Source organism: Lithobates pipiens, unplaced genomic scaffold (genome assembly GCF_037356315.1).
Source record: "Lithobates pipiens isolate NorthernLeopardFrog02 unplaced genomic scaffold, aLitPip1_a1.2 Scaffold_126, whole genome shotgun sequence".
Taxonomy (NCBI): domain Eukaryota; kingdom Metazoa; phylum Chordata; class Amphibia; order Anura; family Ranidae; genus Lithobates; species Lithobates pipiens.
This window is the reverse complement of record NW_027507714.1, coordinates 373455-517633: the sequence shown is the minus strand read 5'-3', so window position 1 is coordinate 517633 and position 144179 is coordinate 373455. Positions and strand designations below refer to the sequence as shown.

Sequence of the window (144179 nt, the reverse complement as noted above, 5' to 3'; positions counted from 1 at the left end):
TCCTCTACTTACCTAATCCCCCTCTTCCTCTGTTTACCTAATCCCCCCTCTTCCTATTCTTACCTAATCCCCCCTCTTACTCTGTTTACCTAATCCCCCCTCTTCCTCTACTTACCTAATCCCCCCTCTTCCTCTGCTTACCTAATCCCGCATCTTCCTCTGTTTACCTTTTCCCCCCACATCCTCTGCTTACCTAATCCCCCCTCTTCCTCTATTTACCTAATCCCCCCTCTTCCTCTACTTACCTAATCCCCCCTCATCCTCTGCTTACCTAACTCCCCCTCTTCCTCTGCTTACCTAGTCCCCTTCGTCCTCTACTTACCTAATCTCCCCCCTCTTCCTCTACTTACCTAATCCCCCTCGTCCTCTGCTTACCTAATCCCCCTCGTCCTCTGCTTACCTAATCCCCCTCGTCCTCTGCTTACCTAATCCCCCTCGTCCTCTGCTTACCTAATCCCCCCTCTTCCTCTGCTTACCTAATCCCCCTCGTCCTCTGCTTACCTAATCCCCCTCGTCCTCTGCTTACCTAATCCCCCTCGTCCTCTGCTTACCTAATCCCCCTCGTCCTCTGCTTACCTAATCCCCCTCGTCCTCTGCTTACCTAATCCCCCTCTTCCTCTACTTACCTAATCCCCCTCTTCCTCTACTTACCTAATCCCCCCTCTTCCTCTACTTACCTAATCCCACTCTTCCTCTGCTTACCTAATCCCCCCCTCGTCCTCTGCTTACCTAATCCCCCCTCGTCCTCTGCTTACCTAATCCCCCCTCTTCCTCTATTTACCTAATCCCCCCTCTTCCTCTACTTACCTAATCCCCCTCTTCCTCTACTTACCTAATCCCCCCTCTTCCTCTACTTACCTAATCCCACTCGTCCTCTGCTTACCTAATCCCCCCCTCGTCCTCTGCTTACCTAATCCCCCCCTCTTCCTCTGCTTACCTAATCCCCCCTCTTCCTCTACTTACCTAATCCCCCTCTTCCTCTGCTTACCTAATCCCCCCTCTTCCTTTACTTACCTAATCCCCCCTCTTCTTCTGCTTACCTAATCCCCCCTCTTCCTCTACTTACCTAATCCCCCCTCTTCCCCTGCTTACCTAATCCGGCCCTCTTCCTCTGTTTACCTAATCCCCCTGTTCCTCTACTTACCTAATCCCCCTCTCTTCCTCTGTTTACCTAATTCCCCCCCTCTCTTCCTCTGTTTACCTAATCCCCCCTCTTCCTCTGCTTACCTAATCCGGCCCTCTTCCTCTGTTTACCTAATTCCCCCTCTTCCTCTGCTTACCTAATCCGGCCCTCTTCCTCTGTTTACCTAATCCCCCCCTCTTCCTCTATTTACCTAATCCCCCCTCTTCCTCTACTTACCTAATCCCCCTCTTCCTCTACGTACCTAATCCCCCCTCTTCCTCTACTTACCTAATCCCACTCGTCCTCTGCTTACCTAATCCCCCCCTCGTCCTCTACTTACCTAATCCCCCCCTCGTCCTCTGCTTACCTAATCCCCCCCTCTTCCTCTGCTTACCTAATCCCCCCTCTTCCTCTGCTTACCTAATCCCCCCTCTTCCTCTACTTACCTAATCCCCCCCTCGTCCTCTGCTTACCTAATCCCCCCCTCTTCCTCTGCTTACCTAATCCCCCCTCTTCCTCTACTTACCTAATCCCCCTCTTCCTCTGCTTACCTAATCCCCCCTCTTCCTTTACTTACCTAATCCCCCCTCTTCCTCTGCTTACCTAATCCCCCCTCTTCCCCTGCTTACCTAATCCGGCCCTCTTCCTCTGTTTACCTAATCCCCCTGTTCCTCTACTTACCTAATCCCTCTCTCTTCCTCTGTTTACCTAATTCCCCCCCTCTCTTCCTCTGTTTACCTAATCCCCCCTCTTCCTCTGCTTACCTAATCCGGCCCTCTTCCTCTGTTTACCTAATTCCCCCTCTTCCTCTGCTTACCTAATCCGGCCCTCTTCCTCTGTTTACCTAATCCCCCCTCTTCCTCTATTTACCTAATCCCCCCTCTTCCTCTACTTACCTAATCCCCCTCTTCCTCTACGTACCTAATCCCCCCTCTTCCTCTACTTACCTAATCCCACTCGTCCTCTGCTTACCTAATCCCCCCCTCGTCCTCTACTTACCTAATCCCCCCCTCGTCCTCTGCTTACCTAATCCCCCCCTCTTCCTCTGCTTACCTAATCCCCCCTCTTCCTCTACTTACCTAATCCCCCTCTTCCTCTGCTTACCTAATCCCCCCTCTTCCTTTACTTACCTAATCCCCCCTCTTCCTCTGCTTACCTAATCCCCCCTCTTCCTCTACTTACCTAATCCCCCCTCTTCCCCTGCTTACCTAATCCGGCCCTCTTCCTCTGTTTACCTAATCCCCCTGTTCCTCTACTTACCTAATCCCTCTCTCTTCCTCTGTTTACCTAATTCCCCCCCTCTCTTCCTCTGTTTACCTAATCCCCCCTCTTCCTCTGCTTACCTAATCCGGCCCTCTTCCTCTGTTTACCTAATTCCCCCCTCTTCCTCTGCTTACCTAATCCGGCCCTCTTCCTCTGTTTACCTAATCCCCCCTCTTCCTTTACTTACCTAATCCCCCCTCTTCCTCTGTTTACCTAACCCCCCTCTTCCTCTGCTTACCTACCCCCCCCCCCCTCGTCCTCTGCTTACCTAATCCGGCCCTCTTCCTCTGTTTACCTAATTCCCCTTCTTCCTCTGTTTACCTAATCCCCCCCTCTTCCTCTACTTACCTAATCCCCCCTCTTCCTCTACTTACCTAATCCCCCTCTTCCTCTACTTACCTAATCCCCCCTCTTCCTCTACTTACCTAATCCCCCTCTTCCTCTACTTACCTAATCCCCCCTCTTCCTCTACTTACCTAATCCCCCCTCTTCCTCTACTTACCTAATCCCCCCTCGTCCTCTACTTACCTAATCCCCCCTCGTCCTCTACTTACCTAATCCCCCCTCGTCCTCTACTTACCTAATCCCCCCTCGTCCTCTACTTACCTAATCCCCCCTCGTCCTCTGCTTACCTAATCCCCCCCTCTTCCTCTGTTTACCTAATTCCCTCCCCCCCTCTCTTCCTCTGTTTACCAAATCCCCTCTCTTCCTCTGCTTACCTAATCCCGCTGACCTAGGTAGTCCCTATTACTTACCAACCTGGTGAATCCCCCTACCATATGACTGCTATAGCTTGTTTCAATCATTTGATCACCAGGACATGTAGTATCCACAATTGGTAGTCAAAAGCTATAAAGGATTTCATTTTTGACCTCCTGTTGAAAATAGAATACTCGTGTAGGGAACTGATGCCCTCTACTATTAGCTTTGACTATCCTGGTGTTATTTAGATACTAAGAGCAAAGTAGGTACTGACTCTGAGTTTCATTGGCACACCACAGTCTTTGCATTTGAGAAGCTGCATTCCAAGCTGGTTGGACAACAGTTGGAAGATCTCCCCATCATTGCAGATCTTGTCTTCAGGTATCCAACACAAAGACAAATGCGACATTGTCCCCGGGGACCCTGAAACTGGACTTCACTGCAACATGCACCTGGAGAGATCTCCAATTATAACTATATATACCCAGGTATATATACACACAATTCCCCCAGGACTCCTATTGGGCCCTTTGCTGATAATCCCGGTTTGTACATTGAATGTATGGACGGTTATTATTCTGTTCTTATAAAAAGATGGTATTATTTCTATACTGGTATACATCTATATACTTATGGTTAATATTATATGCTGGGTGCAGTAGTTCTGTTCCCATTGAATTTAATTAGAATACTAGTAAATTTCCCAGGGAAGGGAATCCCCTTTGTATTTAGTCAGGGCTCTGTCCAGGATGGAGGCCCTGTCCCTGTTGGGGGACCTGTCTTGGGTGGGCAGCTCTGTCCTGGGTGGAGGCCCTGTCCTGTCCTGGGTGGGTGCTCTGTCCCATTCTGAGTAGGTGTTCTGTCCTGGGTGGGGGTCCTGTCCTGGGTGGGGGACCTGTCCTGGGTGGGCAGCTCTGTGCTGGGTGGAGGCACTGTCCCTGTTGAGGGACCTGTCCTGGGTGGTTGCTCTGTCCTGGGTGGGGGTCCTGTCCTGTCCTGGGTGGGAGCCCTGTTCCGAATGGAGGCCCTCTCCCTGTTGGAGGACCTGCGCTGGGTGGGAAGCTCTGCCTTGGGTAAAGGTCCTGTCCCTGCTGGGGGACCTGTCCTGGGTGGGCAGCTCTGTCCTGAGTGGAGGCACTGTCCCTGTTGGGGGACCTGTCCTGGGTGGAGGTCCTGTCCCTGTTGGGGGACCTGTCCTGGGTGGGCAGCTCTGTCCTGGGTGGGTGCTCTGTCTTGTTCTGGGTGGGTGCTCTGTCCTGGGAGGGGGCCGACCCTATGCTGAGTTAGGGCCCTGTTCTGGATGCTCCTGTCCAGGGTGGGGGCCCTGTCTTGGGTGGAGGCACTGTCCCTGTTGGGGGACATGTCCTGGGTGGGCAGCTCTGTCCTGGGTGGAGGTCCTGTCCCTGTTTGTGGGACTTTTCCTGGGTGGGCAGCTCTGTCCTGGGTGGGTGCTCTGTCCCGTTCTGGGTGGGTGCTCTGTCCCGGGAGGGGGCCCGGCCCTGTGCTGAGTTAGGGCCCTGTTCTGGATGCTCCTGTCCAGGGTGGGGGCCTGTCCTGGGTGGAGGCACTGTCCCTGTTGGGGGACCTGGCCTGGGTGGGCAGCTCTGTCCTGGGTGGAGGCACTGTCCCTGTTGGGGGGCCTGTCCTGAGTGGAGGTCTTGTCCCTGTTGGGGGGGGACCTGTTCTGGGTGGGTTCTCTGTCCCGTTCTGGGTGGGTGCTCTGCCCTGGGAGGGGGCCCAGCCCTGTGCTGAGTGAGGGCCCTGTTCTGGGTGCTCCTGTACTGGGTGGACGTCCTGTCCTGGATGCTCTGTCCAGGGTGGAGGCCCTGTCCTGAGTGAAAGCCCTGTACTGTCCTGGGTGGAGGTCTTTCCCTGTTGGGGGACTTGTCCTGGGTGGACAGCTCTGTCCTGGGTGGGTGCTCTGTCCCGTTCTGGGTGGGTGCTCTGCCCTGGGAGGGGACCCGGCCCTGTGCTGAGTGGGGGCCCTGTCCTGGATGCTCTGTCCTGAGTGAAAGCCCTGTACTGTCCCGGGTGAAGGCTCTGCCAGCTTTATTATAAATCCCACACTTTCACTTAGGTAAATAAATATGAGAACAAGAATCTTCACTGTGGGTTTAGAGCAATCTCCTGTTTGGAAAGGCCATACCTCATAACGCCCCACCCCCCGTTCTGAAAAAAAGGGCTACACATTAAACGTTAAAGAGGACCCCCTGGCATGCCACATTTAGCATGTCATTTTTTTTTTGGGGGGGGAGCAGATACCCTGTTTTTAGAGGCACCCAGATCCCACTTCCTCCCTGGCACCATGGCACTGGAAGGAAGATCACCTCTCCCCCCCCCCCCACCCCCTCCTTGCAATCTTCTGGGACACGTCACAGGTCCCAGAAGATTGCCCAGGCCAGTCACAGCACGGCTCACACATGCGCAGTGCGCCCCCAGCTGTGCAGCCACAGCCGGGTGCCCACAGTTAGAATGCCGGCACTGCAGAGAGGAGGGGAGAGAAGTGCGGGGTGCTTTGTGCGCCCGCCTCGCTGGACCGCGGGACAGGTGAGTGTCTGATTATTAAATTTTATCAGATCCACTTTTTGTAGCTTCTGACTTTTAAATGGGCAGAACTCCGCTTCTTATAAACTATAAACTGAAGTGCAGAAATTTTTTAGCATCTCCTATGGGCTCTCTGGGAGTCTGGGGGTCCCAGGTAGCCCACCCACTTTTGTCCTGAAAAATCCACCACTCCAATCATCACTTTGTGTTTTGAAGGCTTCACCTGAACTGCCTTGAAGGTGAAGCAGCAGGTAGGTGCACACGGGATATTTTCTCAGCGTTCTGTAAGTCACTTGTGCTGCCAATGTGGCCTATTCATTGTCTTTCCACCTCCAAGAAGAAAAGAAGGTCCGGTGTGAGCAACCATTCATGGGGGTAACATGGAAGATATTACCTCCTACCCCAATCCATCTACATAGACCTTGGATATATTCTAGGCTTGTGCAATTCGTTTCGTAACGAATCGAAATTCGGCCGAATTTTGCATCTTTCGGACATTCGGATGCATCCGAATATCCGAATAAAAAAATAACAAATTACAACGAATACGAAAGAAATATAACGAATGAATTCGAATGAATTCGTCATGATTCGAAATTATTTCAACCGCATTCGAAATTATTTCAACCGCATTCGAAATTATTTCAACTGCATTCGAAATTATTTCAACATGATTCACATTATTTCAACCACATTCGAACATATTTTGTGACCCGACTTTAGGGCCATGTATCTCGGGGTCACTTGGTGCTAGACACTTCAAATTTGGATATGTTGTAGTGCTAGTATTATTGTGTTTGCATACCAAATTTGGAGTTTCTAGCTATAAGTGACCCCGAGATATGTGGCCCCAAAATCGGGTCGCAAAATGTTATTAGTTATTAGAGCAGAGAATAACATTTTGCGACCCGATTTTGGGGCCACATATCTCGGGGCCACTTATAGCTAGAAACCCCAAATTTGGTATGCAAACACAATAATACTAGCACTACAACATATCCAAATTTGAAGTGTCTAGCGCCAAGTGACCCCGAGATACATGGCCCTAAAGTCGGGTCACAAAATATTTTCGAATGTGGTTGAAATAATGTCGAATCGTGTTGAAATCATTTCGAATTCGGTAGAAATATTTTCGAATGTGGCCGATTTTTCGAATTCGGTAGAAAACTAAACGAAATCCGAAAACGAATTTAAGGAAGTTAACGAATATAACTAAACAAAATTAATGAATTAACGAATTAAAACGAAACTAAACAAATTTTTTCCTTTTGCACATGTCTATTCATACACATTAATTCGATATGAGTTTTGATTTCATCCCATTAAATGGATTCAGTCAGTTGCCCAATTTGACACCATCTGCAGATTGTAGCACTCACCTGTACACAGGACACCAGCGTGCTCCCTCTCGGTGCAGTCATGTCTCCTTTCTGATGGGCATTCCCATAGAAAACGTTCGGAACCCAAACATTTCACGTCATCCAAATGGATCTGTGGTGGTCCAACTCCAAAATGAGACGCTCCATAGGCCGCCAGTGCCGAACCGCAACCCAACTGCCGGCACGCGACTGCAGCGTCGAGGGCGTCCCAATGATCGTCACATACAGCTCCCCAAACATCATCCTTAAGAACCTCCACCCGACCGGCACAGGAACTGCCCCCTCCAGAGAGCCGCAGTTGGCGTTCCTCTGAGGAAAAGAGACAAAATACCGCTTTAAATGCATCAAATAGACGGCTGGTAGGAAGTCACATTCAGCGTGTTTCTAGGGCTGCATTCCCACCTGAGCAGAGAGATTTTCAGACTTGTAAGTGAATGAGGCCTAATAGCTACATCATGACCTGGATCAATGATGACCGTCACCGTGATCTCGTATATGGCTCTCTGGGGGGATCACACCTTCATTTTATATAGTCAATCCCTGGAATACGGCTCAGAGAGTGATAAACTCCTTTATATAATCCAGTAACAAGAGAAATTCTACTTCTTCCCATATTATTTCTATCAACCTCAATTTCTCTAATGTTCCAGGCCTGAAGAATGTTCTGCCCTTCATGGAAGAGTGACAAGAAGAAAGACATTGGAGAAAGAAAGTCATAAGAAGTCCTGTTTGTAGTTTGTGAGAAGCCATGTGGGGGAGGGGGCAGAAAACATGTGGAAGAAGGTGATCTGGTCAGAGGAGACCAAAATTCTACTTTATGGCCTAAAAAGCAAAACGCTATGTGTGGGGGAAACTAACACTGCCCATCCCCCTGAACACACCATCCCCACCGTGAGACATGGTGGTGGCAGCATCATGTGGTGGGGATGGTTTTCTTCAGCAGGGACAGGGAACGCTGGTCAGAGTTGATGGGAAGATGAATGGAGACAAACACAGGACAATCTTAGAAGAAAACCTGTAAAGCCGCGTACACACGCTCAAACTTTCCATCTTAAAAGGTCTGACAGAATCATTTAACCGGTTCCCGACCGGCGCACGCCGATGTACGTCGGCAGAATGGCACGGGCAGGCATATTGGCGTACAGGTACGTAGATCTTTAATGCCGCCCTGCGATCGCGAGCTGGTCGGGACCCCCCGTGAATCCGGTCACGGGTCCCGCGGACTCGATCGCCGCAGGCATACCCGCGATCGTCTCACGGGGGCGGCTGAACAAGGAAATGCCGTTGTAAACAGCATTTCCCTATTCTGCCTAGCAACTAGTGATGCTGATCTCTGCTCCATGTGATTGGAGCAGAGATCAGTGTTCACTAAATGAAAGCCCAGCCCCCAACAGTTAGTAACAGGCCCCTAGAAACACTTAACCCCTACACTGCCACCCACTGGTTAACCCCTTCACTGCCAGTGTCATTTACACAGGAATCACTGCATTTATATAGCACTGATTGCTGTATAAATGACAATGGTCCCAAAAATGTGTCAAAAATGTCCGATGGGTCCCCCACAATGTCGCAGTCACAATAAAAATCGCTGATCGCCGCCATTACTAGTAAAAAATTATTATTAATAAAAATGCCATAAAACTATCCCCTATTTTGTAAACGCCATAACTTTTGCGCAAACCAATCAATAATCGCTTATTGCGTTTTTTTTAACCAAAAATATGTAGAAGAATACGTATCGGCCTAAACTGAGGGAAAATTATTTTTTTTATATATTTTTGGGGGATATTTATTATAACAAAAAGTGAAAAATAATGCGTTTTTTTTTTTCGAAATTGACGCTCTATTTTTGTTTATAGCGCAAAAAATAAAAACCGCAGAGGTGATCAAATACCACCAAAAGAAAGCTCTATTTGTGGGGAAAAAAAGCACATCAATTTTGTTTGGGAGCCACGTCGCATGACCGCGCAATTGTCAGTTAAAGCGGCGATGCGCCAAATCGCAAAAAGTGGTCTGGTCTTTGACCAGCAAAATGGTCCGGGGCTGAAAGTGGTTAATCGGATATTCCGATCGTGTGTGTGGGCTTCATCTGACTTTTTTTTTTTTTTTCAAAAATTCTGACAGACCTAGAAATAGAACATGTTTTAAATCTTTCCAACGGAATCAATTCCTATCGGGAAAAAACGTTCGTCTGCATGCTATTCCGACGGACCAAATACGACGCAGGGGCAGCTTTTGGCTACTGGCTATTGAGCTTCCTTTTCTAGTCCCGACGCACGTCATCGCGTTCTAAACGAACGGACTTTGGTGTGATCGTGTGTAGGCAAGTCCGTTTCAGCGGAACTCAGTCGAAAAGACGTTTATTCTGACGGAAAGTCCGGTCGTGTGTACGCGGCATTAGAGTCCGCAAAAGACTTGAGACCGGGGCAGAGGACAACAGCAGGACAACGACCCGAAACATCCAGCCAGAGCTACAATGGAATGGTTTACATCAAAGCATATTCATGTGTTAGAATGGCCCAGTCACAGTCCAGACCTAAATCCCATTGAGAATCTGTGGCCAGACTTGAAAATTGCTGATCACAGACGCTCTCCATCCAATCTGACAGAGCTTGAGATATTCTACAAAGAAGAAGAATGGGCAGAAATGTCCTCTCTAGATGGGCAAAGCTGGTAGAGACCCCCCAAAAAGACTTGTAGAGAAAGGGGGTTCTACAAAGTATTGACTCCGGGGGGCGCCATACAAATGCCCCTCCCCCCACACTTTTCACATATTTATTTGTATCATTTATAATTTTCCTTCCACTTCACAATTATGTGACACTTTGTGTTGGTCCATCACATAAAATCCCAATAAAATACATTTGTGTTTTTGGTTGTAACAAAATGTAGGGAGTTTCACGGGGTATGAATACTTTTTCCAGGCACTGTATTCTCCATCTTCTACACTACTGAAGATCTGAAATATTCTGCATGTGATGTATATGTAGCTATATATATATAGGGTCACTGTTACGATCCCTAGTGTCACTTACCTGCGCAGCATATGTCGGAGGGTTACTGTTAGGGTCTCCAGTGTCACTTACCTGTATAGTATTTAGAGGGTCAGGGTTAGAGCCCCTCAGGCATGTAGGTCCTGAGTGGGGGCCCTGTCCTGGATGTTATGTCCAGGGTGGGGGCCCTGTCTTGGATTTAGAGGGTCAGGGTTAGAGTCCCTCAGGTATGTAGGTCCTGAGTGGGGGCCCTGTCCTGGATGTTCTGTCCAGGGTGGGGGCCCTGTCCTGGATTTAGAGGGTCAGGGTTAGAGCCCCTCAGGTATGTAGGTCCTGAGTGGGGGCCCTGTCCTGGATGTTCTGTCCAGGGTGGGGGCCCTGTCCTTGATTTAGAGGCTCAGGGTTAGAGTCCCTCAGGTATGTAGGTCCTGAGTGGGGGCCCTGTCCCGGATGTTCGGTCCAGGGTGGGGGCCCTGTCCTGGATTTAGAGGGTCAGGGTTAGAGCCACTCAGGCATGTAGGTCCTGAGTGGGGGCCCTGTCCTGGATGTTCTGTCCAGGTTGGGGGCCCTTTCCTGGATTTAGAGGGTCAGGGTTAGAGCCACTCAGGCATGTAGGTCCTGAGTGTGGGCCCTGTCCTGGATGTTCTGTCCACGGTGGGGGCCCTGTCCCGGATTTAGAGGGTCAGGGTTATAGTCCCTCAGGTATGTAGGTCCTGAGTGGGGGCCCTGTCCTGGATGTTCTGTCCAGGGTGGGGGCCCTGTTCTGGATTTAGAGGGTCAGGGTTAGAGTCCCTCAGGCATGTAGGTCCTGAGTGGGGGCCCTGCCCCGGATGTTCTGTCCAGGGTGGGGTCCCTGTCCTGCATTTAGAGGGTCAGGGTTAGAGTCCCTCAGGCATGTAGGTCCTGAGTGGGGGCCCTGTCCTGGATGTTCTGTCCAGGGTGGGGGCCCTGTCCTGGATTTAGAGGGTCAGGGTTAGAGCCCCTCAGGCATGTAGGTCCTGAGTGGGGGCCCTGTCCTGGATGTTCTGTTCAGGGTGGGGGCCCTGTTCTGGATTTAGAGGGTCAGGGTTAGAGCCCCTCGGGTATGTAGGTCCTGAGTGGGGGCTCTGTCCTGGATGTTCTGTTCAGGGTGGGGGCCCTGTTCTGGATTTAGAGGGTCAGGGTTAGAGCCCCTCGGGTATGTAGGTCCTGAGTGGGGGCCCTGTCCTGGATGTTCTGTCCAGGGTGGGGGCCCTGTTCTGGATTTAGAGGGTCAGGGTTAGAGTCCCTCAGGCATGTAGGTCCTGAGTGGGGGCCCTGTCCTGGATGTTCTGTCCAGGGTGGGGGCCCTGTTCTGGATTTAGAGGGTCAGGGTTAGAGTCCCTCAGGCATGTAGGTCCTGAGTGGGGACCCTGTCCTGGATGTTCTGTCCAGGGTGGGGGCCCTGTCCTGGATTTAGAGGGTCAGGGTTAGAGTCCCTCAGGCATGTAGGTCCTGAGTGGGGGCCCTGTCCCAGATGTTCTGTCCAGGGTGGGGGGCCCTGTCCTGGATTTAGAGGGTCAGGGTTAGAGCCCCTCAGGTATGTAGGTCCTGAGTGGGGGCCCTGTCCTGGATATTCTGTCCAGGGTGGGGGCCCTGTCCTGGACTTAGAGGGTCAGGGTTAGAGCCCCTCAGGTATGACTTACCTGCACAGTATAAGAAAGCAGCTCCATCACACTTAGCAGCTGGAATAGGTGAGACACTGCAGTTCCTCCAATCCTCCAGTATGGGGCAGGAAACATTCAGTGCAGTGGAGGAGTTGTAGAGCGGGCGAAGCTCTATAGGATGATCTGATATTGGAGGTCCACACTTCATCTCTCTACAGATCAGAGACACTAAGTCCTGAGTGAAATATGTTATACACAATGGCAGCCAACTGTTCCCATGTCCGTGCTGAATGACCCCTTCACACCGCTTGTCACCGCCATCAAATCGAAGAAACGGGAAATCTGAGAATGAAAAGGAAAATTATATAAGACATAAAAATCCAACAAAAACCACAGAAAAAAATAAAGACCTCAACATACAAAAGAAAATTCCACACAAGAGAAGGAAAAATTCACAATAAGAGAATGGAAATCATTGCCAGTCCATTGTCCACCCCAAGACCCGCCAGTCCATAATCCCGGCACAGCCTACAGAGATGACTGGTGACCCCTCTCCAGCGGTTGTGGACAGTTCTCCAGCGGTTGTGGACAGTTCTCCAGCGGTTGTGGACAGTTCACCAGCCGTTGTGGACCGTTCTCCAGCGGTTGTGGACAGTTCTCCAGCCGTTGTGGACCGTTCTCCAGCCGTTGTGGACAGTTCTCCAGCCGTTGTGGACAGTTCTCCAGCCGTTGTGGACTGTTCTCCAGCCGTTGTGGACAGTTCTCCAGCCGTTGTGGACAGTTCTCCAGCCGTTGTGGACAGTTATCCAGCCGTTGTGGACAGTTCTCCAGCCGTTGTGGACTGTTCTCCAGCCGTTGTGGACAGTTCTCCAGCCGTTGTGGACCGTTCTCCAGCCGTTGTGGACAGTTCTCCAGCCGTTGTGGACAGTTCTCCAGCCGTTGTGGACAGTTCTCCAGCAGTTCTGGACAGTTCTCCAGCCGTTGTGGACAGTTCTCCAGTGGTTGTGAACAGTTCTCCAGCGGTTGTGGACAGTTCTCCAGCAGTTGTGGACAGTTCTCCAGCAGTTGTGGACAGTTCTCCAGCCGTTGTGGACAGTTCTCCAGCCGTTGTGGACAGTTCTCCAGCCGTTGTGGACAGTTCTCCAGCGGTTGTGGACAGTTCTCCAGCGGTTGTGGACCGTTCTCCAGCGGTTGTGGACAGTTCTCCAGCCGTTGTGGACAGTTCTCCAGCCGTTGTGGACAGTTCTGCAGCGGCTGTGGACAGTTCTCCAGCCGTTGTGGACAGTTCTCCAGCCGTTGTGGACAGTTCTCCAGCCGTTGTGGACAGTTCTCCAGCGGTTCTGGACAGTTCTCCAGCGGTTGTGGACAGTTCTCCAGCCGTTGTGGACAGTTCTCCAGCGGTTGTGGACAGTTCTCCAGCGGTTGTGGACAGTTCTCCAGCCGTTGTGGACAGTTCTCCAGCCGTTGTGGACAGTTCTCCAGCCGTTGTGGACAGTTCTCCAGTGGTTGTGGACAGTTCTCCAGTGGTTCTGGACAGTTCTCCAGCCGTTGTGGACAGTTCTCCAGCGGTTGTGAACAGTTCTCCAGTGGTTCTGGACAGTTCTCCAGCAGTTGTGGACAGTTCTCCAGCAGTTGTGGACAGTTCTCCAGCCGTTGTGGACAGTTCTCCAGCTGTTGTGGACAGTTCTCCAGCGGTTGTGGACAGTTCTCCAGCGGTTGTGGACAGTTCTCCAGTGGTTGTGGACAGTTCTCCAGCCGTTGTGGACAGTTCTCCAGCCGTTGTGGACAGTTCTCCAGCGGTTGTGGACAGTTTTCCAGTGGTTGTGGACAGTTCTCCAGCAGTTGTGGACAGTTCTCCAGCCGTTGTGGACAGTTCTCCAGCGGTTGTGGACAGTTTTTCAGTGGTTGTGGACAGTTCTCCAGCAGTTGTGGACAGTTCTCCAGCCGTTGTGGACAGTTCTCCAGCCGTTGTGGACAGTTCTCCAGCCGTTGTGGACAGTTCTCCAGCCGTTGTGGACAGTTCTCCAGCCGTTGTGGACAGTTCTCCAGCCGTTGTGGACAGTTCTCCAGCCGTTGTGGACAGTTCTCCAGCCGTTGTGGACAGTTCTCCAGCGGTTGTGGACAGTTCTCTAGCGGTTGTGGACAGTTCTCCAGCCGTTGTGGACAGTTCTCCAGCCGTTGTGGACAGTTCTCCAGCCGTTGTGGACAGTTGGGTTAATAATAATAATAATAGAGGAGAATCTCTGTGTACAAATTGTGTGAATATTCAGGTATCAGCGAATTCCCATTGATGTATTCCACCCGCAGATGATTGAAAATGGAAAGTGAAGAGGAATGAAGTTTTCGGGTGATTTGAATGTTCATAAAATTTATTGAGTAAAGACTTGGGGCTCCCTCCATACTCTCCTATGTTCTGGTGTTATTGAGTAGGGACTCTCAGGACCTTTAGTTAATTAGTCGGTGTTGATTACTGTACCTACGTCTTGGGGCTCCCTCTTTGATCACCCATGTTTTGCCCTAATTGAACAGAATGACCATAGGAGGGTTAGGCTCAGATCCATACTAAGCCATTCCAGAGGCCTCCTTTCTAGTGGGGTTAGGTTGGAAGGCTATGATTTGGTTCTGGTTAAGATACGGAATGCCACCACGCCTCTCTCTGCCAATCCCTCCACTGGTCTGCATTCAGTGTCCTCCACCCCTCTCTACCAATCCCTCCACTGGTCTCCATTCAGTGTCCTCCACCCCTCTCTACCAATCCCTCCACTGACCTCCATTCAGTGTCCTCCATCCCTCTCTACCAATCCCTCCACTGACCTCAATTTAGTGTCCTCCACCCCTCTCTACCAATCCCTCCACTGGCTTCCATTCAGTGTCCTCCACCCCTCTCTGCCAATCCCTCCACTGGCCTCCATTCAGTATCCTCCACCCCTCTCTACCAATCCCTCCACTGGCCTCCATTCAGTGTCCTCCACCCCTCTCTACCAATCCCTCCACTGGTCTCCATTCAGTGTCCTCCACCCCTCTCTACCAATCCCTCCACTGACCTCCATTCAGTGTCCTCCACCCCTCTCTGCTAAGCCCTCCACTGACCTCCATTCAGTGTCCTCCACCCCTCTCTGCCAATCCCTCCACTGGCTGCCATTCAGTGTCCTCCACCCCTCTCTACCAATCCCTCCACTGGTCTCCATTCAGTGTCCTCCACCCCTCTCTACCAATCCCTCCACTGGCTTCCATTCAGTGTCCTCCACCCCTCTCTACCAATCCCTCCACTGACCTCCATTCAGTGTCCTCCACCCCTCTCGGCCAATCCTTCCACTGGCTTCCATTCTGTGTCCTCCACCCCTCTCTGCCAATCCCTCCACTGGCCTCCATTCAGTGTCCTCCACCCCTCTCTACCAATCCCTCCACTGATCTCCATTCAGTGTCCTCCACCCCTCTCTACCAATCCCTCCACTGGTCTCCATTCAGTGTCCTCCACCCCTCTCTACCAATCCCTCCACTGGCCTCCATTCAGTGTCCTCCACCCCTCTCTACCAATCCCTACACTGGCCTCCATTCAGTGTCCTCCATCCCTCTCTACCAATCCCTCCACTGGCCTCCATTCAGTATACCATGTCCGCTGCCACCCCTCTGTCCAAGTTTACCACATCCACAGCCACCCCTCTGTCCAAGTATACCACATCCACAGCCACCTCTCTGTCCAAGTATATCATCTCCACAGCCACCCCTCTGTCCAAGTATACCACATCCACAGCCACCCCTCTGTCCAAGTATACCACGTCCACCGCCACCCCTCTGTCCAAGTATACCACGTCCACCGCCACCCCTCTGTCCAAGTATACCACATCCACAGCCACCCCTCTGTCCAAGTATACCACGTCCACCGCCACCCCTCTGTCCAAGTATACCACGTCCACCGCCACCCCTCTGTCCAAGTATACCACATCCACAGCCACCCCTCTGTCCAAGTATACCACGTCCACAGCCACCCCTCTGTCCAAGTATACCACATCCACAGCCACCCCTCTGTCCAAGTATACCACATCCACAGCCACCCCTCTGTCCAAGTATATCACATCCACAGCCACCCCTCTGTCCAAGTATACCACATCCACAGCCACCCCTCTGTCCAAGTATACCACGTCCACCACCACCCCTCTGTCCAAGTATACCACATCCACAGCCACCCCTCTGTCCAAGTATACCACATCCACAGCCACCCCTCTGTCCAAGTATACCACATCCACAGCCACCTCTCTGTCCAAGTATACCACATCCACAGCCACCTCTCTGTCCAAGTATATCATCTCCACAGCCACCCCTCTGTCCAAGTATACCACATCCACCCCTCTGTCCAAGTATATCACATCCACAGCCAACCCTCTGTCCAAGTATACCACATCCACAGCCACCCCTCTGTCCAAGTATACCACATCCACAGCCACCTCTCTGTCCAAGTATATCATCTCCACATCCACCCCTCTGTCCAAGTATATCACATCCACAGCCAACCTTCTGTCCAAGTATACCACGTCCACCGCCACCCCTCTGTCCAAGTATACCACGTCCACCGCCACCCCTCTGTCCAAGTATACCATGTCCACAGCCACCCCTTTAAATTCTATACTTATACCATGCAACCCCCCTTGGGCCTACAAGCCTTAGACTGGTCTGGAGTCTAGGGTGACTTTACATCAAACAACAAAATTGAGACACCATTGCTAGAAGGCAAAGAACATTTTTCTGTGGTATTGTATCAGAGCACCCAAAACCCATTATGGCCAAATCAGCACCTCAATAGGCATGGCCTCGTACACAAATATATAGAATATGGTGGCCTATTAAACCCCCAAGAAATTCCCGCCATTGAAGTGCTGATTTGTCGATAACGGGTGATTGGTGCTTTGATATATTACGAGAGATGCGCTTTCATTTCCGTCTAGCAATGGCGACTCGATTGAAATTCTCTGAAGTTTTATACTTCCTCATAAAAAAGACAACGAGGTTACTTTGTGAATGGATGTGGCTACCACCTATATCACCGTTCTCTGGCAGTCACTGTGGTCTCTTATAAAACCCTCGAACATCCTTCCTACTATCAGACTAACATATCTGTAATTACGGCGTCGACATTGGCAGAACATTGGCTTTGGTGCCATGACAGCCATTAACTAACAATGGAAACCAAAGGCTTAGACATGTGGTTCTTCTCTTCGCTCACAGCTATAAATCGCCTTTCTTTTATTATTAGTTGCTCCAATGACAAAAGGAACAGATAAAAATAAGAAGTAAAATTCATCTTCAATAACCAATTGTACCGCATCTATGTCTGGATTGTGCCTCTCACTACAACAAGGAATGTCTGAAATCATTCAGTAAAGCAGTTCATGTCAGTTTGTTTTAGAACGACCCAATGCGGTCAGCCTTCTACTCACCCGTCAGTCCAGCACCAGCCGCCGCGCACATCCAAAGTAGATGAAAGTAAAATGTGTCCAGTGGTTTGGTGGCCATAACCTCCAGCAAGCCTCAGTCTCTTCTCCGCCTACACCCCCGTACTACCTTGTCTTTCAGTTTTTGTGGCTGGTGTTTTGCAGGAAGTAGATGAAAAGGCATGTAGGTCGGGTGAATTACAGGAGGTGGTGAGCTCTTGTGGTTTTCTGCATTTGCAGCTACTAGTTGTGCAGCTGTGCTTTCCTGAATTTGTAAAATTCATTGTACCTGGGCCCCATGTCTAAACAAATACAGAGGTAAAATCAGGGAAGTACACTGCTCTCACCCCTTTTAGTGTGTGTCACAGGTAAGTGCCCCCGGCAAGAGGTATGGACTGTAAAGTCTAAGGAGCATCAAACCCACCGTGTGGCACGGGTTTCTATGAGGGACACTCCTGAATCTGAGCTCCAGTTCAGTGTGCAGATTGAGCTGTAACATTGGCATTCTAGTATACTCTATAAGGTCTCATTGCCACAATACATACATTACAACCATAAACTGGCATATGGAAGAACTACCGAGAACCAAACCAGCTATTTCTGTTCAGGTGTTATCCTGAGGCTCTAAGTAAAATGTTTAGTGTTGTGATGTAATAAACATGTTCAAAGAGCCCATGAATTCCAGCAGACAACACAAAAAAAAAATCCAAGAACAGCATGCATATAGTGAGACACTAGGAGTACTGGGGAACCAAAAGAAGGGGGTGAATGGCAGCACTGAGACATTGGGAACACTGGGGAACCCAAGGAAAGAGGTGAATGGCAGCACTGAGATACTGGGAGCACTGGGGAACCAAAGGAAGGGGGTGAATGGCAGCACTGAGACATTGGGAACACTGGGGAACCCAAGGAAAGAGGTGAATGGCAGCACTGAGATACTGGGAGGACTGGAGAACCCAAGGAAGGAGGTGAATGGCAGCACTGAGACATGGGGAACACTGGGGAACCCAAGGAAAGAGGTGAATGGCAGCACTGAGATACTGGGAGCACTAGGGAACCCAAGGAAGGAGGTGGATGGCAGCACTGAGACATTGGGAGCACTAGGGAACCCAAGGAAGGAGGTGAATGGCAGCACTGAGACATCGGGAGCACTAAGTAACCCAAGGAAGGAGGTGAATGGCAGCACTGAGACATGGGAGCACTAGGGAACCCAAGGAAGGAGGCGGATGGCAGCACTGAGACATTGGGAGCACTAAGTAACCCAAGGAAGGAGGTGAATGGCAGCACTGAGACATGGGAGCACTAGGGAACCCAAGGAAGGAGGTGGATGGCAGCACTGAGACATTGGGAGCACTAGGGAACCCAAGGAAGGAGGTTAATGGCAGCACTGAGACACTGGGAACACTGGGGTACCCAAGGAAGGAGGTGAATGGCAGCACTGAGACATTGGGAACACTGGGGAACCCAAGGAAGGAGGTGGATGGCAGCACTGAGACATTGGGAGCACTAGGGAACCCAAGGAAGAAGGTGAATGGCAGCACTGAGATACTGGGAGCACTAGGGAACCCAAGGAAGGAGGTGGATGGCAGCACTGAGACATTGGGAGCACTAGGGAACCCAAGGAAGGAGGTGAATGGCAGCACTGAGACATCGGGAGCACTAAGTAACCCAAGGAAGGAGGTGAATGGCAGCACTGAGACATGGGAGCACTAGGGAACCCAAGGAAGGAGGTGGATGGCAGCACTGAGACATTGGGAGCACTAAGTAACCCAAGGAAGGAGGTGAATGGCAGCACTGAGACATGGGAGCACTAGGGAACCCAAGGAAGGAGGTGGATGGCAGCACTGAGACATTGGGAGCACTAGGGAACCCAAGGAAGGAGGTTAATGGCAGCACTGAGACATGGGAGCACTAGGGAACCCAAGGAAGGAGGTGGATGGCAGCACTGAGACATGGGAGCACTAGGGAACCCAAGGAAGGAGGTGGATGGCAGCACTGAGACATTGGGAGCACTAGGGAACCCAAGGAAGGAGGTGAATGGCAGCACTGAGACATCGGGAGCACTAAGTAACCCAAGGAAGGAGGTGAATGGCAGCACTGAGACATTGGGAGCACTAGGGAACCCAAGGAAGGAGGTGGATGGCAGCACTGAGACATTGGGAGCACTAAGTAACCCAAGGAAGGAGGTGAATGGCAGCACTGAGACATGGGAGCACTAGGGAACCCAAGGAAGGAGGTGGATGGCAGCACTGAGACATTGGGAGCACTAGGGAACCCAAGGAAGGAGGTTAATGGCAGCACTGAGACACTGGGAACACTGGGGTACCCAAGGAAGGAGGTGAATGGCAGCACTGAGACATTGGGAACACTGGGGAACCCAAGGAAGGAGGTGAATGGCAGCACTGAGACATGGGAGCACTAGGGAACCCAAGGAAGGAGGTGGATGGCAGCACTGAGACATTGGGAGCACTAGGGAACCCAAGGAAGGAGGTGAATGGCAGCACTGAGACATCGGGAGCACTAAGTAACCCAAGGAAGGAGGTGAATGGCAGCACTGAGACATGGGAGCACTAGGGAACCCAAGGAAGGAGGTGGATGGCAGCACTGAGACATTGGGAGCACTAAGTAACCCAAGGAAGGAGGTGAATGGCAGCACTGAGACATGGGAGCACTAGGGAACCCAAGGAAGGAGGTGGATGGCAGCACTGAGACATTGGGAGAACTAGGGAACCCAAGGAAGGAGGTTAATGGCAGCACTGAGACACTGGGAACACTGGGGTACCCAAGGAAGGAGGTGAATGGCAGCACTGAGACATTGGGAACACTGGGGAACCCAAGGAAGGAGGTGAATGGCAGCACTGAGACATGGGAGCACTAGGGAACCCAAGGAAGGAGGTGGATGGCAGCACTGAGACATTGGGAGCACTAGGGAACCCAAGGAAGAAGGTGAATGGCAGCACTGAGATACTGGGAGCACTAGGGAACCCAAGGAAGGAGGTGGATGGCAGCACTGAGACATTGGGAGCACTAGGGAACCCAAGGAAGGAGGTGAATGGCAGCACTGAGACATCGGGAGCACTAAGTAACCCAAGGAAGGAGGTGAATGGCAGCACTGAGACATGGGAGCACTAGGGAACCCAAGGAAGGAGGCGGATGGCAGCACTGAGACATTGGGAGCACTAAGTAACCCAAGGAAGGAGGTGAATGGCAGCACTGAGACATGGGAGCACTAGGGAACCCAAGGAAGGAGGTGGATGGCAGCACTGAGACATTGGGAGCACTAGGGAACCCAAGGAAGGAGGTTAATGGCAGCACTGAGACACTGGGAACACTGGGGTACCCAAGGAAGGAGGTGAATGGCAGCACTGAGACATTGGGAACACTGGGGAACCCAAGGAAGGAGGTGAATGGCAGCACTGAGACATGGGAGCACTAGGGAACCCAAGGAAGGAGGTGGATGGCAGCACTGAGACATTGGGAGCACTAGGGAACCCAAGGAAGAAGGTGAATGGCAGCACTGAGATACTGGGAGCACTAGGGAACCCAAGGAAGGAGGTGGATGGCAGCACTGAGACATTGGGAGCACTAGGGAACCCAAGGAAGGAGGTGAATGGCAGCACTGAGACATCGGGAGCACTAAGTAACCCAAGGAAGGAGGTGAATGGCAGCACTGAGACATGGGAGCACTAGGGAACCCAAGGAAGGAGGTGGATGGCAGCACTGAGACATTGGGAGCACTAAGTAACCCAAGGAAGGAGGTGAATGGCAGCACTGAGACATGGGAGCACTAGGGAACCCAAGGAAGGAGGTGGATGGCAGCACTGAGACATTGGGAGCACTAGGGAACCCAAGGAAGGAGGTTAATGGCAGCACTGAGACACTGGGAACACTGGGGTACCCAAGGAAGGAGGTGAATGGCAGCACTGAGACATTGGGAACACTGGGGAACCCAAGGAAGGAGGTGAATGGCAGCACTGAGACATGGGAGCACTAGGGAACCCAAGGAAGGAGGTGGATGGCAGCACTGAGACATTGGGAGCACTAGGGAACCCAAGGAAGGAGGTGAATGGCAGCACTGAGACATTGGGAACACTGGGGAACCCAAGGAAAGAGGTGAATGGCAGCACTGAGATACTGGGAGCACTGGAGAACCCAAGGAAGGAGGTGAATGGCAGCACTGAGACATGGGGAACACTGGGGAACCCAAGGAAAGAGGTGAATGGCAGCACTGAGATACTGGGAGCACTAGGGAACCCAAGGAAGGAGGTGGATGGCAGCACTGAGACATTGGGAGCACTAGGGAACCCAAGGAAGGAGGTGAATGGCAGCACTGAGACATCGGGAGCACTAAGTAACCCAAGGAAGGAGGTGAATGGCAGCACTGAGACATGGGAGCACTAGGGAACCCAAGGAAGGAGGCGGATGGCAGCACTGAGACATTGGGAGCACTAAGTAACCCAAGGAAGGAGGTGAATGGCAGCACTGAGACATGGGAGCACTAGGGAACCCAAGGAAGGAGGTGGATGGCAGCACTGAGACATTGGGAGCACTAGGGAACCCAAGGAAGGAGGTTAATGGCAGCACTGAGACACTGGGAACACTGGGGTACCCAAGGAAGGAGGTGAATGGCAGCACTGAGACATTGGGAACACTGGGGAACCCAAGGAAGGAGGTGGATGGCAGCACTGAGACATTGGGAGCACTAGGGAACCCAAGGAAGAAGGTGAATGGCAGCACTGAGATACTGGGAGCACTAGGGAACCCAAGGAAGGAGGTGGATGGCAGCACTGAGACATTGGGAGCACTAGGGAACCCAAGGAAGGAGGTGAATGGCAGCACTGAGACATCGGGAGCACTAAGTAACCCAAGGAAGGAGGTGAATGGCAGCACTGAGACATGGGAGCACTAGGGAACCCAAGGAAGGAGGTGGATGGCAGCACTGAGACATTGGGAGCACTAAGTAACCCAAGGAAGGAGGTGAATGGCAGCACTGAGACATGGGAGCACTAGGGAACCCAAGGAAGGAGGTGGATGGCAGCACTGAGACATTGGGAGCACTAGGGAACCCAAGGAAGGAGGTTAATGGCAGCACTGAGACACTGGGAACACTGGGGTACCCAAGGAAGGAGGTGAATGGCAGCACTGAGACATTGGGAACACTGGGGAACCCAAGGAAGGAGGTGAATGGCAGCACTGAGACATGGGAGCACTAGGGAACCCAAGGAAGGAGGTGGATGGCAGCACTGAGACATTGGGAGCACTAGGGAACCCAAGGAAGGAGGTGAATGGCAGCACTGAGACATCGGGAGCACTAAGTAACCCAAGGAAGGAGGTGAATGGCAGCACTGAGACATGGGAGCACTAGGGAACCCAAGGAAGGAGGTGGATGGCAGCACTGAGACATTGGGAGCACTAAGTAACCCAAGGAAGGAGGTGAATGGCAGCACTGAGACATGGGAGCACTAGGGAACCCAAGGAAGGAGGTTAATGGCAGCACTGAGACACTGGGAACACTGGGGTACCCAAGGAAGGAGGTGAATGGCAGCACTGAGACATTGGGAACACTGGGGAACCCAAGGAAGGAGGTGGATGGCAGCACTGAGACATTGGGAGCACTAGGGAACCCAAGGAAGAAGGTGAATGGCAGCACTGAGATACTGGGAGCACTAGGGAACCCAAGGAAGGAGGTGGATGGCAGCACTGAGACATTGGGAGCACTAGGGAACCCAAGGAAGGAGGTGAATGGCAGCACTGAGACATCGGGAGCACTAAGTAACCCAAGGAAGGAGGTGAATGGCAGCACTGAGACATGGGAGCACTAGGGAACCCAAGGAAGGAGGCGGATGGCAGCACTGAGACATTGGGAGCACTAAGTAACCCAAGGAAGGAGGTGAATGGCAGCACTGAGACATGGGAGCACTAGGGAACCCAAGGAAGGAGGTGGATGGCAGCACTGAGACATTGGGAGCACTAGGGAACCCAAGGAAGGAGGTTAATGGCAGCACTGAGACACTGGGAACACTGGGGTACCCAAGGAAGGAGGTGAATGGCAGCACTGAGACATTGGGAACACTGGGGAACCCAAGGAAGGAGGTGAATGGCAGCACTGAGACATGGGAGCACTAGGGAACCCAAGGAAGGAGGTGGATGGCAGCACTGAGACATTGGGAGCACTAGGGAACCCAAGGAAGAAGGTGAATGGCAGCACTGAGATACTGGGAGCACTAGGGAACCCAAGGAAGGAGGTGGATGGCAGCACTGAGACATTGGGAGCACTAGGGAACCCAAGGAAGGAGGTGAATGGCAGCACTGAGACATCGGGAGCACTAAGTAACCCAAGGAAGGAGGTGAATGGCAGCACTGAGACATGGGAGCACTAGGGAACCCAAGGAAGGAGGTGGATGGCAGCACTGAGACATTGGGAGCACTAAGTAACCCAAGGAAGGAGGTGAATGGCAGCACTGAGACATGGGAGCACTAGGGAACCCAAGGAAGGAGGTGGATGGCAGCACTGAGACATTGGGAGCACTAGGGAACCCAAGGAAGGAGGTTAATGGCAGCACTGAGACACTGGGAACACTGGGGTACCCAAGGAAGGAGGTGAATGGCAGCACTGAGACATTGGGAACACTGGGGAACCCAAGGAAGGAGGTGAATGGCAGCACTGAGACATGGGAGCACTAGGGAACCCAAGGAAGGAGGTGGATGGCAGCACTGAGACATTGGGAGCACTAGGGAACCCAAGGAAGGAGGTGAATGGCAGCACTGAGACATTGGGAACACTGGGGAACCCAAGGAAAGAGGTGAATGGCAGCACTGAGATACTGGGAGCACTGGAGAACCCAAGGAAGGAGGTGAATGGCAGCACTGAGACATGGGGAACACTGGGGAACCCAAGGAAAGAGGTGAATGGCAGCACTGAGATACTGGGAGCACTAGGGAACCCAAGGAAGGAGGTGGATGGCAGCACTGAGACATTGGGAGCACTAGGGAACCCAAGGAAGGAGGTGAATGGCAGCACTGAGACATCGGGAGCACTAAGTAACCCAAGGAAGGAGGTGAATGGCAGCACTGAGACATGGGAGCACTAGGGAACCCAAGGAAGGAGGCGGATGGCAGCACTGAGACATTGGGAGCACTAAGTAACCCAAGGAAGGAGGTGAATGGCAGCACTGAGACATGGGAGCACTAGGGAACCCAAGGAAGGAGGTGGATGGCAGCACTGAGACATTGGGAGCACTAGGGAACCCAAGGAAGGAGGTTAATGGCAGCACTGAGACACTGGGAACACTGGGGTACCCAAGGAAGGAGGTGAATGGCAGCACTGAGACATTGGGAACACTGGGGAACCCAAGGAAGGAGGTGGATGGCAGCACTGAGACATTGGGAACACTGGGGAACCCAAGGAAGGAGGTGGATGGCAGCACTGAGACATTGGGAGCACTAGGGAACCCAAGGAAGAAGGTGAATGGCAGCACTGAGATACTGGGAGCACTAGGGAACCCAAGGAAGGAGGTGGATGGCAGCACTGAGACATTGGGAGCACTAGGGAACCCAAGGAAGGAGGTGAATGGCAGCACTGAGACATTGGGAGCACTAAGTAACCCAAGGAAGGAGGTGAATGGCAGCACTGAGACATGGGAGCACTAGGGAACCCAAGGAAGGAGGTGGATGGCAGCACTGAGACATTGGGAGCACTAGGGAACCCAAGGAAGGAGGTGAATGGCAGCACTGAGACATCGGGAGCACTAAGTAACCCAAGGAAGGAGGTGAATGGCAGCACTGAGACATGGGAGCACTAGGGAACCCAAGGAAGGAGGTGGATGGCAGCACTGAGACATTGGGAGCACTAAGTAACCCAAGGAAGGAGGTGAATGGCAGCACTGAGACATGGGAGCACTAGGGAACCCAAGGAAGGAGGTGGATGGCAGCACTGAGACATTGGGAGCACTAGGGAACCCAAGGAAGGAGGTTAATGGCAGCACTGAGACACTGGGAACACTGGGGTACCCAAGGAAGGAGGTGAATGGCAGCACTGAGACATTGGGAACACTGGGGAACCCAAGGAAGGAGGTGAATGGCAGCACTGAGACATGGGAGCACTAGGGAACCCAAGGAAGGAGGTGGATGGCAGCACCGAGACATTGGGAGCACTAGGGAACCCAAGGAAGAAGGTGAATGGCAGCACTGAGATACTGGGAGCACTAGGGAACCCAAGGAAGGAGGTGGATGGCAGCACTGAGACATTGGGAGCACTAGGGAACCCAAGGAAGGAGGTGAATGGCAGCACTGAGACATCGGGAGCACTAAGTAACCCAAGGAAGGAGGTGAATGGCAGCACTGAGACATGGGAGCACTAGGGAACCCAAGGAAGGAGGTGGATGGCAGCACTGAGACATTGGGAGCACTAAGTAACCCAAGGAAGGAGGTGAATGGCAGCACTGAGACATGGGAGCACTAGGGAACCCAAGGAAGGAGGTGGATGGCAGCACTGAGACATTGGGAGCACTAGGGAACCCAAGGAAGGAGGTTAATGGCACCACTGAGACACTGGGAACACTGGGGTACCCAAGGAAGGAGGTGAATGGCAGCACTGAGACATTGGGAACACTGGGGAACCCAAGGAAGGAGGTGAATGGCAGCACTGAGACATGGGAGCACTAGGGAACCCAAGGAAGGAGGTGGATGGCAGCACTGAGACATTGGGAGCACTAGGGAACCCAAGGAAGGAGGTGAATGGCAGCACTGAGATACTGGGAGCACTAGGGAACCCAAGGAAGGAGGTGGATGGCAGCACTGAGACATTGGGAGCACTAGGGAACCCAAGGAAGGAGGTGAATGGCAGCACTGAGACATCGGGAGCACTAAGTAACCCAAGGAAGGAGGTGAATGGCAGCACTGAGACATGGGAGCACTAGGGAACCCAAGGAAGGAGGTGGATGGCAGCACTGAGACATTGGGAGCACTAAGTAACCCAAGGAAGGAGGTGAATGGCAGCACTGAGACATGGGAGCACTAGGGAACCCAAGGAAGGAGGCGGATGGCAGCACTGAGACATTGGGAGCACTAAGTAACCCAAGGAAGGAGGTGAATGGCAGCACTGAGACATGGGAGCACTAGGGAACCCAAGGAAAGAGGTGGATGGCAGCACTGAGACATTGGGAGCACTAAGTAACCCAAGGAAGGAGGTGAATGGCAGCACTGAGACATGGGAGCACTAGGGAACCCAAGGAAGGAGGTGGATGGCAGCACTGAGACATTGGGAGCACTAGGGAACCCAAGGAAGGAGGTTAATGGCAGCACTGAGACACTGGGAACACTGGGGAACCCAAGGAAAGAGGTGAATGGCAGCACTGAGATACTGGGAGCACTGGAGAACCCAAGGAAGGAGGTGAATGGCAGCACTGAGACATGGGAGCACTAGGGAACCCAAGGAAGGAGGTGGATGGCAGCACTGAGACATTGGGAGCACTAGGGAACCCAAGGAAGGAGGTGAATGGCAGCACTGAGACTTTGGGAACACAAGGGGACCCCAGAGAAGGAGGTGAGTGGAAACACTGAGACATTGGGAACACTGAGGAACCCAAGGAAGGGGGTGAATGGCAGCACTGAGACATTGGGAACACAAGGGGACCCCAGCGAAGGAGGTGAATGGCAGCACTAGGGAACCCAAGGAAGGGGGTGAATAGCAGCACTGAGATACTGGGAGCACTGGGGAACCCAAGGAAGGAGGTGAATGGCAGCACTGAGACAATGGCAACACTGGAGAACACAAGGAAGGAGGTGAATAGCAGCACTGAGACATTGGGAACACTGGGGAACCCAAAAAAAGAGGTGAATGGCAGCACTGAGATACTGGGAGCACTGGGGAACCCAAGGAAGGAGGTGAATGGCAGCACTGGGAACACACAGGGACCCCAGGGAAAGAGGTGAGTGGAAACACTGAGACATTGGGAGCACTAGGGAACCCAGGGAAAGAGGTGAGTGGAAACACTGAGACATTGGGAGCACTAGGGAACCCAAGGAAGGAGGTGAATGGCAGCACTGAGACATTGGGAGCACTGGAGAACCCAAAGAAGGAGGTGAATGGCAGCACTGAGACATTGGGAGCATTGGGGTACCCAAGGAAGGAGGTTAATGGCAGCACTGAGATACTGGGAGCACTGGAGAGACCAAGGAAGGAGGTGAATGGCAGCACTGAGACATTGGGAGCATTGGGGTACCCAAGGAAGGAGGTTAATGGCAGCACTGAGATACTGGGAGCACTGGAGAGACCAAGGAAGGAGGTGAATGGCAGCACTGAGACATTGGGAGCACTAGGGAACCCAAGGAAGGAGGTTAATGGCAGCACTGAGACATTGGGAGCACCGGAGAACCCAAGGAAGGAGGTGAATGGCAGCACTGAGACATTGGGAGCATTGGGGTACCCAAGGAAGGAGGTTAATGGCAGCACTGAGATACTGGGAGCACTGGAGAGACCAAGGAAGGAGGTGAATGGCAGCACTGAGACATTGGGAGCACTAGGGAACCCAAGGAAGGAGGTTAATGGCAGCACTGAGAGATTGGGAGCACCGGAGAACCCAAGGAAGGAGGTGAATGGCAGCACTGAGACATTGGGAGCACCGGAGAACCCAAGGAAGGAGGTGAATGGCAGCACTGAGACATTGGGAGCATTGGGGTACCCAAGGAAGGAGGTTAATGGCAGCACTGAGATACTGGGAGCACTGGAGAGACCAAGGAAGGAGGTGAATGGCAGCACTGAGACATTGGGAGCATTGGGGTACCCAAGGAAGGAGGTTAATGGCAGCACTGAGATACTGGGAGCACTGGAGAGACCAAGGAAGGAGGTGAATGGCAGCACTGAGACATTGGGAGCACTAGGGAACCCAAGGAAGGAGGTTAATGGCAGCACTGAGACATTGGGAGCACCGGAGAACCCAAGGAAGGAGGTGAATGGCAGCACTGAGACACTGGGACCACTGGGGTACCCAAAGGAAGGAGGTGAATGGCAGCACTGAGACATTGGGACCACTGGGGTACCCAAGGAAGGAGGTGAATGGCAGCACTGAGACATTGGGAGCACCAGAGAACCCAAGGAAGGAGGTTAATGGCAGCACTGAGACATTGGGAGCACCGGAGAACCCAAGGAAGGAGGTGAATGGCAGCACTGAGACACTGGGACCAATGGGGTAGCCAAAGGAAGGAGGTGAATGGCAGCACTGAGACACTGGGACCACTGGGGTACCCAAGGAAGGAGGTGAATGGCAGCACTGAGATACTGGGAACACTGAGGAACCCAAGGAAGGAAGTCACTGAGACATTGGGATCATTGGGGTACCCAAGAAAGGAAGTCAATGGCAGCACTGAGACATTGGGAAGACACGGGGACCCCAGGGAAGGAGACAGGCTTTATATCTACTTTATCAGATCTGTCTGCCTCAGTCTAATGTCTCTATTGCAGTATGGGTGTCACATTGGGATCTAGGAGATGGAAGTCATCTTATTTTCTCATTGTTGAACATAAAATAGATTTTCCCTTACTTCCCTGGTCATGGAAAGTCTTAAAGAGGAAATTCAACCCATCCCCATGTTTTTAGTTTTTTTAACCTCTGCTTACCTGGTTGCGGGTCCTGCATAGTTATGATACTCACACCCCCAGAGAATCCAGCTTTGTCCTGCTGAGATCCTCTTCTCTACTAAAAGAAAAGTAAATAAAAAAAGCCCTATTTGTGGGGAGGAGAGGACATCAAATTGAAGGTGAAGACCCACTTATAGAACTATTAAAGGCCACATTTTTTACTTACCGGCTCTGTAATATTTTTGCACAGAGCAGCCCCGATCCTCCTCTCCTTGGGTCCTCCACCGGAACTACTGGCCCCTCCCTCCTGTTAAACGCCCCCAGAGCAAACAGCTTGTTGTGAGGGCACCTGCATCCATTCAAACAGAGAGCCATGGCTCGCCCCCCCCCCTCTCTTCTCATGGGCTGTGATTGACAGCCTTTGGCTCTCGGTGCTGTCTCAGCCAATGAGGAGGAAGAGTCCCCAGAGAGCCATGGCTCCGCCCTGCCCCCCCCCTCTTTTCATGGGCTGTGATTGACAGCCTTTGGCTCTCGGTGCTGTCTCAGCCAATGAGGAGGAAGAGTCCCCAGAGAGCCATGGCTCCGCCCTGCCCCCCCCCTCTTTTCATGGGCTGTGATTGACAGCCTTTGGCTCTCGGTGCTGTCTCAGCCAATGAGGAGGAAGAGTCCCCAGAGAGCCGAGGCTCTTGTGCACATTACTAGATCACAATGGGGTTCAGGTAAGTATTGGGGGGGGGGAGGGACTCCTGCACACAGAAGGCTTTTATCTTCATATATAGAATGCATGAAAGTAAAAAACATTGAGCCTTTAGTACCACTTTAAGTCCCGGTTCCAACTGATGCAAATTCTTTTTTTTTTATTACAAAATATTTTTATTGAAAGTTTGTAAACATACAATAAAAGTATCAGACAGACAAGGTCCATTCTTTAGAATAAGGCATAGTGGTTGATATGATGAAGTCCAGTAATTGAGCAAATGAAACAATTTCCAAAGCATAAGTTTTAATCTACTCGTTATTATGATAACAATTTGGACCAATGATGGAAATATCTCTAAGATCAGAGCTAGATCATACAAATACGGTATCCCCGTCATTCCATTTGTTATTGTGACTATGCATAGTATCATACAACGTGTGGTGTATGCGTTCGGATCATTTAATAGCTTCCATTCTGGACAACACTTGCGACCAGGGAAGGGCTGAAGATCGCCAATTTAGTGCCATTATCAATACATGGTCTAAGATCAATTAAATCTCATTTATTTCCCAAGGAAATAAGAAAGCGTGCATAAGGTATCAATAGAAGTTACAATAATACATAGCATACAATCAAAGTACAATATAAGCCATACTTATCAGACCTTCGCAGCTAAGCCTCATGATGGAAGTGAGAGAGCGAATTCATTGTTGCAACCCTTTTTGTTAAACATACCTCAGCCATACCACACCCTACTGCCAGTCCCATTTGCTTGGACCAATCAGTGTTCACATGACAGCCCTCCTAAAATTACTGACTCTCCAGCCATACTTGGCTTCTGTGGCCAGTATTGCAGTCGATGTGCCCTGGGCCGCCTTCATCATCAATCTCTTTGAAGCTTTGTGCATACCAGGTGGGCTGAAGATAACTCCTTTGCTATGCAGATTCTACCACATTCCTCTACACATTCTAAACATGTGGGACTGCAAACATCAATATGGCTGAGTTCAGTTGTACCAACAGATGTGTAGAACTTTAGATATATAACGTTACTTCTTGTTCACTTCCAACATATTCCGCTTTGCGCCTAAAAGGCGCATACCACCCTTCTTCAGACACGGCTCCTTTTGAACAGTCCATAACTGTCTTAACGTGTGTGGTTCCCCAACATGTACTTCCAAACCAGTACCTGTGGCACAGTCCTAAACTTGTGTAACGCGTGGTTGTTTTCAACGCGCGCTCCAGAGACATCTCTCATGGAACAGTACACAATTGTCTTACTACGCTCTGTTTTCAACGTGTGCAGAAACAGGTCCTACGGAGCAGTCCATAATTGTTTTACCATGTGATGTTTCCCAACACCCAGTGTATGGCAACAAAAAGCGTGTGAATTCGTTTTTCACAGGGCGTGGGGATGTCTGGAATGGGAGTGAAACATATTCACATCTGTATGGAAAGAGTAATTACACGACCTGCAATACTGGATGCCTTTCAAGCAGCGTTGAGAGAAAATAGGAGTTAATGAGCCAAGCTCTCCACATCCCCGAAAGCACAGAGGTACTGTAGGGTAAATTGAATGTATTTTTAGGGGTGAATGTATTTTTACGGGTGAATGTATTTTTAGGGGTGTCATGTACCACCTTGTAAGGAGTTTGACAGCTGTTTCACAAGTTGAGTATGACCTGGTGTTTTTTTACATGTTGGTTAGCATCTCCTCCCATTCATGTGGACCAGTTGTCCGTCTCCCATTTAAGCATTGGTTCGGTTCTCTCAGCCAAGGAAAATTTGCTGAGTAAGCAATAAAGCTTGGAAATAACCCCCTTTGCCCCTGGAGGAGTGTAGACAAATGTGTTCATATTGCATGGGAAGAATACGGGAATCCAGGTTGCCTCTGCTATGATAGAAGTGCTTAATTTGCGTGTATCTATAGTGTTATCAGGAACCATGAATCAGGCTGAGAGAGAAGTACAATCAAATCACACTTGTTTATTAATAAATATAAAAAGGTAAACAGGAAAAAGCGTAGTCAAAGCATAGCCAGAGTCCAGTAGCCAGATCGGGTAGTCAGCCAGTCCAAAGTTCATAAGCCAGATCGGGTAATCAGCCAGTCCAGACGTCAGGGATCCAAGGAGAGCAACTGCAAGCAGGATGGAAACCAGGAGGGATGTCAGCAAGCCAGTCTTGAAACAACAGCAGGAGATGGTTCCTAGTGATGTGACCAAACGTGAAGGCAATGGAGAATAACTGCAGCGATCGCAGAGTCAGGCCTGATCCCTGCGATCGTTAACAGTTTTTTTGGTAGCATTTTATATTTAAATCCGGAAGGCGGTGCTTGGTTTTCGGGGTCCCGTACGTGGCTAGGCTCCCAAAAAGTCCCCCACATGTGGTATCCCCGTACTCGGGAGAAGCAGCAGAATTTAGTTTGGGGTGTAATTTCAGTTATGCCCATAGCATGTGTGAGCAATATATCATTTAGTGACAACTTTGTGCAAAAAAAAAAAAAATTGTAAAATTCCTGCAACTTGTGGCAAAATATAAAATATTTCATGGGCTCAACATGCCTCTCAGTAAATAGCTTGGGGTGTCTACTTTCCAAAATGGGGTCATTTGGGGGGGTTTTGTGTTATTTTGGCATTTTATGGCATTCGAAACTGTGATAGGTAGTGAGGAGTGAAATCAAAAATTTGCACCCTTAGAAACCCTGAAGGCAGTGATTGGTTTTCGGGGTGCCGTACGCAGCTAGACTCCCAAAAAGTCCCACATATGTGGTATCCCCATACTCAGGAGAAGCAACAGAATATATTTTGGGGTGCAATTCCACATATAACTATGGCATGTGTGAGCAATATATCATTTAGTGACAACTTTTTGTAAACTTTTTTTTTTGTGTGTCATTATTCAATCACTTGGGACAAAAAAAAAAATATTCAATGGGCTCAACATGCCTCTCCACAACTTCCTTGGGGTGTCTACTTTCCAAAATGGGGTCATTTGGGGGGGTTTTGTGTTATTTTGGCATTTTATGGCATTTGAAACTGTGATAGGTAGCGAGGAGTGAAATAAAAAATTTGCACCCTTAGAAATCCTGAAGGCAGTGATTGGTTTTCGGATGCCGTACGCGGCTAGGCTCCCAAAAAGTCTCACACATGTGGTATCCCCGTACTCGGGAGAAGCAGCAGAATATATTTTGGGGTGCAATTCCACATATAACTATGGCATGTGTGAGCAATATATCATTTAGTGACAACTTTTTGTAAACTTTTTTTTTTTTTTTTTGTGTCATTATTCAATCACTTGGGACAAAAAAAAAATATTCAATGGGCTCAACATACCTCTTCACAACTTCCTTGGGGTGTTTACTTTCCAAAATGGGGTCATTTGGGGGGGGGATTTGTACTGCCCTGCCATTTTAGCACCTCAAGAATTGAGATAGGCAGTCGTAAATTAAAAGCTGTGTAAATTCCAGAAAATGTACTCTAGTTTGTAGACGTTATAACTTTTGCGCAAACCAATAAATATTCGCTTATTGACATTTTTATTTACTAAAGACATGTGGCTGAATAAATTTTGCCCTCAATGTATGACTAAAATTGAGTTTATTCGATTTTTCTTATAACAAAAAGTAGAAAATATCATTTTTTCTCAAAATTTTCGGTCTTTTTCCATTTATATCGCAAAAAATAAAAATCGCAGAGGCAATCAAATACCATCAAAAGAAAGCTCTATTTGTGGGAAGAAAAGGACGCAAATTTCGTTTGGGTACAACATTGCATGACCGCGCAATTACCAGTTAAAGCAGTGCAGTGCGAAATTGTAAAAAGACCTCTGGTCCTTAGGCTGACAATTGGTCCGGGGCTGAAGTGGTTAATGTCTAAACCGCTGGCAACAAAAGTCAGCACACCCCCTAAGTGAAAATGTCCAAATTGGGCCCAGAGTGTCAATATTTTGTGTGGCCGCCATTATTTTCCAGCACTGCCTTCACCCTCTTGTGCATGGAGGTCAGCAGAGCTTCACAGGTCACCACTGGAGTCCTCTTCCCCTCCTCCATGATGACATCACAGAGCTGGTGGATGTTGGAGACCTTCCCCTCCTCCACCTTCCGTTTGAGGATCCCCCACAGATGATCAATAGGGTTTAGGTCTGGAGACATGCTTGGCCAGTCCATCACCTTTACCCTCAGCTTCTTTAGCAAGGCAGTGGTGGAGGTGTGTTTGGGGTGGTTATCATGTTGGAATACTGCCCTGCGGTCCAGTCTCTGAAGGGAGGGGGTCATGCTCTGCTTCAGTATGTCACAGTACATGTTGGCATTCATGGTCCCCTTAATGATCTGTAGCCCCCCAGTGCCGGCAGCACTCATGCAGCCCCAGACCATGACACTCCCACCACCATGCCTGACTGTAGACAAGACACACTTGTCTTTGTCCTGCTCACCTGGTTGCCCCCACACACGCTTGTCACCATCTGACACCAAATACCTTTATCTTGGTCTCATCAGACCACAGGACATGGTTCCAGTAATCCATCTCCTTAGTCTGCTTGTCTTCAGCAGTTTGTGGTCTTTCTTGTGCATCATCTTTAGAAGAGGCTTCCTTCTGGGACGACAGCCATGCAGACCAATTTGATGCAGTGTGCGGCGTATGGTCTGAGCACTGACAGGCTGACCCCCCCACCCCTACAACCTCTGCAGCAATGCTGGCAGCACTCATACGTCTATTTCCCAAAGACAACCTCTGGATATGACGCTGATCATGTGTCAAACTCCAGCCCACCTCCTCCAGATGGGGACAGCAGTACATACCCTGGCCCTTCTGACCCATCTCCATGGTAACAAGTACCTCAAGATGGCAGTTAGCATTGGATCAATATTTCCCCGGGACTGATGGCCAAAGACCATCTCCTCCTTCATAGTGTTAAACTCTAACCCACCTTCTCCAGATGGGGGCAGCAGTACATACCATGGAGATGGGTCAGAAGGGCCCAGGTATGTACTACTGTCCCCATCTGGAGAAGGTGGGTTGGAGTTTGACACTCATGAAGTAGGACCATGTCCTGCTTTATAAGTGTCAAACTCCAACCCACCTCCTCCAGATGGGGGCAGCAGTACATACCCGGGCCCTTCCGCCCCATCTCCATGGTAACAAGTACCTCAAGATGGCACTTTGTATTGGATCAATATCTCCCCAGGACTGGAGGACAAAGACCATGTCCTACTTCATGAGTGTTAAACTCCAACCCACCTTCTCCAGGTGGGGGCAGCAATACATACCCGGGCCCTTCTGACCCATCTCCATGGTAACAAGTACCTCAAGATGGCACCTTGTATTGGACGTCATAAACTCTATTAAAACACAAGAAGCAAAATGTATGAGGCTGGAGGAGCTATGCTCAGCAACCAATAAATCAGCTTCCATTTTCAAAGCATAACTAAAACTCTGAAGATAGAAGGTGATTGGTTGCTGTGCACAGCTGCTTTAGTTTTTGTCAATTCCCCCAAGAGATGCTTGAAATCAGGAGGAATGCTTGCTTTTCCAGGTCTATGGAAAACCCTAACGATCTTGAAGCGTTCCTCCTTCCAGGCATGTAGATGGCAGCTTCCTTCAGCCCATGCTCATGGAAGATAAGGACATACCTGGACAAATGACACCTTCTCTAAACAAAAAAAAGTGGTGCAGAACCCAAAAAATGTACCAGGCCGTTAAGTGTCTCCTATGACTTACAGCAGACCAATATTTTATTTCAGGTTGGAGTCAGGAGTGAATAAAAAACAAGCAGTCAATAGAAAACATACATTAGAACCAAGCCCATGTTTTCAGTTCATGTTTTTTTTGTACAGAGTGCAGAAGGGCAGCACAATGCTGTGTGGGTCACCATTCCCCATTATGTTCCAGCTTAACAACTGTATCCCATGAATGAGACCTTGGGACTTAGTATCGCAGCAATGAAGACCTCTGGATTTTCTAACTCGCGAATGGAGACCTCGCCATTTCCTAACTCGGGAATGGAGACCTTGGGATTTTCTAACTGGGGAATGGAGACCTCGCCATTTTCTAACTCGGGAATGGAGACCTCGTCATTTTCTAACTGGGGAATGGAGACCTCGTCATTTTCTAACTGGGGAATGGAGACCTCGGCATTTTCTAACTGGGGAATGGAGACCTCGTCATTTTCTAACTGGGGAATGGAGACCTCGTCATTTTCTAACTGGGGAATGGAGACCTCGCCATTTTCTAACTGGGGAATGGAGACCTCGTCATTTTCTAACTGGGGAATGGAGACCTCTGCATTTTCTAACTGGGGAATGGAGACCTCGTCATTTTCTAACTGAGCAATGGAGACCTCGGCATTTTCTAACTCGGGAATGGAGACCTCGGCATTTTCTAACTGGGGAATGGAGACCTCGTCATTTTCTAACTGGGGAATGGAGACCTCGTCATTTTCTAACTGGGGAATGGAGACCTCGGCATTTTCTAACTGGGGAATGGAGACCTCGGCATTTTCTAACTGGGGAATGGAGACCTCGGCATTTTCTAACTCGGGAATGGAGACCTCGGCATTTTCTAACTGGGGAATGGAGACCTCGCCATTTTCTAACTGGGGAATGGAGACCTCGTCATTTTCTAACTGGGGAATGGAGACCTCGTCATTTTCTAACTGAGCAATGGAGACCTCGGCATTTTCTAACTCGGGAATGGAGACCTCTGCATTTTCTAACTGGGGAATGGAGACCTCGTCATTTTCTAACTGGGGAATGGAGACCTCGTCATTTTCTAACTGGGGAATGGAGACCTCGGCATTTTCTAACTGGGGAATGGAGACCTCGGCATTTTCTAACTCGGGAATGGAGACCTCGGCATTTTCTAACTGGGGAATGGAGACCTCGCCATTTTCTAACTGGGGAATGGAGACCTCGCCATTTTCTAACTGGGGAATGGAGACCTCGCCATTTTCTAACTGGGGAATGGAGACCTCGCCATTTCCTAACTCGGGAATGGAGACCTCGGCATTTTCTAACTGGGGAATGGAGACCTCGGCATTTTCTAACTCGGGAATGGAGACCGCCATTTCCTAAATCGGGAATGGAGACCTCGTCATTTTCTAACTGGGGAATGGAGACCTCGCCATTTCCTAAATCGGGAATGGAGACCTCGCCATTTTCTAACTGGGGAATGGAGACCTCGCCATTTCCTAAATCGGGAATGGAGACCTCGCCATTTTCTAACTGGGGAATGGAGACCTTGTCATTTTCTAACTGGGGAATGGAGACCTCTGCATTTTCTACCTCGGGAATGGAGACCTCGTCATTTTCTAACTGGGGAATGGAGACCTCGTCATTTTCTAACTGGGGAATGGAGACCTCGTCATTTTCTACCTCGGGAATGGAGACCTCGTCATTTTCTAACTGGGGAATGGAGACCTCGTCATTTTCTAACTGGGGAATGGAGACCTCGCCATTTTCTAACTGGGGAATGGAGACCTCGCCATTTTCTAACTGGGGAATGGAGACCTCGCCATTTTCTAACTGGGGAATGGAGACCTCGTCATTTTCTAACTGGGGAATGGAGACCTCGCCATTTTCTAACTGGGGAATGGAGACCTCGTCATTTTCTAACTGGGGAATGGAGACCTCGCCATTTTCTAACTGGGGAATGGAGACCTCGCCATTTTCTAACTGGGGAATGGAGACCTCGCCATTTTCTAACTGGGGAATGGAGACCTCGTCATTTTCTAACTGGGGAATGGAGACCTCTGCATTTTCTACCTCGGGAATTGGAGACCTCGGCATTTTCTAACTCGGGAATGGAGACCTCGGCATAAAAAAATACACACCCCCTTTGTCCCTAGTGGTCTGTGCCGTGCCCGGCATGCACTTTTATATTATAAAAACTGTTTTTTCTGCCTGAAACTTGGAGATTGTCCATAGCAACCAAAACGTGTTCCTTTTTCAGTGTTTTAGGATTTGATTACATTATTGAATAATTTTTATTATTATTTATTATATTATAAACTTTATCATACCCGGGATGTCTACTAGACTCTGGTTTGAACAGATTTAAGGCTGGGTTCACACTGCAGCGATGCGGGAACAACGCGAATCCGCGGCGGGTTCCCGCATCGCATGCCTCCCGGCGGCAGTTCACACTGCCCTATGCGAACTGCTGGGAATGTCAGTGAAAGGTTAATGACACCCCCAGATCAGTTTGCATATCGCAGTGCGATCTGCAAACTCGGACAGGAATCGGATCGCATGGCGTGAACACCCATGCGATCCGATTCTGCTGCGGACCAAAAAAGGGTCATGTGCGAGTTTGGGGCGGGTGCGATGCGAATTCAGCCATACTATCTGTATACTATCTGTATGGCTGAACTCACATCGCACAGAGAGATCGGATGTGATTTGCACTGCAGTGCGGTGCGAATCAAATCCGGTTCTCGTAGCCGCAGCAGTGTGAACCCGGCCTAAGAGAGTTATTCCTAAGAATTACAGGACTACAATCTAAAACGCCAAATTTCCATGCAAAATAATTGTACCGCTTTCAGCACCTAAAATCAGACTGAATCATACCGCCAGGGAGGTTAACGATTAATCGTGCAGCTCTACCATATTATGAAAAATAATTGTATTTACTATGTAATTAAAATTCATGTAATTCTATATATGTATTCTATGTAATTCACTTATAAAAAAAAAAAGGGGCGGAGTAAAGGCGGGGCTGTGTTGATGAGATCCTGATTCTCATTTAAATAAAATGGACGGGGAGGCGGAGCTATAGCATCTTAGACACGCCCACAGGCTCCTGTAGCTGTGAACGGCCACAGCGTCTCCCCGCAGGGATGTAGTCCCAGTGTAGGGGAGCGCGCACGCAAGGTAACCCCCATACAGAGCGGCTCTGCTGACGGGGCAACCTTCTAGGACAAGAACAGGAAGTGGCAAAAACACACCAAAAATACGTTTTTTTTTAAACGAAAATTAAGGAAAGGCTAAGTGAGCACACAGTACAGTACCTTAAAGGAACAGGATTAGAAGAAAACAAAACAACACAAACCTTTAGTATCACTTTAATTTTGAAGTCTGGAAAAAGAAGATGAGAATTTGAACTGCTGTTTATATCTCGAATGGGAGATTTCCTCTCAGTTCCTCCACTTGGGAGACTTGGGTGCGATGACAGAAGTGATGGATTCTCATCACGATCAAAACCCAACAGGGGTTCTAACCCTTCTAGTATGAAATGTGTAGATACATATTCTGGCGTCCCTGTAGAAAGGATTATATACACTACAATGTACAGAGCCCTAGTTTGTTTACAGCCTTAAAGGGAACCTGTCATAACTTCTGTATCAGAGGTCAGGCTTCACAGGCGTCCTTCACTTCCACCTACTCTTTCCTTTGTACACCCAGAGAGCTTCCTCCATCCCAAACCTATGTCACACTGAGGTCTATCGGTCTGTTGTGCTAACACCTCACAGTCCAAAGGGAATGCCACAGTAGCGTCTAGATGAATGGATTTGGGGGATGGGATAACCAAGGCTGAGCTATGAACACAAGTCCAAGTCTCCATCTCCTGAACTTTGAAGGCTCTCCAGATAGAAGGAAAAGGTACCCAACATCTACTCAATAAAGGTTTTTGTTACAAAGTTGATGAGACAGGTTGACATTAATTCTCGCGTTTTCTTTTTTTGAATCCTAACCTAGAAACGCGTTTGTCAATGGCCTTGGTTGGCCTTTCAGTCACTGAAACACAAGGTGGTATAGAAAGGTCTTTAGATATATAGGAGGTTGTTCTTGTGCCCTGACACATTCCCAGGACACCCTCCATAACCGTCCATAGATAACGGGAGCTCATGGGTTCACGTAGTGTATGGACAAGCCGTTTATCTTTCCTTTTGGTGGCCATGCGTTTTCTTCTGGCTGTATCATCCCATGTGCGTTTTCTGCGGAGAACCTTCCCATCTGCTCTCCTTTGTCCGACATTCTGGTTGTGGTGGAGGGCTGCAAGTTTCACCCTGGCTTCTAGTTCATCGAGGCCAGAATGAAGCCCTCTGGTGCTGAATTTCAGAACATTCCTGTGAAACATGGCGGGAATGTCAGACTGGCAGTTCCAGGTCAGATGTCTCAGATCTTCAATGAGCTGGGGGTCAGTCACTATTTCTTGTACTTTCTGAAAGGACGGGCTTCCAGGTTTCAGCCACAGAGTTTCCCTCAAAGTCTTCTGGGACAGATCTTCGTGTTCGCATTGTTTATAGAGACGCCCCTCTTCCCATGAGTGCTCATTAACAATATGGTGGATCAGCGAGAGCCATTTTTCTCTTAGTAGATCCTCGCGGTTTTCAGATGTCTGGACTGACCACACAAAATGGTCACGAATTTTCCTGATCCAGGGCCCGATGTTTGCACAGAACCTCGCTCGGCTAGCAGCTTTTAGCCTCTTTGATAGATTCTTAGCGTACTGCCACAGGTTGAATTGATGAACGACCTTGGGGTAATTTTCCTTCATGGATTCTACAATATTCTTACACCTGTCAGAGGAAAAACAAGCCACGTCCAGTCCTGCCATAGCGCGGGACATGCATACCTCAAAGCTGCGTTTCTCCATATCCACCAAGAATTGGCATGGAGAACTTCCAATAATTTCAAAGTCTAGAATTTTGTCTGTGATGGTGTCAGTAAGAGTGTAGATGCAATGCCCAGCATTACGTCCTATTGTGCCATGCTGACTGGCACCAGCCAATGATACCGGACTGTCTTGAAGTTCTTGGGTGACTTTTTTGTGTTCTTCCTCCCAAGCTGCGTGGATTGCAGGATAGCAGTAGTATTTTTGGTAGTAACGATATTTTTTTTCTGAAATGTGTCTCAGGCCCAAATTGTTGAAGAGGTAATGGGCTTCCCGATATTGGAGGCCACTACAAAACAAGGAGGCTGCCATGAGGACGTTTCCAGCAAAGAACCTTTTCACCCTTGGTTGACTTTCCCAAATTTTAAAGAAATGTCCATCCTCACATTGACCTCGAATGATGACGGTGGAGCCTCTATACTCCTTGTTAAAGCTTTTCACCAATTTAGTGCAGCCAGGAGCCTGCCGACACTTCACCATATACACAAGAGAGTCCAAACATTCCTCAAACACCAACAGCCTCCGACCTCGGACAATCTTCTCTAGCGTGTCTCTTTCTTGGGTCATGCCAACTTCAGAATCCGGATGGAGCTCTTCCCCGAGGTTGGAGTCTTTATTATGGTCAGTGGACATAGAGAACGGCAGGCCGCCTGGTTCCATCAGAGGATATGGAAAGCTCTGACTGCTTGTGGCAGGAAGAGCATTGTGAAAGTTGAAGTTCTTCAGAAGGTCCTGGGCGTTGTAGCCAACGGCGGCAAGGCTTCCCAAGGAATGGGTAGGCTGCTTGATGATGGGCGTTATCTGTGGTGTGCAGTAGGACTGTAAAGGAAGGGATAACATGAGTACAGCGGCAGCCTGTGTCATGGGAAGGACGGGTGCCTGCTGGGATTTCTGGGGCTGAGGATTCAGAAGGTTGTTATCGGTCTGAGTTCCGGCATCCACCAATACTTTCCCTTCATAGATGTTCTCTGACATTAGACATCGATTACAAATAAAAGAACTAATGCTCTTGGCTTCTAATCGCTCCGATTTCTTTTTCCTTTTCCCAACTATTTTCTGTTCGTCGATCAAAGGTTTCCCTTCGGTGGCTTGTGGAAAAATTGCCGGCAAAGCGTTGTGCTTCAAAAATCTTTTCTGAGCAGTAAAAATATAACTGTCCTTTGTGAAATGGGCGGAGCACATGCGGAAGGTGTCCGTCTTCTTCCCTTCATAAATCTTACCGGCCAAGGTATCGGGATCCTGGAAAAGCTGGCCTGTCTGCAGAATCCACTTCTTGATGCGCTCTATGGAGCTGGGAAAGGAGTGCAGGACAATTCCTGGGAATTTCTGGTTGTTCCCAGTCTTGTGTGGACACCCCATGATGATGCAGTTCGGCATCCTGGCATACCTGAAATAAAGGGCATGGGAAAGGTTAGATCAATAAAGCAAACGCTTCATCCAAATATGGCACAATTTTATAGAAGTGGAAAATGATCTCATCATTCATTGTCATAAAAAAAAGGTTTGTAGAACATACACCACAAACAAACAATGCCCCCTCCCCCGTCACCATGACTAACCAAATACCAGAAGAGGTGGAACCCAGGTACCCCCCCATCTACTGTCCGGAGAAGTCTGGTGGAAACCATTGGGACCCAGGTACACCCATCTACTGTCCGGAGAAGTCTGGTGGAAACCAGTGGGACCCAGGTACCCCCATCTACTGTCCGGAGAAGTCTGGTGGAAACCATTGGGACCCAGGTACACCCATCTACTGTCCGGAGAAGTCTGGAGGAAACCAGTGGGACCCAGGTACACCCATCTACTGTCCAGAGAAGTCTGGTGGAAACCAGTGGGACCCAGGTACACCCATCTACTGTCCGGAGAAGTCTGGAGGAAACCAGTGGGACCCAGGTACACCCATCTACTGTCCAGAGAAGTCTGGTGGAAACCAGTGGGACCCAGGTACACCCATCTACTGTCCGGAGAAGTCTGGAGGAAACCAGTGGGACCCAGGTACCCCCATCTACTGTCCGGAGAAGTCTGGAGGAAATCAGTGGGACCCAGGTACATCCATCTACTGTCCGGAGAAGTCTGGAGGAAACCAGTGGGACCCAGGTACACCCATCTACTGTCCAAGGAAGTCTGGAGGAAACCATTGGGACCCAGGTACATCCATCTACTGTCCGGAGAAGTCTGGTGGAAACCATTGGGACCCAGGTACCCCCCATCTACTGTCCGGAGAAGTCTGGTGGAAACCAGTGGGACCCAGGTACACCCATCTACTGTCCAGAGAAGTCTGGTGGAAACCAGTGGGACCCAGGTACACCCATCTACTGTCCGGAGAAGTCTGGAGGAAACCAGTGGGACCCAGGTACACCCATCTACTGTCCGGAGAAGTCTGGAGGAAACCAGTGGGACCCAGGTACACCCATCTACTGTCCGGAGAAGTCTGGAGGAAACCAGTGGGACCCAGGTACATCCATCTACTGTCCGGAGAAGTCTGGAGGAAACCAGTGGGACCCAGGTACCCCCATCTACTGTCCGGAGAAGTCTGGAGGAAATCAGTGGGACCCAGGTACACCCATCTACTGTCCAGAGAAGTCTGGAGGAAACCATTGGGACCCAGGTACATCCATCTACTGTCCGGAGAAGTCTGGTGGAAACCATTGGGACCCAGGTACCCCCCATCTACTGTCCGGAGAAGTCTGGAGGAAACCAGTGGGACCCAGGTTCACCCATCTACTGTCCGGGGAAGTCTGGTGGAAACCAATGGGACCCAGGTACTCCCATCTACTGTCCTAGGAAGTCTGGAGGAAACCAGTGGGACCCAGGTACCCCCATCTACTGTCCGGAGAAGTCTGGAGGAAACCAGTGGGACCCAGGTTCACCCATCTACTGTCCGGGGAAGTCTGGTGGAAACCAGTGGGACCCAGGTACCCCCATCTACTGTCCGGAGAAGTCTGGAGGAAACCAGTGGGACCCAGGTTCACCCATCTACTGTCCGGGGAAGTCTGGTGGAAACCAGTGGGACCCAGGTACACCCATCTACTGTCCGGAGAAGTCTGGAGGAAACCAGTGGGACCCAGGTACACCCATCTACTGTCCAAGGAAGTCTGGTGGAAACCAGTGGGACCCAGGTACCACCATCTACTGTCCAGGGAAGTCTGGAGGAAACCAGTGGGACCCAGGTACCACCATCTACCCAGGTACCACCATCTACTGTCCTAGGAAGTCTAGAGGAAACCCAGTGGGAACCAGGTACACCAATCTACTGTCCTATGAAGTCTGGTGGAAACCAGTGGAACCCAGGTACACCCATCTACTGTCCAAGGAAGTCTGGTGGAAACCAGTGGGACCCAGGTACACCCATCTACTGTCCAGGGAAGTCTGGAGGAAACCAGTGGGACCCAGGTACCACCATCTACCCAGGTACCACCATCTACTGTCCTAGGAAGTCTAGAGGAAACCCAGTGGGAACCAGGTACACCAATCTACTGTCCTATGAAGTCTGGTGGAAACCAGTGGGACCCAGGTACACCCATCTACTGTCTGGAGAAGTCTGGAGGAAACCAGTGGGACCGAGGTACACCCATCTACTGTCCTATGAAGTCTGGTGGAAACCAGTGGGACCCAGGTACACCCATCTACTGTCCGGAGAAGTCTGGAGGAAACCAGTGGGACCCAGGTACACCCATCTACTGTCCGGAGAAGTCTGGAGGAAACCAGTGGGACCCAGGTACACCCATCTACTGTCCAAGGAAGTCTGGTGGAAACCAGTGGGACCCAGGTACCCCCCCCATCTACTGTCCAGGGAAGTCTGGAGGAAACCAGTGGGACCCAGGTACCACCATCTACCCAGGTACCACCATCTACTGTCCTAGGAAGTCTAGAGGAAACCCAGTGGGAACCAGGTACACCAATCTACTGTCCTATGAAGTCTGGTGGAAACCAGTGGGACCCAGGTACACCCATCTACTGTCCAGAGAAGTCTGGAGGAAACCAGCGGGACCCAGGTACATCCATCTACTGTCTGGAGAAGTCTGGTGGAAACCAGTGGGACCCAGGTACCACCATCTACTGTCCTAGGAAGTATGGTGGAAACCAGCGGGACCCAGGTACCACCATCTACCCAGGTACCACCATCTACTGTCCTAGGAAGTCTGGAGGAAACCCAGTGGGACCCAGGTACACCAATCTACTGTCCTGAGAAGTCTGGTGGAAACCAGTGGAACCCAGGTACACCCATCTACTGTCCGGAGAAGTCTGGAGGAAACCAGTGGGACCCAGGTACACCCATCTACTGTCCGGAGAAGTCTGGAGGAAACCAGTGGGACCCAGGTACACCCATCTACTGTCCAAGGAAGTCTGGTGGAAACCAGTGGGACCCAGGTACCCCCCCATCTACTGTCCAGGGAAGTCTGGAGGAAACCAGTGGGACCCAGGTACCACCATCTACCCAGGTACCACCATCTACTGTCCTAGGAAGTCTAGAGGAAACCCAGTGGGAACCAGGTACACCAATCTACTGTCCTATGAAGTCTGGTGGAAACCAGTGGGACCCAGGTACACCCATCTACTGTCCAGAGAAGTCTGGAGGAAACCAGCGGGACCCAGGTACATCCATCTACTGTCCTATGAAGTCTGAAGGAAACCAGTGGGACCCAGGTACACCCATCTACTGTCCAGAGAAGTCTGGAGGAAACCAGCGGGACCCAGGTACATCCATCTACTGTCTGGAGAAGTCTGGTGGAAACCAGTGGGACCCAGGTACCACCATCTACTGTCCTAGGAAGTATGGTGGAAACCAGCGGGACCCAGGTACCACCATCTACCCAGGTACCACCATCTACTGTCCTAGGAAGTCTGGAGGAAACCCAGTGGGACCCAGGTACACCAATCTACTGTCCTGAGAAGTCTGGAGGAAACCAGTGGGAACCAGGTACCCCATCTACTGTCCTGAGAAGTCTGGAGGAAACCAGCGAGACCCAGGTACCACCATCTACCCAGGTACCACCATCTACTGTCCTAGGAAGTCTGGAGGAAACCCAGTGGGACCCAGGTACACCAATCTACTGTCCTGAGAAGTCTGGAGGAAACCAGTGGGACCCAGGTACACCCATCTACTGTCCTAAAAAGTCTGGAGGAATCCAGTGGGACCCAGGTACACCCATCTACTGTCCTAGGAAGTCTGGAGGAAACCAGTGGGACCCAGGTACCACCATCTACTGTCCAGGGAAGTCTGGAGGAAACCAGTGGGACCCAGGTACCACCATCTACCCAGGTACCACCATCTACTGTCCTAGGAAGTCTAGAGGAAACCCAGTGGGAACCAGGTACACCAATCTACTGTCCTATGAAGTCTGGTGGAAACCAGTGGAACCCAGGTACACCCATCTACTGTCCGGAGAAGTCTGGAGGAAACCAGTGGGACCCAGGTACACCCATCTACTGTCCTAGGAAGTCTAGAGGAAACCCAGTGGGAACCAGGTACACCAATCTACTGTCCTATGAAGTCTGGTGGAAACCAGTGGGACCCAGGTACACCCATCTACTGTCGGGAGAAGTCTGGAGGAAACCAGTGGGACCGAGGTACACCCATCTACTGTCCTATGAAGTCTGGTGGAAACCAGTGGGACCCAGGTACACCCATCTACTGTCCGGAGAAGTCTGGAGGAAACCAGTGGGACCCAGGTACACCCATCTACTGTCCGGAGAAGTCTGGAGGAAACCAGTGGGACCCAGGTACACCCATCTACTGTCCAAGGAAGTCTGGTGGAAACCAGTGGGACCCAGGTACCCCCCATCTACTGTCCAGGGAAGTCTGGAGGAAACCAGTGGGACCCAGGTACCACCATCTACCCAGGTACCACCATCTACTGTCCTAGGAAGTCTAGAGGAAACCCAGTGGGAACCAGGTACACCAATCTACTGTTCTATGAAGTCTGGTGGAAACCAGTGGGACCCAGGTACACCCATCTACTGTCCAGAGAAGTCTGGAGGAAACCAGCGGGACCCAGGTACATCCATCTACTGTCCTATGAAGTCTGAAGGAAACCAGTGGGACCCAGGTACACCCATCTACTGTCCAGAGAAGTCTGGAGGAAACCAGCGGGACCCAGGTACATCCATCTACTGTCTGGAGAAGTCTGGTGGAAACCAGTGGGACCCAGGTACCACCATCTACTGTCCTAGGAAGTATGGTGGAAACCAGCGGGACCCAGGTACCACCATCTACCCAGGTACCACCATCTACTGTCCTAGGAAGTCTGGAGGAAACCCAGTGGGACCCAGGTACACCAATCTACTGTCCTGAGAAGTCTGGAGGAAACCAGTGGGACCCAGGTACATCCATCTACTGTCCTGAGAAGTCTAGAGGAATCCAGTGGGACCCAGGTACACCCATCTACTGTCCGGAGAAGTCTGGAGGAAACCAGTGGGACCCAGGTACACCAATCTACTGTCCCGAGAAGTCTGGTGGAAACCAGTGGGACCCAGGTACCCCATCTACTGTCCTGAGAAGTCTGGAGGAATCCAGTGGGACCCAGGTACCCCCATCTACTGTCCTGAGAAGTCTGGAGGAATCCAGTGGGACCCAGGTACACCCATCTACTGTCCTGAGAAGTCTGGAGGAATCCAGTGGGACCCAGGTACACCCATCTACTGTCCAAGGAAGTCTGGAGGAAACCATTGGGACCCAGGTACATCCATCTACTGTCCGGAGAAGTCTGGTGGAAACCATTGGGACCCAGGTACCCCCCATCTACTGTCCGGAGAAGTCTGGTGGAAACCAGTGGGACCCAGGTACACCCATCTACTGTCCAGAGAAGTCTGGTGGAAACCAGTGGGACCCAGGTACACCCATCTACTGTCCGGAGAAGTCTGGAGGAAACCAGTGGGACCCAGGTACACCCATCTACTGTCCGGAGAAGTCTGGAGGAAACCAGTGGGACCCAGGTACACCCATCTACTGTCCGGAGAAGTCTGGAGGAAACCAGTGGGACCCAGGTACACCCATCTACTGTCCAGAGAAGTCTGGTGGAAACCAGTGGGACCCAGGTACACCCATCTACTGTCCGGAGAAGTCTGGAGGAAACCAGTGGGACCCAGGTACCCCCATCTACTGTCCGGAGAAGTCTGGAGGAAATCAGTGGGACCCAGGTACACCCATCTACTGTCCAGAGAAGTCTGGAGGAAACCATTGGGACCCAGGTACATCCATCTACTGTCCGGAGAAGTCTGGTGGAAACCAATGGGACCCAGGTACTCCCATCTACTGTCCTAGGAAGTCTGGAGGAAACCAGTGGGACCCAGGTACCCCCATCTACTGTCCGGAGAAGTCTGGAGGAAACCAGTGGGACCCAGGTTCACCCATCTACTGTCCGGGGAAGTCTGGTGGAAACCAGTGGGACCCAGGTACCCCCATCTACTGTCCGGAGAAGTCTGGAGGAAACCAGTGGGACCCAGGTTCACCCATCTACTGTCCGGGGAAGTCTGGTGGAAACCAGTGGGACCCAGGTACACCCATCTACTGTCCGGAGAAGTCTGGAGGAAACCAGTGGGACCCAGGTACACCCATCTACTGTCCAAGGAAGTCTGGTGGAAACCAGTGGGACCCAGGTACCACCATCTACTGTCCAGGGAAGTCTGGAGGAAACCAGTGGGACCCAGGTACCACCATCTACCCAGGTACCACCATCTACTGTCCTAGGAAGTCTAGAGGAAACCCAGTGGGAACCAGGTACACCAATCTACTGTCCTATGAAGTCTGGTGGAAACCAGTGGAACCCAGGTACACCCATCTACTGTCCGGAGAAGTCTGGAGGAAACCAGTGGGACCCAGGTACACCCATCTACTGTCCAAGGAAGTCTGGTGGAAACCAGTGGGACCCAGGTACACCCATCTACTGTCCAGGGAAGTCTGGAGGAAACCAGTGGGACCCAGGTACCACCATCTACCCAGGTACCACCATCTACTGTCCTAGGAAGTCTAGAGGAAACCCAGTGGGAACCAGGTACACCAATCTACTGTCCTATGAAGTCTGGTGGAAACCAGTGGGACCCAGGTACACCCATCTACTGTCTGGAGAAGTCTGGAGGAAACCAGTGGGACCGAGGTACACCCATCTACTGTCCTATGAAGTCTGGTGGAAACCAGTGGGACCCAGGTACACCCATCTACTGTCCGGAGAAGTCTGGAGGAAACCAGTGGGACCCAGGTACACCCATCTACTGTCCGGAGAAGTCTGGAGGAAACCAGTGGGACCCAGGTACACCCATCTACTGTCCAAGGAAGTCTGGTGGAAACCAGTGGGACCCAGGTACCCCCCATCTACTGTCCAGGGAAGTCTGGAGGAAACCAGTGGGACCCAGGTACCACCATCTACCCAGGTACCACCATCTACTGTCCTAGGAAGTCTAGAGGAAACCCAGTGGGAACCAGGTACACCAATCTACTGTCCTATGAAGTCTGGTGGAAACCAGTGGGACCCAGGTACACCCATCTACTGTCCAGAGAAGTCTGGAGGAAACCAGCGGGACCCAGGTACATCCATCTACTGTCTGGAGAAGTCTGGTGGAAACCAGTGGGACCCAGGTACCACCATCTACTGTCCTAGGAAGTATGGTGGAAACCAGCGGGACCCAGGTACCACCATCTACCCAGGTACCACCATCTACTGTCCTAGGAAGTCTGGAGGAAACCCAGTGGGACCCAGGTACACCAATCTACTGTCCTGAGAAGTCTGGAGGAAACCAGTGGGAACCAGGTACCCCATCTACTGTCCTGAGAAGTCTGGAGGAAACCAGCGGGACCCAGGTACCACCATCTACCCAGGTACCACCATCTACTGTCCTAGGAAGTCTGGAGGAAACCCAATGGTACCCAGGTACACCAATCTACTGTCCTGAGAAGTCTGGAGGAAACCAGTGGGACCCAGGTACATCCATCTACTGTCCTGAGAAGTCTGGAGGAAACCAGTGGGAACCAGGTACCCCATCTACTGTCCTGAGAAGTCTGGAGGAATCCAGTGGGACCCAGGTACACCCATCTACTGTCCAGAGAAGTCTGGAGGAAACCAGTGGGACCCAGGTACCCCCATCTACTGTCCGGAGAAGTCTGGAGGAAACCAGTGGGACCCAGGTTCACCCATCTACTGTCCGGGGAAGTCTGGTGGAAACCAATGGGACCCAGGTACTCCCATCTACTGTCCTAGGAAGTCTGGAGGAAACCAGTGGGACCCAGGTACCCCCATCTACTGTCCGGAGAAGTCTGGAGGAAACCAGTGGGACCCAGGTTCACCCATCTACTGTCCGGGGAAGTCTGGAGGAAACCAGTGGGACCCAGGTACCACCATCTACTGTCCAGGGAAGTCTGGAGGAAACCAGTGGGACCCAGGTACCACCATCTACCCAGGTACCACCATCTACTGTCCTAGGAAGTCTAGAGGAAACCCAGTGGGAACCAGGTACACCAATCTACTGTCCTATGAAGTCTGGTGGAAACCAGTGGAACCCAGGTACACCCATCTACTGTCCGGAGAAGTCTGGAGGAAACCAGTGGGACCCAGGTACACCCATCTACTGTCCAAGGAAGTCTGGTGGAAACCAGTGGGACCCAGGTACACCCATCTACTGTCCAGGGAAGTCTGGAGGAAACCAGTGGGACCCAGGTACCACCATCTACCCAGGTACCACCATCTACTGTCCTAGGAAGTCTAGAGGAAACCCAGTGGGAACCAGGTACACCAATCTACTGTCCTATGAAGTCTGGTGGAAACCAGTGGGACCCAGGTACACCCATCTACTGTCGGGAGAAGTCTGGAGGAAACCAGTGGGACCGAGGTACACCCATCTACTGTCCTATGAAGTCTGGTGGAAACCAGTGGGACCCAGGTACACCCATCTACTGTCCGGAGAAGTCTGGAGGAAACCAGTGGGACCCAGGTACACCCATCTACTGTCCGGAGAAGTCTGGAGGAAACCAGTGGGACCCAGGTACACCCATCTACTGTCCAAGGAAGTCTGGTGGAAACCAGTGGGACCCAGGTACCCCCCATCTACTGTCCAGGGAAGTCTGGAGGAAACCAGTGGGACCCAGGTACCACCATCTACCCAGGTACCACCATCTACTGTCCTAGGAAGTCTAGAGGAAACCCAGTGGGAACCAGGTACACCAATCTACTGTCCTATGAAGTCTGGTGGAAACCAGTGGGACCCAGGTACACCCATCTACTGTCCAGAGAAGTCTGGAGGAAACCAGCGGGACCCAGGTACATCCATCTACTGTCCTATGAAGTCTGAAGGAAACCAGTGGGACCCAGGTACACCCATCTACTGTCCAGAGAAGTCTGGAGGAAACCAGCGGGACCCAGGTACATCCATCTACTGTCTGGAGAAGTCTGGTGGAAACCAGTGGGACCCAGGTACCACCATCTACTGTCCTAGGAAGTATGGTGGAAACCAGCGGGACCCAGGTACCACCATCTACCCAGGTACCACCATCTACTGTCCTAGGAAGTCTGGAGGAAACCCAGTGGGACCCAGGTACACCAATCTACTGTCCTGAGAAGTCTGGAGGAAACCAGTGGGAACCAGGTACCCCATCTACTGTCCTGAGAAGTCTGGAGGAAACCAGCGGGACCCAGGTACCACCATCTACCCAGGTACCACCATCTACTGTCCTAGGAAGTCTGGAGGAAACCCAGTGGGACCCAGGTACACCAATCTACTGTCCTGAGAAGTCTGGAGGAAACCAGTGGGACCCAGGTACATCCATCTACTGTCCTGAGAAGTCTGGAGGAATCCAGTGGGACCCAGGTACACCCATCTACTGTCCTGAGAAGTCTGGAGGAATCCAGTGGGACCCAGGTACACCCATCTACTGTCCTAGGAAGTCTGGAGGAAACCAGTGGGACCCAGGTACCACCATCTACTGTCCAGGGAAGTCTGGAGGAAACCAGTGGGACCCAGGTACCACCATCTACCCAGGTACCACCATCTACTGTCCTAGGAAGTCTAGAGGAAACCCAGTGGGAACCAGGTACACCAATCTACTGTCCTATGAAGTCTGGTGGAAACCAGTGGAACCCAGGTACACCCATCTACTGTCCGGAGAAGTCTGGAGGAAACCAGTGGGACCCAGGTACACCCATCTACTGTCCTAGGAAGTCTAGAGGAAACCCAGTGGGAACCAGGTACACCAATCTACTGTCCTATGAAGTCTGGTGGAAACCAGTGGGACCCAGGTACACCCATCTACTGTCGGGAGAAGTCTGGAGGAAACCAGTGGGACCGAGGTACACCCATCTACTGTCCTATGAAGTCTGGTGGAAACCAGTGGGACCCAGGTACACCCATCTACTGTCCGGAGAAGTCTGGAGGAAACCAGTGGGACCCAGGTACACCCATCTACTGTCCGGAGAAGTCTGGAGGAAACCAGTGGGACCCAGGTACACCCATCTACTGTCCAAGGAAGTCTGGTGGAAACCAGTGGGACCCAGGTACCCCCCATCTACTGTCCAGGGAAGTCTGGAGGAAACCAGTGGGACCCAGGTACCACCATCTACCCAGGTACCACCATCTACTGTCCTAGGAAGTCTAGAGGAAACCCAGTGGGAACCAGGTACACCAATCTACTGTCCTATGAAGTCTGGTGGAAACCAGTGGGACCCAGGTACACCCATCTACTGTCCAGAGAAGTCTGGAGGAAACCAGCGGGACCCAGGTACATCCATCTACTGTCCTATGAAGTCTGAAGGAAACCAGTGGGACCCAGGTACACCCATCTACTGTCCAGAGAAGTCTGGAGGAAACCAGCGGGACCCAGGTACATCCATCTACTGTCTGGAGAAGTCTGGTGGAAACCAGTGGGACCCAGGTACCACCATCTACTGTCCTAGGAAGTATGGTGGAAACCAGCGGGACCCAGGTACCACCATCTACCCAGGTACCACCATCTACTGTCCTAGGAAGTCTGGAGGAAACCCAGTGGGACCCAGGTACACCAATCTACTGTCCTGAGAAGTCTGGAGGAAACCAGTGGGACCCAGGTACCCCATCTACTGTCCTAGGAAGTCTGGAGGAAACCCAGTGGGACCCAGGTACACCCATCTACTGTCCTGAGAAGTCTGGAGGAAACCAGTGGGACCCAGGTACATCCATCTACTGTCCTGAGAAGTCTGGAGGAATCCAGTGGGACCCAGGTACACCCATCTACTGTCCGGAGAAGTCTGGAGGAAACCAGTGGGACCCAGGTACACCAATCTACTGTCCCGAGAAGTCTGGTGGAAACCAGTGGGACCCAGGTACCCCATCTACTGTCCTGAGAAGTCTGGAGGAATCCAGTGGGACCCAGGTACCCCCATCTACTGTCCTGAGAAGTCTGGAGGAATCCAGTGGGACCCAGGTACACCCATCTACTGTCCTGAGAAGTCTGGAGGAATCCAGTGGGACCCAGGTACACCCATCTACTGTCCTGAGAAGTCTGGAGGAATCCAGTGGGACCCAGGTACACCCATCTACTGTCCCGAGAAGTCTGGCCAGAAGTGGTCTTCATAGAAGAATTCCCTCCAAAAAGCCCCAAACATGAAAACAAGGCTAAGACACTCAACTATGCAGGAAAACATAGGAACTGGGGGGGCAGCAGGTGTGAAATATTTGGCTGTAGCAGGAGGCATTTTGTTGGGGGAAGGGCTGCAGGCAACTGTGAAGCATGGTGGAGGTTCCTTGGTTTGGGGCTGCATTTCAGCGAATAGAGTTGGAGATTTTGTCAGGATGGACGGTGTGAGAAATCCAGGCATCTCATTAGGGTGATTGGCCTCAAATGTATTCTGCCACAGGACAACGCCGCCCCCCCCCCCCCCACATCCAGCCAATGTTATTAAAGCGGAGGTCCACCCTAAAATGGACCTCCGCTCATCGGAATCCCCCCCCCTCCGGCGCCACAATTGGCACCTTTCAGGGGGGAGGGGGGTGCAGTTACCTGGATAATCCAGGTAACTGCACCCACTTCCGGGATAGCCGTCTGCGGAAAGGGGCGTAGATTACGCCCCTTTCCGCAACTGCCCGCCCCTTTGCGCAAGTGCCCCGCTGCCTGCTGGGAAACACACAGTTCCCAGAGGCAGCGGGGACCGTCCGGATTGCGCCGCGCGGCTCGCGCATACGCAGTAGGGAACCGGGAAATGAAGCCGAAAGGCTCCATTTCCTGATTCCCATACCCAAGATGGCGGCGGCAGGACCCGACAGACGACCTAGCGATCGGCTTCGGGTGCCGACATCGCGTGCGCGCTGGACAGGTAAGTGTCACTATTTTAAAAGTCAGCAGCTGCAGTATTTGTAGCTGCTGGCTTTTAAAAAAAAAAAACGCGGAGTCCCGGTGGACTCCCACTTTAAGAACTTTTTTCCATGTAAAGAAGGAGTCCTGGAAGTGGTGGTTTGCCCCCCGCAGAGCCCTGATCTCCCCATCATGGAGTCTGTCTGGGAAGAAGGATTGGAGGCAGCCGACATCCACAGAAGATCTGTGCCTAGTTCTCCAAGATGTACATACAACCACCTACCTGACACAAAGCCACCTCTCCCCCGACACACGGCCACCTCTCCCCCGACACACGGCCACCTCTCCCCCGACACACGGCCACCTCTCCCCCGACACACGGCCACCTCTCCCCCGACACACGGCCACCTCTCCCCCGACACACGGCCACCTCTTACAACCAGCTCCCCCCGACACACAGCCACCTCTCCCCCGACACACAGCCACCTCTCCCCCGACACACAGCCACCTCTCCCCCGACACACAGCCACCTCTCCCCCGACACACAGCCACCTCTCCCCCGACACACAGCCACCTCTCCCCCGACACACGGCCACCTCTCCCCCGACACACGGCCACCTCTCCCCCGACACACAGCCACCTCTCCCCCGACACACAGCCACCTCTCCCCCGACACACAGCCACCTCTCCCCCGACACACAGCTACCTCTCCCCCCGACACACGGCCACCTCTCCCCCGACACACAGCCACCTCTCCCCCGACACACAGCCACCTCTCCCCCGACACACGGCCACCTCTCCCCCGACACACGGCCACCTCTCCCCCGACACACAGCCACCTCTCCCCCGACACACGGCCACCTCTCCCCCGACACACAGCCACCTCTCCCCCGACACACAGCCACCTCTCCCCCGACACACGGCTACCTCTCCCCCCGACACACGGCCACCTCTCCCCCGACACACAGCCACCTCTCCCCCGACACACAGCCACCTCTCCCCCGACACACAGCCACCTCTCCCCCGACACACAGCCACCTCTCCCCCGACACACGGCCACCTCTCCCCCGACACACGGCCACCTCTCCCCCGACACACAGCCACCTCTCCCCCGACACACAGCCACCTCTCCCCCGACACACGGCTACCTCTCCCCCCGACACACGGCCACCTCTCCCCCGACACACGGCCACCTCTCCCCCGACACACAGCCACCTCTCCCCCGACACACAGCCACCTCTCCCCCGACACACGGCTACCTCTCCCCCCGACACACGGCCACCTCTCCCCCGACACACGGCCACCTCTCCCCCGACACACAGCCACCTCTCCCCCGACACACGGCCACCTCTCCCCCGACACACGGCCACCTCTCCCCCGACACACGGCCACCTCTTACAACCAGCTCCCCCCGACACACAGCCACCTCTCCCCCGACACACAGCCACCTCTCCCCCGACACACAGCCACCTCTCCCCCGACACACAGCCACCTCTCCCCCGACACACAGCCACCTCTCCCCCGACACACAGCCACCTCTCCCCCGACACACGGCCACCTCTCCCCCGACACACGGCCACCTCTCCCCCGACACACAGCCACCTCTCCCCCGACACACAGCCACCTCTCCCCCGACACACAGCCACCTCTCCCCCGACACACAGCTACCTCTCCCCCCGACACACAGCTACCTCTCCCCCGACACACGGCCACCTCTCCCCCGACACACAGCCACCTCTCCCCCGACACACAGCCACCTCTCCCCCTGACACACAACCACCTCTCCCCCTGACACACAACCACCTCTCCCCCTGACACACAGCCACCTCTTACAACCACCTCCCCTCGACACACAGCCACCTCTCCCCCTGACACACAACCACCTCTCCCCCGACACACAGCCACCTCTCCCCCGACACACGGCCACCTCTCCCCCGACACACGGCCACCTCTCCCCCTGACACACAACCACCTCTCCCCCGACACACAACCACCCCCCCCGACACACAGCCACCTCTCACAAACACCTCCCCCGACACACAACCACCTCTCCCCCGACACACAGCCACCTCTCCCCCGACACACAGCCACCTCTCCCCCGACACACAGCCACCTCTCCCCCGACACACGGCCACCTCTCCCCCGACACACGGCCACCTCCCCCCCGACACACGGCCACCTCCCCCCCGACACACGGCCACCTCCCCCCCGACACACGGCCACCTCTCCCCCGACACACGGCCACCTCTCCCCCGACACACGGCCACCTCTCCCCCGACACACGGCCACCTCTCCCCCGACACACGGCCACCTCTCCCCCGACACACGGCCACCTCTCCCCCGACACACGGCCACCTCTTACAACCACCTCCCCCCGACACACAGCCACCTCTCCCCCGACACACAGCCACCTCTCCCCCGACACACAGCCACCTCCCCCCCGACACACGGCCACCTCCCCCCCGACACACGGCCACCTCCCCCCCGACACACGGCCACCTCCCCCCCGACACACGGCCACCTCTCCCCCGACACACGGCCACCTCTCCCCCGACACACGGCCACCTCTCCCCCGACACACGGCCACCTCTCCCCCGACACACGGCCACCTCTCCCCCGACACACGGCCACCTCTCCCCCGACACACGGCCACCTCTCCCCCGACACACGGCCACCTCTTACAACCACCTCCCCCCGACACACAGCCACCTCTTACAACCACCTCCCCCCGACACACAACCACCTCTCCCCCGACACACAACCACCTCTCCCCCGACACACAACCATCTCTTACAACCACCTCCCCCCGACACACAACCACCTCCCCCCGACACACAACCACCTCTTACAAACACCTCCCCCCGACACACAACCACCTCTCCTCCGACACACGGCCACCTCTCCCCCGACACACGGCCACCTCTCCCCCGACACACGGCCACCTCCCCCCCGACACACTGCCACCTCCCCCCTGACACACAGCATTAGTGGCAGGGTAAACAAAGCACATAAAACCAAGGTAAGTATAGTAACAAGTCCTAGTTGCAATCTCGGAACACCCAATAAGAGGATAATATGTGACCGGTCTAAACTACGTGGCATGTTCACCAATGCCAGGAGCCTGACGGACAAGATGGGTGAACTAGAGATACTGTTGTACGAAGGAGGATTTGGATTTTGTGAGAATTTCAGAGACCTGGTTCAACAGCTCTCATGATCGGCTGACAACCATTCAAGGGTATTCCCTTTATTACAAGGATAGAGAGGGTAAAAAAGGGGGAGGGGTATGCCTATATATCAAGAATATTGTACAAGTGAATGTGAGAGATGACATCACTAAGGAGGCTAGGGAGTAGTGGAATCATTATGGGTAAAGCTCCAAAGGGATGAAGCTAAGGGTAAAATAATACTGGGAGTATGCTATAGACCCCCTAACCTGAGGGAGGAAGCGGAGACTGATCTCCTATCACAATTTGGATTAGCAGCAAGGATAGGAATGGTTATCATAATGGGGGATTTTAATTATCCAGACATAGACTGGGCGGAGGGAACCGCGCATTCATCTAAGGCTCGCCAGTTCCTAAATGTCTTGCAGGACAATTTTATGGGTCAGGTGGTAGACGCACCAACTAGGAATAAAGCGTTACTGGATCTACTGATTACCAACAATACAGACCTGATACGGATATGATACCTGATACGAAAATACAGGACAATTTAGGGAACAGCGATCACAGATCAATTGTCTTCAGTATAAATCACACAAATAGGAAACATAAAGGGAATACAAAGACACTGAACTTAAAAAGAGCCAACTTCCCTAAACTACGAACCTTACTAGAAGGCATAAATTGGGATAAAATCTTAGGAACAAAGAACACAGAGGAGAGATGGGTTTTCTTTAAGAGCATATTAAATAAGGGCATTAGCCAATGCATCCCATTGGGTAATACATTTAAAAGAGCGAACAAAAGTCCTGGATGGCTTAACTCCAATGGAAAAATGTATATGAAAGCAAAGGAGAAGGCCTTCAAAAAATACAAGGTTGAGGGATCATCATCAGCATTCAGATTTTATAAAGAATGCAACAAGAAATGTAAGGGTGCAATAAGGACAGCTAAGACAAAACATGAAAGACACATAGTGGAGGAGAGCAAAAAAAAAATCCCAAGAAATTCGTTAAGTATGTAAAAAAGGGGAGGACAAACTATATTGGCCCCATAAAGAATGAGGAAGGACATCGGGTTACAAAGGATGGGGGGATGGGGAAGGTATTGAATTTATTCTTCTCCTCAGTCTTCACAAGGGAATCGGGGGGCTTCAGTAACCAAAACTGCAGTGTTTATCCTCATCACACATCACAGGAAGCCCCTCCATGGTTAACAGAGGACAGAATTAAAATTAGACTTGGGAAACTTAAGATGTGGTGTATCTAGATAAAGGAAGGCCCGTAGACGTGGTGTATCTAGATAAAGGAAGGTCCGTAGACGTGGTGTATCTAGATAAAGGAAGGTCCGTAGACGTGGTGTATCTGGATAAAGGAAGGCCCGTAGACGTGGTGTATCTAGATAAAGGAAGGTCCGTAGACGTGGTGTATCTGGATAAAGGAAGGTCCGTAGACGTGGTGTATCTAGATAAAGGAAGGCCCGTAGACGTGGTGTATCTAGATAAAGGAAGGCCCGTAGACGTGGTGTATCTAGATATAGGAAGGCCCGTAGACGTGGTGTATCTAGATAAAGGAAGGCCCGTAGACGTGGTGTATCTAGATAAAGGAAGGTCCGTAGACGTGGTGTATCTAGATAAAGGAAGGTCCGTAGACGTGGTGTATCTAGATAAAGGAAGGTCCGTAGACGTGGTGTATCTAGATAAAGGAAGGCCCGTAGACGTGGTGTATCTAGATAAAGGAAGGTCCGTAGACGTGGTGTATCTAGATAAAGGAAGGTCCGTAGACGTGGTGTATCTAGATAAAGGAAGGCCCGTAGACGTGGTGTATCTGGATAAAGGAAGGCCCGTAGACGTGGTGTATCTAGATAAAGGAAGGCCCGTAGACGTGGTGTATCTAGATATAGGAAGGCCCGTAGACGTGGTGTATCTAGATAAAGGAAGGCCCGTAGACGTGGTGTATCTAGATAAAGGAAGGTCCGTAGACGTGGTGTATCTAGATAAAGGAAGGTCCGTAGACGTGGTGTATCTAGATAAAGGAAGGTCCGTAGACGTGGTGTATCTAGATAAAGGAAGGCCCGTAGACGTGGTGTATCTAGATAAAGGAAGGTCCGTAGACGTGGTGTATCTAGATAAAGGAAGGTCCGTAGACGTGGTGTATCTAGATAAAGGAAGGCCCGTAGACGTGGTGTATCTGGATAAAGGAAGGTCCGTAGACGTGGTGTATCTAGATAAAGGAAGACCCGTAGACGTGGTATATCTAGATAAAGGAAGGCCCGTAGACGTGGTGTATCTAGATAAAGGAAGGCCCGTAGACGTGGTGTATCTAGATAAAGGAAGACCCGTAGACGTGGTGTATCTAGATAAAGGAAGACCCGTAGACGTGGTGTATCTAGATAAAGGAAGGTCCGTAGACGTGGTGTATCTAGATAAAGGAAGGTCCGTAGACGTGGTGTATCTAGATAAAAGAAGGCCCGTAGACGTGGTGTATCTAGATAAAAGAAGGCCCGTAGACGTGGTGTATCTAGATAAAGGAAGACCCGTAGACGTGGTGTATCTAGATAAAAGAAGGCCCGTAGACGTGGTGTATCTAGATAAAAGAAGGCCCGTAGACGTGGTGTATCTAGATAAAGGAAGACCCGTAGACGTGGTGTATCTAGATAAAGGAAGGCCCGTAGACGTGGTGTATCTGGATAAAGGAAGGCCCGTAGACGTGGTGTATCTAGATAAAGGAAGGCCCGTAGACGTGGTGTATCTAGATAAAGGAAGACCCGTAGACGTGGTGTATCTAGATAAAGGAAGGTCCGTAGACGTGGTGTATCTAGATAAAGGAAGGTCCGTAGACGTGGTGTATCTAGATAAAAGAAGGCCCGTAGACGTGGTGTATCTAGATAAAAGAAGGCCCGTAGACGTGGTGTATCTAGATAAAGGAAGGCCCGTAGACGTGGTGTATCTAGATAAAAGAAGGCCCGTAGACGTGGTGTATCTGGATAAAGGAAGGCCCGTAGATGTGGTGTATCTAGATAAATGAAGGCCCGTAGACGTGGTGTATCTAGATAAAAGAAGGCCCGTAGACGTGGTGTATCTAGATAAAGGAAGGCCCGTAGACGTGGTGTATCTAGATAAAGGAAGGCCCGTAGATGTGGTGTATCTGGATAAAGGAAGGCCCGTAGACGTGGTGTATCTGGATAAAGGAAGGCCCGTAGACGTGGTGTATCTAGATAAAGGAAGGCCCGTAGACGTGGTGTATCTAGATAAAGGAAGGCCCGTAGATGTGGTGTATCTAGATAAAGGAAGGCCCGTAGACGTGGTGTATCTAGATAAAGGAAGGCCCGTAGACGTGGTGTATCTGGATAAAGGAAGGCCCGTAGACGTGGTGTATCTAGATAAATGAAGGCCCGTAGACGTGGTGTATCTAGATAAAAGAAGGCCCGTAGACGTGGTGTATCTAGATAAAGGAAGGTCCGTAGACGTGGTGTATCTAGATAAATGAAGGCCCGTAGACGTGGTGTATCTAGATAAAGGAAGGCCCGTAGACGTGGTGTATCTAGATAAAGGAAGGCCCGTAGATGTGGTGTATCTAGATAAAGGAAGGCCCGTAGACGTGGTGTATCTGGATAAAGGAAGGCCCGTAGACGTGGTGTATCTAGATAAATGAAGGCCCGTAGACGTGGTGTATCTAGATAAAGGAAGGCCCGTAGACGTGGTGTATCTAGATAAAAGAAGGCCCGTAGACGTGGTGTATCTGGATAAAGGAAGGCCCGTAGACGTGGTGTATCTAGATAAAAGAAGGCCCGTAGACGTGGTGTATCTAGATAAAGGAAGGCCCGTAGACGTGGTGTATCTAGATAAAGGAAGGCCCGTAGACGTGGTGTATCTAGATAAAGGAAGACCCGTAGACGTGGTGTATCTAGATAAAGGAAGGCCCGTAGACGTGGTGTATCTAGATAAAGGAAGGCCCGTAGATGTGGTGTATCTAGATAAAGGAAGGCCCGTAGACGTGGTGTATCTAGATAAAGGAAGGCCCGTAGACGTGGTGTATCTGGATAAAGGAAGGCCCGTAGACGTGGTGTATCTAGATAAATGAAGGCCCGTAGACGTGGTGTATCTAGATAAAGGAAGGCCCGTAGACGTGGTGTATCTAGATAAAAGAAGGCCCGTAGACGTGGTGTATCTGGATAAAGGAAGGCCCGTAGACGTGGTGTATCTAGATAAATGAAGGCCCGTAGACGTGGTGTATCTAGATAAAAGAAGGCCCGTAGACGTGGTGTATCTAGATAAAGGAAGGCCCGTAGACGTGGTGTATCTAGATAAAGGAAGGCCCGTAGACGTGGTGTATCTAGATAAAGGAAGGTCCGTAGACGTGGTGTATCTAGATAAAAGAAGGCCCGTAGACGTGGTGTATCTAGATAAAGGAAGGCCCGTAGACGTGGTGTATCTAGATAAAGGAAGGTCCGTAGACGTGGTGTATCTAGATAAATGAAGGCCCGTAGACGTGGTGTATCTAGATAAAGGAAGGCCCGTAGACGTGGTGTATCTAGATAAAGGAAGGCCCGTAGACGTGGTGTATCTGGATAAAGGAAGGTCCGTAGACGTGGTGTATCTAGATAAAGGAAGACCCGTAGACGTGGTATATCTAGATAAAGGAAGGCCCGTAGACGTGGTGTATCTAGATAAAGGAAGGCCCGTAGACGTGGTGTATCTAGATAAAGGAAGACCCGTAGACGTGGTGTATCTAGATAAAGGAAGACCCGTAGACGTGGTGTATCTAGATAAAGGAAGGTCCGTAGACGTGGTGTATCTAGATAAAGGAAGGTCCGTAGACGTGGTGTATCTAGATAAAAGAAGGCCCGTAGACGTGGTGTATCTAGATAAAAGAAGGCCCGTAGACGTGGTGTATCTAGATAAAGGAAGACCCGTAGACGTGGTGTATCTAGATAAAAGAAGGCCCGTAGACGTGGTGTATCTAGATAAAAGAAGGCCCGTAGACGTGGTGTATCTAGATAAAGGAAGACCCGTAGACGTGGTGTATCTAGATAAAGGAAGGCCCGTAGACGTGGTGTATCTGGATAAAGGAAGGCCCGTAGACGTGGTGTATCTAGATAAAGGAAGGCCCGTAGACGTGGTGTATCTAGATAAAGGAAGACCCGTAGACGTGGTGTATCTAGATAAAGGAAGGTCCGTAGACGTGGTGTATCTAGATAAAGGAAGGTCCGTAGACGTGGTGTATCTAGATAAAAGAAGGCCCGTAGACGTGGTGTATCTAGATAAAAGAAGGCCCGTAGACGTGGTGTATCTAGATAAAGGAAGGCCCGTAGACGTGGTGTATCTAGATAAAAGAAGGCCCGTAGACGTGGTGTATCTGGATAAAGGAAGGCCCGTAGATGTGGTGTATCTAGATAAATGAAGGCCCGTAGACGTGGTGTATCTAGATAAAAGAAGGCCCGTAGACGTGGTGTATCTAGATAAAGGAAGGCCCGTAGACGTGGTGTATCTAGATAAAGGAAGGCCCGTAGATGTGGTGTATCTGGATAAAGGAAGGCCCGTAGACGTGGTGTATCTGGATAAAGGAAGGCCCGTAGACGTGGTGTATCTAGATAAAGGAAGGCCCGTAGACGTGGTGTATCTAGATAAAGGAAGGCCCGTAGATGTGGTGTATCTAGATAAAGGAAGGCCCGTAGACGTGGTGTATCTAGATAAAGGAAGGCCCGTAGACGTGGTGTATCTGGATAAAGGAAGGCCCGTAGACGTGGTGTATCTAGATAAATGAAGGCCCGTAGACGTGGTGTATCTAGATAAAAGAAGGCCCGTAGACGTGGTGTATCTAGATAAAGGAAGGTCCGTAGACGTGGTGTATCTAGATAAATGAAGGCCCGTAGACGTGGTGTATCTAGATAAAGGAAGGCCCGTAGACGTGGTGTATCTAGATAAAGGAAGGCCCGTAGATGTGGTGTATCTAGATAAAGGAAGGCCCGTAGACGTGGTGTATCTGGATAAAGGAAGGCCCGTAGACGTGGTGTATCTAGATAAATGAAGGCCCGTAGACGTGGTGTATCTAGATAAAGGAAGGCCCGTAGACGTGGTGTATCTAGATAAAAGAAGGCCCGTAGACGTGGTGTATCTGGATAAAGGAAGGCCCGTAGACGTGGTGTATCTAGATAAAAGAAGGCCCGTAGACGTGGTGTATCTAGATAAAGGAAGGCCCGTAGACGTGGTGTATCTAGATAAAGGAAGGCCCGTAGACGTGGTGTATCTAGATAAAGGAAGACCCGTAGACGTGGTGTATCTAGATAAAGGAAGGCCCGTAGACGTGGTGTATCTAGATAAAGGAAGGCCCGTAGATGTGGTGTATCTAGATAAAGGAAGGCCCGTAGACGTGGTGTATCTAGATAAAGGAAGGCCCGTAGACGTGGTGTATCTGGATAAAGGAAGGCCCGTAGACGTGGTGTATCTAGATAAATGAAGGCCCGTAGACGTGGTGTATCTAGATAAAGGAAGGCCCGTAGACGTGGTGTATCTAGATAAAAGAAGGCCCGTAGACGTGGTGTATCTGGATAAAGGAAGGCCCGTAGACGTGGTGTATCTAGATAAATGAAGGCCCGTAGACGTGGTGTATCTAGATAAAAGAAGGCCCGTAGACGTGGTGTATCTAGATAAAGGAAGGCCCGTAGACGTGGTGTATCTAGATAAAGGAAGGCCCGTAGACGTGGTGTATCTAGATAAAGGAAGGTCCGTAGACGTGGTGTATCTAGATAAATGAAGGCCCGTAGACGTGGTGTATCTAGATAAAGGAAGGCCCGTAGACGTGGTGTATCTAGATAAAGGAAGGCCCGTAGACGTGGTGTATCTAGATAAAGGAAGGCCCGTAGACGTGGTGTATCTGGATAAAGGAAGGCCCGTAGACGTGGTGTATCTAGATAAATGAAGGCCCGTAGATGTGGTGTATCTAGATAAAAGAAGGCCCGTAGACGTGGTGTATCTAGATAAAAGAAGGCCCGTAGACGTGGTGTATCTAGATAAAAGAAGGCCCGTAGACGTGGTGTATCTAGATAAAGGAAGGCCCGTAGACGTGGTGTATCTAGATAAAGGAAGGCCCGTAGACGTGGTGTATCTAGATAAAGGAAGGCCCGTAGACGTGGTGTATCTAGATAAAAGAAGGCCCGTAGACGTGGTGTATCTAGATAAAGGAAGGCCCGTAGACGTGGTGTATCTGGATAAAGGAAGGCCCGTAGACGTGGTGTATCTGGATAAAGGAAGGCCCGTAGACGTGGTGTATCTAGATAAAAGAAGGGCCCGTAGACGTGGTGTATCTAGATAAAGGAAGGCCCGTAGACGTGGTGTATCTAGATAAAGGAAGGCCCGTAGACGTGGTGTATCTAGATAAAGGAAGACCCGTAGACGTGGTGTATCTAGATAAAGGAAGGCCCGTAGACGTGGTGTATCTAGATAAAGGAAGGCCCGTAGATGTGGTGTATCTAGATAAAGGAAGGCCCGTAGACGTGGTGTATCTAGATAAAGGAAGGCCCGTAGACGTGGTGTATCTGGATAAAGGAAGGCCCGTAGACGTGGTGTATCTGGATAAAGGAAGGCCCGTAGACGTGGTGTATCTAGATAAATGAAGGCCCGTAGACGTGGTGTATCTAGATAAAGGAAGGCCCGTAGACGTGGTGTATCTAGATAAAAGAAGGCCCGTAGACGTGGTGTATCTGGATAAAGGAAGGCCCGTAGACGTGGTGTATCTAGATAAATGAAGGCCCGTAGACGTGGTGTATCTAGATAAAAGAAGGCCCGTAGACGTGGTTATCTAGATAAAGGAAGGCCCGTAGACGTGGTGTATCTAGATAAAGGAAGGCCCGTAGACGTGGTGTATCTAGATAAAGGAAGGTCCGTAGACGTGGTGTATCTAGATAAAAGAAGGCCCGTAGACGTGGTGTATCTAGATAAAGGAAGGCCCGTAGACGTGGTGTATCTAGATAAAGGAAGGCCCGTAGACGTGGTGTATCTAGATATAGGAAGGCCCGTAGACGTGGTGTATCTAGATAAATGAAGGACCGTAGACGTGGTGTATCTAGATAAAGGAAGGTCCGTAGATGTGGTGTATCTAGATAAATGAAGGCCCGTAGACGTGGTGTATCTAGATAAAGGAAGGCCCGTAGACGTGGTGTATCTAGATAAAGGAAGGCCCGTAGAGGTGGTGTATCTAGATAAAGGAAGGCCCGTAGATGTGGTGTATCTAGATAAAGGAAGGCCCGTAGACTTGGTGTATCTAGATAAAGGAAGGCCCGTAGACGTGGTGTATCTAGATAAAGGAAGGCACGTAGATGTGGTGTATCTAGATAAAGGAAGGCCCGTAGACGTGGTGTATCTAGATAAAGGAAGGCCCGTAGACGTGGTGTATCTAGATAAAGGAAGGCCCGTATATGTGGTGTATCTAGATAAAGGAAGGCCCGTAGACGTGCTGTATCTAGATAAAGGAAGGCCCGTAGATGTGGTGTATCTAGATAAAGGAAGGCCCGTAGACGTGATGTATCTAGATAAAGGAAGGTCTGTAGATGTGGTGTATCTACATAAATGAAGTTATATTGGTATGGACCATAGGGTGAGTACATGGATTGGCTACAAGGGCGAGTTCAGAGGGTGGTAATAAATGGGGTGTACTCAGAATGGTCGGGGGTGGGTAGTGGGGTCCCCCAGGGTTCTGTGCTGGGACCAATCCTATTTAATTTGTACATAAATGACCTGGAGGAGGGGGATGGGGAAACAGCTCAATCTCTGTATTTGCGGATGATAATAAGCTAAGCAGGACAATAACTTCTCCGTGTGGAAATTTTGCAGGAAGATCTGAACAAATGAATGGGGGGAGGGGCAACTACATGGCAAATGAGGTTCAATGTAGAAAATATAAAATAATGCATTTGGGCGGCAAAAATGTGAATGCAATCTATAGACTGGGGGGAGAACCTCTGGGGGGATCTAGGGTGGAGAAGGACCTGGGGGTCCTAGTAGATGATGGGCTCAGCAATGCCAAGCTGCTGCTAACAAAGCAAACAGAATATTGGCAATTAAAAAGGGATCAACTCCAGAGATAAAATTATAATTCTCCCCTCTACAAGACTCTGGTCCGGCTGCACCTGGAGTATACTGTCCAGTTCTGGGCACCAGTCCTCAGGAAGGATGTACTGGAAATGGAGCGACTACAAAGAAGGGCAACAAAGCTAATAAAGGGTCTGGAGGATGTTGTGTTGTCCCCCCCTATACATTGTAAAGCGCTGTGTAAACTGTTGGCGCCATATAAATCCATAATAATAATAATAGTAGTTATGAGCTGTGATATTCTGATGTTGGGATTTCTCACTATCGCTTTTCTCTCCATTCCCAACACCTGCCTGACACGTCTCTACCGCCCTGTATATATATATATACACAGAACTACAGGCTCCGCCCCTCTATGACTGACACACACGGATATAAATGGGGTCACTCGCCGGTATTTCCGATCGGTGTTCCGTTCAGCTTCCGGTCCCGCTTCTCCTCCCACTTCCCGGATCTTCTAGCTCCGCCCATTCACATTCATCGATATTAACATGTCCCGCCCTCCATCTCTCCCACGTTCTTCTTCCCATCAAAAGGCTGGACGACCCGCTGCATGACGTCAGTATATCCCTCCCACCATGTGAGGGCACACTAACCTGACCCCGCCCCCTTCTCCGGCGTCCTCCATCTCCATGGAAACCGAACCAAAGAACATCTTCCAACTCCGAGAGATCGGTAACCGGAACCTTCCCCCTCCCCCTCCCCCTCCCCATGGGTCACCCCCCTCCACCCCGGGTCACCATGCCCTCCCCCACCATCCCCCTCACCTGGGTCACCCCCCCCCCATACTAACGGATCCCCTCCCCCTCCATCATCCCCCCTCCACCCAGGTCACCCTCCATCCGGGTCACCCCCCCCCCCTCCATCCCCCTCCACCCCCCTCCACCTGGGTCACCCCCCCCCCCCCATACTAACGGATACCCTCCCCCTCCCATCATCCCCCCTCCACCCGGGTCACCCTCCATCCGGGTCACCCCCCCTCCATCCCCCTCCACCCCCCTCCACCTGGGTCACCCCCCCCCCCATACTAACGGATCCCCCTCCCCCTCCATCATCCCCCTCCACCCGGGTCACCCTCCATCCGGGTCACCCCCCCCCCCCCCCATCCCCCTCCACCTGGGTCACCCCCCCCCATACTAACGGATCCCCCTCCCCTCCATCATCCCCCCTCCACCCAGGTCACCCTCCATCCGGGGTCACCCCCCCCCCCTCCATCCCCCTCCACCCCCCTCCCACCTGGGTCACCCCCCCCCCCCATACTAACGGATACCCCTCCCCCTCCATCATCCCCCTCCACCCGGGTCACCCTCCATCCGGGTCACCCCCCCTCCATCCCCCTCCACCCCCCTCCACCTGGGTCACCCCCCCCCATACTAACGGATCCCCCTCCCCCTCCATCATCCCCCCTCCACCCGGTCACCCTCCATCCGGGTCACCCCCCCCCCCTCCATCCCCCTCCACCTGGGTCACCCCCCCCCATACTAACGGATCCCCCTCCCCCTCCATCATCCCCCCTCCACCCGGGTCACCCTCCATCCGGGTCACACCCCCCCTCCATCCCCCTCCACCCCCCTCCACCCGAGTCACCCTCCCGCCTCCATCCCCCTCCACCCCCTCCACCTGGGTCACCCCCCCCCCCCCATACTAACGGATCCCCCTCCCCCTCCATCATCCCCCCTCTACCCGGGTCACCCTCCATCCGGGGTCACCCCCCCCCTCCATCCCCACCATCCCCCTCCACCCGGGTCAGCCTCCCCCCACCATCCTACCGGATCCCCCCTCCCCTCCATCTCCACCATCCCCCTCCACCCGGATCACCCTCCCCCCCATCCTACCGGATCCCCTTCCCCTCCATCCCACCATCCCCCCTCACCCTAGGTCACCCTCCCCCTCCACCCTGGTCACCCTCCCCCTCCATCCCCACCATCCCCCTCCACCAGGTCAACCTCCTCCTCCCCCGAGTCACCTTCCCCCTCCATCCCCGCCATCCCCCTCCACCCGGGGTCACCTCCCCCTCCATGCCCACCATCCCCCTCCCCCAGGTCACCCTCCCCCTCACCCGAGTCACCCCCTTCCCCCTCCACCCAGGTCACCCGAGTCACCCCCCTCCACCAGAGTCACCCTCCCGCCTCCACCCCCCTCCACCTGGGTCACCCCCCCATACTAACGGATCCCCCTCCCCCTCCATCATCCCCCCTCCACCCGGGTCACCCTCCATCCGGGTCACCCCCCCTCCATCCCCACCATCCCCCTCCCACCCGGGGTCAGCCTCCCCCCACCATCCTACCGGATCCCCCTCCCCCTCCATCCCACCATCCCCCCTCACCCTTGGTCACCCTCCCCCTCCATCTCCATCATCCCCCCTCCACCCGGGTCACCCTCCCACTCCATCCCCACCATCCCCCTCCACCCGGATCACCCTCCCCCCCATCCTACCGGATCCCCCTCCCCCCTCCATCCCACCATCCCCCCTCACCCTAGGTCACCCTCCCCCTCCACCCGGGTCACCCTCCCCTCCACCCTGGTCACCCTCCCCCTCACCCGGGTCACCCTCCCCCTCCATCCCCACCATCCCCCTCCACCAGGTCAACCTCCTCCTCCCTCGAGTCACCTTCCCCCTCCATCCCCGCCATCCCCCTCCACCCGGGTCACCCTCCCCCTCCATGCCCACCATCCCCCTCACCCGAGTCACCCCCCTCCCCCTCCACCCAGGTCACCCTCCCCCTCCACCCAGGTCACCCAAGTCACCCCCCTCCCCCGAGTCACCCTCCCGCCTCCATCCCCCTCCACCCGGGTCACCCTCCCCCCACCATCCCCCTCCACCCAGGTCACCCGAGTCACCCCCCCTCCCCCTCCACTGGGTCACCCTCCCCCTCCACCCAGGTCACCTTCCCCCTTCACCCGATTCAACCCCCCCCCTCCACCCAGGTCACCCTCCCCTTCCTTCCGGGTCACCCTCCCCCTCCACCCGGGTCCACCCCCCCTCCATCCACACTCCTCAGATCATTACACCCCCCGGGTCACCACAGATCATCCCCAGATCATTACACCCCCCCAGATCATTACACCCCCCCAGATCATTACACCCCCCCAGATCATTACACCCCCAGATCATTACACCCCCCCAGGTCACCACAGATCATCCCCAGATCATTACACCCCCCCAGATCATTACACCCCCCAGATCATTACACCCCCCAGATCATTACACCCTCCCAGGTCACTACAGATCATCCCAGATCATTACACCCCCCCAGGTCACCACAGATCATCCCCAGATCATTACACCCCCCAGGTCACCCCAGATCATTACACCCCCAGATCATTACACCCCCCTAGGTCACCACAGATCATTACACCCCCAGATCACCCCCATATCATTACACCCCCAGATCACCACAGATCGCCCCCAGATCATTACACCCTCCAGATCACCCCCAGATCATATCACCCCAGATCATCCCTAGATCATTACACCCCACAGATCACCCCCTGATCATTACACCCCCAGATCATTACACCCCCCAGGTCACCACAGATCACCCCCAGATCATTACACCCCCCAGATCACCCCAGATCATTACACCCCCCAGATCACCCCAGATCATTACACTCCCAGATCATTACACCCCCCTAGGTCACCACAGATCATTACACCCCCAGATCACCCCCATATCATTACACCCCCCAGATCACCACAGATCATCCCTAGATCATTACACCCCCAGATCACCACAGATCACCCCCAGATCATTACACCCCCCAGATCACCCCCCAGATCATTACACCCCCCAGATCACCCCAGATCATTACACCCCCCCAGATCATTACACCCCCCAGATCATTACACCCCCCAGATCACCACAGATCATCACCACAGATCACTCCCCCCTGATCATTACACCCCCAGATCATTACACCCTCCCAGATCACCCCCAGATCATTACACCCTCCCAGATCACCCCCAGGTCACCACAGATCATTACACCCTCCCCAGATCACCCCCAGGTCACCACAGATCATTACACCCTCCTAGATCACCCCCAGATCATTACACCCCCCAGATCACCACAGATCATTACACCCTCCTAGATCACCACAGATCACCCCCAGATCACCACAGATCATTACACCCCCAGATCACCCCCATATCATTACACCCCCAGATCACCACAGATCACCCCCAGATCATTACACCCTCCAGATCACCCCCAGATCATATCACCACAGATCACCCCCAGATCATTACACCCCCCCAGGTCACCACAGATCACCCCCAGATCATTACACCCCATTACACTCCCCAGATCATTACACCCCCCTAGGTCACCACAGATCATTACACCCCCAGATCACCCCATATCATTACACCCCCAGATCACCACAGATCGCCCCCAGATCATTACACCCTCCAGATCACCCCCAGATTATATCACCCCAGATCATCCCTAGATCATTACACCCCCAGATCACCACAGATCACCCCCAGATCATTACACCCCCAGATCACCCCAGATCATTACACCCCCCCCCCAGATCATTACACCCCCCCAGATCATTACACCCCCCCAGATCATTACACCCCCCCCAGGTCACCACAGATCATCCTCAGATCATTACACCCCCCAGGTCACCACAGATCATTACACCCCCCAGATCACCCCCATATCATTACACCCCCAGATCACCACAGATCGCCCCCAGATCATTAACCCCCCAGATCACCCCCAGATCATATCACCCCAGATCATCCCTAGATCATTACACCCCCCCTGGTCACCACAGATCATCCCCAGATCATTACACCCCCCAGATCATTACACCCCCCAGATCATTACACCCTCCCAGATCATTACACCCCCCCAGATCATTACACCCCCCAGATCATTACACCCCCCAGATCATTACACCCCCCCAGGTCACCACAGATCATCCCCAGATCATTACACCCCCCAGGTCACCCCAGATCATTACACCCCCCAGATCATTACACCCCCCTAGGTCACCACAGATCATTACACCCCCAGATCACCCCCATATCATTACACCCACAGATCACCCCCAGATCATTACACCCCCCAGATCACCCCCAGATCATATCACCCCAGATCATCCCTAGATCATTACACCCCCCAGATCACCACAGATCACCCCCCCTGATCATTACACCCCCAGATCATTACACCCCCCAGGTCACCACAGATCACCCCCAGATCATTACACCCCCAGATCACCACAGATCGCCCCCAGATCATTACACCCTCCAGATCACCCCCAGATCATATCACCCCAGATCATCCCTAGATCATTACACCCCACAGATCACCCCCCCTGATCATTACACCCCCCAGATCATTACACCCCCCAGGTCACCACAGATCACCCCCAGATCATTACACCCCCCAGATCACCCCAGATCATTACACCCCCCAGATCACCCCAGATCATTACACTCCCCAGATCATTACACCCCCCTAGGTCACCACAGATCATTACACCCCCAGATCACCCCCATATCATTACACCCCCAGATCACCACAGATCATCCCTAGATCATTACACCCCCAGATCACCACAGATCACCCCCAGATCATTACACCCCCCAGATCACCCCCAGATCATTACACCCCCCAGATCACCCCAGATCATTACACCCCCCCAGATCATTACACCCCCCCAGATCATTACACCCCCCAGATCACCACAGATCATCACCACAGATCACTCCCCCCCTGATCATTACACCCCCAGATCATTACACCCTCCCAGATCACCCCCAGATCATTACACCCTCCCAGATCACCCCCAGGTCACCACAGATCATTACACCCTCCCAGATCACCCCCAGGTCACCACAGATCATTACACCCTCCTAGATCACCCCCAGATCATTACACCCCCCAGATCACCACAGATCATTACACCCTCCTAGATCACCACAGATCACCCCCAGATCACCACAGATCATTACACCCCCAGATCACCCCCATATCATTACACCCCCAGATCACCACAGATCACCCCCAGATCATTACACCCTCCAGATCACCCCCAGATCATATCACCACAGATCACCCCCAGATCATTACACCCCCCCAGGTCACCACAGATCACCCCCAGATCATTACACCCCCCAGATCACCCCAGATCATTACACTCCCCAGATCATTACACCCCCCTAGGTCACCACAGATCATTACACCCCCAGATCACCCCATATCATTACACCCCCAGATCACCACAGATCGCCCCCAGATCATTACACCCTCCAGATCACCCCCAGATTATATCACCCCAGATCATCCCTAGATCATTACACCCCCAGATCACCACAGATCACCCCCAGATCATTACACCCCCAGATCACCCCAGATCATTACACCCCCCCCCCCAGATCATTACACCCCCCCAGATCATTACACCCCCCCCAGGTCACCACAGATCATCCTCAGATCATTACACCCCCCAGGTCACCACAGATCATTACACCCCCCAGATCACCCCCATATCATTACACCCCCAGATCACCACAGATCGCCCCCAGATCATTAACCCCCCAGATCACCCCCAGATCATATCACCCCAGATCATCCCTAGATCATTACACCCCCCCTGGTCACCACAGATCATCCCCAGATCATTACACCCCCCAGATCATTACACCCCCCAGATCATTACACCCTCCCAGATCATTACACCCCCCCAGATCATTACACCCCCCCAGATCATTACACCCCCCCAGATCATTACACCCCCCAGATCATTACACCCCCCAGATCATTACACCCCCCCAGGTCACCACAGATCATCCCCAGATCATTACACCCCCCAGGTCACCCCAGATCATTACACCCCCCAGATCATTACACCCCCCTAGGTCACCACAGATCATTACACCCCCAGATCACCCCCATATCATTACACCCACAGATCACCCCCAGATCATTACACCCCCCAGATCACCCCCAGATCATATCACCCCAGATCATCCCTAGATCATTACACCCCCCAGATCACCACAGATCACCCCCCCTGATCATTACACCCCCAGATCATTACACCCCCCAGGTCACCACAGATCACCCCCAGATCATTACACCCCCCAGATCACCCCAGATCATTACACTCCCCAGATCATTACACCCCCCTAGGTCACCACAGATCATTACACCCCCAGATCACCCCCATATCATTACACCCCCAGATCACCACAGATCGCCCCCAGATCATTACACCCTCCAGATCACCCCCAGATCATATCACCCCAGATCATCCCTAGATCATTACACCCCCCAGATCACCCCAGTTCATTACACTCCCCAGATCATTACACCCCCAGGTCACCACAGATCACCCCCAGATCATTACACCCCCCAGGTCACCACAGATCATTACACCCCCCAAATCACCCCCAGATCACCCCCAGATCATTACACCCCACAGATCACCCCCAGGTCACCACAGATCATCCCCAGATCATTACACCCCCAAGATCATTACACCCCCCAGGTCACCACAGATATCACCCCCCAGATCATTACACCCCCCAGATCACCCCAGATCATTACACCCCCCAGATCATTACACCCCCAGGTCACCACAGATCACCCCCAGATCATTACACCCCCCAGGTCACCACAGATCATTACACCCCCCAAATCACCCCCAGATCATTACACCCCCCAGATCACCCCCAGATCATTACACCCCACAGATCACCCCCAGGTCACCACAGATCATCCCCAGATCATTACACCCCCAAGATCATTACACCCCCCAGGTCACCACAGATATCACCCCCCAGATCATTACACCCCACAGATCACCCCCAGATCATTACACCCCACAGATCACCCCCAGGTCACCACAGATCATCCCCAGATCATTACACCCCCAAGATCATTACACCCCCCCAGGTCACCACAGATATCACCCCCCAGATCATATCACCCCCCAGATCATATCACCCCCAGATCATATCACCCCCAGATCATATCACCCCCAGATCATATCACCCCCAGATCATATCACCCCCCAGATCATTACACCCCCCAGATCACCCCCAGATCATTACACCCCCCAGGTCACCACAGATCACCCCCAGATCATTACACCCCCCAGGTCACCACAGATCATTACACCCCCCAGATCACCCCCAGATCATTACACCCCACAGATCACCCCCAGATCATTACACCCTCCTAGATCACCACAGATCACCCCCGATCATTACACCCACAGATCACCCCCATATCATTACACCTCCAGATCAGCACAGATCACCTCCAGATCATTACACCCCCAAATCACCCCCATATCATTACACCGCCAGATCACCACAGATCGCCAACAGATCATTACACCCTCCAGATCACCCCCAGATCATCCCTAGATCATTACACCCCCCAGATCACCACAGATCACCCCCCCCTGATCATTACACCCCCAGATCACCACAGATCGCCAACAGATCATTACACCCTCCAGATCACCCCCAGATCATATCACCCCAGATCATCCCTAGATCATTACACCCCCCAGATCACCACAGATCACCCCCCAGATCATTACACCCCCCCCCCCCCCGATCTCCTCCTGGGTCACCATCCCTACACCCTTCCTCCCTGGACACCAGACCCCTGCTTCACCAGATCTCTGAACCCTCCACCTTTCTTCCTAAGTCGCCAGACCCCTACCCTATGAAGTCACTATCCCTTCACCCTCCCTCCCGGGTCTCCAGACCCCTACTCATTCCAGTCACTAAACCTTTCATCCTCCCTCCCGGGTCTCCAGACCCCTACTCATTCCAGTCACTAAACCTTTCATCCTCCCTCCCGGGTCTCCAGACCCCTACCCTGTGAAGTCACTAACCCTTCACCCTCCTTCCCAGGTCTCCAGACCCCTACCCTGTGAAGTCACTAACCCTTCACCCTCCTTCCCAAGTCGCCAGACCCCTACCCTATGAAGTCACTATCCCTTCACCCTCCCTCCCGGGTCTCCAGACCCCTACTCATTCCAGTCACTAAACCTTTCATCCTCCCTCCCGGGTCTCCAGACCCCTACCCTATGAAGTCACTATCCCTTCACCCTCCCTCCCGGGTCTCCAGACCCCTACTCATTCCAGTCACTAAACCTTTCATCCTCCCTCCAGGGTCTCCAGACCCCTACTCATATCAGTCACTAAACTCTTTATCCTCCCTCCCGGGTCTCCAGACCCCTACTTATTCCGGTCACTAAGCCCTTCACCCTCCCTCCCGGGTCTCCAGACCCCTACCCTGTGAAGTCACTAACCCTTCACCCTCCTTCCCGGGTCTCCAGACCCCTACTCATTACGGTCACTAAACCCTTCATCCTCCTTCCCGGGTCTCCAGACCCCTTCTCATTACGGTCAGTAAACTCTTTATCCTCCCGGGTCTCTAGACCCCTTCTCATTCCAGTCACTAAACCCTTCATCCTCCCTCCCAGGTCTCTAGACCCCTACTCATTCCAGTCACTAAACCCTTCATCCTCCTTCCCGGGTCTCCAGACCCCCTACTCATTACGGTCACTAAACCCTTCATCCTCCTTCCCGGGTCTCCAGACCCCTTCTCATTCCAGTCACTAAACCTTTCATCCTCCCTCCCCGGGTCTCCAGACCCCTACTCATTCCAGTCACTAAACCTTTCATCCTCCCTCCCCGGGTCTCCAGACCCCTACTCATTACGGTCACTAAACTCTTTATCCTCCCTCCCGGGTCTCTAGACCCCTACTCATTCCAGTCACTAAACCCTTCATACTCCCTCCCAGGTCTCCAGACCCCCTCCTTCCCGAGTCACTAGACCCCTACTTCGCTGGCTCTCTGAACCCTCCACCTTCCCTTCCGAGTCACCAGACCCCTACCCTGTGAAGTCACGAATCCCTGCATCCTCCCTCCTGGGTCATTCAGGTCACTATATCCTTCACACTCCCTCCCAGGTCTCCAGGCCCCCTCCTTCCCGAGTCACCAGACCGCTACTTCACCAGGTTACTAAACCCTTCACCCTCCCTCCTGAGTCTCCGGACCCCCTTCCTCTCCCGTAACCAGACCCCTACTCTGCATGGTCACTAATCCCTTCACTCTCTCTTGACTCACCAGACCCCCTACCCCGCTGGGTTAATAAACCCTTCAACCTTCTGCTTGGGTCTTCCGGCCCCCTTCTTCCTGAGTCACCAGACCTCTACTCCAGCAGTTTACTAAATCCTTCACCCTCCCTCATGGATCACCAGACCCCTACTCCACCGGGTCACTAAACCGCTCCCTCTCCCTCTAGGGGTCTCCTGGTAGGGCCCCATCCCTGCCTGGTCACCAGACTTCTACTTTGTTGGGCCACTAAACCCTTTACCCTTCTGTTTCTCCAGACACCCTTTTTAATGGGACACTGGACCCCTACTCCACCATGTTCCTAAACCCTTCATCCTCGCTCCCGGCTCATTAGACCCCCTACTACCCGGGGTCACTCAATCCTGATAGGTCACTTATGGAGAGATTTCAGGAAGGTTTATTGAGGTATATATTATGATGTGTGATTCCTCTCCTCTCTTCTAGTGATCTCAGGATGGATCCCGACCAGGGAACAAGGAATCATCATCACCATCCTCATCCTCCCCCGAGAACAGGTAATCCTCCCCCCAAGAACAGGTAATCCTCACCCTCCTCCTCCCCCGAGAACAGGTAATCCTCCCCCGAGAACTCACCCTCCTCCTCACCTGAGAACAGGTAATCCTCACCCTCCTCCTCCTCCTCACCTGAGAACAGGTAATCCTCACCCTCCTCCTCCTCCTCACCTGAGAACAAGTAATCCTCACCCTCCTCCTCCTCCTCCTCCTCCTCACCTGAGAACAGGTAATCCTCACCCTCCTCCTCCTCCTCACCTGAGAACAGGTAATCCTCACCCTCCTCCTCCTCCTCACCTGAGAACAAGTAATCCTCACCCTCCTCCTCCTCCTCCTCACCTGAGAACAGGTAATCCTCACCCTCCTCCTCCTCCTCACCTGAGAACAGGTAATCCTCACCCTCCTCCTCCTCCTCACCTGAGAACAGGTAATCCTCACCCTCCTCCTCCTCCTCCTCCTCACCTGAGAACAGGTAATCCTCACCCTCCTCCTCCTCCTCACCTGAGAACAGGTAATCCTCACCCTCCTCCTCCTCCTCACCTGAGAACAGGTAATCCTCACCCTCCTCCTCACCTGAGAACAGGTAATCCTCACCCTCCTCCTCACCTGAGAACAGGTAATCCTCACCCTCCTCCTCACCTGAGAACAGGTAATCCTCACCCTCCTCACCTGAGAACAGGTAATCCTCACCCTCCTCCTCCTCCTCACCTGAGAACAAGTAATCCTCACCCTCCTCCTCCTCCTCACCTGAGAACAGGTAATCCTCACCCTCCTCCTCCTCCTCCTCCTCACCTGAGAACAGGTAATCCTCACCCTCCTCCTCCTCCTCACCTGAGAACAGGTAATCCTCACCCTCCTCCTCACCTGAGAACAGGTAATCCTCACCCTCCTCCTCACCTGAGAACAGGTAATCCTCACCCTCCTCCTCACCTGAGAACAGGTAATCCTCACCCTCCTCCTCACCTGAGAACAGGTAATCCTCACCCTCCTCCTCACCTGAGAACAGGTAATCCTCACCCTCCTCCTCACCTGAGAACAGGTAATCCTCACCCTCCTCCTCACCTGAGAACAGGTAATCCTCACCCTCCTCCTCACCTGAGAACAGGTAATCCTCACCCTCCTCCTCACCTGAGAACAGGTAATCCTCACCCTCCTCCTCACCTGAGAACAGGTAATCCTCACCCTCCTCACCTGAGAACAGGTAATCCTCACCCTCCTCCTCCTCCTCACCTGAGAACAAGTAATCCTCACCCTCCTCCTCCTCCTCACCTGAGAACAGGTAATCCTCACCCTCCTCCTCCTCCTCCTCCTCACCTGAGAACAGGTAATCCTCACCCTCCTCCTCCTCCTCACCTGAGAACAGGTAATCCTCACCCTCCTCCTCACCTGAGAACAGGTAATCCTCACCCTCCTCCTCACCTGAGAACAGGTAATCCTCACCCTCCTCCTCACCTGAGAACAGGTAATCCTCACCCTCCTCCTCACCTGAGAACAGGTAATCCTCACCCTCCTCCTCACCTGAGAACAGGTAATCCTCACCCTCCTCCTCACCTGAGAACAGGTAATCCTCACCCTCCTCCTCACCTGAGAACAGGTAATCCTCACCCTCCTCCTCACCCGAGAACAGGTAATCCTCACCCTCCTCCTCACCCGAGAACAGGTAATCCTCACCCTCCTCCTCACCCGAGAACAGGTAATCCTCACCCTCCTCCTCACCCGAGAACAGGTAATCCTCACCCTCCTCCTCCTCACCTGAGAACAGGTAATCCTCACCCTCCTCCTCCTCACCTGAGAACAGGTAATCCTCACCCTCCTCCTCCTCACCTGAGAACAGGTAATCCTCACCCTCCTCCTCACCTGAGAACAGGTAATCCTCACCCTCCTCCTCACCTGAGAACAGGTAATCCTCACCCTCCTCCTCACCTGAGAACAGGTAATCCTCACCCTCCTCCTCACCTGAGAACAGGTAATCCTCACCCTCCTCCTCACCTGAGAACAGGTAATCCTCACCCTCCTCCTCCTCCTCACCTGAGAACAGGTAATCCTCACCCTCCTCCTCCTCACCTGAGAACAGGTAATCCTCACCCTCCTCCTCTCCTGAGAACAGGTAATCCTCGCCCTCCTCCTCCTCCTCACCTGAGAACAGGTAATCCTCACCCTCCTCCTCCTCCTCACCTGAGAACAGGTAATCCTCACCCTCCTCCTCCTCCTCACCTGAGCACAGGTAATCCTCACCCTCCTCCTCCTCCTCACCTGAGCACAGGTAATCCTCACCCTCCTCCTCCTCCTCACCTGAGAACAGGTAATCCTCACCCTCCTCCTCCTCCTCACCTGAGAACAGGTAATCCTCACCCTCCTCCTCCTCCTCACCTGAGAACATGTAATCCTCACCTTCCTCCTCCTCACCTGAGCACAGGTAATCCTCACCCTCCTCCTCCTCCTCACCTGAGCACAGGTAATCCTCACCCTCCTCCTCCTCCTCCTCACCTGAGCACAGGTAATCCTCACCCTCCTCCTCCTCCTCCTCACCTGAGAACAGGTAATCCTCACCCTCCTCCTCCTCCTCCTCACCTGAGAACAGGTAATCCTCACCCTCCTCCTCCTCCTCCTCACCTGAGAACAGGTAATCCTCACCCTCCTCCTCCTCCTCCTCACCTGAGAACAGGTAATCCTCACCCTCCTCCTCCTCCTCCTCACCTGAGAACAGGTAATCCTCACCCTCCTCCTCCTCCTCCTCACCTGAGAACAGGTAATCCTCACCCTCCTCCTCCTCACCTGAGCACAGGTAATCCTCACCCTCCTCCTCCTCCTCCTCACCTGAGAACAGGTAATCCTCACCCTCATCAGACAAAGCTGATAGAAAATAGTCTGTATGTATGACGGAATGAACAGCCCAGGGAACGTCTGTGCAAAGGGAATGGGAATCTTTGGGATAAAAGCAGAAAATGGTACCCCTCTGAGGAGATGTGGATTGGGAAAAGGATCATGTATGTATAATTGGGGGTAACCCAAAAATAAATGTGAGCTTCGCTGTGGAGTAACCAGGAGGGGGCGCTCCATGTAAAGTCCAACTGGAAAAAGAGAAAACCAGGTGCAGGTACTCCATAGTGTAATATAATAAAATGTGAATAAAAATGCACTCACAAGTGTCTGTATGAGGGTTGGTAGTGACCCTGAGAACCATCAACCAGAGATGGGGAAACACCCAGCCTTGGCCATTGGCATGGGGGCGGGATAGAGAGGACCCTGTGAAATTCTAAGCTTCTTCCTATAAGCATTTCATTTCTTTGCGCTTAAAAGCACAAATGCAACTCTCTTATATAATGCCGGCAAAGCGGCTCGTTTATCTCTCCAAGTAACACAGACAGATGCTGGCATCACCTCGAGCTCAGTATAATCCTGAAGAGAAATAGCCAGGCAGCCTTTATTTATGCTATACACATGGATAACACACGAGCGTGGTGGCTTCAGAATCAGCCAATCAGACACTTGTATTCATTCAAAAGATCCAATCACATTCACTTGTATATATTCAAATAGAAATGCAGTAGTGACGTGTGCAGATGGTCATGTTCAAAACCATGCGGCAAGCACAAGGCTCTGAACACGATCGCGTGCACGCTCCCACTGCTACCAATGACGCGAGCCGTTCTCTATCATGGCTCAATGGGCCATCCGTTTGTATGGTTATACTATGGTTCCCATGTACGCAGATCTGCTTACTTAGGAGTTTAGATGCGGTCACCATGGAGTGGCCAGTCCCTTGGTGAGGCATAAACAAACCTCCTTAAAAGAGCAAACAGATCCACCGCGCCCACGGGAAGTTTTCCGCATCCAATTGTCTTCCACCAACGTCTGTATGCGTGACTACCCTCGCATGAGCGCATTAAAGCAAAACTGACACTAGGGGGGCGTCTGACAACATGCATTAATAAAAATGTCCACAACACCCGACACTAGTGTCACTGTGGATATCAGCTTTCAGTACTGCTGCAGATGGTCTACAAAACTCGGTGACCAGACCTCCTCCACCCAATGTCACTTGTGGCGCATGCGCAGTCGGAGCACGTTTTCAAGGTGTTCTCGCCTTTTTCTTCAGCCTAACTGAGTGGGCTTCTCACTAGCTTTGTTTTAAGGTAAGTTTCACATAATGGGTTTGTATGCGATGCATACTAGCACATTATAACTTTACCTTGCAGGTTGGGGGAAAAAAAAACATGGCGGTTTACTACTGCCTCCAGAAAAAGAAAATGAGAAATCTTTTGCCCCGCTTCTCCTTCGGCGACTAAATTGGGGATAGGGCACTTTATACAGTGGTCGTTTTTTGATGCCACCCCTCTGCTTTCACTATGTTCTGTGTTCTTTGTGAAGGAAATTGCTCTCTGGAATTCTATACATGTTTGGTAGCCCCTGCGAGGGGCGCTCAATAAGCGTGTTATATTTTCTTGTTTACCCAAAATGTAATAAACCTATTGAAACAGAAATCTTTTACCCGGTATTAGCAGACACAAATACCGACCCGTTTTATCTCTTGGGAAATCCAAATTCTATGCATGGCCATATCTCCTGCCCAACAAGAAACACGACTTTTATCTACGATCCCCATAATATATCGGCTGCTCTACCATTGTCTTATTCTACAGAACTACGAACAATCTACGTGTGTGTGTGTGCCCCCCGCAAATCATAACTAGAGAAACTTCTCAGAGAATGGAAAAGTCCACAGAAGTCCAATCAGTCAACTGAATTTATTCCTAATTTCTGAGTAAAACACAACAGAGACCCCCCCCCCCCCCCTCATTGGAATCGGGAAACTGTAAAGTGTTCAATCGCTTCCCAATTGACTTCTCTATAGATTATTATCCCAGATAAAGAATGGAATTATAATAAGAATTGTTCTATAAAACCTGTATATGTATTATTGTAAATCTCCGGGGAACAATTATCATTCCATGATATGAATGATGAGAGGAAACATTCTGGAATACTTATCTACTTGTCCTTTAATCATTACCTCCAACATTCATATCTTGTTAAGTCACAGGCACTGTATTATTAAAGATATAAGACCACAAATAATATAATCCACACCCGGGCCTCATCCATATACTAATGCCCCCCCCCCCAGCTCTCACACCAACTCACCCCTCCTCTCTTACTAGTGCCCCCCCCTTCTCTCTTACTAATGCCCCCCCAGCTCTCTCACCAACTCACCCCTCCTCTCTTACTAGTGCCCCCCCAGCTCTCTCACCAACTCCCCCTTCTCTCTTACTAATGCCCCCCAGCTCTCACACCAACTCACCCCTCCTCTCTTACTAGTGCCCCCCTTCTCTCTTACTAATGCCCCCCCAGCTCTCTCACCAACTCACCCCTCCTCTCTTACTAGTGCCCCCCCCAGCTCTCTCACCAACTCCCCCTTCTCTCTTACTAATGCCCCCCAGCTCTCCCACCAACTCACCCCTCCTCTCTTACTAATGCCCCCCAGCTCTCCCACCAACTCTCCCCTCCTCTCTTACTAATGCCCACCCCCAGCTCTCTCACCAACTCCCCCCTCCTCTCTTACTAGTGCCCCCCCCAGCTCTCTCACCAAGCCCCCCTTCTCTCTTACTAATGCCCCCCCAGCTCTCTCACCAAGCCCCCCTTCTCTCTTACTAGTGCCCCCCCCCAGCTCTCTCACCAACTCAACCCTCCTCTCTTACTAATGCCCCCCAGCTCTCTCACCAACTCCCCCCTCCTCTCTTACTAATGCCCCCCAGCTCTCTCACCAACTCCCCCCTCCTCTCTTACTAATGCCCCCCCAGCTCTCCCACCAACTCTCCCCTCCTCTCTTACTAATGCCCGCCCCCAGCTCTCCCACCAACTCTCCCCTCCTCTCTTACTAATGCCCACCCCCAGCTCTCCCACCAACTTTCCCCTCCTCTCTTACTAATGCCCCCCAGCTCTCACCAACTCACCCCTCCTCTCTTACTAATGCCCCCCCAGCTCTTACCAACTCACCCCTCCTCTCTTACTAATGCCCCCCAGCTCTCTCACCAACTCCCCCCTCCTCTCTTACTAATGCCCCCTCAGCTCTCTCACCAACTCCCCCCTCCTCTCTTACTAATGCCCCCTCAGCTCTCCCACCAACTCTCCCCTTCTCTCTTACTAATGCCCCCCCAGCTCTCTCACCAACTCCCCCCTTCTCTCTTACTAATGCCCCCCAGCTCTCTCACCAACTCACCCCTCCTCTCTTACTAGTGCCCCCCCCAGCTCTCACACCAACTCACCCCTCCTCTCTTACTAGTGCCCCCCCCCAGCTCTCACACCAACTCATCCCTCCTCTCTTACGAATGCCCCCCCAGCTCTCTCACCAACTCACCCCTCCTCTCTTACTAATGCCCCCCAGCTCTCTCACCAACTTCTCCCTCCTCTCTAATGCTTTTCAAAATCAGAAAATTCGTTTTTTTGGGATCGGATGGCGCCACCATTGATTTTCGAATTTCGGCCGACCAAGCCTTCCATTTCACCTCATGTTGCTACAGAAAATAATTTTCGTGGCCGGGAATCTTCTTTTCTCTCCGTAAATTTTCTTTTCTTATTACATTTCTCGCACGATTCTCCCATCATTGATTAGAAAATTGTTTGTTTTTCAAAAAAAATTTCCAACGTGTCCGATTTCTCAAATTTGATTTCCACACGAAAATTGGCTGTTGCTACAGCCCACTAATGGTGCGAAATTCATACGAAAATTCTTAGATATGATTTTTCGAAAGAAAATTTTTGAAATTCGAACCGTGTATGGCTAGCATTACTAGTGCCCCCCCAGCTCTCTCACCAACTCCCCCTTCTCTCTTACTAATGCCCCCCCAGCTCTCTCACCAACTCCCCCTTCTCTCTTACTAATGCCCCCCCAGCTCTCTCACCAACTCCCTCTTCTCTCTTACTAATGCCCCCCCAGCTCTCTCACCAACTCCCCCTTCTCTCTTACTAATGCCCCCCCCAGCTCTCTCACCAACTCCCCCTTCTCTCTTACTAATGCCCACCCAGCTCTCTCACCAACTCCTTCTTCTCTCTTACTAATGCCCACCCAGCTCTCTCACCAACTCCCCCTTCTCTCTTACTAATGCCCCCCCAGCTCTCTCACCAACTCCCCCTTCTCTCTTACTAATGCCCCCCCCCAGCTCTCTCACCAACTCCCCCTTCTCTCTTACTAATGCCCACCCAGCTCTCTCACCAACTCCCCCTTCTCTCTTACTAATGCCCACCCAGCTCTCTCACCAACTCCCTCTTCTCTCTTACTAATGCCCCCCCAGCTCTCTCACCAACTCCCCCTTCTCTCTTACTAATGCCCCCCCAGCTCTCTCACCAACTCCCCCTTCTCTCTTACTAATGCCCACCCAGCTCTCTCACCAACTCCCTCTTCTCTCTTACTAATGCCCACCCAGCTCTCTCACCAACTCCCTCTTCTCTCTTACTAATGCCCACCCAGCTCTCTCACCAACTCCTTCTTCTCTCTTACTAATGCCCACCCAGCTCTCTCACCAACTCCCCCTTCTCTCTTACTAATGCCCCCCAGCTCTCTCACCAACTCCCCCTTCTCTCTTACTAATGCCCCCCCCCCAGCTCTCTCACCAACTCCCCCTTCTCTCTTACTAATGCCCCCCAGCTCTCTCACCAACTCCCCCTTCTCTCTTACTAATGCCCCCCCAGCTCTCTCACCAACTCCCTCTTCTCTCTTACTAATGCCCCCCCAGCTCTCTCACCAACTCCCCCTTCTCTCTTACTAATGCCCCCCCCAGCTCTCTCACCAACTCCCCCTTCTCTCTTACTAATGCCCACCCAGCTCTCTCACCAACTCCCCCTTCTCTCTTACTAATGCCCACCCAGCTCTCTCACCAACTCCCTCTTCTCTCTTACTAATGCCCACCCAGCTCTCTCACCAACTCCCCCTTCTCTCTTACTAATGCCCCCCCCAGCTCTCTCACCAACTCCCCCTTCTCTCTTACTAATGCCCACCCAGTTCTCTCACCAACTCCCTCTTCTCTCTTACTAATGCCCACCCAGCTCTCTCACCAACTCCCCCTTCTCTCTTACTAATGCCCCCCCAGCTCTCTCACCAACTCCCCCTTCTCTCTTACTAATGCCCCCCATCTCTCTCACCAACTCACCCCTCCTCTCTTACTAATGCCCCCCCAGCTCTCTCACCAACTCCCCCTTCTCTCTTACTAATGCCCCCCCAGCTCTCTCACCAGCTCACCCCTCCTCTCTTACTAATGCCCCCCAGCTCTCTCACCAGCTCACCCCTCCTCTCTTACTAATGCCCCCCAGCTCTCTCACCAACTCACCCCTCCTCTCTTACTAATGCCCCCCCAGCTCTCTCACCAACTCACCCCTCCTCTCTTACTAATGACCCCCAGCTCTCTCACCAACTCACCCCTCCTCTCTTACTAATGCCCCCCCAGCTCTCCCACCAACTCACCCCTCCTCTCTTACTAATGCCCCTCCCAGCTCTCACACCAACTCACCCCTCCTCTCTTACTAATGCCCCCCCCAGCTCTCCCACCAACTCACCCCTCCTCTCTTACTAATGCCCCTCCCAGCTCTCACACCAACTCACCCCTCCTCTCTTACTAATGCCCCCCCCAGCTCTCTCACCAACTCACCCCTCCTCTCTTACTAATGCCCCCCCAGCTCTCTCACCAACTCACCCCTCCTCTCTTACTAATGCCCCCCCAGCTCTCTCACGAACTTCCCCCTCCTCTCTTACTAATGCCCCCCCAGCTCTCCCACCAACTCACCCCTCCTCTCTTACTAGTGCCCCCCCCAGCTCTCTCACCAACTCCCCCCTCCTCTCTTACTAATGCCCCCCCCAGCTCTCACACCAACTCACCCCTCCTCTCTTACTAATGCCCCCCCCAGCTCTCCCACCAACTCACCCCTCCTCTCTTACTAATGCCCCTCCCAGCTCTCACACCAACTCACCCCTCCTCTCTTACTAATGCCCCCCCAGCTCTCCCACCAACTCACCCCTCCTCTCTTACTAATGCCCCCCCCCAGCTCTCCCACCAACTCACCCCTCCTCTCTTACTAATGCCCCTCCCAGCTCTCACACCAACTCACCCCTCCTCTCTTACTAATGCCCCCCAGCTCTCCCACCAACTCACCCCTCCTCTCTTACTAATGCCCTCCCCAGCTCTCCCACCAACTCTCCCCTCCTCTCTTACTAATGCCCCCCCAGATCTCTCACCAACTCACCCCTCCTCTCTTACTAATGCCCCCTCAGCTCTCCCACCAACTCTCCCTTCTTCTCTTACAAATGTCCCCCCAGCTCTCTCACCAATGCCCCCCACCTCTCTTACTATTGCCCCCCAACTCTCTCACCAATGCCCCCCAGCTCTCATACTAATGTCCCCCCCCCCCAGTTCTCTTACCAACACTCACCCCTCAGCTCACTCATAAATTCAGAATGGTAGGTAGGTGCTTTTTTTTTTTTAAGCAGACTGCTGCTGACAGCTCCGAGTGTCAGGACTGTAGCATGGAGCCCAGGAGGAGTTCCACTGCTCTTCACCGGCTCCATGCTACAGTCCTAACAGGCGGGGAAAGACACATCCGGCATCCCCAATGTGAGGGCAGCAATGTGGGCAGTTGTGGTGCTGGAACCCAGGGCACCCACCAGAAAATGTGGGCCATGTCCACCCTGCATGCCTGGCGCAAACACACAGAAGTAGGTGGAGCTTCTGTGTGAGAAAGTTCAGTTCCTCTTGCCTTTCACGAGCACTGACCGGCAGAATCGGGGCTGTTGAGAAGCAGGATCTGGGTCACTGAGAGCCGGTGTTCTGCCTAATAGAGTCCGGCCATCGATATGTGTCCGTTCCGTACTGCGCATGCGCAGTACGGAGCAGACGAAGCTTCGGAAAATCTCCGAAGCTGAACGGCGCCTGCGCCGTGAGTGGAGGAGGTAGCCCCACTATCCAAGCGGACATAGGGTTTAGAATTTTAGAGGGCCCCTCGCGGGCGAGCTTCGCTCGCCACGCTTCGGGCTCGGCCTCGCTGCGCTCGGCTCTTTTTTATTCTAACTCTATGTCCACTTGGATAGTGGGGATAGAACCTGGACTCACGGCGCAGGCGCCGTTCGTCCTCGGCAATTTTCGGAATCTGTGCTCCTGTGTACTGCGCATGCGCAGTACGCAGAGGACAGCATCTGATGGAGGACCCTAATTGACAAGACACCGGCATGAGGACCAATGAGAGGTGGGATCGGGGCTGCTGAGAGATGGGTTCGGGAGCCAAAGAGGGGGCGGAGCTGAGAGGTGGCCTGCAAATGATGTGATCAGTTTCTAGCACGCCGGTGGTCCTAACAACCGGTGACTGCATTGAGGAGGGGAGAGCAGAGATTGCTGGCTAGATCTTCTCCCAAGAATCCTCACTTGGTGCTGTGTGAGAGAGCACACGTTGCACCCATTGAGGATACCACTACGGAGTGGAGCCCAGGGCTGGAACAAGTTCCGGGACTCCAGCCCAGATCCGAGGGAACCCCCCGGGACTTTCTTCAAATCACGGGATGGTCCCGCGGAATCCGGGACTGTTGGGAGGTATGCTTTTCATGTGACAACACTGAAGAAATGACACTTGTCTACAATGTAAAGTAGTGAGTGTACAGCTTGTATAACAGTGTAAATTTCCTGTCCCCTCAAAATAACTCAACACACAGCCATTAATGTCTAAACCGCTGGCAACAAAAGTCAGGACACCCCTAAGTGAAAATCTCCAAATTGGGCCCACAGTGTCAATATTTTGTGTGGCCGCCATTATTTTCCAGCACTGCCTTCACCCTCTTGGGCATGGAGGTCACCAGAGCTTCACAGGTCACCACTGGAGTCCTTCCCCCTCCCCCATGATGACATCACAGAGCTGGTGGATGTTGGAGACCTTCCCCTCCTCCACCTTCCCTCTGAGGATCCCCCACAGATGACCAATAGGGTTTAGGTCTGGAGACATGCTTGGCCAGTCCATCACCTTTACCCTCAGCTTCTTTAGCAAGGCAGTGGTGGTGTTGGAGGTGTTGGAGGTGTTTGGGGTGGTTATCATGTTGGAATACTGCCCTGCGGTCCAGTCTCTGAAGGGAGGGGATCATGCTCTGCTTCAGTATGTCACAGTACATGTTGGCATTCATGGTCCCCTCAATGATCTGTAGCCCCCCAGTGCCGGCAGCACTCATGCAGCCCCAGACCATGACACCCCCACCACCATGCCTGACTGTAGAGAAGACACACTTGTCTTTGTCCTCCTCACCTGGTTGCCCCCACACACGCTTGTCACCATCTGACACCAAATACCTTTATCTTGGTCTCATCAGACCACAGGACATGGTTCCAGTAATCCATCTCCTTAGTCTGCTTGTCTTCAGAAAACTGTTTGTGGTCTTTCTTGTGCATCATCTTTAGAAGAGGTTTCCTTCTGGGATGACAGCCATGCAGATCAATTTGATGCAGTGTGTGGCGTATGGTCTGAGCACTGACAGGCTGACCCCCCACCCCTACAACCTCTGCAGCAATGCTGGCAGCACTCATACGTCTATTTCCCAAAGACAACCTCTGGATATGACGCTGATCACGTGACCTCAACTTCTTTGGTGGACCATGGCGAGGCCTGTTCTGAGGGGAACCCGTCCTGTATGGTCTTGGCCACCGTGCTGCAGATCAGTTTCAGGGTCTTGGCAATCTTCTTATAGCCTAGGCCATCTTTATGTAGAGCAACAATTCTTATCTTCAGATCCTCAGAGAGTTGTATCAGGGGCTCTGGCCTTGTCCAGTCTAATGATGACCTCCAACGCCAAAATTAGCTGATGTCCTTCAGTATGTAGTGGAATGTGAGGCATAGTTGGTGCAAAGATGGTGAAATTCATTGGCCGCCAGACACTTCTTGGATGTAAAAAAAAAATGTTTTATTTTGACAGTCCTTTTTGTATTTTTGGGGGAAAGGGGGTTAGGACCAGGACACCCTTAAGTAGTTGCATATTCAATTAGTAGACTCCGAGACTGCAATAGTAAGACAGCCAAGCAGGGAAAGGCCCCCAGCAAGGCACCACATCTACACATGCAGGAATGCTGTCTCCTATGGTAACAGTCTTTAACAGTTCCTAACGCAAACGTAACAGTCCTTTCAGCTCCACTACAACTGCCTCTTGTAGTTCTTCGACGCTGAGCTCCTGGTCTCCCACTAGACCCTCTCATTTACTAACTCCCTTCAGCTCCTCCCAAGGTTGCGGTGGTATCCCTCAAGCGTCGCCCCTGCTGGGTCCCTAGCTTGGCACTCCAGATACTTCTCAAGCTAAATCCCTGCTAACCGGCCAGGTCCCTGGCTTGACTCGCAAGGCTGCTCTGCAAGCGTCTCCTCCGTGGGTTGGGTCCCTGACTTGATCAGTTTCCTGATTCTCCACCGTGCCCTTTCAATGAGAATGTGATTCGGGGACTTGCTTTAGTTACTCTCTGTGGTCCCTGGTAAAGGTAGTTGGTCCCTTAGTTGTGACGGCTTCCACTCTACCACCGACCACGACAGGTTCTCTGGCCGGCAGAACTGTCACTTCTGACTGGACTGCAAGCCGCAATCCCAACCCTGCGCTGGTCTCTTACTTCTTGATAGGCCCAATCTATGGCAGCCCGGGGCATACGACACACGTCCACCCAGACAGCCAGAACACCGATCACCTGACTCCACCCACATATATAGGTGCTCCCAGCAGGCCAAGGGATTCAAGAAAACCCCTACCCATTGGCTGAGATACCCCATATACACATAACATGACCTTGGGGTGTCCTTCTCATATCTCGTACCACCAAGTACCTGACCACCTAGTGCATGGGTCTTCAAACTACGGCCCTCCAGTTGTTCGGGAACTACAATTCCCATCATGCCTAGTCATGTCTGTGAATGTCAGAGTTTTACAATGCCTCATGGGATGTGTAGTTTCGCAACAGCTGGAGGGCCGTAGTTTGAGGATCCCTGACCTAGTGGTAGAAGGGAAAAGTGCAACAAGGCCAAACTTAGGGAGAAATCAATAGATCTCTATTAATCAACCAGAATAACTACTCCTGGCAAGTAAATTTGTGAGGAGCTCCCTGACTAAACTCCAGGGTGCTACAGAGTTCTTTGCCATGAGGTGCCATGTTGAACTTCCAGTGACCAGTATGAGAGAGTGAGAGCGAAAACACCAAATTTAACACACCTGAGAACTTGTAACATTAACAAGTCACATGACACCGGGGAAGGAAAATGGCTAATTGAGCCCAGTTTGGAGATTTTCACTTAGGGGTGTACTGACTTTTGTTGCCAGCGGTTTAGACATTAATGGCTGTGTGTTGAGTTATTTTGAGGGGACAGCAAATGTACACTGTTATACAAGCTGTACACTCACTACTTTACATTGTACACTCACTACTTTACATTGTACACTCACTACTTTACATTGTACACTCACTACTTTACATTGTACACTCACTACTTTACATTGTACACTCACTACTTTACATTGTACACTCACTACTTTACATTGTACACAAGTTGTGTTTGATAGACTTATAACGTAAAATCATCTCCACCTGAGGAATCAAAGTCATTAAGCTGTATCAGCATAAAGTTTATAGATTGGATCCTTGAATTCTGCTGCAGAGATGTCTGGGGGGAGACTGATGAGGGGGACCTTGTTGTCTTCTAGTTTTGTCTAAATGATTTCTATTCCGAGGTGGTCGGGACCCCCCTATACCGTCTAATGTCATTATGTGTATCTCCAGGAATCAGACTTGTATGATTGTTGTGACTTGACGGGAAACCAACTGACATTTCTCATTCCGTACTTCATACCTTCAACTATTCTACTGATAAAGATCTCTACCGAGACTTAAAAGAACTCAGGAAGTCATCAGTGTGGTTTATGTTTCTCCGATACGTTGTATGCTAATGAGGCTGGAGGCTGGAGGCGTGGCCTTCTACTGATTAAATAATTAGCTGCTATTGCTGTCTTCAGTAATCGTTTCCACTTCCTGACAACCATCTCCATCCTTCTCAGCAGGTCATCCTCATCCCAGTCATAGTACTTACTACCTCCATCCTCATCAATACTTACCCTAGTCATAGTACTTACCATCTCCATCCTCATCCCAGTCGTAGTACTTACCACCTCCATCCTCATCAATACTCACCCTAGTCATAGGACTCACCACCTCCATCCTCATCAATACTCACCCTAATCATAGGACTCACCACCTCCATCCTCATCAATACTCACCCTAGTCATAGGACTCACCACCTCCATCCTCATCAATACTCACCCTAGTCATGGGACTCACCACCTCCATCCTCCTCACCCTAGTCATAGGACTTACCATCTCCATCCTCATCACTACTCACCCTAGTCATAGGACTCACCACCTCCATCCTCATCAATACTCACCCTAGTCATAGGACTCACCACCTCCATCCTCATCAATACTCACCCTAGTCATGGGACTCACCACCTCCATCCTCATCAATACTCACCCTAGTCATGGGACTCACCACCTCCATCCTCCTCACCCTAGTCATAGTACTCACCACCTCCATCCTCATCACTACTCACCCTAGTCATCGGACTCACCACCTCCATCCTCATCAATACTCACCCTAGTCATCGGACTCACCACCTCCATCCTCCTCACCCTAGTCATGGGACTCACCACCTCCATCCTCATCATTACTCACCCTAGTCATGGGACTCACCACCTCCATCCTCACCCTAGTCATGGGACTCACCACCTCCATCCTCACCCTAGTCATGGGACTCACCACCTCCATCCTCACCCTAGTCATGGGACTCACCACCTCCATCCTCACCCTAGTCATGGGACTCACCACCTCCATCCTCATCAATACTCACCCTAGTCATCGGACTCACCACCTCCATCCTCCTCACCCTAGTCATGGGACTCACCACCTCCATCCTCATCATTACTCACCCTAGTCATGGGACTCACCACCTCCATCCTCACCCTAGTCATGGGACTCACCACCTCCATCCTCACCCTAGTCATGGGACTCACCACCTCCATCCTCACCCTAGTCATGGGACTCACCACCTCCATCCTCACCCTAGTCATGGGACTCACCACCTCCATCCTCACCCTAGTCATGGGACTCACCACCTCCATCCTCACCCTAGTCATGGGACTCACCACCTCCATCCTCATCAATACTCACCCTAGTCATGGGACTCACCACCTCCATCCTCCTCACCCTAGTCATAGGACTCACCACCTCCATCCTCATCAATACTCACCCTAGTCATAGTACTCACCACCTCCATCCTCATCACTACTCACCCTAGTCATCGGACTCACCACCTCCATCCTCATCAATACTCACCCTAGTCATCGGACTCACCACCTCCATCCTCCTCACCCTAGTCATGGGACTCACCACCTCCATCCTCATCATTACTCACCCTAGTCATGGGACTCACCACCTCCATCCTCCTCACCCTAGTCATGGGACTCACCACCTCCATCCTCACCCTAGTCATGGGACTCACCACCTCCATCCTCACCCTAGTCATGGGACTCACCACCTCCATCCTCACCCTAGTCATGGGACTCACCACCTCCATCCTCACCCTAGTCATGGGACTCGCCACCTCCATCCTCATCAATACTCACCCTAGTCATGGGACTCACCACCTCCATCCTCATCAATACTCACCCTAGTCATAGGACTCACCACTCCATCCTCATCAATACTCACCCTAGTCATGGGACTCACCACCTCCATCCTCATCAATACTCACCCTAGTCATAGTACTCACCACCTCCATCCTCATCAATACTCACCCTAGTCATAGGACTCACCACCTCCATCCTCATCAATACTCACCCTAGTCATGGGACTCACCACCTCCATCCTCCTCACCCTAGTCATGGGACTCACCACCTCCATCCTCACCCTAGTCATGGGACTCACCACCTCCATCCTCACCCTAGTCATGGGACTCACCACCTCCATCCTCACCCTAGTCATGGGACTCACCACCTCCATCCTCACCCTAGTCATGGGACTCACCACCTCCATCCTCACCCTAGTCATGGTACTCACCACCTCCATCCTCATCAATACTCACCCTAGTCATGGGACTCACCACCTCCATCCTCATCAATACTCACCCTAGTCATAGGACTCACCACCTCCATCCTCATCAATACTCACCCTAGTCATGGGACTCACCACCTCCATCCTCCTCACCCTAGTCATGGGACTCACCACCTCCATCCTCACCCTAGTCATGGGACTCACCACCTCCATCCTCACCCTAGTCATGGGACTCACCACCTCCATCCTCACCCTAGTCATGGGACTCACCACCTCCATCCTCATCAATACTCACCCTAGTCATGGGACTCACCACCTCCATCCTCCTCACCCTAGTCATAGGACTCACCACCTCCATCCTCATCAATACTCACCCTAGTCATAGTACTCACCACCTCCATCCTCATCACTACTCACCCTAGTCATCGGACTCACCACCTCCATCCTCATCAATACTCACCCTAGTCATCGGACTCACCACCTCCATCCTCCTCACCCTAGTCATGGGACTCACCACCTCCATCCTCATCATTACTCACCCTAGTCATGGGACTCACCACCTCCATCCTCCTCACCCTAGTCATGGGACTCACCACCTCCATCCTCACCCTAGTCATGGGACTCACCACCTCCATCCTCACCCTAGTCATGGGACTCACCACCTCCATCCTCACCCTAGTCATGGGACTCACCACCTCCATCCTCACCCTAGTCATGGGACTCGCCACCTCCATCCTCATCAATACTCACCCTAGTCATGGGACTCACCACCTCCATCCTCATCAATACTCACCCTAGTCATAGGACTCACCACCTCCATCCTCATCAATACTCACCCTAGTCATGGGACTCACCACCTCCATCCTCATCAATACTCACCCTAGTCATAGTACTCACCACCTCCATCCTCATCAATACTCACCCTAGTCATAGGACTCACCACCTCCATCCTCATCAATACTCACCCTAGTCATGGGACTCACCACCTCCATCCTCCTCACCCTAGTCATGGGACTCACCACCTCCATCCTCACCCTAGTCATGGGACTCACCACCTCCATCCTCACCCTAGTCATGGGACTCACCACCTCCATCCTCACCCTAGTCATGGGACTCACCACCTCCATCCTCACCCTAGTCATGGGACTCACCACCTCCATCCTCACCCTAGTCATGGTACTCACCACCTCCATCCTCATCAATACTCACCCTAGTCATGGGACTCACCACCTCCATCCTCATCAATACTCACCCTAGTCATAGGACTCACCACCTCCATCCTCATCAATACTCACCCTAGTCATGGGACTCACCACCTCCATCCTCCTCACCCTAGTCATGGGACTCACCACCTCCATCCTCACCCTAGTCATGGGACTCACCACCTCCATCCTCACCCTAGTCATGGGACTCACCACCTCCATCCTCACCCTAGTCATGGGACTCACCACCTCCATCCTCACCCTAGTCATGGGACTCACCACCTCCATCCTCACCCTAGTCATGGGACTCACCACCTCCATCCTCATCAATACTCACCCTAGTCATAGGACTCACCGCCTCCATCCTCATCAGTACTCACCCTAGTCATAGTACTCACCACCTCCATCCTCATAAATACTCACCCTAGTCATAGTACTCACCACCTCCATCCTCATAAATACTCACCCTAGTCATAGTACTCACCACCTCCATCCTCACCCTAGTCATAGGACTCACCACCTCCATCCTCACACTAGCCATAGGACTAACCACCTACATCCTCATCAATACTCACCCTAGTCATAGTACTCACCACCTCCATCCTCACCCTAGTCATAGGACTCACCACCTCCATCCTCACCCTAGCCATAGGACTAACCACCTACATCCTCATCAATACTCACCCTAGTCATAGTACTTACCATCTCCATCCTCATCAATACTTACCCTAGTCATAGTACTCATCACCTCCATCAATACTAGCCCTAGTCATAGTACTCACCACCTCTATACACTCCCCCTAGTCATAGTACTCACCAACTCCATCCTCATCCTTACCTGTGGACAGGTAATCCAATATCCTCATCCCAGTCATAGTAATCACCACCTCCATCCTCATCCTTATTCACCCAAGTACTAATATAACTTACCTCCATCCTGTTAATCACACTAGTCATAGTACCTACCTCCTCCAACCTCATTATCTTTCATCCTAGTCAAGTACTCAACCCCTCCATCCCCATCCTCACTCACCCCAGAACTAATACTCCCCACCATATCTTCTCTTACCCTACTGCAAATACTCCCAAGCCCAGTCTTATAATACTTTGCACTGACCGCTCATCTACAGTTCTCCTATACTGGGCATATACTGGTCTGTTATCTCTTTTAGCGATAAATAATACTCTATGCTATACAAATATACTGTGATTTATCCAAATTCTCTGTTGCAGATGACAAATGCCGAAGTAAAGCCTGTCATTTGTGGAAAGATCTGCGGGAGGACTTCAGAAGAGTTGTTACCAGGGTAACCTCCAATAACTGATCTTGTAAACCATATGAATCCTGTAATTTGGGCAGCACAGTGGTGTAGTGGTTAGCACTCTCACCTAGCAGTAAGAAGGTTCGAATCCCAACCACGACACTACCTGCCTGGAGTTTGCATGTTCTCCCTGTGCCTGTGTGGGTTTCCTCCGGGTACTCCGGTTTCCTCCCACACTCCAAAGACATGCAGGGAGGTTAATTGGCTTCTGTCCAAAATTGACCCTAGTATATGAATGGGGACCTCGGATTGTGGCTCCTAGAGGGTAGGGACCATTGTGAGTGTGTAATGTACAGGGATAGGGACAATTGTAGACACTCACTCAGGTTGAACTGGATGGACTGGTGTCTTTATTTAACTATGAAACTATGAATTTAGATATAAGGCTACATGCCCACGGACGTTTTAAAAAACTAACTGCAAAGCTAGTACCGACGCTAGGAAAAAAGCAGTGTTAAAAACGCAAAAAAAATTGTGTTTTGCATTGGCGTCGATTTGCGTTTATCATGTTGATGAGGATGGTTGTCGGGGTCTGAAGGTGGGGACTTATCGTGATCTGGAAGCCCCCTTTAACAAGGGGCCCCCCCAGATCATGGACCCCCACCCTAGATGAATGAGTATGGGGTACCATACCCCTACCCATTCACCTAAATAAAAAAAAAAAAAAAATGTCAAAGATAAACACACTACACAGGTTTTTAAAGTATTTTATTAAAGCTGCTCTGGCTCTTCTCCCTCCTCTGACGACATGTTCTCTCCTCTCTGGTCCTTCTCCCCTCTCCGGCTCTTCTCCCTGGACGATGTCTTCTCTTTTTGCCGGTCCTTCTCCCCTCTCCGGCTCTTCTCCCTGGACGATGTCTTCTCTTTTTGCTGGTCCTTCTCCCCTCTCTGGCTCTTCTCCCTGGATGATGCCTTCTCCTTCTGCCGGTCCTTCTCCCCTCTCCGGCTCTTCTCCCTGGACGATGTCTTCTCTTTCTGCCGGTCCTTCTCCCCTCTCCGGCTCTTCTCCCTCCTCTGACGATATGTTCTCTCCTCTCCGGTCCTTCTCCCCTCTCCGGCTCTTCTCCCTGGACGATGTCTTCTCTTTCTGCCGGTCCTTCTCCCCTCTCCGGCTCTTCTCCCTGGACAATGTCTTCTCTTTCTGCCGGTCCTTCTCCCCTCTCTCCGGCTCTTCTCCCTGGACGATGTCTTCTCTTTCTGCCAGTCCTTCTCCCCTCTCCGGCTCTTCTCCCTCGACGATGCCTTCTCCTTCTGCTGGTCCTTCTCCCCTCTCCGGCTCTTCTCCCTGGACGATGCCTTCTCCTTCTGCCGGTCCTTCTTCCCTCTCCGGCTCTTCTCCCTGGACGATGCCTTCTCCTTCTGCCGGTCCTTCTTCCCTCTCCGGCTCTTCTCCCTGGACGATGTCTTCTCTTTCTGCCGGTCCTTCTCCCCTCTCCGGCTCTTCTCCCTGGACGATGTCTTTTCTCTTTCTGCCGGTCCTTCTCCCCTCTCCGGCTCTTCTCCCTGGACGATGCCTTCTCCTTCTGCCGGTCCTTCTCCCCTCTCCGGCTCTTCTCCCTGGACGATGTCTTCTCTTTTTGCTGGTCCTTCTCCCCTCTCTGGCTCTTCTCCCTGGATGAGGCCTTCTCCTTCTGCCGGTCCTTCTCCCCTCTCCGGCTCTTCTCCCTGGACGATGTCTTCTCTTTTTGCTGGTCCTTCTCCCCTCTCTGGCTCTTCTCCCTGGATGATGCCTTCTCCTTCTGCCGGTCCTTCTCCCCTCTCCGGCTCTTCTCCCTGGACGATGTCTTCTCTTTCTGCCGGTCCTTCTCCCCTCTCCGGCTCTTCTCCCTCCTCTGACGATATGTTCTCTCCTCTCCGGTCCTTCTCCCCTCTCTGGCTCTTCTCCCTCGACGATGTCTTCTCTTTCTATCGGTCCTTCTCCCCTCTCCGGCTCTTCTCCCTGGACGATGTCTTCTCTTTCTGCCGGTCCTTCTCCCCTCTCTCCGGCTCTTCTCCCTGGACGATGTCTTCTCTTTCTGCCAGTCCTTCTCCCCTCTCCGGCTCTTCTCCCTCGACGATGCCTTCTCCTTCTGCTGGTCCTTCTCCCCTCTCCGGCTCTTCTCCCTGGATGATGCCTTCTCCTTCTGCCGGTCCTTCTTCCCTCTCCGGCTCTTCTCCCTGGACGATGTCTTCTCCTTCTGCCGGTCCTTCTCCCCTCTCCGGCTCTTCTCCCTGGACGATGTCTTCTCTTTCTGCCGGTCCTTCTCCCCTCTCCGGCTCTTCTCCCTGGACGATGCCTTCTCCTTCTGCCGGTCCTTCTCCTCTCTCCGGCTCTTCTCCCTGGACGATGCCTTCTCCTTCTGCCGGTCCTTCTCCCCTCTCCGGCTCTTCTCCCTGGACGATGCCTTCTCCCCTCTCCGGGTCTTCTCCCTGGACGATGTCTTCTCCTTCTGCCGGTCCTTCTCCCCTCTCCGGCTCTTCTCCCTGGATGATGCCTTCTCCTTCTGCCGGTCCTTCTCCCCTCTCCGGCTCTTCTCCCTGGACGATGCCTTCTCCTTCTGCCGGTCCTTCTTCCCTCTCCGGCTCTTCTCCCTAGACGATGCCTTCTCCTTCTGCCGGTCCTTCTCCCCTCTCCGGCTCTTCTCCCTGGACGATGTCTTCTCTTTCTGCCAGTCCTTCTCCCCTCTCCGGCTCTTCTCCCTGGACGATGCCTTCTCCTTCTGCTGGTCCTTCTCCCCTCTCCGGCTCTTCTCCCTGGATGATGCCTTCTCCTTCTGCCGGTCCTTCTCCCCTCTCTGGCTCTTCTCCCTGGACGATGCCTTCTCCTTCTGCTGGTCCTTCTCCCCTCTCCGGCTCTTCTCCCTGGACGATGCCTTCTCCTTCTGCCGGTCCTTCTTCCCTCTCCGGCTCTTCTCCCTGGACGATGTCTTTTCTCTTTCTGCCGGTCCTTCTCCCCTCTCTGGCTCTTCTCCCTGGACGATGCCTTCTCCTTCTGCCGGTCCTTCTCCCCTCTCCGGCTCTTCTCCCTGGATGATTCCATCTCCTTCTGCCGGTCCTTCTTCCCTCTCCGGCTCTTCTCCCTCGACGATGCCTTCTCCTTCTGCCGGTCCTTCTCCCCTCTCCGGCTCTTCTCCCTGGACGATGCCTTCTCCTTCTCCCGGTCCTTCTCCCCTCTCCGGCTCTTCTCCCTGGACGATGCCTTCTCCTTCTGCCGGTCCTTCTCCCCTCTCCGGCTCTTCTCCCTGGACGATGTCTTCTCCTTCTGCCGGTCCTTCTCCCCTCTCCGGCTCTTCTCCCTGGACGATGCCTTCTCCCCTCTCCGGGTCTTCTCCCTGGACGATGTCTTCTCCCTGGACGATGTCTTCTCCTTCTGCCGGTCCTTCTTCCCTCTCCGGCTCTTCTCCCTGGACGATGCCTTCTCCCCTCTCCGGGTCTTCTCCCTGGACGATGTCTTCTCCCTGGACGATGTCTTCTCCTTCTGCCGGTCCTTCTTCCCTCTCCGGCTCTTCTCCCTGGACGATGCCTTCTTCCCTCTCCGGCTCTTCTCCCTCGACGATGCCTTCTCCTTCTGCCGGTCCTTCTCCCCTCTCCGGCTCTTCTCCCTGGACGATGCCTTCTCCTTCTGCCGGTCCTTCTCCCCTCTCCGGCTCTTCTCCCTGGACGATGCCTTCTCCTTCTGCCGGTCCTTCTCCCCTCTCCGGCTCTTCTCCCTGGACGATGCCTTCTCCTTCTGCCGGTCCTTCTCCCCTCTCCGGCTCTTCTCCCTGGACGATGTCTTCTCCTTCTGCCGGTCCTTCTCCCCTCTCCGGCTCTTCTCCCTGGACGATGTCTTCTCCTTCTGCCGGTCCTTCTCCCCTCTCCGGCTCTTCTCCCTGGACGATGCCTTCTCCTTCTGCCGGTCCTTCTCCCCTCTCCGGCTCTTCTCCCTGGACGATGCCTTCTCCCCTCTCCGGGTCTTCTCCCTGGACGATGTCTTCTCCCTGGACGATGTCTTCTCCTTCTGCCGGTCCTTCTCCCCTCTCCGGCTCTTCTCCCTGGATGATGCCTTCTCCTTCTGCCGGTTCTTCTCCCCTCTCCGGCTCTTCTCCCTGGACGATGCCTTCTCCTTCTGCCGGTCCTTCTTCCCTCTCTGGCTCTTCTCCCTGGACGATGTCTTCTCCTTCTGCCGGTCCTTCTCCCCTCTCCGGCTCTTCTCCCTGGACGATGTCTTCTCCTTCTGCCGGTCCTTCTTCCCTCTCCGGCTCTTCTCCCTGGACGATGCCTTCTTCCCTCTCCGGCTCTTCTCCCTCGATGATGCCTTCTCCTTCTGCCGGTCCTTCTCCCCTCTCCGGCTCTTCTCCCTGGACGATGCCTTCTCCTTCTGCCGGTCCTTCTCCCCTCTCCGGCTCTTCTCCCTGGACGATGCCTTCTCCTTCTGCCGGTCCTTCTCCCCTCTCCGGCTCTTCTCCCTGGACGATGCCTTCTCCTTCTGCCGGTCCTTCTCCCCTCTCCGGCTCTTCTCCCTGGACGATGTCTTCTCCTTCTGCCGGTCCTTCTCCCCTCTCCGGCTCTTCTCCCTGGACAATGTCTTCTCCTTCTGCCGGTCCTTCTCCCCTCTCTGGCTCTTCTCCCTGGTCGATGTCTTCTCCTTCTGCCGGTCCTTCTCCCCTCTCCGGCTCTTCTCCCTGGACGATGTCTTCTCTTTCTGCCGGTCCTTCTCCTCTCTCCGGCTCTTCTCCCTGGACGATGTCTTCTCTTTCTGCCGGTCCTTCTCCTCTCTCCGGCTCTTCTCCCTGGACGATGTCTTCTCTTTCTGCCGGTCCTTCTCCTCTCTCCGGCTCTTCTCCCTGGACGATGTCTTCTCTTTCTGCCGGTCCTTCTCCCCTCTCCGGCTCTTCTCCCTGGACGATGCCTTCTCCTTCTGCTGGTCCTTCTCCCCTCTCCGGCTCTTCTCCCTGGACGATGCCTTCTCCTTCTGCCGGTCCTTCTCCCCTCTCCGGCTCTTCTCCCTGGACGATGTCTTCTCTTTCTGCCGGTCCTTCTCCTCTCTCCGGCTCTTCTCCCTGGACGATGTCTTCTCTTTCTGCCGGTCCTTCTCCCCTCTCCGGCTCTTCTCCCTGGACGATGTCTTCTCCTCCTGCCGGTCCTTCTCCCCTCTCCGGCTCTTCTCCCTGGACGATGTCTTCTCCTTCTGCCGGTCCTTCTCCCCTCTCCGGCTCTTCTCCCTGGACGATGTCTTCTCCTTCTGCCGGTCCTTCTCCCCTCTCTGGCTCTTCTCCCTGAACGATGCCTTCTCCTTCTGCCGGTCCTTCTCCCCTCTCCGGCTCTTCTCCCTGGACGATGTCTTCTCCTTCTGCCGGTCCTTCTCCCCTCTCCGGCTCTTCTCCCTGGACGATGCCTTCTCCTTCTGCCGGTCCTTCTCCCCTCTCCGGCTCTTCTCCCTGGACGATGCCTTCTCCTTCTGCCGGTCCTTCTCCCCTCTCCGGCTCTTCTCCCTGGACAATGTCTTCTCTTTCTGCCGGTCCTTCTCCTCTCTCCGGCTCTTCTCCCTGGACGATGTCTTCTCTTTCTGCCGGTCCTTCTCCCCTCTCCGGCTCTTCTCCCTGGACGATGCCTTCTCCTTCTGCTGGTCCTTCTCCCCTCTCCGGCTCTTCTCCCTGGACGATGCCTTCTCCTTCTACTGGTCCTTCTCCCCTCTCCGGCTCTTCTCCCTGGACGATGTCTTCTTTCTGCCGGTCCTTCTCCCCTCTCCGGCTCTTTTCCCTGGATGATGTCTTCTCCTTCTGCCGGTCCTTCTCCCCTCTCCGGCTCTTCTCCCTGGACGATGCCTTCTCCTTCTGCCGGTCCTTCTCCCTGGACGATGCCTTCTCCTTCTACTGGTCCTTCTCCCCTCTCCGGCTCTTCTCCCTGGACGATGTCTTCTTTCTGCCGGTCCTTCTCCCCTCTCCGGCTCTTTTCCCTGGATGATGTCTTCTCCTTCTGCCGGTCCTTCTCCCTGGACGATGCCTTCTCCTTCTACTGGTCCTTCTCCCCTCTCCGGCTCTTCTCCCTGGACGATGCCTTCTCCTTCTGCCGGTCCTTCTCCCTGGACGATGCCTTCTCCTTCTACTGGTCCTTCTCCCCTCTCCGGCTCTTCTCCCTGGATGATGTCTTCTTTCTGCCGGTCCTTCTCCCCTCTCCGGCTCTTCTCCCTCTCTGTTTCGTCTTCCGATGTTGACCCAACACAATCTCCCAATGTAATGCAGGGTTCGCCATGTGCAATGATCTACTTGTGATGTCATCACCCTGGGCATGATGGTGTGATGACTTCACAAGGGGCGTGGCCTCTAACTTACATCATCGGGTGGCCCCGCCCCATGCCAATATAAGTCATTGCACATGGCGGACCCAGCGTTACATTGGGAGAAAGTGTAGAGTCAACAAGAAGAAGAACAGAGGGAGAAGACCCAGCAAAAGAGCCAAAGATAGCGCAGAGAGAAGAAGGACCCGAGACATCGCCAGAAGAGGGAGAAGAGCTGAAGCTGCTTTACTAAAATACTTTAAAAACCTGTGTAGTGGGTCTGTTTTTTTTTAGGTGAATGGGTAGGGGTACGTTGTACCCCATACTCATTCACCTAGGGTGGGGCGCTGTGATCTGGGGAGCCCCTTGTTAAAGTCCCCACCCGCAGACCCCGACAAGAACCGGGCAAGGGTTGTTGGGAAGAGGCACTTGTCCTCAACATGGAGACATGGTCCTTTGGGGTGGGGGGGGCTCAGGGGTCCCCTCTGCCCCAAAGCACAAAACCCCCCCATGTTGAGGGCATGTGGCCTGGTATGGTCCAGGAGAGGGGGGCACTCGCTTGTCCCCCCCCTTTCCTGACCTTCCGGGCTGGGTGCTCGGATAAGGGTCTGGTATGGATCTTGGGGGGAACCTCACGCAAAATTTTGATGGGGTTTGCCTTCAAGATTCTCAGCACACAAGTCAGATCATCTTGATCTGACTTCTGGTGAGACTTCTATTCAAATCAATGGGCTTCCATAGGGAACCATTGATTTTGAGAAATGCTGGATGAGGCATAACGCTGGATGTACAGCGTTAAGCCTCGTTTAACACATTTTACTGCCATTTTTACAGCTCTAGCGCTGGAGCCTCAGAACGCACTGGTCCTGCGTTTTTTTTTTGGGGGGGGGGGTTTGAGCTTAAAAATGCCCATGCCACTTACAGCTCAAAAATGCCATAGTGGGCATGAGACCATAGGCTAACATGGAGAGGCTCTTCAAAAAAAAAAAAATGCTCATAAAAGCGGCTGTAAAAACTTCTGTGGGCATGAGGCCAGATGATGAAAAGTTTGTTTAATATTTTCACGTTTCACACGTTTGGTAACAATTTTACCTCTCGCCCTGTAATACTTCATGAGCTGTTCGGTTACCTGTCCTCTAGAAGTAAGGTATGAGCTGTTCAGTCACCTGTCCTCTAGAAGTAAGGTATGAGCTGTTCAGTCACCTGTCCTCTAGAAGTAAGGTATGAGCTGTTCAGTCACCTGTCCTCTAGAAGTAAGGTATGAGCTGTTCAGTCACCTGTCCTCTAGAAGTAAGGTATGAGCTGTTCAGTCACCTGTCCTCTAGGAGTAAGGTATGAGGTGTTCAGTCACCTGTCCTCTAGGAGTAAGGTATGAGCTGTTCAGTCATCTGTCCTCTAGAAGTAAGGTATGAGGTGTTCAGTCACCTGTCCTCTAGAAGTAAGGTATGAGGTGTTCAGTCACCTGTCCTCTAGAAGTAAGGTATGAGGTGTTCAGTCACCTGTCCTCTAGGAGTAAGGTATGAGCTGTTCAGTCACCTGTCCTCTAGGAGTAAGGTATGAGCTGTTCAGTCACCTGTCCTCTAGAAGTAAGGTATGAGCTGTTCAGTCACCTGTCCTCTAGGAGTAAGGTATGAGCTGTTCAGTCACCTGTCCTCTAGAAGTAAGGTATGAGCTGTTCAGTCACCTGTCCTCTAGAAGTAAGGTATGAGCTGTTCAGTCACCTGCCCTCTAGAAGTAAGGTATGAGGTGTTCAGTCATCTGTCCTCTAGGAGTAAGGTATGAGGTGTTCAGTCACCTGTCCTCTAGAAGTAAGGTATGAGGTGTTCAGTCACCTGTCCTCTAGAAGTAAGGTATGAGCTGTTCAGTCACCTGTCCTCTAGAAGTAAGGTATGAGCTGTTCAGTCACCTGTCCTCTAGAAGTAAGGTATGAGCTGTTCAGTCACCTGTCCTCTAGGAGTAAGGTATGAGCTGTTCAGTCTCCTGTCCTCTAGAAGTAAGGTATGAGGTGTTCAGTCACCTGTCCTCTAGAAGTAAGGTATGAGCTCTTCAGTCACCTGTCCTCTAGAAGTAAGGTATAAGGTGTTCAGTCATCTGTCCTCTAGGAGTAAGGTATGAGCTGTTCAGTCACCTGTCCTCTAGGAGTAAGGTATGAGCTGTTCAGTCACCTGTCCTCTAGGAGTAAGGTATGAGGTGTTCAGTCACCTGTCCTCTAGAAGTAAGGTATGAGCTGTTCAGTCACCTGTCCTCTAGAAGTAAGGTATGAGCTGTTCAGTCACCTGTCCTCTAGGAGTAAGGTATGAGGTGTTCAGTCACCTGTCCTCTAGAAGTAAAGTATGAGGTGTTCAGTCACCTGTCCTCTAGAAGTAAGGTATGAGCTGTTCAGTCACCTGTCCTCTAGGAGTAAGGTATGAGCTGTTCAGTCACCTGTCCTCTAGGAGTAAGGTATGAGGTGTTCAGTCACCTGTCCTCTAGAAGTAAGGTATGAGCTGTTCAGTCACCTGTCCTCTAGAAGTAAGGTATGAGCTGTTCAGTCACCTGTCCTCTAGGAGTAAGGTATGAGGTGTTCAGTCACCTGTCCTCTAGAAGTAAAGTATGAGGTGTTCAGTCACCTGTCCTCTAGAAGTAAGGTATGAGCTGTTCAGTCACCTGTCCTCTAGGAGTAAGGTATGAGCTGTTCAGTCTCCTGTCCTCTAGAAGTAAGGTATGAGGTGTTCAGTCACCTGTCCTCTAGAAGTAAGGTATGAGCTCTTCAGTCACCTGTCCTCTAGAAGTAAGGTATGAGCTGTTCAGTCACCTGTCCTCTAGAAGTAAGATATGTGGTGTTGGATGGTGCAGGCGCAGTGTATGGTTGAAGGGCGCAGTGTATGATTATATGGCGCTGTATATGGTTGGATGGCACAGTGTATGGTTGGAGGGCGCAGTGTATGATTATATGGCGCACTGTATGTTTGGATGGAGCAGGCACAGTGTATGATTGTATGGCGCAGTGTATGGTTGGATGGAGCAGGCGCAGTGTATGGTTGGAGGCGCAGTGTATGATTATATGGCGTAGTGTATGGTTGGAGAGCACAGGCACAGCGTATGATTATATGGCGCAGTGTATGGTTGGATGGTGCAGGCGCAGTGTATGGTTGTATGGCGCAGTGTATGATTATATGGCGCACTGTATGGTAGGAGGGCACAGGCGCAGTGTATGATTGGATGGCGCAGTGTATGGTTGGATGGTGCAGTGTATGGTTGGATGGTGCAGTGTATGGTTGTATGGCGCAGTGTGTGATTATATGGCGCAGTGTATGATTGTATGGCACAGTGTATGGTTGGATGGCGCAGTGTATGGTTGTATGGCGCAGTGTATGGTTGGATAGCGCAGTGTATGGTTGGATAGCGCAGTGTATGGTTGGATGGGGCAGGCGCAGTGTATGGTTGTATGGCGCAGTGTATGATTGTATGGCGCAGTGTATGGTAGGAGGGCACAGGCGCAGTGTATGATTGTATGGCGCAGTGTATGGTTGGATAGTGCAGTGTATGGTTGTATGACGCAGTGTATGATTATATGGCGCAGTGTATGATTGGATGGCGCAGTGTATGGTTGTATGACGCAGTGTATGGTTGTATGACGCAGTGTATGATTGTATGGCGCAGTGTATGGTTGGATGGTGCAGGTGCAGTGTATGGTTGTATGGCGCAGTGTATGATTATATGGCGCACTGTATGGTAGGAGGGCACAGGCGCAGTGTATGATTGTATGGCGCAGTGTATGGTTGGATGGTGCAGTGTATGGTTGGATGGTGCAGTGTATGGTTGTATGGTGCACTGTATGATTATATGGCGCAGTGTATGGTAGGAGGGCACAGGCGCAGTGTATGATTGTATGGCGCAGTGTATGGTTGGATAGCGCAGTGTATGATTGTATGGCGCAGTGTATGGTTGGATAGCGCAGTGTATGGTTGTATGACGCAGTGTATGGTTGGATGGCGCAGTGTATGGTTGGATGGCGCAGTGTATGGTTGTATGACGCAGTGTATGATTGTATGGCGCAGTGTATGGTTGGATAGCGCAGTGTATGGTTGGATGACGCAGTGTATGATTATATGGCGCAGTGTATGATTGTATGGCGCAGTGTATGGTTGGATGGCGCAGTGTATGGTTGGATAGCGCAGTGTATGGTTATATGGCACAGTGTATGATTGGATGGCGCAGTGTATGGTTGTATGGCGCAGTGTATGGTTGGATGGTACAGGCACAGTATATGATTGGATGGCAAAGCGTATGGTTGGATGGCGGAGTGTTTGGTTGGCTGGTACAGAACAGTGAAGAGCCTGATTGGGCTAAACACGCTCTGCCCCTGTAGAATGGAGGAACACTCTACAGGTGACAAGTGCGATAGTAAGAATTGAGTATATAATACAAACTCTCTATTTTTTCTTTTGGTCCATAGATGAGGAAGGAGGATGCGAAACCCTTGGTGCTCACACATGGTCTGCAGCCTGTACGTCATCTCGCCTTCCCTGCCAGACTGAAATGTGTGAGATATGTGGTGGGGCGGCATTGTCTGGTGTCCCTGGACTCTGATGGAAACGTCTGTGTGCACCATGAAGATGGCCGAGTCCAGAGCCAGAGACAGATGTCCTTGCCAATTTCTGCTCTGCTGTATGCAGCTGGTGTCCAGCTCTACGTGGCTTGGAACCAGCAGGGGCTTTTACTGCTAGACAAGACTTTCACCCTGGTGTCAGACATCCCTGTGAAGGAAGAGGTCCTCTGCTGTGTCTATGATCCAGGGAAGAACCTCTTGCTCACTGGAGGTGTTGGTGGGGTTTCCATCTGGAGGTTTAGTCACAGTGGACACAAATTGATCTGGGAGAAGTCGCTGAGTCAGTCAATGAAGAATCAGGACAAAGTTGAAGTTCTTGCTCTAGATAGAGAATCAGATAATCCACATACGTGTTTCGCTGCGTGTGGGACCAGCGTGTGGGAATTTAGTCTGATGGACGGAACTCTGGTGAGACGGAGGAAGAATCTACATTTCAGGTGCATAATATCGCCTACAGTATAGCATTGTCCTGTGTCCACCTCTGAGCTGTCTTGTAGTAAATCCATGAGTAGCAGGCCCAGGGTTTGTATATCTATAGGTACAGAAAACGCAGAACTGGACGCATCAATCTCTGTACCACAGGAGCTTACATTCTAATGACCACACAAGGCTGCTCTGCAAGTGTCACCTCCGCAGGTTGGGTCCCTGACTTGAAATTTTCTGATTGTCCACCGTGCCGTTCGGTGAGAATACTGCTCCGGTACTTGCTGCAGTTTCTCATGGTGGTCCCTGCTAATAAGGTGGATGGTCCCTTTTAAGCTTCCCCTCTACCTCCGACCATGACAGGTTCTCCGGCCGACAGAACCATCACTTTTGGTTGGACTGCGAACCGCAATCCCAACCCTGCGCTGCCTTCTTACTTCTGGATAGGCCCTCACACAGCCTGGTAGCCAGATGCTGCCATGATAGACCCAATCTCTGGCCTAGCAGCGTGGGGCATACGACACACGTCCACCCCGACAGCCGTCCAGGTGGCATAGGATCGCCTGACTCTACCAGAATATATAGGCGCTCCCAGCAGGCCAAGGGATTCAAGAAAACCCCTGCCCATTGGCTGAGATACCCCATATACCCATAACCTGACCTTGGGTTGTCCTTCTCATATCTAGTACCACCAAGTACCCGGCCAACTAGTGGTAGAAGAGAAAAGTGCAACAAGGCCAAACTTAGGGAGAAATCAATAGATCTCTATCAATCAACCAGGATAACTACTCCTGGCAAGTAAATTTGTGAGGAGCTCCCTGACTAAACTCCAGGGTGCTACACCCATAAGACAGGTTCCCATATCAGCATTACACAACTGTCACTATGGGTGCTTCATCCTCCTACTGCCTTTCTGACAACTGAATAAGAAGAGTGGGGGAAAAAGTACAAATCCACTGCTATTAGGACACACTGGGGTAGATTTACTAAAACTGGAGCACTCCAGAATCTGGTTTAGCTGTGTATGGGAGCCAATCAGATTCTAAAGGCGGGTACACACAGGGAGTCTTGTTTTGTTCAACCCAGAAGGCTGAACGAAAAAAACAACAACAGAGAGTTCACAGTACTAACTATTAGATGTTAGTGCACCTCTTTCACCCGCTAAGTTATTTTGTTCTGTCTGGAGGGCCGTCCACCCACCAGGACACACTGATCAGTGGTCATAGCCATTGGCTGCCAATGGATTTCCAGCATGTCCCTTTGATAAAAGCTTCTCCTTAGACTGGCATCTGTTAGGACAGCTGTACACACGGGCCGAATGTTGGCTGGTTTCTGTTGAACCAGCTGATACCGGCCAATATTTGGCCCATGTGATCCAGGCTTACCTTCAGCTTCTTCCAATAAGCTTTAGCAATAAAACCTGGAAGCTGATTGGTTTGTACGCACAGCTGCACCAGATTTTAAACTCTCCAGTTTTAGTAAATCTCCTGACAGAGATTAATTACCGCAGATGGACTGATCAAAGGATAATTACCAGCCTGGTATACTCTGAGAATCTCCATCTGTAGGATTGTTGGGTTGGGATAGGTTGGGTCACTTGTCCATGGATACCATGTATAATGGGTTTATTTTCCCAACAAAGGATAATTATCAGCCTGGTATACTCTGAGGATCTCCATCTGTAGGATTGTTGGGTTGGGATAGGTTGGATCACTTGTCTATGGATACCATGTGTAATGGGTTTATTTTCCTAACAAAGGATAATTATCAGCCTGGTATACTCTGAGGATCTCCATCTGTAGGATTGTTGGGTTGGGATAGGTTGGATCACTTGTCTATGGATACCATGTGTAATGGGTTTATTTTCCTAACAAAGGATAATTATCAGCCTGGTATACTCTGAGGATCTCCATCTGTAGGATTGTTGGGTTGGGTCACTAGTCTTTGGATGCCGTCTACTGTATAATGTGTTTATTTTCCTGACACAGATTCATTATCAGCCTGGTATACTGTACCCTTGTGTGAAAGGTGTGAAAGCTGCAGATGATGATCAGTAGTCTCCATTCTAGAACTTCCTGTCCTGTATAGACACACACAGGAAGTAGAGTGTTGGAAGATGGGAACCAATCTCATTCTACTTTATAGAGACCAAAGTAATGTCGCTTTCCCCATTTATAGCGAATTGATATATTCAGGATCCCATCTACATCACAAAATCAATCTATCAAACTGCAAGAAAATTGGAGTAAAAAAAAAAATATTCTCTTGGCCACACATTTTTACAATCTGATTGTACAATCTTACTATGTAAAGACCTATGGAAACCATCCATGCAGATGGACTGATCAAAGGATAATTATCAGCCTAGTATACTCTGAGGATCTCCATCTGTAGGATTGTTGGGTTGGGATAGGTTGGGTCACTTGTCCATGGATACCATGTATAATGGGATTATTTTCCTAACAAAGGATAATTACCAGCCTGGTATACTCTGAGAATCTCCATCTGTAGGATTGTTGGGTTGGGTCAAGTTGGGTTGCTAGTCTTTGGAACCCCTGTATTATGTGCTTTGTTTTCCTGACACAGGATAATTACCAGCCTGGTATACTCTGAAAATTCTCCATCTGTAAGATTGTTGGGTTGGGTTGCGTTGGGTCACTAGTCTTTGGTTGCCATCTATGTGTTTGTTTATTTTCCTGACACAGATTAATTATCAGCCTAGTATACTCTGAGAATCTCCATCTGTAGGATTGTTGGGTTGGGATAGGTTGGGTCACTTGTCTCTGGATACCATGTATAATGGGTTTATTTTCCTAACAAAGGATAATTATCAGCCTGGTATACTCTGAGAACCTCCATCTGTAGGATTGTTGGGTTGGGTCACTAGTCTTTGGATACCGTGTATAATGGGTTTTTTTTTCCTAACAAAGGATAATTATCAGCCTGGTATACTCTGAGAACCTCCATCTGTAGGATTGTTGGGTTGGGTCACTTGTCTCTGGATACCATGTATAATGGGTTTATTTTCCTAACAAAGGATAATTACCAGCCTGGTATACTCTGAGAACCTCCATCTGTAGGATTGTTGGGTTGGGTCACTAGTCTTTGGATGTTGTGTATAATGGGTTTATTCACCTGACACAGGATAATCATCAGCCTAGTATACTCTGAGGATCTCCATCTGTAGGATTGTTGGGTTGGGATAGGTTGGGTCACTTGTCTATGGATACCGTGTATAATGGGTTTATTTTCCTAACAAAGGATAATTATCAGCCTGGTATACTCTGAGAATCTCCATCTGTAGGATTGTTGGGTTGGGTTACTAGTGTTTGGATGTCATGTATAATGGGTTTATTTACCGGACACAGGAAAATTACCAGTCTGTATACTCTGAGAATCTCCATCTGTTGGATGGTTGGGTCAAGTTGGGTTGCTAGTCTTTGGATGCCGTGTATAATGTGCTTTGTTTTCCTGAAACAGATTCATTTCCAGGCTGGTATACTGTAAGCCCTTGTACACACGGTCGGACATTCTGACGGAAAATGTCCGATCAGACCGTGTTGTCGGATAATCCAACCGTGTGTGGGCTCCATCGGACTGTTTCCGTCTGAATATCTGACGGACCACGTTTTCCAGCTTGGCTACAAAACTTTCCGACAACATGATCCGATCGGACCTTGTCCAATCATGTGTAGAGAATTCCGATCGGACAAAGTGCCACGCATGCTCAGATCAAATTCCTACACCAAAGCTATTGGCTACTAGCCTGAACGTAGTCCCGTCGTAACGAAATAACGTCATCACGTTCTGAACGATCGGATTTTCCGACAACTTTGTCCGACCGTGTGTATGCAACAGTTTCGGACAAAATCCGACGGATTTGGTTGTCGGAATGTCCAACCGTGTGTACAAGGGCTAAGAATCTCCATCTGTAGGATTGTTGGGTTGAGTCACTAGTCTTTGGATGCTGTGTATAATGGGTTTTGTTTTCCTGACAGATTAATTTCCAGCCTGGTATACTCTGAGAATCTCCATCTGTAGGATTGTTGGGTTGGAGGGGTTGGGTCACTAGTCTTCGGATGCCGTGTATAACAGGTTTTGTTTTCCTGACAGATTAATATCCAGCCTGGTATACTCTGAGAATCTCCATCTGTAGGATTGTTGGGTTGGAGGGGGTTGGGTCACTAGTCTTTGGATGCCGTGTATAACAGGTTTTGTTTTCCTGACAGATTAATATCCAGCCTGGTATACTCTGAGAATCTCCATCTGCTGATTTCAGGATCCAGAGACTGCACTGTCAAAGTGTGGGGTGGTGAAGGGCAGCTCATAGCTGTATTTGTTGGACATACAGGTAATGAACAGATCTGACAGATCACAGTATTTGGTGCTTGACCCCAGAAATAGGGAGTAGTACACTGACCCTTTAGACCAGCTTTGTTCAGCATCTATACAATAAATGTATTTTCAGTAATAATCATGAAGTGATATGACTAATATGGTTAGAAATACAATTGAAATAGCAGTGCCCCCCTCACCTAGATGACCATTGGAGCTTGCCCTCTTACGTTATTGTGAAGTAGAGGGTTGCAAGCTGTCAGAAGTATATAAAGAAGTCTGATTGAGATCTTAGCAGTGATGTAGAATGACATCAGTATTTAGAAGTGATGTAGAATAGAAGTGGGGTGAGGACGATATGGAGGGTACATAAGTGTAGTAGAGGGCAATACTGAGAAGTGATGTAGAGTAGAAGTGGGGTGAGGGCAATATGGAGAGTACAAAGGTGTAGTAGATTGAGGACATTATGGTGAGTACAGTAGAAGTAGTGTGAGGGGAGTACTGAGAAGTGATGTAGAGTAGAAGTGGGGTGAGGGCAATATGGAGAGTACCGAAGTGTAGTAGATTGAGGACATTATGGAGCGTACAATAGAAGTAGTGTGAGGGCAGTACTGAGAAGTCATGTATTGTAGAGTAGAAGTGGGGTGAGGGCATTATGGATAGCACAAAAGTGTAGTAAAGTGAGGGCATTATGGAGAGTACAGTAGTAGTGTGAGGGCAGTACTGAAAAGTGATGTAGAATAGAAGGGTGAGACCGGCATTATTCAGTGTACAGTAGATGTATAGTACAGTGAAGGTAGTATGGATTTGGCTTGAGAGCATTGTAAAGGTTAAGTAGAGTCAAACCATTTTGAAGCATGGTGGTGGCGTGGGGTAAGTAGAAGCTTAGAATAAGGTTAGGAAGGAACATACACCACTTTAGTTATTCTGGCAGTACTGAGAAGTGAAGTGGAATAGAAGTGGGGTGAGGCCAATATGGATGTACTGTAAAGTGTAGAAGACTTTGGTCATTCTGTGTATGATGGTTTATTGTGTCTCAGATCTTCTCTAGTTAACCAATAATGGAAAGTTTTATTGGATAAATACCACTAATGGTGTCTGTCCTATTCCGTTCAGTAGCTTTGTACGAAGATGTAATGGTTGTGCCCACCACTCCTAGGTCCCATCACGGCTCTGTCCCTGAGCACCTCTAGAAGGACCCTCATCTCCGGCTCTGAAGATAAAACTATTCGGACGTGGGACCTAAACACTCAGGAGCAATGTGAAGAACTGGAGATATCCGGGTCTCCGACTGGAATAGAAACGTTCGGTGATAATGCAGAACATGTTCTTTGTTACAGCAGCTTTGACATCCACATCTGGCAGATACAACAATTATACAAACTTCACTGCCCTCTGGGAACGAATGTGAAGGATATGAAAGTGGTTGGGAGACCCTTTCCTGCCAGAGCTCTGTGTGTGTGCTCAGATGGCACGGTGAGGGTATTATCGGCAGTCACTGGAGATCTTATATCAACACTCTCACTACAGACATATGGCAGATTGCTGGTGGCAGATTACTGCATACACAGAGAGACTGTTTGTGTTCTGATGAAGGATGGACAGCTCCTTAAAGCCAATGCCTTGGCCAATCCTATGAGTGTCCTGAGGAAGGTGAAAGTTAGCAGTGACCAATCCCTTCCTCGGTGCTTCACTCTCTACTCCAACATTATGGACGAGGAGGTGGCAGTTGCTGAGTGGAAGCAAGTGGTGATGCAGCGAGAAGACAAAGGACCACCTGGCCTAGACAGAGAAATGACAAACCGGTAAATTACTTTATCTTCTTGAGCTGAACTGCCTTGATGATGAGGTCTTCCACTGGGGAGATATTGGGGGATGATGGTGAGGTCTTCCACTGGGGAGATATTGGGGGATGATGGTGGATTCTTCCACTGGGGGGATATTGGGGGATGATGGTGAGGTCTTCCACTGGGGGGATATTGGGGGATGATGGTGGATTCTTCCACTGGGGGGATATTGGGGGATGATGGTGGATTCTTCCACTGGGGAGATATTGGGGGATGATGGTGGATTCTTCCACTGGGGGGATATTGGGGGATGATGGTGGATTCTTCCACTGGGGGGATATTGGGGGATGATGGTGGATTCTTCCACTGGGGAGATATTGGGGGATGATGGTGGATTCTTCCACTGGGGAGATAGTGGGGGATGATGGTGGATTCTTCCACTGGGGGGATATTTGGAAAAGATGGTGTGATATTTCACTTGGAGAGGATATTGGTGAATGATGGTGAGGTCTTCCACTGGGAGGATATTGGTGAATGATGGTGAGGTCTTCCACTGGGAGGATATTGGGGAATTATGGTGAGGTCTTCCACTGGGAGGATATTGGTGAACGATGGTGAGGTCTTCCACTGGGAGGATATTGGTGAATGATGGTGGGAAATTCCACTGGGAGGATATTGGTGAATGATGGTGAGGTCTTCCACTGGGAGGATATTGGTGAATTATGGTGAGGTCTTCCACTGGGAGGATATTGGTGAATGATGGTGAGGTCTTCCACTGGGAGGATATTGGGGAATTATGGTGAGGTCTTCCACTGGGAGGATATTGGTGAACGATGGTGAGGTCTTCCACTGGGAGGATATTGGTGAATGATGGTGGGAAATTCCACTGGGAGGATATTGGTGAATGATGGTGAGGTCTTCCACTGGGAGGATATTGGGGAATTATGGTGAGGTCTTCCACTGGGAGGATATTGGTGAACGATGGTGAGGTCTTCCACTGGGAGGATATTGGTGAATGATGGTGGGAAATTCCACTGGGAGGATATTGGTGAATGATGGTGAGGTCTTCCACTGGGAGGATATTGGGGAATTATGGTGAGGTCTTCCACTGGGAGGATATTGGTGAACAATAGTGAGGTCTTCCACTGGGAGGATATTGGGGAATTATGGTGGGATATTCCACTGGGAGGATATTGGTGAATGATGGTGAGGTCTTCCAATGGGAGGATATTGGTGAATGATGGTGAGGTCTTCCAATGGGAGGATATTGGTGAATGATGGTGGGATCTTCCACTGGGAGGATATTGGGCAATGATGGTGGATTCTTTTACTGGGGAGATATTGGGGAATGATGGTGAGGTTTTCAACTGGGAAGATATTGATGAATGATGACACTTGGGAGACCCAGAACAATGATGTCCTGTCACTTGGGGGTCCCAGAACAATGACACCCTGACACTTGGGGGTCCCAGAACAATGACACCCTGACACTTGGGGTTCCCAGAACAATGACACCCTGACACTTGGGGTTCCCAGAACAATGACACCCTGACAATTGGGGTCCCGGAACAATGACACCCTGACAATTGGGGTCCCGGAACAATGACACCCTGACACTTGGGGTTCCCAGAACAATGACACCCTGACAATTGGGGTCCCGGAACAATGACACCCTGACACTTGGGGTTCCCAGAACAATGACACCCTGACAATTGGGGTCCCGGAACAATGACACCCTGACACTTGGGGGTCCCAGAACAATGACACCCTGGCACTTGGGGTTCCCAGAACAATGACACCCTGACAATTGGGGTCCCAGAACAATGACACCCTGACACTTGGGGGTCCCAGAACAATGACACCCTGACACTTTGTATAGTTGTAAGGCTCTCATCACTATTATACATACTTTGTGGTGTTGCTTCAGTTTTCTATTTCTGATTGTTGAAATGTAATCACTTGATTTCCAGGTTTTTCCCGATAATTGGGAGCGATGATGGAAGTCTGCGTGTCTGTGATTGGTATTCCGGCAAACTCCTCTACCAGACTACAGCACACAGCCCCAGCCAGGTGACCTCTCTGACATGTGACCCAAAGAACAACTACATCATATCTGCAGGTAAGTCACCCTGTGTGCCCCTTCTACCCCGGCATTACCTAGAAGACCCCTTAGGGTGACAGTTTCCTGTGTGTCCCTTCTACACCGCCAATACCTAGAAGACCCCTTAGGGTGACAGTATCCTGTGTACCCCTTCTACCTCATTATCTAGAAGACCCCTTAGGATGACAGTATCCTGTGTGTCCCTTCTACCCTGCCATTACCTAGAAGACCCCTCCCCCTCTGCCCTGCCCCCGGTTTACATACCAGGAACACAAATAGAAACATCCATCCCATAATACACTTCTCCTAAGGCAGACAGACACAACAGAACAATGGGACACAGTCACACCCCAAACGATCCCAGCAAATAGTTCACAACAGCATGAGACAACACAATAAAAAAAAAAAAAAAAAAAAATATATATATATATATATATATATATATATATATATATATATATATATATATATATATATATATATATATATATATACACACACAACAGTCCATTGTGGCTGTACAGTGAATCCGACTAGCACAGATCAGGCTGGGGTTTCTCCGTCACCCTGTTCCCCTAAAGGACACAGGGTGATTTACACATAGGAGGGGGCCAAGGGAGCTGGACAAGGAGTTTCCTGAGATCTCCAAGGTAAGCTGGGTTCCACAAGCCCCCCACCCAAAGTGACTCCCATCACAGTAATGATTGGCTCCTCCTTTCCTCAATCTCGATCATCTCTATGGTAATGATTGACGCCTCCTTTTCCTGCTTTCAGTCATCTCTATGGTAATGATTGCTCCTCTTTTCCTCACTCTCTGTCATCTCTATGGTAATGATTTGCTTCTCCTTTCCTCAATCTTGATCATCTCTATGGTAATGATTGACGCCTCCTTTTCCTGCTCTCAGTCATCTCTATGGTAATGATTGGCTCCTCCTTTCCTCGCTGTTTTTATGACATTTCAATAAAGTTAAAAATCTAGGAAGAAAAGGTAAACAAGGTACAAATTTCACATGGTCTGAGGCCTCATTTTTAGCATGTTTGGGAGGATCCCGTATGTCAGACATCCAGGATTGGAGCATTAAAGCCCCAAGTTTTGGTCAGGATGTGGGGTCCTTGGAACTGATGCCAGTTTTTGTGGCCTCCATGTACTTTTCTCCATGTACTTTTCTCCATGTACTTTTCTCCTCCTTTTTTCCTTCTCAATGAGCCCTCAGTACTGTGAACAGAGTTTGTTGATTTTCTTCCCAACTCTTCCTCAGGATCAGATCTGACCGTGAAGGTCTGGAGGTTTTTTGCTCATGCTGAGGAAAGTCTGAGTCTTTATATGAGCTTCTTCTGCTCCCAACCAGTTGGACAAATGTGCAGCTTCAAGTGCCAGCTCTTTGTGGCCTTCCATGACACCTCCAATGCCTCATACAGCCTGGTACAGTATTGTCTGAGGACAGAGACTAGGAAGGACCATCCACCAAGTGATGACCACCAGGACCAAATAACAGGTAAGATTGTGGCTTAAGGATTGATCCATCCCTTGCTGGGCTCTTCTGTTCCCTTCCCACCAGGATCTCTCTGTATTGTTTGTATGTTTCCTCCCCCAATAAAAAGACATATTGCTAAATAAACCCCAAGTACTACACTCCAGAATATGTCAGAGCTATATAAATGTATAATTATAATAGCATGGGACATTACAGTGTACATTTTTTGTTTTTTAAAAATCCTACAAACATATAACATATGTTCCCTCCTCTTTCTGTTGGGGTACCCCAAGGTTCCGTCCTTGGGTCCCTCCTATTCTCGCTCTATACCTCTTCCCTGGGCCAGTTGATAACCTCCCATGGCTTCCAATACCACCTCTATGCCGACGACACCCAGATCTATCTCTCCACTCCTCACCCCTCCGTCTCCTCAACTCACCCCCTCCGTCTCCTCAACTCACCCCCTCCGTCTCCTCAACTCACCCCCCTCCGTCTCCTCAACTCACCCCCTCCGTCTCCTCACCTCACCCCCCTCCGTCTCCTCAACTCACCCCCTCCGTCTCCTCAACTCACCCCCCTCCGTCTCCTCAACTCACCCCCCTCCGTCTCCTCACCTCACCCCCCTCCGTCTCCTCAACTCACCCCCTCCGTCTCCTCAACTCACCCCCTCCATCTCCTCAACTCACCCCCTCCGTCTCCTCAACTCGCCCCCTCCGTCTCCTCAACTCGCCCCCTCCGTCTCCTCAACTCGCCCCCTCCGTCTCCTCAACTCGCCCCCTCCGTCTCCTCAACTCGCCCCCTCCGTCTCCTCAACTCGCCCCCTCCGTCTCCTCAACTCGCCCCCTCCGTCTCCTCAACTCACCCCCCTCCGTCTCCTCAACTCGCCCCCTCCGTCTCCTCAACTCACCCCCCTCCGTCTCCTCAACTTACAGAATGACATTTTGGTATGGAGGTCACACCACTTCCTCCAACTCAATCGTTCTAAAACTCAGCTTGTATATTTCCTCCTTCACGATTCCCCTCCCCCCATGACTTCACCATTAATATCAACAACACAACCATCGGTCCCTCCACACATGCCTGGGTCCTGGGTGTAATCCTTGACTCTGACCTCTCCTTCTCCCCGCATCCAATCACTGGCTAAATCCTGCCGCCTTCCCCTCCACAACATCTCCAGAATCGACCCTTCCTGACTAATGACACCACAAAGCAACTTCTTCACTCCGTGATTATTTCCCGACTACGGCAACTCTCTCCTTAATGGCCGACCCTTACATAGGCTCCTCCCCCTTCAGTCTATTATGAATGCTGCTGCTAAACTAATAAACCTCACTAGCCGAACCGTGACTGCCGCCCCTCTCTGCCAATCTCTTCACTGGCTTCCCCTCCCCCACCGTGTAAAATTCAAAATGCTCACCATAACATACAAAGCCATCTACAACATCAACCCCCCCCCCCCCTACATCACCAACCTCATCTGCAGATATCGCCCAAATCGTCCCCTCCCCTCCTCCGAGGACCTCCTGCTCTCTAGCTCCCTTGTTACCTCCTCCCATACTCGCCTTCAGGACTTCTCCAGAGCCTCTCCCTTCCTCTGGAACTCCCTGCCCCAGTCTGTCCGATCAGCCCCTACCCTGTCCACCTTTAGGAATTCCCTGAAAGCTCATTTATTCTCGGAAGCCGATCCCAACCCCACCCCACCTAACAACTGTCCCCGAGCCCCCCCATCAAATCATTCTCTGCAGCTATTACCTGTTCTACCACCACCCCCTCCCTTTAGAATGTAAGCTCTACGAGCCGGGCCCTCCTGAACCTTTTGTATTGTACTGTAATTGTGTTGTCCCCCCTATAAATTGTAAAGAGCTGCGTAAACTGTGGGCGCTATATAAATCGCGAATAATAATATAACATAAACATATTTACATCTAAGGATGTGATCCCTTAGATCTCACGGGTTAATGCTGTGACCTGTAGTGCTTCACTGAGGGGTTCATGCTGGGACAGTGGGACCTGTAGTCCTTCACTAGTTGGGGGGCCAGGGGCACACATCCTCAGCTCTGAGGGGTTCATGCTGGGACAGTGGGACCTGTAGTCCTTCACTAGTTGGGGGGCCGGGGGCACACATCCTCAGCTCTGAGGGGTTCATGCTGGGACAGTGGGACCTGTAGTCCTTCACTAGTTGGGGGGCCGGGGGCACACATCCTCAGCTCTGAGGGGTTCATGCTGGGACAGTGGGACCTGTAGTCCTTCACTAGTTGGGGGGCCGGGGGCACACATCCTCAGCTTTTTGAGGGGTTCATGCTGGGACAGTGGGACCTGTAGTCCTTCATTTTTAGGTGTTCATATCCCCAAAAGGTTAGGACTACAAGTCCCAGCACGAACCCCTGAGTTCTAAGGCTGTGACCACCTCCTCCTCCCATCCCGTTATCTATCCTCTGCTGCCAGCACATACTCCCTCATCATGGCACACATCGTGCTCCACATGACACATATGTTTCAATCAATCCACAGTGCCAGTCCTCACCTCAGGCAGGTCGACAGACTCTAATCCTGGCACAGTTCCCTTCCCTCAGTCAGGCTCAGTGCCAGAGAAGATGAAGGCAGGAGGTGGGTGGAGCCAAAACACACTAGGTGCAGAGGAGGAGGAAGTGAAATCCTCCTTCACTCTGAATGCTGGGGCCTCGCTCTCCTCCTCGTGATGTCACTGGTTGTTAGATGGCAGGCAGTCTTCCTCCACTCTGAATGCTGGGGCCTTGGCCTCGCTCTCCTCCTTGTGATGTCACTGGTTGTTAGATGGCAGGCAGTCTTCCTCCACTCTGAATGCTGGGGCCTCTCTCTCCTCCTCGTGATGTCACTGGTTGTTAGATGGCAGGCAGTCTTCCTCCACTCTGAATGCTGGGGCCTCTCTCTCCTCCTTGTGATGTCACTGGTTGTTAGATGGCAGGCAGTCTTCCTCCACTCTGAATGCTGGGGCCTCGCTCTCCTCCTCGTGATGTCACTGGTTGTTAGATGGCAGGCAGTCTTCCTCCAGTCTGAATGCTGGGGCCTTGGCCTCGCTCTCCTCCTTGTGATGTCACTGGTTGTTAGATGGCAGGCAGTCTTCCTCCACTCTGAATGCTGGGGCCTCTCTCTCCTCCTTGTGATGTCACTGGTTGTTAGATGGCAGGCAGTCTTCCTCCACTCTGAATGCTGGGGCCTCTCTCTCCTCCTCGTGATGTCACTGGTTGTTAGATGGCAGGCAGTCTTCCTCCACTCTGAATGCTGGGGCCTCGCTCTCCTCCTTGTGATGTCACTGGTTGTTAGATGGCAGGCAGTCTTCCTCCACTCTGAATGCTGGGGCCTCTCTCTCCTCCTTGTGATGTCACTGGTTGTTAGATGGCAGGCAGTCTTCCTCCACTCTGAATGCTGGGGCCTCTCTCTCCTCCTTGTGATGTCACTGGTTGTTAGATGCCAGGCAGTCTTCCTCCACTCTGAATGCTGGGGCCTCTCTCTCCTCCTTGTGATGTCACTGGTTGTTAGATGGCAGGCAGTCTTCCTCCACTCTGAATGCTGGGGCCTCTCTCTCCTCCTTGTGATGTCACTGGTTGTTAGATGGCAGGCAGTCTTCCTCCACTCTGAATGCTGGGGCCTCTCTCTCCTCCTTGTGATGTCACTGGTTGTTAGATGGCAGGCAGTCTTCCTCCACTCTGAATGCTGGGGCCTCTCTCTCCTCCTTGTGATGTCACTGGTTGTTAGATGCCAGGCAGTCTTCCTCCACTCTGAATGCTGGGGCCTCTCTCTCCTCCTTGCGATGTCACTGGTTGTTAGATGGCAGGCAGTCTTCCTCCACTCTGAATGCTGGGGCCTCTCTCTCCTCCTCGTGATGTCACTGGTTGTTGGATGGCAGGCAGTCTTCCTCCACTCTGAATGCTGGGGCCTCTCTCTCCTCCTTGTGATGTCACTGGTTGTTAGATGGCAGGCAGTCTTCCTCCACTCTGAATGCTGGGGCCTCTCTCTCCTCCTCGTGATGTCACTGGTTGTTAGATGGCAGGCAGTCTTCCTCCACTCTGAATGCTGGGGCCTCTCTCTCCTCCTTGTGATGTCACTGGTTGTTAGATGGCAGGCAGTCTTCCTCCACTCTGAATGCTGGGGCCTCGCTCTCCTCCTCGTGATGTCACTGGTTGTTAGATGGCAGGCAGTCTTCCTCCAGTCTGAATGCTGGGGCCTTGGCCTCGCTCTCCTCCTTGTGATGTCACTGGTTGTTAGATGGCAGGCAGTCTTCCTCCACTCTGAATGCTGGGGCCTCTCTCTCCTCCTTGTGATGTCACTGGTTGTTAGATGGCAGGCAGTCTTCCTCCACTCTGAATGCTGGGGCCTCTCTCTCCTCCTCGTGATGTCACTGGTTGTTAGATGGCAGGCAGTCTTCCTCCACTCTGAATGCTGGGGCCTCGCTCTCCTCCTTGTGATGTCACTGGTTGTTAGATGGCAGGCAGTCTTCCTCCACTCTGAATGCTGGGGCCTCTCTCTCCTCCTTGTGATGTCACTGGTTGTTAGATGCCAGGCAGTCTTCCTCCACTCTGAATGCTGGGGCCTCTCTCTCCTCCTTGTGATGTCACTGGTTGTTAGATGCCAGGCAGTCTTCCTCCACTCTGAATGCTGGGGCCTCTCTCTCCTCCTTGTGATGTCACTGGTTGTTAGATGGCAGGCAGTCTTCCTCCACTCTGAATGCTGGGGCCTCTCTCTCCTCCTTGTGATGTCACTGGTTGTTAGATGGCAGGCAGTCTTCCTCCACTCTGAATGCTGGGGCCTCTCTCTCCTCCTTGTGATGTCACTGGTTGTTAGATGGCAGGCAGTCTTCCTCCACTCTGAATGCTGGGGCCTCTCTCTCCTCCTTGTGATGTCACTGGTTGTTAGATGGCAGGCAGTCTTCCTCCACTCTGAATGCTGGGGCCTCTCTCTCCTCCTTGCGATGTCACTGGTTGTTAGATGGCAGGCAGTCTTCCTCCACTCTGAATGCTGGGGCCTCTCTCTCCTCCTCGTGATGTCACTGGTTGTTGGATGGCAGGCAGTCTTCCTCCACTCTGAATGCTGGGGCCTCTCTCTCCTCCTTGTGATGCCACTGGTTGTTAGATGGCAGGCAGTCTTCCTCCACTCTGAATGCTGGGGCCTCTCTCTCCTCCTTGTGATGTCACTGGTTGTTAGATGGCAGGCAGTCTTCCTCCACTCTGAATGCTGGGGCCTCTCTCTCCTCCTTGTGATGTCACTGGTTGTTAGATGGCAGGCAGTCTTCCTCCACTCTGAATGCTGGGGCCTCTCTCTCCTCCTTGTGATGTCACTGGTTGTTAGATGGCAGGCAGTCTTCCTCCACTCTGAATGCTGGGGCCTCTCTCTCCTCCTTGTGATGTCACTGGTTGTTAGATGGCAGGCAGTCTTCCTCCACTATGAATGCTGGGGCCTCGCTCTCCTCCTTGTGATGTCACTGGTTGTTGGATGGCAGGCGGCAGGCAGTCTTGGCAACCAGTGTGGGATGACTTGTCGGAGATTTCAGGATGGGCTGAGTGGGATGTTGTATGAGACGTGACTTTCTGTCTCCTCAGGTCTGTGCTGCTCTCCTGCACTCAATCTGCTGGCCACGTGTGGAAGAGATGGACGGATCCGTGTGTGGAATTACCAGAACCAACTCATCAGGTCAGATCTCTTCTATAGAAAACATGGTCATTTCCAAAGGCATTACCAGGAATATCTGAATACCTGACCATAATATCCAAATCCACAAATATAACTGATTGCAGATTACAGAAACAATTTGCCAGGCCAGGATTTTATCTGTAAATGTTTGGTGCTCCATACTGAAAAAACACAACACGATTTCCTGGTGACCCCGGCTGGACTCTCACTTCTTGTATATTTCTTCCTATCATCCCCTGTACCTGCTCACATGTCCTACAACAAGTCAGACACTACCCCTGTATAAGCATGCATGGTGGACCCTGTACCTGCTCACATGTCCTACAACAAGTCAGACACTACCCCTGTATAAGCATGCATGGTGGACCCTGTACCTGCTCACATGTCCTACAACAAGTCAGACACTACCCCTCTATAAGCATGCATGGTAGACCCTGTACCTGCTCACATGTCCTACAACAAGTCAGACACTACCCCTGTATAAGCATGCATGGTGGACCCTGTACCTGCTCACATGTCCTACAAGTCAGACACTACCCCTGTATAAGCATGCATGGTGGACCCTGTACCTGCTCACATGTCCTACAACAAGTCAGACACTACCCCTGTATAAGCATGCATGGTGGACCGTGTACCTGCTCACGTGTCCTACAAGTCAGACACTACCCCTGTATAACCATGCATGGTGGACCCTGTACCTGCTCACGTGTCCTACAACAAGTCAGACACTACCCCTGTATAAGCATGCATGGTGGACCCTGTACCTGCTCACGTGTCCTACAACAAGTCAGACACTACCCCTCTATAAGCATGCATGGTGGACCCTGTACCTGCTCACATGTCCTACAACAAGTCAGACACTACCCCTGTATAAGCATGCATGGTGGACCCTGTACCTGCTCACATGTCCTACAACAAGTCAGACACTACCCATGTATAAGCATGCATGGTGGACCCTGTACCTGATCACATGTCCTACAACAAGTCAGACACTACCCCTGTATAAGCATGCATGGTGGACCCTGTACCTGCTCACATGTCCTACAACAAGTCAGACACTACCCCTCTATAAGCATGCATGGTAGACCCTGTACCTGCTCACATGTCCTACAACAAGTCAGACACTACCCCTGTATAAGCATGCATGGTGGACCCTGTACCTGATCACATGTCCTACAACAAGTCAGACACTACCCCTGTATAAGCATGCATGGTGGACCCTGTACCTGCTCACATGTCCTACAACAAGTCAGACACTACCCCTCTATAAGCATGCATGGTAGACCCTGTACCTGCTCACATGTCCTACAACAAGTCAGACACTACCCCTGTATAAGCATGCATGGTGGACCCTGTACCTGCTCACATGTCCTACAAGTCAGACACTACCCCTGTATAAGCATGCATGGTGGACCCTGTACCTGCTCACATGTCCTACAACAAGTCAGACACTACCCCTGTATAAGCATGCATGGTGGACCGTGTACCTGCTCACGTGTCCTACAAGTCAGACACTACCCCTGTATAACCATGCATGGTGGACCCTGTACCTGCTCACGTGTCCTACAACAAGTCAGACACTACCCCTGTATAAGCATGCATGGTGGACCCTGTACCTGCTCACGTGTCCTACAACAAGTCAGACACTACCCCTCTATAAGCATGCATGGTGGACCCTGTACCTGCTCACATGTCCTACAACAAGTCAGACACTACCCCTGTATAAGCATGCATGGTGGACCCTGTACCTGCTCACATGTCCTACAACAAGTCAGACACTACCCATGTATAAGCATGCATGGTGGACCCTGTACCTGATCACATGTCCTACAACAAGTCAGACACTACCCCTGTATAAGCATGCATGGTGGACCCTGTACCTGCTCACATGTCCTACAACAAGTCAGACACTACCCCTCTATAAGCATGCATGGTGGACCCTGTACCTGCTCACGTGTCCTACAACAAGTCAGACACTACCCCTGTATAAGCATGCATGGTAGACCCTGTACCTGCTCACATGTCCTACAACAAGTCAGACACTACCCCTGTATAAGCATGCATGGTGGACCCTGTACCTGATCACATGTCCTACAACAAGTCAGACACTACCCCTGTATAACCATGCATGGTGGACCCTGTACCTGCTCACATGTCCTACAAGTCAGACACTACCCCTGTATAAGCATGCATGGTGGACCCTGTACCTGCTCACATGTCCTACAACAAGTCAGACACTACCCCTGTATAAGCATGCATGGTGGACCCTGTACCTGCTCACGTGTCCTACAAGTCAGACACTACCCCTGTATAAGCATGCATGGTGGACCCTGTACCTGCTCACATGTCCTACAACAAGTCAGACACTACCCCTGTATAACCATGCATGGTGGACCCTGTACCTGCTCACATGTCCTACAACAAGTCAGACACTACCCCTGTATAAGCATGCATGGTGGACCCTGTACCTGCTCACATGTCCTACAACAAGTCAGACACTACCCCTGTATAAGCATGCATGGTGGACCCTGTACCTGCTCACATGTCCTACAACAAGTCAGACACTACCCCTGTATAAGCATGCATGGTGGACTCTGTACCTGCTCACATGTCCTACAACAAGTCAGACACTACCCCTCTATAAGCATGCATGGTGGACCCTGTACCGGCTCACATGTCCTACAACAAGTCAGACACTACCCCTGTATAAGCATGCATGGTGGACCCTGTACCTGCTCACATGTCCTACAACAAGTCAGACACTACCCCTGTATAAGCATGCATGGTGGACCCTGTACCTGCTCACATGTCCTACAACAAGTCAGACACTACCCCTGTATAAGCATGCATGGTGGACCCTGTACCTGCTCACATGTCCTACAACAAGTCAGACACTACCCCTGTATAAGCATGCATGGTGGACCCTGTACCTGCTCACATGTCCTACAACAAGTCAGACACTACCCCTGTATAAGCATGCATGGTGGACCCTGTACCTGCTCACATGTCCTACAACAAGTCAGACACTACCCCTGTATAAGCATGCATGGTGGACCCTGTACCTGCTCACGTGTCCTACAAGTCATACACTACCCCTGTATAAGCATGCATGGTGGACCCTGTACCTGTTCACATGTCCTACAACAAGTCAGACACTACCCCTGTATAAGCATGCATGGTGGACCCTGTACCTGCTCACATGTCCTACAACAAGTCAGACACTACCCCTGTATAAGCATGCATGGTGGACCCTGTACCTGCTCACATGTCCTACAACAAGTCAGACACTACCCCTGTATAAGCATGCATGGTGGACCCTGTACCTGCTCACATGTCCTACAACAAGTCAGACACTACCCCTGTATAAGCATGCATGGTGGACCCTGTACCTGCTCCCATGTCCTACAACAAGTCAGACACTACCCCTGTATAAGCATGCATGGTGGACTCTGTACCTGCTCACGTGTCCTACAACAAGTCAGACACTACCCCTGTATAAGCATGCATGGTGGACCCTGTACCTGCTCACATGTCCTACAACAAGTCAGACACTACCCCTGTATAAGCATGCATGGTGGACCCTGTACCTGTTCACATGTTCTACAACAAGTCAGACACTACCCCTGTATAAGCATGCATGGTGGACCCTGTACCTGCTCACGTGTCCTACAAGTCATACACTACCCCTGTATAAGCATGCATGGTGGACCCTGTACCTGTTCACATGTCCTACAACAAGTCAGACACTACCCCTGTATAAGCATGCATGGTGGACCCTGTACCTGATCACATGTCCTACAAGTCAGACACTACCCCTGTATAAGCATGCATGGTGGACCCTGTACCTGTTCACATGTCCTACAACAAGTCAGACACTACCCCTGTATAAGCATGCATGGTGGACCCTGTACCTGCTCACGTGTCCTACAACAAGTCAGACACTACCCCTGTATAAGCATGCATGGTGGACCCTGTACCTGTTCACATGTCCTACAACAAGTCAGACACTACCCCTGTATAAGCATGCATGGTGGACCCTGTACCTGTTCACATGTCCTACAACAAGTCAGACACTACCCCTGTATAAGCATGCATGGTGGACCCTGTACCTGCTCACGTGTCCTACAAGTCATACACTACCCCTGTATAAGCATGCATGGTGGACCCTGTACCTGTTCACATGTCCTACAACAAGTCAGACACTACCCCTGTATAAGCATGCATGGTGGACCCTGTACCTGCTCACATGTCCTACAACAAGTCAGACACTACCCCTGTATAAGCATGCATGGTGGACCCTGTACCTGTTCACATGTCCTACAACAAGTCAGACACTACCCCTGTATAAGCATGCATGGTGGACCCTGTACCTGCTCACATGTCCTACAACAAGTCAGACACTACCCCTGTATAAGCATGCATGGTGGACCCTGTACCTGCTCACGTGTCCTACAAGTCATACACTACCCCTGTATAAGCATGCATGGTGGACCCTGTACCTGCTCACATGTCCTACAACAAGTCAGACACTACCCCTGTATAAGCATGCATGGTGGACCCTGTACCTGTTCACATGTCCTACAACAAGTCAGACACTACCCCTGTATAAGCATGCATGGTGGACCCTGTACCTGCTCACGTGTCCTACAACAAGTCAGACACTACCCCTGTATAAGCATGCATGGTGGACCCTGTACCTGCTCACATGTCCTACAACAAGTCAGACACTACCCCTGTATAAGCATGCATGGTGGACCCTGTACCTGTTCACATGTCCTACAACAAGTCAGACACTACCCCTGTATAAGCATGCATGGTGGACCCTGTACCTGCTCAGGTGTCCTACAACAAGTCAGACACTACCCCTGTATAAGCATGCATGGTGGACCCTGTACCTGCTCACATGTCCTACAACAAGTCAGACACTACCCCTGTATAAGCATGCATGGTGGACCCTGTACCTGCTCAGGTGTCCTACAACAAGTCAGACACTACCCCTGTATAAGTATGCATGGTGGACCCTGTACCTGCTCACATGTCCTACAAGTCAGACACTACCCCTGTATAAGCATGCATGGTGGACCCTGTACCTGCTCAGGTGTCCTACAACAAGTCAGACACTACCCCTGTATAAGCATGCATGGTGGACCCTGTACCTGCTCACATGTCCTACAACAAGTCAGACACTACCCCTGTATAAGCATGCATGGTGGACCCTGTACCTGCTCACATGTCCTACAAGTCAGACACTACCCCTGTATAAGCATGCATGGTGGACCCTGTACCTGCTCACGTGTCCTACAACAAGTCAAACACTACCCCTGTATAAGCATGCATGGTGGACCCTGTACCTGCTCACGTGTCCTACAACAAGTCAGACACTACCCCTGTATAAGTATGCATGGTGGACCCTGTACCTGCTCACATGTCCTACAAGTCAGACACTACCCCTGTATAAGCATGCATGGTGGACCCTGTACCTGCTCAGGTGTCCTACAACAAGTCAGACACTACCCCTGTATAAGCATGCATGGTGGACCCTGTACCTGCTCACATGTCCTACAACAAGTCAGACACTACCCCTGTATAAGCATGCATGGTGGACCCTGTACCTGCTCACATGTCCTACAAGTCAGACACTACCCCTGTATAAGCATGCATGGTGGACCCTGTACCTGCTCACGTGTCCTACAACAAGTCAAACACTACCCCTGTATAAGCATGCATGGTGGACCCTGTACCTGCTCACGTGTCCTACAACAAGTCAAACACTACCCCTGTATAAGCATGCATGGTGGACCCTGTACCTGCTCACATGTCCTACAAGTCAGACACTACCCCTGTATAAGCATGCATGGTGGACCCTGTACCTGCTCACGTGTCCTACAACAAGTCAAACACTACCCCTGTATAAGCATGCATGGTGGACCCTGTACCTGCTCACATGTCCTACAAGTCAGACACTACCCCTGTATAAGCATGCATGGTGGACCCTGTACCTGCTCACGTGTCCTACAACAAGTCAGACACTACCCATGTATAAGCATGCATGGTGGACCCTGTACCTGCTCACATGTCCTACAACAAGTCAAACACTACCCCTGTATAAGCATGCATGGTGGACCCTGTACCTGCTCACGTGTCCTACAACAAGTCAGACACTACCCCTGTATAAGCATGCATGATGGACCCTGTACCTGCTCACGTGTCCTACAACAAGTCAGACACTACCCCTGTATAAGCATGCATGGTGGACCCTGTACCTGCTCACATGTCCTACAACAAGTCAGACACTACCCCTGTATAAGCATGCATGGTGGACCCTGTACCTGCTCCCGTGTCCTACAACAAGTCAGACACTACCCCTGTATAAGCATGCATGGTGGACCCTGTACCTGCTCACATGTCCTACAACAAGTCAGACACTACCCCTGTATAAGCATGCATGGTGGACCCTGTACCTGCTCACATGTCCTACAACAAGTCAGACACTACCCATGTATAAGCATGCATGGTGGACCCTGTACCTGCTCACATGTCCTACAAGTCAGACACTACCCCTGTATAACCATGCATGGTGGACCCTGTACCTGCTCACGTGTCCTACAACAAGTCAGACACTACCCCTGTATAAGCATGCATGGTGGACCCTGTACCTGCTCACATGTCCTACAACAAGTCAGACACTACCCCTGTATAAGCATGCATGGTGGACCCTGTACCTGCTCACATGTCCTACAACAAGTCAGACACTACCCCTGTATAAGCATGCATGGTGGACCCTGTACCTGCTCACGTGTCCTACAACAAGTCAGACACTACCCCTGTATAAGCATGCATGGTGGACCCTGTACCTGCTCACGTGTCCTACAACAAGTCAGACACTACCCCTGTATAAGCATGCATGGTGGACCCTGTACCTGCTCACATGTCCTACAAGTCAGACACTACCCCTGTATAAGCATGCATGGTGGACCCTGTACCTGCTCACATGTCCTACAACAAGTCAGACACTACCCCTGTATAAGCATGCATGGTGGACCCTGTACCTGCTCACATGTCCTACAACAAGTCAGACACTACCCCTGTATAAGCATGCATGGTGGACCCTGTACCTGCTCACATGTCCTACAACAAGTCAGACACTACCCATGTATAAGCATGCATGGTGGACCCTGTACCTGCTCACATGTCCTACAACAAGTCAGACACTACCCCTGTATAAGCATGCATGGTGGACCCTGTACCTGCTCACATGTCCTACAACAAGTCAGACACTACCCCTGTATAAGCATGCATGGTGGACCCTGTACCTGCTCACGTGTCCTACAAGTCAGACACTACCCCTGTATAAGCATGCATGGTGGACCCTGTACCTGCTCACGTGTCCTACAAGTCAGACACTACCCCTGTATAAGCATGCATGGTGGACCCTGTACCTGCTCACATGTCCTACAACAAGTCAGACACTACCCCTGTATAAGCATGCATGGTGGACCCTGTACCTGTTCACATGTCCTACAACAAGTCATACACTACCCCTTTATAAGCATGCATGGTGGACATTTCTGCTCATTGCTTCTCTGTTCCATTATCAATCACAGTGCATCTGGGCCTTTCACTACTAACTGACAGTGATTCTCCTCTGGAGTCTCACACACACAGGCCACCCAACAGTAGACATGGCTGACCTCCCCTTCTTTGGTGATCATCATTCTCCCCCTGAGGTTGCCTGTCTGTACTCTCTCTCCCTTAGTCCAAGACACATGTAGTCCAGTGTAATGTTTGTAGAACAATCCTCCTAGCAGTCCAGAGAATAGAAGCACAAAGTGACACATCTGTACCAACCTAGAATCCGTGGCTGCATAGTTCAGGCGTGGCTGGTCCCTCTTAGGACAGCGTCCAAGTGATCTGCTAATCTCTCCTCCTAGCAATTCAGAGAAAGGAAGCACAAGGTGTCACATCTGCACCAACCAGGACCTGAAATCTGTCTTCTCATTCTGGCTGATTTCAGGACCTTGTGTCTGAACTCTACACCTGGAAGTCTGGCCTTCATTGGAGACTCTGGAGATCTGCTAGTGGGAATGCGCAGCCACCTCTTCCGAATCGGCCTCGCCAAGCTGCTTCCCAAATCCTACCAAGTGAAGGTAACAAAGAATGGAAGTGATGGGCCATGAGCTTGGTATTGAACTGGGCTATAGCAATCACCAGTGGGTCCACTTATTAACCGCTTGCCTGCTGGGGCAATTTCACACCTGTTTAAATCTGCATTTTTTTTTTGCTAGAAAATTGCTTAAAACCCCCAAACATTGTGCATGCCTGCTCTCCCCTCCGACCATTCTTCTCTCTGGTCATTCTTCTTCTCCTCTCCATCCTTTTGTCCTCTGGTCATTCTCCTCCTCTCCATCCTTGTGTTCTCTGGTCATTCTTCTCCTCTCCATCCTTTGGTCCTCTGGTCATTCTCCTCCTCTCCATCCTTGTGTTCTCTGGTCATTCTTCTCCTCTCCATCCTTGTGTTCTCTGGTCATTCTCCTCCTCTCCATCCTTGTGTTCTCTGGTCATTCTTCTCCTCTCCATCCTTGTGTTCTCTGGTCATTCTTCTCCTCTCCATCCTTGTGTTCTCTGGTCATTCTCCTCCTCTCCATCCTTGTGTTCTCTGGTCATTCTCCTCCTCTCCATCCTTGTGTTCTCTGGTCATTCTCCTCCTCCTCCATCCTTGTGTTCTCTGGTCATTCTCCTCCTCTCCATCCTTGTGTTCTCTGGTCATTCTTCTTCTCCTCTCCATCCATGTGTTCTCTGGTCATTCTCCTCCTCTTCATCCTTGTGTTCTCTGGTCATTCTTCTTCTCCTCTCCATCCTTGTGTTCTCTGGTCATTCTTCTCCTCTCCATCCTTGTGTTCTCTGGTCATTCTCCTCCTCTCCATCCTTGTGTTCTCTGGTCATTCTTCTCCTCTCCATCCTTGTGTTCTCTGGTCATTCTCCTCCTCTCCATCCTTGTGTTCTCTGGTCATTCTTCTTCTCCTCTCCATCCTTGTGTTCTCTGGTCATTCTTCTCCTCTCCATCCTTGTGTTCTCTGGTCATTCTCCTCCTCTCCATCCTTGTGTTCTCTGGTCATTCTTCTCCTCTCCATCCTTGTGTTCTCTGGTCATTCTCCTCCTCTCCATCCTTGTGTTCTCTGGTCATTCTTCTCCTCTCCATCCTTGTGTTCTCTGGTCATTCTCCTCCTCTCCATCCTTGTGTTCTCTGGTCATTCTTCTCCTCTCCATCCTTGTGTTCTCTGGTCATTCTTCTCTCTGGTCATTCTTCTTCTCCTATCCATTCTTGTGTTCTCTGGTCATTCTCCTCCTCTCCATCCTTGTGTTCTCTGGTCATTCTCCTCCTCTCCATCCTTGTGTTCTCTGGTCATTCTCCTCCTCTCCATTCTTGTGTTCTCTGGTCATTCTCCTCCTCTTCATCCTTGTGTTCTCTGGCCATTCTTCTTCTCCTCTCCATCCTTGTGTTCTCTGGTCATTCTTCTCCTCTCCATCCTTGTGTTCTCTGGTCATTCTCCTCCTCTTCATCCTTGTGTTCTCTGGTCATTCTCCTCCTCTCCATCCTTGTGTTCTCTGGTCATTCTTCTCCTCTCCATCCTTGTGTTCTCTGGTCATTCTCCTCCTCTCCATCCTTGTGTTCTCTGGTCATTCTTCTCCTCTCCATCCTTGTGTTCTCTGGTCATTCTCCTCCTCTCCATCCTTGTGTTCTCTGGTCATTCTCCTCCTCTTCATCCTTGTGTTCTCTGGTCATTCTCCTCCTCTCCATCCTTGTGTTCTCTGGTCATTCTTCTCCTCTCCATCCTTGTGTTCTCTGGTCATTCTCCTCCTCTTCATCCTTGTGTTCTCTGGTCATTCTCCTCCTCTCCGTCCTTGTGTTCTCTGGTCATTCTCCTCCTCTCCATCCTTGTGTTCTCTGGTCATTCTCCTCCTCTCCGTCCTTGTGTTCTCTGGTCATTCTCCTCCTCTCCGTCCTTGTGTTCTCTGGTCATTCTCCTCCTCTCCATCCTTGTGTTCTCTGGTCATTCTTCTCCTCTCCATCCTTGTGTTCTCTGGTCATTCTCCTCCTCTCCATCCTTGTGTTCTCTGGTCATTCTCCTCTCCATCCTTGTGTTCTCTGGTCATTCTTCTCCTCTCCATCCTTGTGTTCTCTGGTCATTCTTCTCCTCTCCATCCTTGTGTTCTCTGGTCATTCTCCTCCTCTCCATCCTTGTGTTCTCTGGTCATTCTCCTCCTCTCCATCCTTGTGTTCTCTGGTCATTCTCCTCCTCTCCATCCTTGTGTTCTCTGGTCATTCTCCTCCTCTCCATCCTTGTGTTCTCTGGTCATTCTCCTCTCCATCCTTGTGTTCTCTGGTCATTCTCCTCCTCCCCGTCCTTGTGTTCTCTGGTCATTCTCCTCCTCTCCATCCTTGTGTTCTCTGGTCATTCTCCTCCTCTCCATCCTTGTGTTCTCTGGTCATTCTCCTCCTCTCCATCCTTGTATTCTCTGGTCATTCTTCTCTCTGGTCATTCTTCTCCTCTCCATCCTTGTGTTCTCTGGTCATTCTCCTCCTCTCCATCCTTGTGTTCTCTGGTCATTCTCCTCCTCTCCATCCTTGTGTTCTCTGGTCATTCTTCTCTCTGGTCATTCTCCTCCTCTCCATTCTTGTGTTCTCTGGTCATTCTCCTCCTCTCCAAATCCTTGTGTTCTCTGGTCATTCTCCTCCTCTCCATCCTTGTGTTCTCTGGTCATTCTCCTCTCCATCCTTGTGTTCTCTGGTCATTCTCCTCCTCCCCGTCCTTGTGTTCTCTGGTCATTCTCCTCCTCTCCATCCTTGTGTTCTCTGGTCATTCTCCTCCTCTCCATCCTTGTGTTCTCTGGTCATTCTTCTCCTCTCCATCCTTGTGTTCTCTGGTCATTCTCCTCCTCTCCATCCTTGTGTTCTCTGGTCATTCTTCTCTCTGGTCATTCTCCTCCTCTCCATTCTTGTGTTCTCTGGTCATTCTCCTCCTCTCCAAATCCTTGTGTTCTCTGGTCATTCTCCTCCTCTCCATCCTTGTGTTCTCTGGTCATTCTTCTCTCTGGTCATTCTCCTCCTCTCCATTCTTGTGTTCTCTGGTCATTCTCCTCCTCTCCAAATCCTTGTGTTCTCTGGTCATTCTCCTCCTCTTCATCCTTGTGTTCTCTGGTCATTCTTCTCTCTGGTCATTCTCCTCCTCTCCATTCTTGTGTTCTCTGGTCATTCTCCTCCTCTCCATCCTTGTGTTCTCTGGTCATTCTCCTCCTCCTCCATCCTTGTGTTCTCTGGTCATTCTCCTCCTTTCCATCCTTGTGTTCTCTGGTCATTCTCCTCCTCTCCATCCTTGTGTTCTCTGGTCATTCTCCTCCTCTCCATCCTTGTGTTCTCTGGTCATTCTTATCCTCTCCATCCTTGTGTTCTCTGGTCATTCTTCTCCTCTCCATCCTTGTGTTCTCTGGTCATTCTTCTCCTCTCCATCCTTGTGTTCTCTGGTCATTCTCCTCCTCTCCATCCTTGTGTTCTCTGGTCATTCTTCTCCTCTCCATCCTTGTGTTCTCTGGTCATTCTTCTTCTCCTATCCATTCTTGTGTTCTCTGGTCATTCTCCTCCTCTACATTCTTGTGTTCTCTGGTCATTCTCCTCCTCTCCATCCTTGTGTTCTCTGGTCATTCTTCTCCTCTCCATCCTTGTGTTCTCTGGTCATTCTTCTCCTCTCCATCCTTGTGTTCTCTGGTCATTCTCCTCCTTTCCATCCTTGTGTTCTCTGGTCATTCTTCTCCTCTCCATCCTTGTGTTCTCTGGTCATTCTCCTCCTCTCCATCCTTGTGTTCTCTGGTCATTCTCCTCCTCTCCATCCTTGTGTTCTCTGGTCATTCTTCTCCTCTCCATCCTTGTGTTCTCTGGTCTTTCTTCTCCTCTCCATCCTTGTGTTCTCTGGTCATTCTCCTCCTCTCCATTCTTGTGTTCTCTGGTCATTCTCCTCCTCTCCATCCTTGTGTTCTCTGGTCATTCTCCTCCTCCTCCATCCTTGTGTTCTCTGGTCATTCTTCTCCTCTCCATCCTTGTGTTCTCTGGTCATTCTTCTCTCTGGTCATTCTCCTCCTCTCCATCCTTGTGTTCTCTGGTCATTCTCCTCCTCCTCCATCCTTGTGTTCTCTGGTCATTATCCTCCTCTCCATCCTTGTGTTCTCTGGTCATTCTTCTCCTCTCCATCCTTGTGTTCTCTGGTCATTCTCCTCCTCTCCATTCTTGTGTTCTCTGGTCATTCTCCTCCTCTCCATCCTTGTGTTCTCTGGTCATTCTCCTCCTCCTCCATCCTTGTGTTCTCTGGTCATTCTTCTCCTCTCCATCCTTGTGTTCTCTGGTCATTCTTCTCTCTGGTCATTCTCCTCCTCTCCATTCTTGTGTTCTCTGGTCATTCTCCTCCTCTCCATCCTTGTGTTCTCTGGTCATTCTCCTCCTCCTCCATCCTTGTGTTCTCTGGTCATTCTCCTCCTTTCCATCCTTGTGTTCTCTGGTCATTCTCCTCCTCTCCATCCTTGTGTTCTCTGGTCATTCTCCTCCTCTCCATCCTTGTGTTCTCTGGTCATTCTTATCCTCTCCATCCTTGTGTTCTCTGGTCATTCTTCTCCACTCCATCCTTGTGTTCTCTGGTCATTCTTCTCCTCTCCATCCTTGTGTTCTCTGGTCATTCTCCTCCTCTCCATCCTTGTGTTCTCTGGTCATTCTTCTCCTCTCCATCCTTGTGTTCTCTGGTCATTCTTCTTCTCCTATCCATTCTTGTGTTCTCTGGTCATTCTCCTCCTCTCCATCCTTGTGTTCTCTGGTCATTCTTCTCCTCTCCATCCTTGTGTTCTCTGGTCATTCTTCTCCTCTCCATCCTTGTGTTCTCTGGTCATTCTCCTCCTCTCCATCCTTGTGTTCTCTGGTCATTCTTCTCCTCTCCATCCTTGTGTTCTCTGGTCATTCTTCTTCTCCTATCCATTCTTGTGTTCTCTGGTCATTCTCCTCCTCTCCATCCTTGTGTTCTCTGGTCATTCTTCTCCTCTCCATCCTTGTGTTCTCTGGTCATTCTCCTCCTCTACATTCTTGTGTTCTCTGGTCATTCTTCTCCTCTCCATCCTTGTGTTCTCTGGTCATTCTTCTCCTCTCCATCCTTGTGTTCTCTGGTCATTCTTCTCCTCTCCATCCTTGTGTTCTCTGGTCATTCTCCTCCTCTCCATCCTTGTGTTCTCTGGTCATTCTCCTCCTCTCCATCCTTGTGTTCTCTGGTCATTCTTCTCCTCTCCATCCTTGTGTTCTCTGGTCATTCTTCTCCTCTCCATCCTTGTGTTCTCTGGTCATTCTCCTCCTCTCCATTCTTGTGTTCTCTGGTCATTCTCCTCCTCTCCATCCTTGTGTTCTCTGGTCATTCTCCTCCTCCTCCATCCTTGTGTTCTCTGGTCATTCTTCTCCTCTCCATCCTTGTGTTCTCTGGTCATTCTTCTCTCTGGTCATTCTCCTCCTCTCCATCCTTGTGTTCTCTGGTCATTCTCCTCCTCCTCCATCCTTGTGTTCTCTGGTCATTATCCTCCTCTCCATCCTTGTGTTCTCTGGTCATTCTTCTCCTCTCCATCCTTGTGTTCTCTGGTCATTCTCCTCCTCTCCATTCTTGTGTTCTCTGGTCATTCTCCTCCTCTCCATCCTTGTGTTCTCTGGTCATTCTCCTCCTCCTCCATCCTTGTGTTCTCTGGTCATTCTTCTCCTCTCCATCCTTGTGTTCTCTGGTCATTCTTCTCTCTGGTCATTCTCCTCCTCTCCATTCTTGTGTTCTCTGGTCATTCTCCTCCTCTCCATCCTTGTGTTCTCTGGTCATTCTCCTCCTCCTCCATCCTTGTGTTCTCTGGTCATTCTCCTCCTTTCCATCCTTGTGTTCTCTGGTCATTCTCCTCCTCTCCATCCTTGTGTTCTCTGGTCATTCTCCTCCTCTCCATCCTTGTGTTCTCTGGTCATTCTTATCCTCTCCATCCTTGTGTTCTCTGGTCATTCTTCTCCTCTCCATCCTTGTGTTCTCTGGTCATTCTCCTCCTCTCCATCCTTGTGTTCTCTGGTCATTCTTCTCCTCTCCATCCTTGTGTTCTCTGGTCATTCTTCTTCTCCTATCCATTCTTGTGTTCTCTGGTCATTCTCCTCCTCTACATTCTTGTGTTCTCTGGTCATTCTCCTCCTCTCCATCCTTGTGTTCTCTGGTCATTCTTCTCCTCTCCATCCTTGTGTTCTCTGGTCATTCTTCTCCTCTCCATCCTTGTGTTCTCTGGTCATTCTCCTCCTCTCCATCCTTGTGTTCTCTGGTCATTCTTCTTCTCCTATCCATTCTTGTGTTCTCTGGTCATTCTTCTCCTCTCCATCCTTGTGTTCTCTGGTCATTCTTCTTCTCCTATCCATTCTTGTGTTCTCTGGTCATTCTCCTCCTCTACATTCTTGTGTTCTCTGGTCATTCTCCTCCTCTCCATCCTTGTGTTCTCTGGTCATTCTCCTCCTCTCCATCCTTGTGTTCTCTGGTCATTCTCCTCTCCATCCTTGTGTTCTCTGGTCATTCTCCTCCTCCCCGTCCTTGTGTTCTCTGGTCATTCTCCTCCTCTCCATCCTTGTGTTCTCTGGTCATTCTCCTCCTCTCCATCCTTGTGTTCTCTGGTCATTCTCCTCCTCTCCATCCTTGTGTTCTCTGGTCATTCTTCTCTCTAGTCATTCTCCTCCTCTCCATCCTTGTGTTCTCTGGTCATTCTCCTCCTCTCCATCCTTGTATTCTCTGGTCATTCTTCTCTCTGGTCATTCTTCTCCTCTCCATCCTTGTGTTCTCTGGTCATTCTCCTCCTCTCCATCCTTGTGTTCTCTGGTCATTCTCCTCCTCTCCATCCTTGTGTTCTCTGGTCATTCTCCTCCTCTTCATCCTTGTGTTCTCTGGTCATTCTCCTCCTCTCCATCCTTGTGTTCTCTGGTCATTCTTCTCTCTGGTCATTCTCCTCCTCTCCATTCTTGTGTTCTCTGGTCATTCTCCTCCTCTCCAAATCCTTGTGTTCTCTGGTCATTCTCCTCCTCTCCATCCTTGTGTTCTCTGGTCATTCTCCTCCTCCCCGTCCTTGTGTTCTCTGGTCATTCTCCTCCTCTCCATCCTTGTGTTCTCTGGTCATTCTCCTCCTCTCCATCCTTGTGTTCTCTGGTCATTCTTCTCCTCTCCATCCTTGTGTTCTCTGGTCATTCTCCTCCTCTCCATCCTTGTGTTCTCTGGTCATTCTTCTCTCTGGTCATTCTCCTCCTCTCCATTCTTGTGTTCTCTGGTCATTCTCCTCCTCTCCAAATCCTTGTGTTCTCTGGTCATTCTCCTCCTCTCCATCCTTGTGTTCTCTGGTCATTCTTCTCTCTGGTCATTCTCCTCCTCTCCATTCTTGTGTTCTCTGGTCATTCTCCTCCTCTCCATCCTTGTGTTCTCTGGTCATTCTCCTCCTCCTCCATCCTTGTGTTCTCTGGTCATTCTCCTCCTTTCCATCCTTGTGTTCTCTGGTCATTCTCCTCCTCTCCATCCTTGTGTTCTCTGGTCATTCTCCTCCTCTCCATCCTTGTGTTCTCTGGTCATTCTTATCCTCTCCATCCTTGTGTTCTCTGGTCATTCTTCTCCTCTCCATCCTTGTGTTCTCTGGTCATTCTTCTCCTCTCCATCCTTGTGTTCTCTGGTCATTCTCCTCCTCTCCATCCTTGTGTTCTCTGGTCATTCTTCTCCTCTCCATCCTTGTGTTCTCTGGTCATTCTTCTTCTCCTATCCATTCTTGTGTTCTCTGGTCATTCTCCTCCTCTACATTCTTGTGTTCTCTGGTCATTCTCCTCCTCTCCATCCTTGTGTTCTCTGGTCATTCTTCTCCTCTCCATCCTTGTGTTCTCTGGTCATTCTTCTCCTCTCCATCCTTGTGTTCTCTGGTCATTCTCCTCCTTTCCATCCTTGTGTTCTCTGGTCATTCTTCTCCTCTCCATCCTTGTGTTCTCTGGTCATTCTCCTCCTCTCCATCCTTGTGTTCTCTGGTCATTCTCCTCCTTTCCATCCTTGTGTTCTCTGGTCATTCTTCTCCTCTCCATCCTTGTGTTCTCTGGTCATTCTCCTCCTCTCCATCCTTGTGTTCTCTGGTCATTCTTCTCCTCTCCATCCTTGTGTTCTCTGGTCATTCTTCTCCTCTCCATCCTTGTGTTCTCTGGTCATTCTCCTCCTCTCCATCCTTGTGTTCTCTGGTCATTCTCCTCCTCTCCATCCTTGTGTTCTCTGGTCATTCTTCTCCTCTCCATCCTTGTGTTCTCTGGTCATTCTTCTCCTCTCCATCCTTGTGTTCTCTGGTCATTCTCCTCCTCTCCATTCTTGTGTTCTCTGGTCATTCTCCTCCTCTCCATCCTTGTGTTCTCTGGTCATTCTCCTCCTCCTCCATCCTTGTGTTCTCTGGTCATTCTTCTCCTCTCCATCCTTGTGTTCTCTGGTCATTCTTCTCTCTGGTCATTCTCCTCCTCTCCATCCTTGTGTTCTCTGGTCATTCTCCTCCTCCTCCATCCTTGTGTTCTCTGGTCATTATCCTCCTCTCCATCCTTGTGTTCTCTGGTCATTCTTCTCCTCTCCATCCTTGTGTTCTCTGGTCATTCTCCTCCTCTCCATTCTTGTGTTCTCTGGTCATTCTCCTCCTCTCCATCCTTGTGTTCTCTGGTCATTCTCCTTCTCTCCATCCTTGTGTTCTCTGGTCATTCTTCTCCTCTCCATCCTTGTGTTCTCTGGTCATTCTTCTCTCTGGTCATTCTCCTCCTCTCCATTCTTGTGTTCTCTGGTCATTCTCCTCCTCTCCATCCTTGTGTTCTCTGGTCATTCTCCTCCTCCTCCATCCTTGTGTTCTCTGGTCATTCTCCTCCTTTCCATCCTTGTGTTCTCTGGTCATTCTCCTCCTCTCCATCCTTGTGTTCTCTGGTCATTCTCCTCCTCTCCATCCTTGTGTTCTCTGGTCATTCTTATCCTCTCCATCCTTGTGTTCTCTGGTCATTCTTCTCCTCTCCATCCTTGTGTTCTCTGGTCATTCTTCTCCTCTCCATCCTTGTGTTCTCTGGTCATTCTCCTCCTCTCCATCCTTGTGTTCTCTGGTCATTCTTCTCCTCTCCATCCTTGTGTTCTCTGGTCATTCTCCTCCTCTCCATCCTTGTGTTCTCTGGTCATTCTTCTTCTCCTATCCATTCTTGTGTTCTCTGGTCATTCTCCTCCTCTACATTCTTGTGTTCTCTGGTCATTCTCCTCCTCTCCATCCTTGTGTTCTCTGGTCATTCTTCTCCTCTCCATCCTTGTGTTCTCTGGTCATTCTTCTCCTCTCCATCCTTGTGTTCTCTGGTCATTCTCCTCCTCTCCATCCTTGTGTTCTCTGGTCATTCTTATCCTCTCCATCCTTGTGTTCTCTGGTCATTCTCCTCCTCTCCATCCTTGTGTTCTCTGGTCATTCTCCTCCTCCTCCATCCTTGTGTTCTCTGGTCATTCTTCTCCTCTCCATCCTTGTGTTCTCTGGTCATTCTTCTCTCTGGTCATTCTCCTCCTCTCCATTCTTGTGTTCTCTGGTCATTCTCCTCCTCTCCATCCTTGTGTTCTCTGGTCATTCTCCTCCTCCTCCATCCTTGTGTTCTCTGGTCATTCTCCTCCTTTCCATCCTTGTGTTCTCTGGTCATTCTCCTCCTCTCCATCCTTGTGTTCTCTGGTCATTCTCCTCCTCTCCATCCTTGTGTTCTCTGGTCATTCTCCTCCTCTCCATCCTTGTGTTCTCTGGTCATTCTTCTCCTCTCCATCCTTGTGTTCTCTGGTCATTCTTCTTCTCCTATCCATTCTTGTGTTCTCTGGTCATTCTCCTCCTCTACATTCTTGTGTTCTCTGGTCATTCTCCTCCTCTCCATCCTTGTGTTCTCTGGTCATTCTTCTCCTCTCCATCCTTGTGTTCTCTGGTCATTCTTCTTCTCCTATCCATTCTTGTGTTCTCTGGTCATTCTCCTCCTCTACATTCTTGTGTTCTCTGGTCATTCTCCTCCTCTCCATCCTTGTGTTCTCTGGTCATTCTCCTCCTCTACATTCTTGTGTTCTCTGGTCATTCTTCTCCTCTCCATCCTTGTGTTCTCTGGTCATTCTCCTCCTCTCCATCCTTGTGTTCTCTGGTCATTCTCCTCCTCTCCATCCTTGTGTTCTCTGGTCATTCTCCTCCTCTCCATCCTTGTGTTCTCTGGTCATTCTTCTCCTCTCCATCCTTGTGTTCTCTGGTCATTCTTCTCCTCTCCATCCTTGTGTTCTCTGGTCATTCTCCTCCTCTCCATCCTTGTGTTCTCTGGTCATTCTCCTCGTCTACATTCTTGTGTTCTCTGGTCATTCTCCTCCTCTCCATCCTTGTGTTCTCTGGTCATTCTTCTCCTCTCCATCCTTGTGTTCTCTGGTCATTCTTCTCCTCTCCATCCTTGTGTTCTCTGGTCATTCTCCTCCTCTCCATTCTTGTGTTCTCTGGTCATTCTCCTCCTCTCCATCCTTGTGTTCTCTGGTCATTCTCCTCCTCCTCCATCCTTGTGTTCTCTGGTCATTCTTCTCCTCTCCATCCTTGTGTTCTCTGGTCATTCTTCTCTCTGGTCATTCTCCTCCTTTCCATCCTTGTGTTCTCTGGTCATTCTCCTCCTCTCCATCCTTGTGTTCTCTGGTCATTCTCCTCCTCTCCATCCTTGTGTTCTCTGGTCATTCTTATCCTCTCCATCCTTGTGTTCTCTGGTCATTCTCCTCCTCTACATTCTTGTGTTCTCTGGTCATTCTCCTCCTCTCCATCCTTGTGTTCTCTGGTCATTCTTCTCCTCTCCATCCTTGTGTTCTCTGGTCATTCTTCTCCTCTCCATCCTTGTGTTCTCTGGTCATTCTCCTCCTCTACATTCTTGTGTTCTCTGGTCATTCTTATCCTCTCCATCCTTGTGTTCTCTGGTCATTCTTCTCCTCTCCATCCTTGTGTTCTCTGGTCATTCTCCTCCTCTCCATCCTTGTGTTCTCTGGTCATTCTTCTCCTCTCCATCCTTGTGTTCTCTGGTCATTCTTCTCCTCTCCATCCTTGTGTTCTCTGGTCATTCTTCTTCTCCTATCCATTCTTGTGTTCTCTGGTCATTCTCCTCCTCTACATTCTTGTGTTCTCTGGTCATTCTCCTCCTCTCCATCCTTGTGTTCTCTGGTCATTCTTCTCCTCTCCATCCTTGTGTTCTCTGGTCATTCTTCTCCTCTCCATCCTTGTGTTCTCTGGTCATTCTCCTCCTCTCCATCCTTGTGTTCTCTGGTCATTCTTCTCCTCTCCATCCTTGTGTTCTCTGGTCATTCTTCTCCTCTTCATCCTTGTGTTCTCTGGTCATTCTCCTCCTCTCCATCCTTGTGTTCTCTGGTCATTCTTCTCTCTGGTCATTCTTCTCCTCTCCATCCTTGTGTTCTCTGGTCATTCTCCTCCTCTCCATCCTTGTGTTCTCTGGTCATTCTCCTCCTCTCCATCCTTGTGTTCTCTGGTCATTCTCCTCCTCTCCATCCTTGTGTTCTCTGGTCATTCTTCTCTCTGGTCATTCTCCTCCTCTCCATCCTTGTGTTCTCTGGTCATTCTTCTCCTCTCCATCCTTGTGTTCTCTGGTCATTCTCCTCCTCTCCATCCTTGTGTTCTCTGGTCATTCTCCTCCTCTCCATCCTTGTGTTCTCTGGTCATTCTTCTCCTCTCCATCCTTGTGTTCTCTGGTCATTCTCCTCCTCTCCATCCTTGTGTTCTCTGGTCATTCTCCTCCTCTCCATCCTTGTGTTCTCTGGTCATTCTTCTCCTCTCCATCCTTGTGTTCTCTGGCCATTCTCCTCCTTTCCATCCTTGTGTTCTCTGGTCATTCTCCTCCTCTCCATCCTTGTGTTCTCTGGTCATTCTCCTCCTCTCCATCCTTGTGTTCTCTGGTCATTCTCCTCCTCCTCCATCCTTGTGTTCTCTGGTCATTCTCCTCCTCTCCATCCTTGTGTTCTCTGGTCATTCTCCTCTCCATTCTTGTGTTCTCTGGTCATTCTCCTCCTCTCCATCCTTGTGTTCTCTGGTCATTCTCCTCCTCTCCATCCTTGTGTTCTCTGGTCATTCTCCTCCTCTCCATCCTTGTGTTCTCTGGTCATTCTTCTCCTCTCCATCCTTGTGTTCTCTGGTCATTCTCCTCCTCTCCATCCTTGTGTTCTCTGGTCATTCTTCTCCTCTCCATCCTTGTGTTCTCTGGTCATTCTCCTCCTCTCCATCCTTGTGTTCTCTGGTCATTCTCCTCCTCTCCATCCTTGTGTTCTCTGGTCATTCTCCTCCTCTCCATCCTTGTGTTCTCTGGTCATTCTCCTCCTCTCCATCCTTGTGTTCTCTGGTCATTCTCCTCCTCCTCCATCCTTGTGTTCTCTGGTCATTCTCCTCCTCTCCATCCTTGTGTTCTCTGGTCATTCTCCTCCTCTCCATCCTTGTGTTCTCTGGTCATTCTTCTCCTCTCCATCCTTGTGTTCTCTGGTCATTCTCCTCCTCTCCATCCTTGTGTTCTCTGGTCATTATCCTCCTCTCCATCCTTGTGTTCTCTGGTCATTCTTCTCCTCTCCATCCTTGTGTTCTCTGGTCATTCTCCTCCTCTCCATCCTTGTGTTCTCTGGTCATTATCCTCCTCTCCATCCTTGTGTTCTCTGGTCATTCTCCTCCTCTCCATCCTTGTGTTCTCTGGTCATTCTCCTCCTCTCCATCCTTGTGTTCTCTGGTCATTCTTCTCCTCTCCATCCTTGTGTTCTCTGGTCATTCTCCTCCTCTCCATCCTTGTGTTCTCTGGTCATTATCCTCCTCTCCATCCTTGTGTTCTCTGGTCATTCTTCTCCTCTCCATCCTTGTGTTCTCTGGTCATTCTCCTCCTCTCCTTCCTTGTGTTCTCTGGTCATTCCTCCCTTTCATCTATGTCAGCTCTCCTCTCTGGTTCTTCTTCTCTTCTCCCTCTATGCTGGCTCTCCTTTCCTCTGTGATCATTGAAGAAGAGGATACATGCATGAAGGAGTCTCAGCAGTTTGGTTTAGTTAGCTGTTAGTGCTTGAAGACGGGTTGAAGAAAAATGGACTCTTGGAGCCCTTTCACGCTGTTATGGTGCAGTTTGACCGCAGCTCGGGGACATCTTCCCTGTGGGTTTGGTGCCAATTAGCGGCGTTTTCCCATAGAGTTGCCCTTTGTCCCGCTGTCTAGGTCTGCTTTCTGAAAGTACAGCAAAGATACGGCATGCAGGAGTTTTCATGCACTTTTAGAAAACGCACCAAAACTGCGGAACACAATGCAACTCTATGGAGGAGCGCAGCCAACTGGCACCAAACCCACTTGTACGCGGTGCTTCTCCCGCGGTGCCGCCAAACCGCACCAGAACAGTGCGAAAAGGGATCCTAATATACAGTGTGGGTCCAAGGATAGGATTGCAAGTATGGATCGGCTACATCCCAGTGATTTTCTCATATTTCTCCTTCGGACTGTCCATCAGCTGCACTTTTTCTTTTATCTGTAGATATTATGTATGGCGGCGCGCTCCACAGTCACAGATCCTTCTGTCCCTATAAATGATGGTCATCCCAAGTCCCATCCTATGGATGATGAGAAGTAAAGACCATATTGGAATATTCTATGTATCTGGCTCAAGTATCTCTACCATATCCTATCTATATGTCATATTTCTCTATATCTTCCTCTCTGTATACCATCTCCATGTATCTCCTACCTTCTTCCTCTACCCCTTACCCCCTCTGCTCCCTTTCTTGGTATTCTCTATTAAATGGTGTTGTTGCCAGTAGCAACCTGTGACCTTCCAGTTGTCATGGGTTGAAGACGGGAGAGACGGGGTCAGGCGTGTTGGAAATCCCACGTACCCAATCTGTGATTAGCCATGTGCAGTGTCTGCTTCCTGGCGGGATCGGGCACCTGGAGTTTCCAACACCCCCGAGCCCGTCTCTAGGTGAGAGGGAATAAAGTTATGTCAGCTTGCTTTCCATCTCCTCGTCTTTCTTTTCTCTCTCCTCCTCCTTCGTTTTTCTTTCCCTTCTCCTCTCGTGTTCTCTCTATGTCTCTCTCTCTCTCCGTTCTCTCTCTCTCTTGTGTTCTCTCTCTCTCTCTCGTTCTCTCTCTCGTTCTCTCTCTCTCTTGTGTTCTCTCTCTCTCCTCCTTCGTTTTTCTTTCCCCTTCTCCTCTCGTTCTCTCTCTCGTTCTCTCTCTCTCGTTCTTTCTCTCTCTCTCTCTCGTTCTCTCTCTCTCGTTTTCTCTCTCTCGTTCTCTCTCTCGTTCTCTCTCTCGTTCTCTCTCTCTCGTTCTTTCTCTCTCTCTCTCTCGTTCTCTCTCTCTCGTTTTCTCTCTCTCGTTCTCTCTCTCTCGTGCTCTCTCTCTCTCTCGTTCTCTCTCTCTTGTGTTCTCGTTCTCTCTCTCTCTCGTTCTCTCTCGCTCTCTTCTAGTTCTCTCTCTCTCTCTCGTTCTCTTTCTAGTTCTCTCTCGTTCTCTTTCTAGTTCTCTCTCTCTCTCGTTCTCTTTCTAGTTCTCTCTCTCTCTCGTTCTCTTTCTAGTTCTCTCTCTCTCTCGTTCTCTTTCTAGTTCTCTCTCTCTCTCGTTCTCTTTCTAGTTCTCTCTCTCTCTCGTTCTCTTTCTAGTTCTCTCTCTCTCTCGTTCTCTTTCTAGTTCTCTCTCTCTCTCGTTCTCTTTCTAGTTCTCTCTCGTTCTCGTGTTTTCTCTCTCTCTCGTGTTTTCTCTCTCTCTCGTGTTTTCTCTCTCTCTCGTGCTCTCT

At 51.2% G+C, this 144179-nt stretch overlaps 3 protein-coding genes across 3 annotated transcripts in view; 1 reads left to right on the top strand and 2 right to left on the bottom strand.

Moving 5' to 3' along the window:
- Nucleotides 1-17194, bottom strand: part of LOC143973863 (T-cell differentiation antigen CD6-like) — a 171456-nt gene extending 154262 nt beyond the window's left edge. The window contains exons 1-3 of the mRNA XM_077474735.1: nucleotides 17065-17194; nucleotides 11669-11971; nucleotides 7012-7320 (exon numbers count right to left, since the gene is read on the bottom strand). Coding sequence (XP_077330861.1) covers nucleotides 7012-7320; nucleotides 11669-11971; nucleotides 17065-17140 — 688 coding nt within the window. The 5' untranslated portion in view covers nucleotides 17141-17194. The remainder of the gene's footprint in view (nucleotides 1-7011; nucleotides 7321-11668; nucleotides 11972-17064) is intronic.
- Nucleotides 17195-35031: 17837 nt separating this feature from the next.
- Nucleotides 35032-36414, bottom strand: LOC143973871 (uncharacterized). Its single transcript, XM_077474741.1, has 2 exons — nucleotides 36333-36414; nucleotides 35032-36242 (listed from the first exon to the last, which is right to left on the bottom strand). The coding sequence occupies exons 1-2, from the start codon at nucleotides 36396-36398 to the stop codon at nucleotides 35226-35228; spliced, it is 1083 nt and encodes a 360-aa protein (XP_077330867.1). The 5' UTR covers nucleotides 36399-36414; the 3' UTR covers nucleotides 35032-35225.
- Nucleotides 36415-66021: 29607 nt separating this feature from the next.
- Nucleotides 66022-143011, top strand: LOC143973870 (WD repeat-containing protein 97-like; the record flags this gene model as incomplete). Its single annotated transcript, XM_077474740.1, is given in 11 exon segments — nucleotides 66022-66128; nucleotides 76018-76088; nucleotides 94613-94686; nucleotides 105378-105967; nucleotides 110183-110304; nucleotides 111448-112093; nucleotides 114046-114194; nucleotides 115436-115672; nucleotides 121228-121318; nucleotides 129333-129465; nucleotides 142920-143011. Coding segments are annotated over 10 exon segments (2195 nt in total), but the record flags the coding sequence as incomplete, so codon positions are not given.
- Between the last annotated feature and the right edge of the window lie 1168 nt (nucleotides 143012-144179).

Bases quoted from the DNA above. Each gene is read 5' to 3' on its own strand.
- LOC143973871 (XM_077474741.1), bottom strand. From the start codon at position 36,398: ATGGCGGTCTCCATTCCCGAGTTAGAAAATGCCGAGGTCTCCATTCCC. The intron at 36,243-36,332 runs GTCTCCATTCCC...GAAAATGGCGAG, and splicing joins CCCAGTTAGAAAATGCCGAG to GTCTCCATTCCCCAGTTAGA.